The sequence below is a fragment of the Lepus europaeus genome, chromosome 5 (assembly GCF_033115175.1).
Source record: "Lepus europaeus isolate LE1 chromosome 5, mLepTim1.pri, whole genome shotgun sequence".
Classification (NCBI taxonomy): Eukaryota; Metazoa; Chordata; class Mammalia; order Lagomorpha; family Leporidae; genus Lepus; species Lepus europaeus.
Window position 1 is genome coordinate 34,789,997 of NC_084831.1, and position 140,940 is coordinate 34,930,936.

General features: G+C 51.0%; 3 protein-coding genes and 1 non-coding gene across 4 annotated transcripts; 3 read left to right on the forward strand and 1 right to left on the reverse strand.

The window, feature by feature from the left end:
- Positions 1-34,428: 34,428 nt before the first annotated feature.
- Positions 34,429-41,927, reverse strand: EBNA1BP2 (EBNA1 binding protein 2). The gene is made up of 9 exons (XM_062191101.1): positions 41,683-41,927; positions 41,517-41,600; positions 41,138-41,307; positions 40,876-40,999; positions 39,929-40,018; positions 37,385-37,460; positions 37,049-37,142; positions 34,715-34,877; positions 34,429-34,592 (listed from the first exon to the last, which is right to left on the reverse strand). The coding sequence occupies exons 1-9, from the start codon at positions 41,746-41,748 to the stop codon at positions 34,542-34,544; spliced, it is 918 nt and encodes a 305-aa protein (XP_062047085.1). The 5' UTR covers positions 41,749-41,927; the 3' UTR covers positions 34,429-34,541.
- A 31-nt stretch (positions 41,928-41,958) lies between these two features.
- On the forward strand, positions 41,959-118,642 carry CFAP57 (cilia and flagella associated protein 57). The gene is made up of 23 exons (XM_062191100.1): positions 41,959-42,099; positions 42,361-42,534; positions 50,391-50,707; positions 55,593-55,879; positions 57,860-58,067; positions 62,326-62,478; positions 67,614-67,753; positions 69,218-69,383; positions 70,524-70,637; positions 74,018-74,230; positions 77,264-77,437; positions 82,725-82,886; positions 85,412-85,567; positions 87,126-87,219; positions 88,222-88,412; positions 88,934-89,107; positions 91,187-91,345; positions 93,499-93,642; positions 99,032-99,148; positions 100,357-100,491; positions 100,790-100,933; positions 108,306-108,438; positions 118,431-118,642. The coding sequence occupies exons 2-23, from the start codon at positions 42,378-42,380 to the stop codon at positions 118,640-118,642; spliced, it is 3,750 nt and encodes a 1,249-aa protein (XP_062047084.1). The 5' UTR covers positions 41,959-42,099; positions 42,361-42,377.
- LOC133761361 (small nucleolar RNA SNORA47) lies at positions 44,128-44,261 on the forward strand. The gene has a single exon (XR_009866159.1). It is a non-coding gene; the product is annotated as a small nucleolar RNA SNORA47 (small nucleolar RNA).
- Positions 118,643-130,334: 11,692 nt separating the features above from the next.
- Positions 130,335-130,994, forward strand: TMEM125 (transmembrane protein 125). Its single transcript, XM_062193301.1, has one exon. The coding sequence runs from the start codon at positions 130,335-130,337 to the stop codon at positions 130,992-130,994; it is 660 nt and encodes a 219-aa protein (XP_062049285.1).
- Positions 130,995-140,940: the final 9,946 nt, after the last annotated feature.

Genomic DNA, 140,940 nt, shown 5'->3' on the forward strand with positions numbered 1-140,940 from the left:
AGCGGAAGACTTTGTTGCAGGAAGAGATGAGTGATGGTTGGACAGGAACTGGAAGGAGCAAGGAGAATCTGCTCATCCCACTCTCTGAAGCACTCCAGAGCTCAAGAAATGAGCTATCTGTACTGCAGATGCATGGAAGCAATGCCCTTCTCAAGGGAAATCCATGGAGCTGCAAACAGTCAAAGCAGCAGCAGCCTACTAGAGATCATGACTAAGTGTGTGGATGGGACTTTCAAAGAGCACCACAATCAATTTGTGAAGTATGAGAGAAAAAAGGAAAAAGGTAAGAGTTATCTGTACACTCATGTTCATTTCAGCCCTATTTACAATAGCTAACATATGGAATCAACCCAGGTGTCCATCAACTGAAGACTGGCTAAAGAAATTATGGTATGTGTACATTATGGAATACTACACAGCAGGAAAAATGAAATCCTGTCATTTGCAACAAAATGGAAGCAAGCGGAAACCATTACATTTAGTGAAATAGCCAGTCACAAAAGGACAAATAGCATATGGTCTCTCTGATCTGTGGTAACTAACAGAGTACTTAAAATGTAATCTATAAGAGTGAAACTGACACTTTGAGATACCACAATTTTGATCAGCCCTTGCCTTGACTGTCAGGGAGCAATGTTTTTCTTGTTTGTTTGTTTGTTTTTGTTCTTTTTTTTATACTAACCAGTGAACCATCTACTTGTTGTAGGGTTAATCTTATGAGTATAAAAATTAACTGAAAATTGATCTCTGTAAAAAATAAGAATGGGAAAGGAAGAGGGAGGAGGAAGAAAGGCGGGAGTATGGGGGGGGAAGGTAGCGGGGGAAGAAGCATCACGTTCTCAAATCTGTATATATTAAGTGCATGAAGTTGTATTCCTTAAACAAATTTTTAAAAAAGGCATTGAATCAGGAGAAAAATCGGAATCTGATGCTGATACAGTGCAGGAGAGATGGGGGACCAAAATGGTGGACAGTTCGATGGTGATCAAAATAACTAGGTCTGGTCAGAAGGGCGGGCTGCTGTATCAGACAAAAGAGCGGGGCAGGGAGCAGCGGCCTCCTTGACCATCTGATGCAGAGTTCAGCAGCTCAGGCAGTCAGCGCAACAGTGTGCATCCTGTCCTCCAGCACCAGGGAGCAGGAGCCATCCTGCCAGCAATGTTGCTGGGTTTCTGGTTCCAAGTATGACTTTGGCAACAAACCAAGGGGCCTAAGCTTTAAAGAGCAGAGCTCTACCTTGAGCATCCTGCCCCAGCGCAGCAGAGGGGGGTCAAGCTGCTTCTCAGTGCTCTTGCTCATGTCATTCTTCTCTCCGTAGGCCTCCTTCTCTGGACCCACGTTCTAGTTCCACCGCTCTGTTGCTCACAGCCCGCCCAGGAGAATTCCCTCTCATGTCTTTTCCATCCTCCACCGTGGTGAGATGGACATAGCATCTCTCCTGAGTTACCTCATATTCATGCAGGGATAGATAGCACAGGGAAGGGCTGCAGAAAATGCAGGACAGTGAATAGTCTGGGGCACTGACTTCCGCCTGTTGTTCCCAAGTCCTGAATGCAAACGTCTGGCCTAGGCCCCTGCTCCCTAACTGCATCCATGCCCTTTGGTCACTCTTTGCCTACTGAGAGGACAGCTACATGGTGCCCCAAGAACAGGGGCCATTGCTATTGGCCCCATTGCTTCTCTTTCCTATTTTCGCATGATCACTCTGCAACCTACACCAGGGACCATTGCCCTGGTGGGCGGGGCCTGCTCACCGCACTGCAGGGGAGGGGCAAGTTGGTGTCATAATGTGCATTATGCCAGGGGGATATTCTGTATGTCAAGGGGAGCTGTGTGACAGCAAAGCTGCAGGAGACCTGGGTACTGCCAAGTCCTTTTTTTTCCCCCAGGATGAGCAAGCAGAAGCCTCTTTCCAAAAAATGACCAAAAAGCTACCTACTATTTGGGAATTGAATCCCCATCGTCCCGCGGTATCTGCACCCCAGCCTCAGCCGCCCTCTGGTGTTGCACACCCGCCCCAAGCTCCTTCTCGTCCTACATGCCGGCCTCACCCTCCTTCCATCTCCACACGCAGGCCTCACCCTCCTTCCCGGCCCACAGGCCCGCCGCAACCTCCTTCCGGCCCCACGTGCCGGCGCTACCCCTCTATTCCTCCATCCTGGCCTCGCCCGCCTTGTGTTCTGAGACGCCGGCTTTGTCCTCCGGTTCCCACACGCCGCCTTCGCCCTCCCGGGTTTGCACCCCAGCCTCGCCCCACTCCTGATCCCCCCCACCAGCCGCCCTCTCCCTCCGACGCCCCGCTGCAGCCGCTCCAGCTCCGCCCTCCTCCACGCTACAGTCCTCTTTTCCACGTTCCTGCAGACTCTCCGCACTTGGTCAGCTCCGAGACCACGCCCCACTGCGATCAGCCTCTCACGGTCTTCTGCTCCACCTCCCTGGCTCCCCTGCCTTGCAACTCTCCCTACTACCCTACCTTCATCCTCTCCCTGCCCAGTTTTTCCGCTGCTCCCGCGCGACCACCCAGGCACGCCTCTGAGGGATTCCCTCCTCTGTCCCATTCCTCCTTCTAACAGCCTTCCCTCCAGTCCCCTGTACTCCGTTCTGCCCCCACCCCCACCCGTTCATTCACAAACCCAGTCATTCACAAAGCTCATCCTGGAGAGACGCTTTCCCAACCGCGGGGACAGTTCTGGCACAGCTCACAACTGGAAGGACCCTGGGTTCCCTGCAGCCCGACCTGGTGGGCCCAGGAAAGATGGGACCGTGGCCAGCCAACCCTCAGCCCGAGAAGTCACCTTGGTTAGTTACAGGACCCTTTCCAAGAGCAGGGCCCAGTGGTCTGACCCTGTGTGTACTTGGCCTTCATCCCCATTGCGGATGCCAGGAGACCTTTAACCAGGTCCTTTATTCCACACAGGCTGTACATTTCCTCTCCCTCCTGAGCAAAGAGCCTGCGTCAGCCTCTGCGCTTACAACTGGCTTCCACACGGAACAGCACACCGGCCATGCACTGCTTGAAAATAGTTATTCCGTGTATCTTGTGCAGTTTCCTCCTTGTTAGAGAGTCCAGTTACAGTTACTGCATCACAACCAGAAGTAAAAGTCTTCTTTTATTTTTTGCCTTGTTCTTGCCTCCTCTGTCTCCTTATCCAAACATTGATGCTATGCACCTAGAATTTGACTGTACACATAAAGGCAGTCCATTTATAATTTCATTAATAGAATTCTATTATAAACCTTTCCATTTTTTTCCCAATTAACACGGTTTTTACTATTGCTGCAGTCTATCTGGCTTGGTTTCTAACTGCTATATAGTTGCCTCAGCTCAGTGGCATACCCATTCTTTTTTTTAATAACTTCTATGTTACAAAATAGATTTAGTTTTCTTCTTCATAGAGACTTCATGCATCCCTTCTTAGGTGTTGTTAATGGGGATGGTATCGTGCTTGATTATATCTTCTAATGATTCCCTGTTAAGTGTGCTGATACGTGCGATACGAAGTGAGAAGGAGCCACGATATTTCTGGAGAAATCATTCTGCTAAGAACACAAGGTAAGACGTTAAACGCTAGGGCCGTTATGTGTTATCAGCTCTTCAGTATTTTTGATCACGTAGTCTTCCGCAGGAATGCATCCTTTATCCCTGAAAGAATAATTGCCTTAACAGCATGCTGACGGCCTAAAGGACCCAAAGCAAGGAGAAGCTAGGCCCATGGTGTCACTGGGTCAGCCTGATCTGGACTGGGCTATCATACCTATGGCCAGAGCTCGTGTCAAAGAACCTGTGAATATAAAACGGTGCTTTGGGGACAGGAAGAAATGAAGCCACAGTGCTATCTCCTTTGTCCCATCTTCTGCCCTCAATCCCACCTCTGAGGATCTCACTGAGGTCCTGACCTGTGCTGGTGCTGAACTCACCTGCTCCTGCTTCACCTGGATCTTTCTTCTGTACTAGACCCCTCCTGGACACCTTCAGAAAAGGGCTTGTGGTTCCACGGCAGGCCCAGGAGGCAGTCACCTGCTGACTGCACTTCACCTAGGCCAATTACCTCCTAAAAAAGATTTTAGAAAGTTGGAAAATTCTTGCATGTTAAAACAAATGTCCCAAATCAAAATCCTCTTTGTCTCACACATAAAATACGTTTTGCTATCTGCATGTGTTTATATCTAAGTTACTCAAGAACAAGGGATGTATTTGGATCCATCTTTGTGTGCCCAACACCTGGTGCAATGCTTGACAGCCAACTGAATGTCTGCTTAATTAACATTGCGTTTCTGCCTGCTTTGACCTTTACATTCAGAATTACAATCAGACATCATCGCGTGCTGGCTGTACTCGGAGGCACCTTTATTACTTGTCTTTGTGAACCGCGTCTGGGTCCCTTATCCTAGCAAGGCTCAGTCTCCTGATGTCGTCACTGCATTTCTAAAGCTAAGAAGAAAAAAAAAAAAACTAGTATTGTTCTACTAGTCGTCCCTGGTCTAATGATGTGGCTTCTTAGAAGGATGATGGTTCGTTTTCTTCTAAGGCTGATTGTTCCTTTTTGGTGTCAAACATGGCAGAACAACAGCCAGGGACTGAGGCTACAGAGTAGAGAATCATCTTTGAAAACTTACTTGTGAGCTCATATAAACACTGGGTAATGTTCTATAACAAAAAAGGTGGAAACAGCCCCCCAGGAACATCCACACAGCTAACATCATCTACCCTGATTCTCCCTGCTGTCAACACACCCTGAGACACGCTGGTCCTGAACAAATGAGAGAATGAGGGAATGAATAAAGTATACAGGGGAATGGGAAAGGCATTTGACACAGTCACTGAGGCCCCACTAGGGATGCCCACATGCCGTAGCAGAGTGCCAGCTCCACTCCTGATACCAGCTCCCTACTAATGTGCAACCTGGGAGGCAACACATGATGGTTCAAGTCATTGGGTCCCTGCCACCCATGTGGGAGACCCAGATGAGCTCCCAGCTTTGCTCTGGCCCAACCCTGGCTGTTATGGGTAGTTGTTTCTTGTCTCTTATTTTAAGATTTACTGTATTTGTTTGAAATGCAGACTAGCAGAGAGAGATGGGGGAGAGTGGGGTGGGGAGAGAGAATCTCCCTGGTTCACTCCCCAAATGGCCACAATGGCTGGGGCTTGGCCAGGCCAAAGCCAAGAGCCCAGAACTCCATCAAGGTCTCTCGCATGGGTGACCAGATAGGAAGCAAAGCAGCTAGGACCCAAACCAGGACTCCAATATTGGATTCCAGCATTGCAAAGAATTGCTTAGCCCATTGCACCACAGTGCAATCAGGGAAAGAAGGAAATCAGGGGAAGGGAGCTCTCTCTCTGGTTGTCTCTATCGTTGTCTACCTCGGACTGTCTGCCTTCCTCCCTGTCTTTCACATCCGTAAATAAACACACTTTTTTAAAAGTCCATAGTAGGGGAGAGCATAGGCTTTAGAACCAGTGTGTAAGTGCTTAATAAATCCAGTGCTGGTTCCTCTCTTGCCTGGCCTATTTTGTTTCTTTTAAACTGAGCTATATTATATAAAGTAGGTAGAGGAGGCAAATTCACACAACCAGAAAGGAAAATGGTAACCAGGGGCTAGAAGGAGTGGGAAGTGATATTCATTGATAGCATTACTATTAAAAAACACCTGGAGATCGGTTTCACATACTACAAATACATTTAACCCTGCTGAACTATACAATTAAGCATGGCTGAGAACAGACATTTCCTATCGTATGGACTTTATCACAGTGAATAATGAAGGCAGCAACTATAAAATCCTCCGGGTATTTAGTTTAGGAGAGGGTTGTTCTGTGTGTATGACTACATTGGTGACATGTTGGTCAGTATGCCTTCTCGCATCTGAAATCCCCTGCATTTGCATGTAAGGTACACAAAGAAAGAAGAGTTTTGATGGTAGACATCTGCTTTAAAGTGAGTGAGGTTTCTGACTCCTTTCAAAATCTCTTTTAGGAGATGCTCGACCCAGGTGATGGCCAGTCATTATTGCCCTATCTCTTGGGCCTACCATGCTGGTAAAAATCTGAATGTCAGAACTGAGTGTTAACTTCTGTTTTATACTCTGTAAAAGGAAAGAAGATTTCCACTGAGCACTCAACAACTTCTGAGAATGCAACACATCTTTGCTTCTAGCCAGACTACTTGCCAGGTAGTATTTATTATGTTTTTTTAAATTAGTATAGACATCAACCCTGTGAAATTAGGGGTACAAAGAAGTAACCTGAAGCTCAGAAAATGAAGGCTTCTTTTCAAGTTCATAAAGTCAATTTTCTTCTGCTACTCCTGGATTCTTTTTTTTTAAACATTTATTTAATGAACATACATTTCCAAAGTACAGCTTATGGATTACAATGGCTTCCCCCCCTCCCATAACTTCCCTCCCACCCGCAACCCTCCCCTTTCCCACTCCCTCTCCCCTTCCATTCACATCAAGATTCATTTTCAATTCTCTTTATATACAGAAGATCAGTTTAGTATATATTAAGTAAAGATTTCAACAGTTTGCCCCCACATAGCAACACAAAGTGAAAAAACACTGTTGGAGTACTAGTTATAGCATTAAATAACAGTGTACAGCACATTAAAGACAGAGATCCCACATGATATTTTTTAAAAATTAATTAATTTTCTATGCCATTTCCAATTTAACACCAGGTTTTTTTTTTTTTCATTTCCAATTATCTTTATATACAGAAGATCGATTCTGTATATACTTAGTAAAGATTTCATCAGTTTGCATCCACACAGAAACACAAAGTGTAAAAATACTGTTTCAGTACTAGTTACAGCATTACTTCACATTAGACAAACATTAAGGACAGATCCCACATGAGATGTAAGTACACAGTGACTCTTGTTGCTGACTTAACAATTTGACACTCTTGTTTATGGCGTCAGTAATCTCCCCAGGCTCTAGTCATGAGTTGCCGAGGCTATGGAAGCCTTTAGAGTTCGCCGACTTTGATCTTATTCCGATAGGGTCATAGTCAAAGTGGAAGTTCTCTCCTCCCTTCGGAGAAAGGTACCTCCTTCTTTGATGGCCCTGTTCTTTCCACTGGATCTCATTCACTGAGATCTTTCATTTAGGTCTTCTTCTTTTTTTTTTTTTTTGTATTTTTTTTGTATTTTTATTTTTTTTATTTTTGACAGGCAGAGTGGACAGTGAGAGAGAGACAGAGAGAAAGGTCTTCCTTTTGCCGTTGGTTCACCCTCCAATAGCAGCCGCGGTAGGCGCGCTGCGGCCGGCGCACCACGCTGATCCAATGGCAGGAGCCAGGGGCTTATCCTGGTCTCCCATGGGGTGCAGGGCCCAAGCACTTGGGCCATCCTCCACTGCACTCCCTGGCCACAGCAGAGAGCTGGCCTGGAAGAGGGGCAACCGGGACAGAATCGGTGCCCCGACCAGGACTAGAACCCGGTGTGCCGGCGCCGCAAGGCAGAGGATTAGCCTGTTGAGCCACGGCGCCGGCCAGGTCTTCTTTTTTTTTTTTTTTTCCCCATGGTGTCTTGGCTTTCCATGCCTACAATACTCTCATGGGCTCTTCAGACAGATCTGAATGCCTTAAGGGCTGATTCTGAGGCCAGAGTGCTGTTCAGGACATCTGCCATTCTATGAGCCTGTTGTGTATCCCGCTGCCCATGTTGGATCGTTCTCTCCCTTTTTGGTTTTATCAGTTAGTATTAGCAGACACTCATCTTGTTTGTGTGATCCCTTTGACTCTTAGACCTATCAGAGTCATCAATTTTGAACAGAAATTGATCACTTGGACTAGTGAGATGGCATTGGTACATGCCACCTTGATGGGATTGTATTGGAATCCCCTGGCACGTTTCCAACTCCACCATTTGGGGCAAGTCCGATTGAGCATGTCCCAAATTGTACATCTCCTCCCTCTCTTTTTCCCACTCTTATATTTAACAGGGATCACTTTTCAGTTAAAATTCAAACACCCAAGAATAATTGTGTGTTAATTACAGAGTTCAACCACTAGTACTAGAACAACAACAAAAATACTAAAAAGGATAAAGTATTACATTGTACATCAACAATCAGGACAAGAGCTGATCAGGTCATTGTTTCTTATAGTGTCCATTTCACTTCAACAGGTTTCCCCTTTGGTGCTCAGTTAGTTGTCACCGATCAGGGAAAACAAATGATATTTGTCTCTTTGGGACTGGCTTAATTCACTCAGCATGATGTTTTCCAGATTCCTCCATCTTGTTGCAAATGACCGGGTTTCATTGTTTCTTACTGCTGTATAGTATTCTATGGAGTACATGTCCCATAATTTCTTTATCCAGTCTACTGTTGATGGGCATTTGGGTTGGTTCCAGGTCTTAGCTATTGTGAATTGAGCTGCAATAAACATTAATGTGCAGATGGCTTTTTTGTTTGCCAAATTAATTTCCTTTGGGTAAATTCCAAGGAGTGGGATGGCTGGGTTGTATGGTAGGGTTATATTCAGGTTTCTGAGGAATCTCCAGACTGACTTCCATAGTGGCTTAACCAGTTTGCATTCCCTCCAACAGTGGGTTAGTGTCTCTTTTTCCCCACATCCTCTCCAGCATTTATTGTTGGTAGATTTCTGAATGTGAGCCATTCTAACTGGGTGAGGTGAAACTTCATTGTGGTTTTGATTTGCATTTCCCTGATTGCTAGTGATCTTGAACATTTTTTTATGTGTCTGTTGGCCATTTGGATTTCCTCTTTTGAAAAATGTCTATTGAGGTCCTTGGCCCATCTCTTAAGTGGGTTGTTTGTTTTGTTGTTGTGGAGTTTCTTGATTCTTTGTAGATTCTGGTTATCAACCCTTTATCTGTAGCATAGTTTGCAAATATTTTTTCCCATTCTGTCGGTTGCCTATTCACTTTCCTGACTGTTTCTTTTGAAGTACAGAAACTTCTCAATGTGATGCAATCCCAAATGTTAGTTTTGGTTTTGACTGCCTGTACTTCTGGGGTCTTTTCCTGGATTCTAACAGTTGGGATGAGTTGTTTGGTTTATATTCAGGTGAGTACCTGCCCTTTCTATTAATAATGAGAATCTGAATGTATCTGAAGGGGCATTATTATTCTCAAGGTGTGATGTAGTAAAAGGAACTGGAACTTTGATGCTAGGTGTCATTGTGTTAAAATCCCAGTTCCTGTTCTGTCCTGACCTTTAGCAAATCACCTATTCTCACCTCAAAAAAAAAAAAACAAAAAAAAAAAAAAAAACATTGTGAGAATTAAAGCAAATACCTTGTACCAAAGGGTACTTGAAAGCATTTTAATTTTTCTAGCTTATGCTGGGTGGAAGGTAAGTATACATCCATATAACATCTCAAGCAAATTGGTTAAATACTTGATACTACTCAGAGGTGGTCAAATTTATTAAAATTTATTTGAAAATCAGAGGAATGGGGGGAAAGGCTCCCATTTGCTGATGCACTCCCCAGATGTCTGCAATGGCTAGGAGTCCAGAATTCAATCCAGTCTCCCACATAGATGGCAGGGGCCCAATTAATTTGAGCCATCACTGCTGCCTCCCAGGATCTGTGTCAGTAGTAAACAGGAATCAGGAGCCAAAGCTGAGCATCAAACCAGGCACTCCAACGTGGAACTCCAGCATTTTAACATGCTATGCTAATTGCCTGCTCCTTGATTAATCTCAGTTACAGCAAATGCCTACCTAAAAATTTGGCATTTTTGAGAAATCTAGGGAATATATCCTGAAATTGAGTAAATCTTACAGCTCCTGCAGGTTGAGACTCAACAGACCAATCCTGAGGCAGTGGGTGAGGCACCTTGAGAACTCTGGGAAGCAATGAGGAAAGCCTGCTGTCCTGGGGCTGTGAAGAACTTGGTCAGGGAGGTTAGCACAGAGACAGATGAAAACAGAAGGCAGGAAAGGGTATGTTTCCCAGGAATGGTGCTGGCAATAACACTGTGTGGATTTGGAAGAGAGAAAGAACCAAGAGGGGCCGGCGCTGTGGCACAACGGGTTAAAGCCCCAGCATGCAGCACCAGCATCCCATATGGGCGCCTGTTATTGTGGATTTGTTCTGAGAGGAGGAGCGTGGTGGGGGCAAGAAGCGCGGAGTCACCTCACAGACCCTGAGAGTCGGGTGAAAGCCGGCCAGAGGCCAGCAGCCCGCAGACTCATTTATTTCAGTTGGTACAGCAGCTTAAATAGCCAAAGCAGCCAGTCCAGTCAAGGGGCAGTTTATGCCCTAACCAATCACAGCCTGTTGCCAGGCAGTATCCAAAGCCATCCAATCTCAGCCTGTTGCCAGGCAGGCTCTGTTGCCAAGTAGTTTCCCAGGGGGTTCCCCAGGGGGTTCCGAAGCCACTCCTGCCTGAGTAACTGACGCTGGCTTGCCAGCCTGCCGCGGACCGGCTCTCGCGGAGTCACCAGACCCGAGGGGAACGAGGGGCGAAAGCACAGGAGGAACAGGAATCGGCGAGGGGAATGACAGACAGACACACACACTTTTTGAGTATGCTGTTGCTGCAGTTGTCTGCCTGCAGTTTATTGGCGGGAAAACCAGAGTTTATATAGGGAAGCTTACATTGCTGAAGACAAAAGAAATTCCAAGATTACAAAAACTTGTTAAGGCTAATGGGGTTACATGATTAACTTTACAAGGGACACAGGGAGACATTGTAGTGATGATTCGCAGTCCTACTTTTAAGAAAAGGTAAAGGTCAGGTTACTAGTTAACCTCTCATTAGGAGAACCTGGGACAGGGGAGTTATCAGATGGTGGTGTATGTTAGCCCAAGTCCCATATATCACCTATGTAAGATTGAATGTAGCTTTCTCATCCCCATGCTGCTTAAACCTGATAACCCGGGACCTAATTTACACCTCAGCTCTCTAAAGCTAACACCTCAGCTCCCTTTGTTTTATCTTGTCTAGGGTATGCTGTTTTTTGTTAGTGTTTAATGCCTCCTCGTAAATTGCCCTAATGACTGGTGGGCCAAAGTCTAAAGTGCTTTTTGTTGATTTTTGTGAAATGCTTATTGGCACTACTTGACTCCTTTGTTTCTAATCATGGTGCACTTGTCCTAACGCACTACGTGGCATAACTACTAAATACAAAATCACTATTAATGTTGAGACACATTGCCTTATTAACCAGCAGTAATTAGGCCTTTCACTTCTCATTACGTGCACCGAAAGTTTTTTACAACCTTGGGCTGCACAGGAACAGCTTTGAGGCCACGCTCCGCAAAAGCTCTTACCTCGTCCCTGCAGCGTTGGACTTCCAATGTAACATTTTGCTACATGGGTGTCACAACAGCTGCTGGGCCCAGCACCAGCCGCCATCTTGGCATGGCCTTCTCATTCCACCACAGGTGCCAGTTCTGATCTGCTTCCAATCCAGCTCTGCTATGGCCTAGGAAAGCAGTAGAAGATGGCCCAAGTCCTTGGGTCTCTGCACCCATATAGGAGACCCAGAAGATGCTCCTGGCTTGGGATCAGCTCAGCTCTGGCCATTGCGGTCATTTGGGGAGTGAACCAGCAGATGGAAGACCTCTCTCTCTGGCTCTACCTCTCTCTATAACTCTGCCTTTCAAATACATAAATCTTAAAAAAAAAAAAAAAAAAAAGGACCAAGCAACTTCATGACCCACTTCTCGAACTCTCTCCTTCTGTCCCTCTTAGCACTGTGGGATTCACTGATGCCCTTGTCTCTCTGTAACAAGGTGGAGATAATGTCACTATATCTTAATAGCTAGCCCCAGAATTACTTCTGAGGGTAGAAGCAACTAGGTTTGGAAAAATCAGCTAGAGAGTGATGTATAATAATAGGTTTTGGGGCCAGCGTTGGGGCTCACTTGGTTAATCCTCCACCTGCAGTGCTGGCATCCCATATGGGCACCGGTTCTAGTCCCGGTTGCTCCTCTTCTATTCCAGCTCTCTGCTGTGGCCTGGGAGGGCAGTGGAGGATGGTCCAGGTGTTTGGGCTCCTGCACCCGCATGGGAGACCAGGAAGAAGCACCTGGCTCCTGGCTTCGGATCGACGTAGCGCCGGCCATAGTGGCCATTTGGGGAGTGAACCAATGGGAGGAAGACCTTTCTCTCTGTCTCTCTCACTGTCTACGACTCTACTTGTCAAATTAAAAATATATATATAATAATAATAGGTGTTGAGGTGGAAAGACCCCACCAAGGTGCTGGCTGTTAGAGGAGGGGCAACTTGCTGTGTGACCTACAAGGGAGCATTTGGAATTCTTGAGGGTAGTCTACAACGGGCAGTGTGAGGAAAAGAGAACAGAGGAAATGGGATAGAACAGGTGGAAGGTGGCAGAGTTGTGCTGCCTCCCTACAATGACATGCCTGTTTCTTCTAAGATCACTACCAACCCCAGGCAGCTTTGAGTGAGTGCCTTGTTGCAGAAAACAGGAAGGGACCATATTTCTTTTTACATATATATAATTTTTTAATTTTAATTTTTAATTAGTTTTTAATAGAGAAAATGTGATTTGTAGATACAATTCTAAGAACATAATGATATTCCTTTCCTTGCTCCCTCTTCCTCCCTCCCCCTCTCGCCCTCTCACCATCCTTCCATCAGGGACCACATTTCGTTTCAGCATTGCTCAGAGTAGAGGTGAGGAGGTGGAAGTGTCCTTCCAGAAGTTACCTACTTCTTTTTTAAAAAATTTATTTACTTAGTTGAAAAGCAGAGGCAGAGAGAGAGAGAGAGAGAGAGAGAGATCTTCCATCTGATGGTTCACTCACTCCCTGGATGGCCAAAAGGGCCAGAGCTGTACTGATGGGAAGCCTGGAGCCAGGAGTTTCTTCTGGGTCTCCCACGTGGGTGCAGGGGCCCAAGGACTTGGGCCATCTTCTACTGCTTTCCCAGGCCATAGCAGAGAGCTGGATCAGAAGTGGAGCAGCTAAGACTCGAATTCAGCATTTGAGAGGAAGAGAGAGAGAGTGAGTATGTGTACGAGTGTGTGTTTGTCACCATCCACTGGTTCACCCTCCAAATGCCTACAGTGATCTCAATCAGGCCAAAATTGGGAGCCAGATACTCATTTCAGGTTTCTCACATGGGTGGCAGGAACTCAACCATTTAGGCTAATACTGTCAGCTCCTAGGACCTGTGTTAGCAAGAAACTAGAATCAGGGGCAGGAGCCAGGAATTAAACCTAGGCACTCCAGTACAGGATAATAGAATCCTAACCAATATCTTAACCACTGGACCAAATTCCTGCCCCTCTTTACTAATATTTCTGTTTTGCTCAAAGATCATTTTGTTGACTTCATCCGTGTCTCCTTTAGTTCTCTGAGCATCTTTTTTAAAAAAAAAAAAAGATTTATTTATTTATTTGAAAGTCAGAGTTACACAGAGAGAGGAGAGACGGAGAGAGAGAGGGGTCTTCCATCCAATGGTTCACTCCCCAATTGGCCACAATGGCCAGAGCTGTGCTGATCCAAAGCCAGGAGCCAGGAGCTTCTTCCAGGTCTCCCGTGTGGGTGCAGAAGCCCAAGGACTTGGGCCATAGCAGAGAGCTGGATTGGAAGTGGAGCAGCTGGGACTCATATATGAGATGCTGGCACTGCAGGTGGTGACTTTATCCACTATGCCACAGTGCCGGACCCGTTACCTAGTTCTTGAAAGGGCCAGGTATGAGTTGGGAGTCCAAACCATTTTACCCAGCTCTTTGAAGGCCAGAAGGGGCTTCAGCTGAACTTTTAGTGATCTCTCTGGGTCTTTTCATTTTTCTCTCCCCTCAAAAGCCTACCCAGTACAGAGCTTGACGGGTAGAGAAGGCAGGGTGTAAATACCCATAGTGCTGAATCAACTCTAAAGAAAGTTTGCACAGTTGTCCTGTGTATCCATAGTGTGGACTCAATCTACTACCGATTGAAAGGATTTGGGAAGAAATTGCTTCTGTACTGAACATGAACTTCTTCTCTTGCCATTGTTTCCCAACCAATATAGTATAACAAATATTTTTACAGAGCATTTATATTGTATTTGTTATTGTAATATAGAGATGACTGGAAACAGACAGTGGCTGTGCATAGGTCATTTGCAAATATTCCATCATTTCATAGAAGAGATTCAGCAAAAGAGGTTTTTGGTATTGCATGGTAGCATAGGGCTGGGGGCCCAGGACCAATTTGCTAGTACACTGAGGGATGTGGTTTCTGCTGTCATGGTGCTTGAAACTGAGTAAAGACAACACATGTGTATTTCACATATAAAAATAAACCTAATCCTAACAATCCTGGGAAATGTGGATAAAAATACCAGTTCAACAAGCCTCACTCTTTTCTTGGAATTTTCAGTATCCTTCAAGGTTCAGCCCCCATGCCCCCATGAAGTCCACCTGGATTTTCAGTGATGTTTCCTGTCTGAAATGCTGTGACATTTTATGACTACATCAGCCATTTGACACCAATCATTTATTTTTCAGGTGGATGTCTTGCCATGGAAAACACTATATACCCAATCCCTGAGGACAGGAAGAATGGCCACCATTGTCAAGAGCCTCACTCTTCCCCTAGACACGTAGCTGTTCAGTTCGTTTCATTGATCACGTGTGTCCTGTATGTTAGTCTCAGAAATCATCTTTGTGTTGAATGTGCAAGCACTGAATAAATATTTGCTAAACTGAGTTGGATGGTTCACTCCCACAGACCTCTCGAGAAAACACGATTTGTAGACATCACTCTACGGATGAGTAAATTGAACTGTTTTTCTGGTCGGTTGATAAACGAGGATGCACAAATGTTCTTGGTATGTTGATGAAGATTGCTGTGTGAAATTGTGTGTGCACGATCATCGGGTTAGGGAATGCTATTATTTGAAACAATTTTCGAAGAGGCTTCTCTTCATTGTATTTGGTTTTGCTCAATTCTGGTGAATGCCACAAATTACATGTTAGAAGGAAATGGCTAATTCCTCTATTCTACACTATTGTCTGTGGTATCATATACAAGCATCTGGAAAATGCATATTATGACAAAACTATGTATGGAATTCAAATACTTTTTGCCTTCAAATTTATGTTCAATTCCACTTTTCCACAAACTTTGAAGTACCCTCATATGTTCTCTATACAATGAGTTTTAAAAACATGTATTCTCGGACATGGTGTTGAATTCCTCATCCAGGTTAGCTGGTGGCATCAAACTAGCCTGATAATCTGGGAGCCACCCAGGCTTCCTCCCGCTGCCTCAGTAGCCACACCTCAGCACAGGTCACTGTCTCCTCAGGCTCTTCCTCTGTGCACCTCCCCAGTCTGCTACCTTTGTGAGGCACCCATACTGGGCAGCTTGAGTTCCACAGTGCTAGGCAATGAATCTCCTTGTCCTCCAACCCATCTTCCTCATCATTTCTAGAGTATCAGCTCTCAATGCCAGGGAACAGGGATAGAATTTCATGCCCATTTAGGGACATTTGGAAACATCTGAAACATTTCTGGTTGTCAAGACAGCAGCAGAAGGAGTGTGGGGGTTTGGAGTGAAGGGGGAGTGAGCAGGGTTGCTACCTAATGGTTAGAGGCCAGAGGAGTTGCTAAACATCCTACAATGCACAGGACAGGGCTGGCGCCATGACTCAACAGGCTAATCCTCCGCCTAGTGGTGCCGGCACACCCGGTTCTAGTCCCGGTCGGGGCACCGGATTCTGTCCCGGTTGCCCCTCTTCCAGGCCAGCTCTCTGCTGTGGCCAGGGAGTGCAGTGGAGGATGGCCCAAGTGGTTGGGTCCTGCACCCCATGGGAGACCAGGATAAGCAACTGGCTCCTGCCTTCGGAACAGCACGGTGCGCCGGCTGCAGTGTGTCAGCCGCGGCGCCCATTGGAGGGTGAACCAATGGCAAAAGGAAGACCTTTCTCTCTGTCTCTCTCTCTCTCACTGTCCACTCTGCCTGTCAAAAAAAAAAAAAAGAGTAAAAAAAAATCCTACAAGGCACAGGACAGCCTGATTCTGACAACAGCTTTCCAGCCCATATGGCAATAGTACTGAGGTTGAGAAATCCTGACCTAGAGTGATTTTTCTAAAACAAAAATCTGCTTAAATTCCTGGAAAACACATGTCTTTGAGGGAGATGTTTTTGCATGGACTCATATTTTCTCATCCCCCAGCCACACAACATAAATTCTCACTGCCTGAGTTTGCCGCCTTCTCCAGGTGCCTGTGACTTGCCTGCTACTTGCAGCTTCTTTTTTTTTTTTTTTTTTTCCTGACAGGCAGAGTGGACAGTGAGAGAGAGAGACAAGGAAAAAGGTCTTTCTTTTCCGTTGGTTCATCCCCCAATGGCCGCTGCATTGATCCGAAGGCAGGAACCAGGTGCTTCTCCTGGTCTCCCATGCAGGTGCAGGGCCCAAGGACTTAGGCCATCCTCCACTGCACTCCCGGGGCCACAGCAGAGAGCTGGATTGGAAGAGGGGCAACCGGGACAGAATCCAGCCCCCCAACTGGGACTAGAACCTGGCGTGCCGGTGCTGCAGGCAAAGGATTAGCCTATTGAGCTGTGGCTAAAGATTTATTCATTTATTTGAAAGGCAGAGCTACAGAGAGGCAAAGGGAGAGACAGAGAGTGAGAGTGAGAGCGAGAGAGAGAGAGGAGAGAGAGAGGAGAGAGAGAAGTCTTCCATCCACTGGTTCACTCCCCAATTGGCCATAACGGCTGGAGCTGCACCGATCCAGGAGTCAGGAGCCTCTTTCAGGTCTCCCACGTGGGTTCAGGGGCCTAAAGATTTGGGCCATCTTCTATTGCTTTCCCAGGCCACAGCAGAGTGAAGCTTCTTTTTTTAAAAAATTATTTTATTTGAAGGAAGAATTGAAGAGCAAAAACAAAGAAACAGAGAAGTCTTCCATCTGCTGGTTCACTCCCAAAATGGCCACAACAACCAGGGCTGGACCAGGCAGAAACCAGGAACCAAGATCTTCTTCCTGGCCGGCGCCGCGGCTCACTAGGCTAATCCTCCGCCTTGCGGCGCCAGCACACCGGGTTCTAGTCCCGGTCGGGGCACCGATCCTGTCCCGATTGCCCCTCTTCCAGGCCAGCTCTCTGCTGTGGCCAGGGAGTGCAGTGGAGGATGGCCCAGGTCCTTGGGCCCTGCACCCCATGGGAGACCCATGGGAGACCAGGATAAGCACCTGGCTCCTGCCATCGGATCAGCGCGGTGCGCCGGCCGCAGCGCGCTACCGCGGCGGCCATTGGAGGGTGAACCAACGGCAAAAGGAAGACCTTTCTCTCTGTCTCTCTCTCACTGTCCACTCTGCCTGTCAAAAAAAAAATAAATAAATAAAAGAACTTCTTCCTGATGTCCTGCATAGGTGCAGGAGCCCAAGCACTTGAGCCATCTTCTGCTGGTTTCCCAGGCACATCAGCAGGGAGCTAGATTGAAAGTGGAGCAGCCAGGACATGAACCAGTACCCGTATGGGATGCCAGTATTGCCACAACACTGGCCCCTGCAGCTTCTTCTGACCTCTTCAGGCTGAGTGTAATGGTTCTGTGACCAGTACATGGTGATATAAAAATCACAGGAATTGGGGCTGGCGCTGTAGTGCAGCAGGTAAAGCTGACACCTACCGTGCCAGCATTCCATATGGGCACTGGTTCAAGGCCTGGTTGCTTCACTTCTGATCCAGTTCTCTGCTATGGCTTGGGAAAGCAGCGGAAGATGGTCCAAGTGCTTGGACCCTTGCACCTGCTTGGGAGACCCAGAGGAAGCTCCTGGCTCCTGGCTTCAGATCAGCACAGCTCTGACTGTTGTGGCCAATTGGGGAGTGAGCCAGCGATGAAAGACCTTTCTCTCTCTCTCTCTCTCTGCCTCTCCTTCTCTCTGTGTGTAACTCTGTCTTTCAAATAAATAAATAAATAAATATTTTTTAAAAATCACAGGAATTGATTGTTGTTGTAACGAAGTACAAGGCTGCAGCTTCCCATATTCACAGCTTTGCTCTCTAACTCTAGCCACACGGTATTTTTTCAGGCCGCTGTTACAAAGCACTATGCTGTGTTATGCTTCAAGGCCAGTCATGGGCTTTCCCTTTGTTTTACTCATGCCATGGAAGGTTTTAATTCTCTGGACCTCTCTTACAGGCAGTCAAATCAAAGCAACCTAAAAAAATATAAAGTTCATCACTCCACCTGCAGACCTTTGCAAGGACTGAGCAGCAATCTTTTTACAGCAAACCTGGCACCTGGCTGCGTGGTTTTGTCCTGTATCCCAGCTACCCCAAAGATGTGCTCCTGCATTTTCTGTGACACCAGCTTCCCTTCTCCGCAGCTTCAGTAGAAACCCCAGACCATCTTCTCTAAGAAGAGCAGTAGTTCTTGAGACTGCTCATCTGCTGTTTAATCCTCTATCCATAGATTAAACTCTCTCTTTCCTGTACCCTCAAACTTTGTCCTCATTATTTTGATTCAGCACCAGGGACAGGGACTGCGCCTTGGTTAACCATTCTCTCTGATCACTGTAGGGGAGCATGGGTCACACCTGATTGTTGCTTGCCTGTCTGTACACGATGAGCATCCAGTGTCAGGAGAGGTGTTTTCCCCTTCTGAATCCTGAGCATGTGTGGAACAGAGTGAATCAAAACTCGCCAAGGCCCCCTCCCATATTTGTTCTTGAGCACAGTGGGCTCCCTGCAGCCTGAGCTCTTTTTCTTTAACCCTTCTCATCACCTGGAATGCTGCTTTTCATCGCTCTGTCTCTGATCACTTCACTCCCACCCGCTCTTTATGGTCATCTTAATGAAAATCACTGTGATTTACTGAGCCCATGCAGTGAGCCAGCCCTGTATTATGCTAGTTCACCTTCACCAAAATGCATTGAAGGAAGGTGATATCCCTACTTAACAGTTTTTGAAAATAATGCACTCTTCCTCTCTCTGTCAACTCTGCCTTTCATACAAAAAAATGTTTTAAAAAGGAGGGGCAGCGTTGTTGTATAAAGGGCAAAGCCACTGCCTGCAGTGCTACCATCCATATGGGTGCCAGTTCGAGACCTGGCTGCTCCATTTACAATCCAGCTCCCTGTCGATGTACCTGGGAAAGCAGCAGTAGATGGCCCAAGTGCTTCGGCTCCTGTACCCATGTGGGAGACCCATATGAAGCTATAGGCTCCTGGCTTCAGCGTGGCACAGCCCTGGCTGTTGTGGCCATCTGGGGAGTGAACCAGTATATGGGAAATCTCTCTCTCTCTCTCTCTCTCTCTCTCTCTCTTTCTCTGTAACTCTGCCTTTCAAATAAATAAAAAATTTTTAAAAAGAATGATATGGTACTATGGTTTTTAAGAAAATATATATATATATATAATGAAGCGCACAGCCCTGAGGTACTCACAGTGTGCCAGGCCAGGCAAGACATGCACATAAACACTCATGGTAGACGGGGTCACGTCTCCCTGCTTGATTCTCCTGTCCTCTCAGTGGCTTTTCTTTCTCTTTCCAGAAGACATTGTGGAGACCATTTAGTCTGCCACTCAGCTTTTTAGATATGTACTTATTCATTCATTCATTCATTTCAGAGGCAGAGAGTATGATAGACAGCAGAGAGCTCCAGCCGCTGGCTCACGCCCCGAATGCCTGAGTGGCTTGGATCACAACCCAATTCTGCCACACGAAGGGCAGGAACCCAAACCCTGGAGCCATCACTGCTGCCTCCCGTGGTCTGCGTTATCAGAAGCTAGAATCAGGAGCCAAACCCAAGTATTTCCACGTGGTGCCAAACACCATCTTCCTTGCTAGGTCAAACCCCCAGCCCATGCCGTGCAGCTTTGATGAGCAAACTGCAAATTGCTTAGGGAAATACAAGTGGTCACTGGTGGAAGGAAAACCTGAAGTCCAGTGTCCGGATTCTGATGCTGATGTCACCAATCATGCCACACGCAGTATTTCTGGTTCTGTCTCTGTTGAGTGGCTGCCAAGCCGTCAGGAATGGTCCAGCACGGTCAGTGGAGTCAGAGCAGGTCGGGCAGAGTCAGTGCACACTGGCCTACCTAGAGCTGAAGAATTCTGAGCACCTGCAGCCTAGGAGGCTCTTCCAGGGGACTCCACTGAAGTGTTTTAAATGAATAGAACAGATTCGAATTTTAACTGGATTGGGTGGAACAGAGTTGAATTTTTATTGATTTATTTCAGAAGCGCAGAGAGAGATCTCCTGTCAGCACACTCCTTAAATGCATATTGCCCAAGGCCCAGCCTAGGAGCCAAGACCGGGCTGATGTTCAGTCCAGCAGTTACCTTGGGACCCCAGCACTCTATATCCGGGTCCTGTAGGGATCCTTTTCCTGCCTCCTGCTAGTGCGCAGGCTGGGAGGCAGCAGATGACAGTTCAAGTCCCTGGGCCCCTGACACCCAGGTGGGAAACGTGGATAGAGCTCTCGGGACTACTGGCTTCAGCTTGGCCCACCCCTGGCTAATCTGGGCATCTGAGGAGTGACCCACCCGGTGGAAGACTTTAAAAAAGAGATTAGTAGGGATCCAGCTTTCAGAGGGGTCAGCCTGTGGGCAAATCCTGACCATTTTACTTCCTGCACTGGCAGAACTCTCCTCCCAGATGGGCTACAAAGAGGCAAGTTGAGGGCGGCGGCGAGGCGGCCGCAGGTTCAGCGCCTGGAGCCCAGGGCCTGGACCGCCTTCTCGCCCGCCTTTCCGGGCGGAGGCTGGTGACGTCACGGGGAGGCGGGGCGGGAGGCGGGGCCTGCGTGGGGCTGGCGGGAGGCCAGGCTTCTTCGCACGTGGAGTCACCCCGAGGCGGACGCTGCCCGGGTCGCGGACTCGAGGGACCCGGACCCGCACAGCGGCAGGGAGCCGCGGGAGTGGTGAGTGTCACCCAGAGCCAGTGGGGCGGCCTGCGCGGGCGCGGCGACGCCAAGACAGTCCCTGTCCGCCCTCGAGCGCCGCGCCCCCGGCCCCGGCTGTGGGGAGCCTGCGGGCCCGAAGGCCGGAGCCAGCGGGGAGGCTGAGCTCGCGCCCCCCGCCCCAGAGCAGGGCAGGTTTCCTCGGCAGGCCCGGGGCCGCCCCGCCGGCCTGTGTGTGCCCCGAGGGCCCGGGCCGTGGGCTCCTTGCCTGTGTGTTTTCGACGGAACTTGGCGAGCCTGGAGAACGCTGGGGCTGCTGCCCGGCGTCTGGGGGCTGGCGTTCGGAGGGGCTTCTCTCCGCGGCTGCCTGTGTGTTCCTCGGGAAGGGACCGCCTTCTCCCGGACACGCTGCTGCTCGCTGCCCCAACGCGTAACCGTCACTCTGCGGGCTGTTAACACGCGCACACACCTGGCCTGGGGTTCTCTCTCCGTGGTAGGAAGCTGTCGTGCAAAGCTCGGGTAGTTAAGTGAGGAGTTTCGTGGAGAGACAGCCGGGCGGGATCGCGGAGTCTTTGCTCGCTGGTCGTTTCTTCTTGTAAAGAGAAGATCTGGATTAGTGTGGGCAGGTCGACGTTGGGAAAAGACTCTCTCAGCTGATCATGTTGTATTGATGGCTTCTTTGCTCCTCCCGTGCCAAAACCCCATTCGGTGTTGTCTCTGGCTTTTGCTTTTGGTGACTCGGATGTATTCCAAGAGCAGCGTTGATGGAGCCCAGGCTACGGCACCTGCTGGGACAGCGCGCTCTGTAATCGGGAGCAGCTGTGTCTCGTGTGCAGGTCCAGATCGCAGGGCAGTGTGTGAGACAGCGCACCTTAGTGACTGTGTGCACAGGTAGGACTGATGGTACTCTCCTCCAGCTCTGTACATCGTACTTCACAAGCACTTCACTGTTAGCTCTGGTTCTCTAAACAGCTGCAAACTGCATTATAGCAGCATTGCTGTGCGACACTGCATCTTGAACATAGCCAATTTAGTTTCCTGTACTATTATTTACTACAGTTGGGAAATGATCGTAGAGATGACATGAATAAGACATTGGTAAAATAATTCAGACATTTCCCACAATATAATTACATTTCATTATTTTGTAATCAGGCAGTCTTAAACATTTATTTTCATTTTTCTATTTGAAAGGCAGCAAGACAGAGACAGAGTGATTTCTTCTGCGAGTTAATTCCTCAGATGCCCACAACTGCGGCTAGCCAGGCTGAAGCCGAGAGACCAGAACTCAGTCCAGGCCTCCCACGTGGGTGGCACAGACCCAAGCACTGGAGCCACTATCTGCTGCCTCCCAGGGTGGGCATTAGCAGGAATGCTGGAATCTGGGGCAGAGCCAGGACTTCAACCTAGAGACTCCAACATGGGATGAGGGTCTCTAACTCCTGTGCCAAACACCTGCCCTAATTTAGGCAGTCTTAATGTCATTTTTTTCCACCTCTCTCTTAGAGTTATCTCATTTACAGTTTTAAGGTATTACAAATATTCAGGCTGCAAAGTCTTGTAAAATTTTAAGCACTTGCTAAAAAATAGTGAAAATAAGCAATTTTGAGGGGGGGGGGTTCATTTTGCATGAGTAGAGACTTCGGTTAAATGGCTTAAAGAAACATAAGCCAAGAGTTTCTAAATAAGATTGTGAGGTCTGCCAGTGTAGACCTAGGTTTACAAACACTGGTGGGTCCAACCACACACTGCCAGCACAAATGCTAGCGAGGTTGTAAAGTTATCGCTCAGTTTGTTCTGAATAACTCTAAGTAAAACAGAAACTCAAATGAAGCAAGTAGTGAGAATATATATAGGTTGTTTTTATAAGCAGAAAACTAAAGATGCTCACAAATAACTCCATTTCTAAGGCTTATTACTAGTGAAGACCAAGATCTATGTTTTGTAACTCCCAGAAACCCATGCTAAGTGTTTGTCCATCCTTTTGTTTTGCTGGTTTTTTATTTTAGAATATTAAAGATGAATTCACCATTCTTTGCATGCACAAACATCTCTGGGACCAACTAAGTGCCTAGCAGTATAAGGCAAGATAAGTGTAAGTAACTTAGCTTGCTAGATTCCCACTGTCAGAGAGGTTGGAATTCAGAGCTGTAGTGCTCCTGAAGAGGGCTAAACCGTTTTTGGAAACCTTTTCTAGTGTACAAGCTTGCTTACGCTTCCAGCTACCACGATGCACACCCTTGGGTTCTTTGGGTCCTTCAGGCCTGTGACTCCTGTTGCTGATTTGATTGGAATGATCAAGAAAGCAAGGCATTGTGGAAAGACACAGATGAGAGTTGGGTAACCAGTAAGGTCTCTCTGCTCCTTATGACAATCGACGTAATTGGCAGTGTCAACAATTGGCCAAGTTGACTTCTTATTTCCGTACTTTCCAAATTAATTAAAATGTTGTGTTGGGGTTGGTGCTGTGGCACAGCAGAGTAAGCCTCCACCTGCGGCACTGGCATCCCATAAGGATGCCGGTTCATGTCCCAGCTGCTCTTCTTCTAATCCAGCTCTCTGCTATGGCCTGGGAAAGCAGTAGAAGATGGCCCAAGTGCTGGGGCCCCTGCACCCACGTGGGAAACCCAGAAGAAGCTCCTGGCTTCTGGCTTTGGCTTAGCTCTGGCGACTGCAGCCATCTGGGGAGTGAACCAGTGGATGGAAGACCTCTCTGTCTCTCCCTCTCTCTCTCTCTGTAGCTCTACCTTTCAAATAAATAAATAAAATATTGTAAATTAATTTTAAAAATTTAAAAATGTTGTGTCTGCACAATTAAATTTTTACAAATTAGTAAACCATTTGGTGCAATCGAGAGAGTGCCATCCCAGATATTGGATAACATGACAGTACATGACAAAAAAAAAAATGGTGTGTGAATATGTAGAAAAGCAAGAGGCAGAGTTAATGAATAACGTTTGTAAATACTCATGACTTCTGTGGGAAAATCTACCAGTAGTGTATAGAAAAGTATATGTAATTGCTCCTAAAATAGAATAATATGGGCTTTAGATAGAAAAATTAACCAGACATGTGAAAGAAAGAGAGGACCTAGTACAGTCTTTTCTGTAGAAAGCCTCTGGTATAATGCTGGATTCGATCTCAGAGAACAAATACCTTCTTGTACTCTGGAGGATATTAGAACAGATGTAAGGGATCCTAGGAATGTAAAACCCTTAATTGTCAGAGCACCCGAAGAGGAATTCCAGGCCTCATTAATGCAGTGTATCTCTCAGACAGGGATAGACACAAGGGCAAAGCGTTAGCATTTAAAGTGCTAAGAAAGGTTAAATCTTCTGGTACTATAAATGATAGACCAAGGGACCTGCATCCCTAGGACCCAGAGGACTATGATGATCCTTAGGGAGACTTTATCAATCAGAGCAGTCATCGTTAGGAGAATTATGTACTAGAATCGTGGCATAGGATAACCACAAGAAGTAAGTGGAAGCAGAAGGTATCAGGGCCAGGATTGAGGCACAGCAGGTTAAGCCTCCTCTGGGAACCCATTTGAGCATCCAATTTGAGCACCAGGTCCTATTTCTCCAGTTACGATCCAACTCCCTGGGAAAACAGCTGAAGATGGCCAGAGTGCTTGGGCCTCTGCCACTCACGTTAGAGACATGAAAGGAGTTCCAGGCTCCTGGCTTCCACCTGGCCCAGCCCTCACCATTGTGGTCATTCAGGGAGAGAACCAACAGATGGCACATTCCTCTCTCTCTCTCTCAGTAACTCTGCCTTTCAAATGAATAAATCTAAAACATAAAAAAAAAAAAAGAGAGAGAGAGAGAGAAGGAAGGGAGGGAGGGAAGGAGGAAGGAAGAAAAAGCAGTATGTTAGACCTGAAATGCAAAAGATTAGGACAGACTTCTGTGAAGGGCAAACTACAGATGTAGACAGGCTCTTATACTTATAGAAACAAGGTGCTAACACTATCGCCTTGCTGGGTGATGAAATGGGTCAACTTAGCTCACTTGCAGAGAATCCAGCATTTAACCACAAACTCAACTATTAACTATTTTACACCCAGCCAAGAGTTATCCTTCTGGGACCGTACAGCAGTAGTGTGGAAAGAGATCCACCATACTTAGATGCTGCCACATTTGAGACAACTCAGGAAGGAATGATCTTACACAAGCACAGAAAAATGTAAGATGTTTAGCAATTTTGAGGATGGTATGTAACAGCAACAATATAAGGCTCTCTTTGAGGTACAAACAACAAGGTTAAATGTATAACTCCTACAGGAGTACCTCCAAATATGGAAATCTCATACATAGAGGCATGATTTCAGGTTGCAGAACTATGAAAGATCTATTGGAATTGATAAAATCATACATACAGTGTTGCATCCCATATGGGTGCTGGTTCAAGTCCCAACTGCTCCACTTCTGATCCAGCTCCCTGCTTAATGTGCCTGGGAAAGCAGCAGAAAATGGCCTAAGCACTTGGGTCCCTGTACCCACGTGGGAGACCTGAAGGAAGCTCCTGGCTCCTGGCTTCAGATTGGCCCAGCTCTAGCTGTTGTGGCCATTTGGGGGAGTGAACCAGTAGCTGGAAGAACTCTCCTCTCCTCTCCTCTCCTCCCCTCCCCTCCCCTCCCTTCTCCTCTCCTCTCTATGCCTCTGCCTCACTGTAACTCTGCCATTCAAATAAATTAATTAAAAAGATATTTTTTTAAAAAACTAAAAACCAGGAAATCCCCAGGTGTGTGTGTGTTTGTGTGTGTGTGTGTGTGTGTGTGAGAGAGAGAGAGAGAGAGAGAGAGAGAGAGAGAGAGAGAAACAAGACAGAAGAAAAGATGGTTTTGAATCTGATGTTCTGCTGTGAAGTAAGAGAAACTGTTGACTCCTTGCAAAAATTTTTTCAGGACATGGTTGGCCCAATTGATTGTCAGGCTGAGTCCCGCTGGGTCTGTGATATTACATTGAACTCTTTCTTGGGGAGTCTGGTAACAGGTAGTTTAGTTCCTACACTGAACCCAGAGAAGCTGAGGTAGGAAAGTCCTGTGCTGGAATGGAGAGGTAGGATTAGGGGTAGAACATGGCCCCAGTGGTCAGTGGAAAAGAGGACTGGAGGCTGCAGAATCCAGTATGGATTGTGAGAAATAGCATCTGAGCTTCCTTACTCTTTAGCTAGATGTTCCCAGACAGAGCAGGGGGCAAGAGCCTTCCAGGCAAGGGAGGGTCTGTAAAGCAAGGAACCATGAAATATGGAACTGCAAAGATGTGCACACAACTATCATTTTCCACACTGTTTCTCCTTGGTATAAACACACCCTGAAACACACTGGTCCTGACTGAATAGGAGAACAAAAGACAAAGGGGAAAAGGGAGCATAGGTTTCACGGTCACTGTTTAGATGATTGTTAAAGCCAGGCCTGTTTCCTCTCTGTACCAGGTCTGCTTGTGTTTCTTTTAAAATAAATAATATACTAAAATACATGTGGAGCACAGAAACAGTAAGGAAAATGGGGGTAGCCAGGGGCCACAATGAGGGGAGGTGGTTATACTTGCTGGGTATGAAAAACTTCTGGACATTGGTTTTACACACTGAATACACTTAGCCCTTCTGAACTGTATGGTTCAATGTGGCTAAGATCAGACATTTCCTATCACATGAACTTTATCACCATGCAAAATGAAGGCAGCAAGTATTAGATCCTCAGTGTGTTTTTGATGAGAGAGGGTTACTCTGTATGTATGACCACATTGGTGACATGTTGATCAGTATGCTTTCTCACATATGAAATTCCCTGTGTTTGTGTGTAAGGTACACAAAGAAAGAATAATTTTGAAGTTGGCATCTGCTTTAATGTGGCTTGTATTTCTGGATCCTTCCAAAATCTCCTTTTGGGGATCACTGGTCCACATGAAGGCCGTCCATCAGTCCATTACCTCCGTGGCCGACTGCTGATAGAAAGTTTTTTATGGCTGTACCCAGGGGCTACTTCTAGACCTAGGTAAGCTGCAAAGAAACTGATATAGTAGAGTCCAGCACAGGAAGTGGGCAGCCAGAAACAGGATCCTGAGAGTAGGAAGCCAAGTTAACAATGGATCCATAGCATTTGCTTGGGACAGATTTTGAGGGACCCAGGAGGTAGCTCTGTACCTCAGGGACACCTTTGCCTGGAGACAGCAGAAGACAGCATGTCCTGGGAACAGCAGTGTACACTGTTGCCTCTGGATACTGTGGGGCTATTACTTGGAGATGACCCAAGGCCAGCAACTTCAAAACTACAATCATGAGATGTTGGAAGACACACCAGGAAATAGGAGCTGTCAAGGCTGTCAGGTGGATGAGTAGATTGGACCCCTGGAGAAGGAAGCTTCTCTAATACCCCTTTCAGACACTTGACACCATGTGTGTTTGGAGGGGTCTTGCCCCCAGATCACATCAGACATTAGCTATATTAAAACACTCAAGAGCCTTGTCCCTCAGTGACCTCCAAGTACCTGGTTATGCAGTGCACCTGTGCAACCACAGCCACCCTGGGTTTTTGACCCATGAGTTCTTTATTGTCCTGGCTGCCCTTGCCCTCAGCTATTCCAAAATTTAGATGCACAGTGGTACCAGGGGAAGCCAATGCCCAGGAGACGTATTTGGTTTAATGAAAAAGGATGCAGGAGAGTTGCATGGGAGAATATGAAAGCTATTGAGCTGCATAAAGGGAAATACAAAGGAAATACAGCTTCCAGGAGTGAATTCCTTCGGCAGCATGACCAGTGGCAAAATGAGGAAGGTGATGAAAGGTTTTCAAAAGCAGAAATAGAAGGGAGGGGTAGTGTTTTGAGAACCTCTGCTGCTTTGTGTCCCCAAATCTGTGGAGTTTCAAAGTGACTCCTGTGACACATTAGCATCAGTGTCATCCTTCTTGGGCTTTTAGTTCAACTGGTGCCCTAGAAGAGATGTTCCAGAAAACTAGGGAATTTGTCCCACCAATCCAGAAGAACCTGTGGACTGCTCTCTGCCTCAGGCAGAGCGGATTGATTATGCCTTCAAGTGTACTAAGGAAAACAGAGGCCTAGAGTTCAAGGAATGCCTTCCACATGGAGGAATGGCCTGGGTATTGTGTTGCTAATGACACTTGCTTTGTGGCCATCCTTGGGCAGAAGGACCTTAGGAAGTCTGTGGCCATCCGGGGCCAGTGTGTGTTGCTATTGATACAGGTCATGTTTCCTTCAGTCCTATAAATCAGGCCTTCATTGTGACCTAGACACAACAGCAGAGACCTTGGGAATGGTGTTCTGGTGATCAGCACCTCCACATTTGAACACCTTCAAATGAACATTTGGGGTCCAAAATGGGCTCCAATGGCTACATACAAACCATTAAAGACAAGGACAACCACTGTGGTACTGCCACAGCCACACCAGATGGACAGGGAGACTGGAGGACTTGAGGACATCATGGCCAAAGGATTTTATCTTAAAATTGACCAGACGCGTACTGGGCAAGGTAAAACTTGGATCAGAGAGGATCCAGACTGTGGTTTGAATTCTGCGACATTTTCTCAATGTTACACTGCTTTACTGCAATAAAAAGCTTTATGATATTGAGGACTCATTGCTTAACTCTTAAGACTTTTGAATTTTCATTTTGAAAGATGTATAAAGCTGGGGCCAGCACTGCGGCACGGTGAGTTAAAGACCCAGCCTGCAGCACCAGCATCCCATATGGTGCCAGTCAAGTCTCAACTGTTCCACTTCCAATCCAGATCCTTGCTAATTAACATGCCTGGGAAAGCTGGGGAAGATGGCCCAACTGCTTGGGCCCCTGTATCCATCCATGTGGGAGACCTGGAAGCAGCTCCTGGTTTCTGGCTTTGGATCGGCTCAGCTTCGGCTGTTGAGGTCATTTGGGGAGTGAACCAGCGGATGGAAGAACTCTCTCTCTGTAACTCTTTCAAATAACTAAAAATAAAGCTTAAAAAACGTATAAAACTTTGCCATTGAAATAATTTGTAATGCAGTTTAAAAAAAACAGCTACAACACAATGAAATAGTATTATAAAATAATTGAAAAGCTTTATATAATTTTTATTTTGAAATACATTTAAAGCATTTTTATCCTGTTTCTGTATTTGCTGTCTTTTTAATCATCAAACTGCTTCTTCAGACTTATGCTCAGCCCATGGTGCTCCCCGATAATGCAGCCCTATCCCACTCTTGTCAGCTGCTCACTCCTAGTGTGGTTTCATCTGGTCCTGAAACAGCAGATCCCCCTGAATGCCCCAGGGCCTCACGCCGAGCTCCACACCCCATGTCCACCCACCTCTGCTCATCCCAGAAGGGTCTCACACTCGCCAGTTGGAAAGCTGGGTTCATTCAGCTCCCTCTTCCCAAAACATCCTACTCTGCAGAAGGTACCACAGTCCCAAGCTGGAGCCCAGGAGTCACCCTCAACACCTCTCCCTGCCTCCACACACGAAGTAATCTCAAGTCCTGTTTATCCCTCCTCTGCATCCGTCTCACCTGACCTCTCCTAGTTCCCACCTCCGTGACAAACACCTCCACACCCGGGAATGAGCTCCACCTCTACTCAAGTCCACCCTGCAAGTAGCCCCTGCGTCGTCCTCTCAGTCTGTCTGCAGTCCTGAAGCCACAGCAGGCCCTACTCTCTCCTGCCTGGAGTGGGCTCCCGACCACTCTTCTCTCCTACAAACTGCTCCTGCCAACCCAGCCCCTGCACCACTGCTATGCCCCTCAATCCATTCTCATTTCTGAAGCCACAGCAGGGCCCAGTCACTTGGGCCTAGATTGGTAGCATGGACTCCCAACCACTCTCCCTCCAAACTGGCCTCTCCATCCATCCCCTACATTTCATCATGGCAACCATACCACCACCACCCCCCACCACGTTTCTGAGCTGAAGTGTAAGTCAGTAGAAAGCCCCAGGCCCCTTTGGATCTCGCTGTTCCCCACCCAGCTTCATCCTGTGCTTCTCTCCCCTCTCCCACCTAGGTGCCCCTAAGACATATTTAGTATCTTATCAGCCACTGCTCGGGGCACCCACACATGCTCCTTTTCTTCCTGCTTTTGCTAAATAAATAGATTCCCTAAATACATCATGACACTTCCCACTTTTACCAGCATACCCTTTTGTCTTCCTAAACCTCTCCCCCAGACACTGGGCCTCATTAAGTCCAGTGTAGCCTGGCACCTATGTAGCAAAAATGTAAGGCTTCATCTTACTTCTTAGTTTTCCTTGTAGCCCCCACCCACTAATTTCAGGAGGAAAAACTAATGTCTAGTTGTATTTAAGCTGGGTTGAGTCCAACTTGCAGGCAACATACTGAGTGCTGCTCCTGCTGGGAGGTTCGAGTGCCTAAGCAAACAGCCAGCTTTGCTCCCTGGCAGACATAAAGTACCAGGCATGTGCCAGGTATTCAGTAAGTGCTGCATGGATGCCAGGCCTAAGATGCTTCTCAGAGAGGGCAGTCGGTGTTTAACATGATCTATGATGCTGCATCTCAAGTTCACAGTCGCCAGAAAGCCTGTGCCTTGACTCAGCAACCTGGAGGAACCTGCAGGTGGTAAGCCCTGGGCACTGAGGATCCCGGGAAAGACAGAGCACAGCCTGGCGGGAAGAGCTCTCCAGCTAATGTGTGCTTTGAGCATCAAGATCCTAGACTTTGATCCTGTAACCTGGGCTCAGGCCACCCAAGTTTACAAGACACATTTTTATTGTTAACAGAAGTATTCCTAATGGGTCCATTCCTCCCTCAAACATTTAGGTGTATGATGTTACAAGGACAAGTTCAGGAGTCATACTGAGTTCAAATCCTAGTTCTACTCATTGACCTTGTGACTCTGGGAGATTAACTGCTTAGGGCCCATTTCTCAGTTACAAGGATTAAATAAATACAAGTGCTAAGATCACTATCTGATATGTGGTGCTCAGTTAATATTATTTTGTTACTATGTGATAGTCACTAGGATGGGGCTAGCGGGGGTTCTCAGAGCATTGTGAAAGAGAAGATAAAGAGACTTATAAGTCAAGCAGATTAGTGTGGCAACAGCAGAGACGACAGGTGCCCAAGTCAGGGAGTGGAGTTCTGGAAAGGCTTCCTGGAAGAGGTGATCACAGGATGAGGTGAAGTAGGTCAGGTGAGTTATATAGAAATGTACATAATGAAAAACAGCAGCACAGCCCGAGACCTGTGAATACTCTGGCATGGCCACACTTTATAAGTGGAGAGGGGGCAACATTGGAAATGAAGGCACAAAGATGTTTGGTGCAAAGCCTAATTCTCTCTGTAAGCCCTTCTCCCCTCACCTCCCTAGAGTCGAGCGAGGGGAGGAAGGGTGGGAAGTAGGGGTAGTGAAGGAGACAGAATAGACAATCAGAACACAAACAAGTCGGGTGCTGATCAGTAGGTCCTCTCTTAGGTAGAGCTGGGGTACAGGTAGGGCACTGGTAGCAATCTGAAACAGCCAGTGAGGAGGGTCTACAGAGCCAGGCAGGAGTTCAATGCCACCTTGTATAAGGATGCATAAAATGCAATGCCACCCTTCAGTTCAGATTCCTTCTTCCCATTCTCAGTCATCTTGCTGAGTAACACGCTCCCATTTGATGGACGAGTGTGCTAGTGTGAGTGGCAGGGCCAGGAGTGGCTGACTACAAAGCTCAACTTCTTCTCTTGGCAAGCTGCCTCTCTCAAGTGACAACCTGATAGGGCAGAGCTATTGTGAGGCTACAAATAAACCTGGTGCTGGCAGCCAGAATTACTTCAATACAGAGGGACCTGACCACACGTCTTCCCATCTGTCCCATTCAGTGGCCCAGCCCCCTCAAGCCCCAGCTCCTTGGCTTCTGCTGTCTGCTGGTCCCTGCCTGACATTCAGCTGCCTTCTCTCGAAAGCAGCTGCCCTTGCACTCACATACTCCTTGCCTACTCCCTTCCCCCTCACAGTTTGTATCACTGTCTGCACTGTGGGGTCTACTGGCATGAGCATACCTGTATATTCTGTCCACTGCTGCCTCACCCTACCCAAGGCTCCAAGTCCCCAGGTGTTTCACTCAGTGCTCTCTGCCCTGGGCTCGGAACTCTGCCTGCCAGAGCTTGACCTCTACATATACATGTTTAAAGGTGAGCGGAGGGACCAAACATTCCTGTCTCAAGGCCTAGGGAAACCTCAGAGGTGAGGAAGCTGAACCCCTAAGAGACAGTGTGGCCAGAAAAAAGGATGTAGGAACACTGGTTGGTCTCATAGCCTGACTCCTTCCTAACTCATGCCTTGTCTCCCAGCCAGGTTAATCTTCACCACGCAGCCCAAGCACAAAGGAAGAACTACCCAGAGATACAGACTAGAACTCAAGAAATCAGATGGGACTCAGAGCCTTTAAGCCTGGCTCCCCCCGTGAGGAAACACCAGGAACATGGCGGTGATATACCTAGCCACTGAGAACACGGTAGGGAGCCAGGCTTAGCTCGGTATGAATTCTGGCTATTGCTAAGTAGCTGTGTAACCCTGGGTAAGTTACTAAGCCCTTTGAGGACTCCATTTCCTTGTTATAAAATGGCACAGAAAAAGCCTCTTGCCGAAGGTCAAACAAGGAAGCAGCAGAGCCAAGCAGTTAACATCTGTGATGCACCACTGCTCAACATGCTAGAGGGAGGCCAGAATGCACAGGAGGCTGAGGAAGCACGCTGGGAACAGAAGAAAACGGCTAAAAAACTAAGAAGGTCAAAGCCACATCAGAAATATGGCAAACATACTGAATTTGTAGAATAAGAGTAAAAATGATGGCCAGCGCCGCGGCTCACTAGGCTAATCCTCCGCCTTGCGGCGCCGGCACACCGGGTTCTAGTCCCGGTCGGGGCACCGATCCTGTCCCGGTTGCCCCTCTTCCAGGCCAGCTCTCTGCTGTGGCTAGGGAGTGCAGTGGAGGATGGCCCAAGTGCTTGGGCCCTGCACCCCATGGGAGACCTGGAGAAGCACCTGGCTCCTGCCATCGGAACAGTGCGGTGCACCGGCCGCAGCGCGCTACCGCGGCGGCCATTGGAGGGTGAACCAACGGCAAAAGGAAGACCTTTCTCTCTGTCTCTCTCTCTCACTGTCCACTCTGCCTGTCAAAAAAAAAAAAAAAAAAAAAAAAAAACAAAAGAGTAAAAATGATACAAAAAAGGACAAAGTGGAGAATAAAGAACTCTTGAAAGGTAAAATGAAAGCTAAAATAAATATCCAATGGAGTGATTAGTGGGACAGGAGTTTGGCCTAACGGTGAAGATGCCTGCATCCCTATTGGAATGTATGGGCTCATGACCCAGTTCTGGCTCCCAATTCCAGCTTCCCAACAACGCAGATGACTCAAGTAACTGGGCTCCTGCCACTCACGTGGGAGACCCAGATTGGGTTTCCAGCTCCCAGCTTTGGCCTGAGCCCAGCCCTAGTCATCACAGGCATCTAGGGAGTGAAACAGCAGATGAGAGCTCCCTTTTCTCTCAAATATAATTTTTAAAATTTTTTTAAATAAAATAAAATCTTCCCCACAAAAGAACTAAAATATAAACTTAGAAATTATCAGAAAGGGTTCAATATGTGACTCAAAGAAAACTGTAAGGTGGGTAAAATGGCAAAGCATCTGGAAAAAAGAATATCATACAACAAGAAAATATAAGGTAATGATTGACTCAAGAAAAATCAATAGCTGGGGCCGGCGCTGTTAACACCCTGGCCTGAAGTGCCGACATCTCATATGGGCACTGGTTCTAGTCCCAGCTGCTCCTCTTCCAATCCAGCTCTCTGCTATGGCCTGGGAAAGCAGTAGAAGATGGCCCAAGTCTTTGGGCCCCTGCACTCGAATGGGAGACCTGGAAGAGGCTCCTGGCTCCTGGCTTCGGATAAGCCCAGCTCCAGCCATTGCGGCCAGTTGAGGAGTGAACCATCAGAAGGAAGACTTTCTCTCTCTCTCTCTCTGACTCTCCTCTATCTGTGTAACTCTGACTTTCAGATAAATAAATCTTTGAAAGAAAAAAAAAAGAAAAATCAATAGCTGAATCACAGGAAATTTTATTATAATTCATCTAGCTATAAAAGGATTGATAGCGCTATAACTATTTCAAAGAGTGAGGAAGACATGAGGAAGGTTTTAAGTTAAAGCTTCATCAATCATAAAAGAAAGGCAATTTGGACTCTAAATTATCGTCAATAAATAGCAATACTTACAACATATATTATAAGTAATTTCTAAACCTTCTAGTCCTGAGATATGTTTTTAAGATTTATTTATCTGAAAGGCAAAGTGACAGAGAAAGACCTTCCATCCACTGGTTCACTCCCCACATGGCCACAACAGCCAGGTCTATGCCAGGCCAAAGCCAAGAGCCAGGAACTCCATCCAGGTCTCCCACGTGGGTGGCAGGGGCCCAAGTATTCGGACCATTGTCTGCGGCCTTCCCCGCTGCATTAGCAGGAAGCTGGACCAGAAGCAGAGTGGCTGGAACTCGAACCGGCACTCCAATATGGGATCCTGATGTGGCAAACAGCCCCTTAACTCACTGCACCACAGTGCCAGCCTCCTGGTTCTGAGGCTTTTATCACGGGTATATGTGCTTTAATAATTTTTATTTAGTTTATTAAAGGCATTTTTAACAAACAAACAAAAAATAAAATAAAATAAAATAAAATAAAATAAACAGAAGGGACCCAACTGTATCAGGAAAATAAGGCTTCATCCCTTTTTCTTGGTTCTCTGTACAACAAGATGCTGTTTAGCGTGTTCTGCTCTTCATCTTCTCTCTTGTTCTCTTTCCAGGTCTCTTCTGCAGAGAAAAAAGCACCACACCTAGTCACATTTCTTCCCCAGGGTATGCAGGCACAGAGGGTAGGGGGAGAGGAAGAGGAGGCTGAGCCAGGCCACAGCCTGGGCCCCTGGCTCACTTACATTTGACCCTTTCTTTCCAGGCCTCTTGAGGCCCTTGCCATGAGCTGTTTTGGCCCGGAAGCTGGACACATCATCGTAGCTCTCACGAGTGTTCCACTTGGAGCCTTTCTTCTTTCCACCAAAACCAAACTTCTGGTTTTTATATCGTCGCTTAGCACTAGGCCTGCAAAAACGTGGTCCCATAGGTTACTCACTGCACAGTACATCCTGGTGAATCTGATGACCCAATGAGAGCCCCAGTTTCCTTTATGTAAAACCCCTTAGGCATTACTGTCACCCACGTTCTTACTCTGCAATCTCCCCAAGCAAACTCACCTACACATGATTTTAACCACCAGGGCAGGGAAACAAGTTCAGAAGCAGAAAAGGATCTGCCTGTACCATGTGGCTTGCAGCTATATTTGGAAACCTTTGTCTTTTAACAAATCTTGTATTTTAACAAACCACCCTGTACTGTTTCTAGTCCTCTTTAGGATATATATATGCAGTTAACATTCAAATGTACAAAACTGTGAAGCCTGCCATCCCAACTGAGGACCCTCAAAGTCAGCACATGAAAACCGCATGGTTTCTCTTTTCGCTGACCAGTCTCACTGCAGGGCAGCACTACACCATCCCCCCTAAGCTGTGAGCTCACAGGCACTCTCTAGACACACGCTGAGTCTTCCTCTTTGAGCTCTTAAGTATTTCTTCAATGCATTTTCCCTTCCCTGCCCCATTACCAGGTTCAAGTCATTGTCACTGCTCATCTGGACTTTTGTAAAAGTATCCCAACCAATTTCTCTGCTTCCCTCAAGTCCATCACCCACACAAGTAGTATGGTAATCTTTTTCAAAACATCAATATGGCCTGCTCATTAATGTGAGTAAAGCCCATGTGTGTCTCCCCACTAGCTACTGATAACCCAAGCTCCTCAACAGGCAAATAACAGCCCAGGGCCCTCCGGCCACACCTCGCCATTCCTTGCCTTGCACTCTATTCCCAGTGATGCACACACACCTGCTGTCTTAATTCTATGCCTTTGCTCATTCACATTCTTCCTCCCCAAACCAGCTTAGCTTCTCTGCTCCTGATTAATTTCTTATTCACCCTTCAGGCTAAGTTTAGAAAGCCATCTCTGTTCTGTGTCAAGTATTCCTTTTTTCTTTTTTTCAGGATTTATTTACTTCAAAGACAGAGCAACAGAGAGAGAGAGGAAGAGATGGAGAGCAAGCGTTCATCTGCTGGTTCATTCCCCAAATGGCCAGGAAAGCGAGGTCTGGGCCAGGCTGAAACCAGGAGCCAAGAACTCCATCCTGGTCTCCCATGTGGGCAGCAGGAACCCAACCAATTGTGCTGCCTTCCAAGGTACATTAGCAGGAAGCTGGATCGTAAGGGGAGCTGCCAGGACTCAAACCAGCAATCCGATATGGGATGTGGGCATCGCAAGCAGCAGCTTAGCCTGCTGTGCCAACACCAGCCCTGAAGTCAGATACTTCTAAAATGTGCTTGCATACTATTCCCTAAATGCTTCTGTCATAGCATTTACTGTATTAAATGGAAAAGCCCATCCTTCCAAGGCCTGACATGTAAATATGCAGAAGGGAGCAATGATAGCCAACATCGTCCCTTCTCATCTTCACACCTCGGTGGGGCACCTACTCTCTCCTCCTGCTGGCAGATAAGGCAGTAGCATTTAGAAAGGTCAGTGACCTGCTCAAAGCTACCTCCTCATGAGCAGCAGGCAGGAGCGACCCCTCCAGCTCTTCTCTAAACCACCACAAGGGTGCCACAATCACAGTGATTCAACATTCACTAGAAGTGTGCCAGATACTTAAAAAGCTTTATTTTATTTTATTTTTTTTAAGTTTAATTACTTGAAAGGCAGAGCAAGAGCAAGAGGTCATGTGTTCACTGGTTCACTACCAAAATGCCCACAACAGCCAGGACTGGATCAGGCCAAAGCCAGGAGCCAGGAATTCCTTCTTGGTCTCCAACCTGGTTGGCAGGGAGTCGAGTAGCTGAGTGATCATATGCTCCCTCCCAGAGTTTACACCAGCAGGAAGCAGGATAGGAAGCTGGATTGGAAGGGGAGTAGGAGTTCACACCGACGCTCTGATAGGGGATGTAAGCATCCCAGGCAGCACCTTACCCACTGCAGCAAACACCCACCCCTAAGTACCTTATTTCAATCTTCAAAGACTGGTATGGCTAAAGAGGGCCCCACACGGACCATTAGGTCTTGGTCACAGCCACTCTCTTAACCGAGGCTGCTCCTGCTGGAGGTCTGCAGTCACGCTCATCAACTGCTGGCCCATCGCACTCACAGAACAGAACCATGCCCGAACTTCTTACCCCTTCTTCATCTGCCGGCCCTTAGCTCCTGCCTGTGTGCCCTTGGCAACAGGTTTCTGATCTCCTTCAAGGAAATCCAGCTTATCAGAGAAGCCTGTGGGTGAAAAAGTACTTTGGTCAGCACCATTATTTGTAAAGAAGCAAAGTTTAAACCTCAAAATGAGGCTGGTACTTACTACAATGATTTTAAGAGACACAGCCTGCTACCCACACCATTCCCAAAATTTTGGTCCAATAGTTAAAGATCCATGGAGAAGTCTCTAAAGCTCTGTGTTAAAATTAACGGTGGATCCCAGTACCCCTGTTCCCTGACATCCTTGGCAGAGACATACTGACCTTTCTGATATTTCTTAATGGCACTCATCATATGTGCCTTCTCCCGCTGCCTCTTTTGAAGAACCTCTGTCTGTACCTGTGATACGGAGACACAGACACTTAGACCCCTTCCAAACCTTTACTACAAATATCCATTCTTTTCATAATGACATTAACACAATGTGAAAATAACTGTTACATTCTAAGTATATTCTTAGTTCATTTACTCAATTATCCAGTGACACTGAAATTACTATCCCCAGGGCCGGCATTGTGGCACAGTGGGTTAAGCCACCACCTGCTACACCAGCATCCCATATGGGCACCAGTTCACATCCTGGCTGCTCTACTTCTGATCCAGCTCCCTGCTAATGCACCTGGGAAAGCAGAGGAAGATGGCTCAAGTGCTTGGATTTCTGCACCCACATGGGAGACCCAGAAGAAGCTCCTAGCTCCTGGCTTCCACCTGACCCAGCTTGGGCCATGTGGCCATTTGGAGAGTGAACCAATGGATGGAAGACATCTCTCTTTCTCTCTCTCTCTGTAACTCTATCAAAATAAATAAAATAAATCTTTTATTCATTTATTTGACAGATAAGAGTTAGACAGTGAAAGGGAGAGACAGAAAGGTCTTCCTTCTGTTGGTTCACCCCAAACGGCCGCTACAGCTGGAGCTGTGTCGATCCGAAGCCAGGAGCCAGGTGCTTCCTCCTGGTCTCCCACGCGGGTACAGAGACCCAAGCACTTGGGCCATCCTTCATTGCCTTCCCGGGCCACAGCAGAGAGCTGGACTGGAAGAGGAGTAACCGGGACTAGAACCCAGCGCCCATATGGGATGCCGGCGCGGCAGGTGGAGGACTAACCAAGTGAGCCACAGCACCTGCCTCTAAAATAAATCTTTAAAAAAAAATTATCCCCTACACGGAAGCACAGAGAACTTAAGTAACTTGCCCCAGTCACAAAGTGAAGTTCAGATTCCAGATTCATACCCATACTGCACTCTTACCTCATTATGCAACCTTGCCTACAAAACTATCAAACCATGTCTAGATCTATGTCCAATTTTTCCCATCAATTATGTTACTAAGCATAACAATATCAAAATAAAAGAAACAACCTCCCCAGGAAAAACAACAAAGCTTTAAGGACAAAAGAAAACACTCTGAACTTCCAGGCAGGGTTCGTGTCCCTGCTGACATGCTATACAGAACACTTCTCTGCTGGGGGCAGAGGCCTGTTCAGGGAACTGGAGGTTGCTCAGCAGCATCCTGGCCTCCACCCAGTAGAACCCAGTAGCAGTCTCCCCCTCCCCAATATGACAACCAAAAATGTCTCCAGTGACAAATGTTCCCTGGGACACTAAATCACCCCAACTTGAGAACCTCTGCCCTAAAGGTTTCCCCAAATTAAAAACAGCTGGGGCTGGAGTTATGGCGCAGCATCCTATACGGGCGCCGGTTCATGTCCCAGCTGCTCCACTTTCGATCCAGCTCCTGGCTAATAGCCTGGGAAAAGCAGTAGAAGATGGCTTAAAACTCAGATGGAGTTCCAGGCTCCTGGGTTCGGCCTGGCCCAGCCCCAGCCTTTGTGGCCATTTGGGGAGTGAACCAGCAGATGGAAAATCAATCTCTCTCTCTCTCTCTCTCTCTCTCTCTGTAACTCTGAATTCCAGATAAAGAAATCTTAAAAAAGATTTTGTTTGCTTTGATAAATTACAATGTGTTAAACTGACTGCTGGGATCTTTGCGATGATCTCAGCCTTTCACCTCCAGATCAGAGAAACAACAAACCCACAGCAGACCTTGTGCAGGGGACACGATGCTAGTCTACTCTGTGCTGAAAACTATCAGTGAGGTGACCCCAATTGTGGAAACAGCTCCACGTCTCATCACAGTGTTCATGTCCAAAACACCAACAAAGTTCTAAGATTCATGCTGATCTTCCTCATACTCATTTCTTCCTGCAATCTTCACTTAACTCCTGTGTTCTTTAGGAGCCCATAAAATAAAAAAGGAAAACCAAGAACACTCTGATGGTGTGCTTGATCTGGTTTTATGTTAGAACTCAGGATGACATTGGACTGTCATTCACACAGGTGCTATTTTTTGTCTCTCAGATTGGATAACGGTGTAATTCCTTCAAGAACTTGACAATCGTCTAGGCCTATCAATCACAAAGATACAGATCAGCATCACCTGGTAAGTTTTTGGGGGACTGAGAGAAACATACACACAGATTCCCAGAGTCTGAAGCCTAGAAACAAAATTCCCCCAGGGCGATTTGCTGTGAGGTCCGGTTGGACACCACTGATCTGACCCCCAACTCTTTCCTCCATAGATGTGGAAGCTTTAGCCCAGAGGGTGAAGGAGAGGTTCAAGTGCTGTCACAGAGTCCTGGGCCTGCCCTGGGGTTGAGGTAAGACTGCGCTCACAAATACTAGCACACACACGCCACCATGACACAGGAAGCCCATGATCAAGCACGCAGGGCATGGAACTCGATCAGTCCACAGCCATTGGACCTGACAACCACCCTCGCCTCGCCCTGCCCCCATGTGTTTCTCACCTTCTTCCCGTATTTCCGAAGCGCTCGCAGCTGCTTGGCCTTCTCAGACTTCTCCATGGCAGCCTGTTTAGTCTGCAGCTTCAGTCGAATCTAAAACAAAAAATGTTGTCAGTTTATGTATGTGAAAATGGGATGACCACTAAGGAAGCCGAGCAACAGGGGACACGTTCCCAGTTCTGCCAACTGCAGAACATGTATGTAAATCATCTACTCCAACTGAGCACTTTATGGACAAGCACTTTGTGTGCAAGGTACCAAAAAGTGTCAGTGGTAGAACTCTAGCCTGGAAGTTACCTTCTCATCAATGCCATTTATTCCAACATACAGTCTACTTGCAGCCCAAGAAAAAACACCAGCATTCTCTACCGTCTGCAGACTGAGGTTAGAACAGCGAGCAGCCTCCGTGCCCTTCTCTAACACCACCTACAGGATAAAGTCTCCAGCAGACAGAAGGTGCCTGGCCTCTTCCATCAACCGCACACAGTCCAGTTAAGGGTAGGTACCCGTCCATATGAATGTACAGATGTGTCTGGCTTACAAGAGCTCCTAAAATCCAGCGTGAAGCCCAAAGGAACTATTTCAGCTTACCTTGGATTAGATGTTGGCAATTCTCTTCCTCCAAAAATTAAATGAGAACCAAGTTCTACCAAACTTAAGTTTCACAGAAGAGAAAACAGGCCCTGAGAAAATTCATCATCTGTGACAGCACTCCTCACTGGTAACGACAAGCAAGACAAGAGATGTGCTGTCTTCTATACACGGCACGCCATGACCATCCCAGGAATGCAGAAGGCCGTCTTTACCTTGGGGACCACACTTCTTACAGTCCTTTTCCCAAATGCCACTCTTGCCTTTATCTAATTGGTGGTGATTGGCATGACTGGAAGTAAACAAATCTGTAGAAGAGATAAAGCCTTGGCTTTCCAGAGAAAAACTTCCCTGTTTACCTTTTGCATCTGCTGATCAGACTTGGCCATTTCAGCAAAGTAATCGGTGGGCCTCTTGGTAGGGACTTTGAGCTGGTGGAGGCGGGGTAACACGGCGAGCACCGCAGCCTGGGCCTGGCGGTAGCTGAGATGGAAGACAAAGTGAGACAGGGGCGGAGGGGCCTGCCATTCCCTCTCCCTGCCTCTGCGTCTGACTCCCTTCCCTCTCCCGGAGGCTCCAGCACAAGGCCCCCTCCTCTCCCCCACTTGAAAACAAACATACAAACTCATCTCCCGCTGGAAGTCGTCTTCCGGATTCAGGGCTCCCTGGTCCTTGCTCGGAGGCGCTGGCTGCGGTCCGGGGGCTTCCGGCACCGGACCCAGGGTCACGTCGAGCCTCTCCACCCACTCCAGGTCCCGCTTGAATTCGGCCAAACACTGTTTCAGGCCATTCTAGGAAATTCAGCCACTGAAGGCGTCAGGAGGGAAGCCTGAGGTCGCCCCTCCTCAGCCCGGGGTGCCAGGCCGGCGAACAGGGCGCTGAGCCCCGACACCCCGGCAGGCGCGCGCGGAGGCTCTCCCAGGACGCGACTCGGCCCACGCACAGCGCCGCGCCCTGAGCGTCCCGTCTCCCAGTGCCCCCGGGCCGGCTCTGGACTCACCACGTTGTTGACGGCCTTCTTCGGCCCCTCCAGCACGACATTGAGGCCTGGCTTCAGGAGCCCCTGGGAAAACGCATCCTGCAACTGCAGGACACAGCCGCGGTCAGCACCAGCCGCGCAAGGCCCCGGCTCCGGCGCCCAGCCCGCGAGCTCGGCCGACACTTACCTGCCGGTCTGTGACCAGGGACTCGTCAGAATCCGAGTCCGACCCCGAGAGCGGGGGGGTGTCCATCCCGCAGCACGCACGCCTAACGCGGGCCGAAGAAGCGGGATGTCCGAGGGCCCCGCGGCTGGCCGAGGGCCACGCGCGTCCCTGCCGCTGCTGCTGCCGCCGAGGGCGTCACCCGCTCCTCTCACACCGCAGCTCCACGTGGACTCGAAGGGCCGGAGCGCCCACAACTCTCGGCTTTTTTTTTTTTTTTTTTTTTGATCGGCACTTCCTGTTCCGGTCGCTGGCCGTACTTCCGGTACGTCGTTGCTATAGGAACGGCTCCGCGTTCGGAAGGGCCCGAGTTGCGTGCGATCCGTAGGGGTGAGACTTCTGGAGAGGCACGTGGTCTGGTGACCCAGAGAGAAGCGACAGGTGGGAGGGGGTCCCTGGATCGTGGGGAGAAGTTGGAAAACGCGAGGGAGCGAAGGAAACGGGAAAAGGAGCGGGGTGGCGGGGAAGCGCGAGGGGAGAGCAGGGTCCGGGGCGGGCGGGGGGGCGCGTCCGGGGCGTGTCCGGGACGGTCGGGGGCGTGTCCGGGACGGTCGGGGGCGTGTCCGGGGCGGGCGGGGGCGTGTCGGGGGCGGGCCCGGGGCGGGGCGTTCCCCGTCTCACCTGTGCGCTCGTTCTCCGCAGCGCTCTGACCCGGGACCATGTCCTCCGTGGTAGCCCAGTCGCTGCATGTGTTCGGTCTTCGAGCTCACGTAGCCAACAATATCTTCTTCTTCGACGAACAGACCGTTATGTTTCCTTCAGGAAATCACTGTGTGAAGTACAATGTGGATCAGAAATGGCAAAAATTCATTCCAGGTAAAAACCCTTTCCATCCAGACCCACGCGTTAAAGTAAGTGCCACGTGTCCTCCGAGAGCCCCAGCACGATGCCCGGAAGGACCTTTTTTGGCCAACTTCAATGTGCGTACCGTTTTATGAATGTGGCGGGCATGAATGTTGGCTTGCATTCCCAGTTAAAATCGCACATAAAATAGTGTTCTTTAAAAGTACTTTTTTCACTGTAATTTCATTAAAAGAATTACTTTGATGAATCTCCGTGCATTTTCAGTATCATTTTTACCATGACCAGAGCACTCTGAGCTCTCTAGCCCAGTTTCCCAGAATATACCACCTTCTGTACAGCACCCTTTGAATCCATGTGTGTTTAAGACACTGGAAATCTCACCCTGTTTGTGTAATGTTACAGCATTTGTTTTTGTTTTCACTGGCCCTGCAGATGGTAGTCATGATTTCTTTAACCTAATCACTTTTCCCTGCTCTGTTATCTTTAACGCTTGGTACTGTGTCATACATACACAAAAAAGAACAGCTACATATGTATAATATATAAACAATGACAATAAAATGGAGATGTATGAACGCAGGATGGGAAGCAGAACATTGCCAGTTCCAGTTCTTCTCCCCAATTCCTTCTCTACCGCCCCCCCCCAGGCACATCCCATCTTGGATTTTGTAAGAATTCCAATTTTTCAATATAGTTTTACCAAATATATGTAACCTTATACAAGATATACTTTTGTTGTTGCCATTTTCCAGCTTTATGTAATGAAATCATATATTCTGTGATTTGCTACTTTCATTCAATGCTGTGCTTTTGAGATTTGTGCAACTTTTTTTTTTAAGAGTTTTTTGAAAGACAGAGTTACAAGAGAGAGGAAGAGACACAGAGAGAGGCAGAGACAGAGAGAGATCTTCCATCTGCAAGTTCACTTCTCAAATGGTGGCATTGGCCAGAGCTGGGCCAAGCAGAAACCCGGAGTTTCTTGCAAGCCTCCTATGTGGGTGCAGGAGCCCAGGCGCTCAGGCTGTCCTCTGCTGCAGGTGGCACAATGCCAGCCCTGGGATTTGTGCATCTTGATACATTTAACTGAGTTCATTTATTTTCATATAATGCTCCATCATCATATGTGTATAATGCCTTAAATATACTTATCATCCATTCTAATACTGGAAGACTTTTGTGAAATAGTTTCTGTCATCACGAACCATGCATTCATTTATACTCATCCCTGTGTGCTCATTTGTTCATTCAACAAAAATTCATTCAAAGCCTCCTGTGAGGGGCTGGAATTGTGGCACAGCAAGTTAAACTACCACCTGCATCCCTTGCATCCCATATGAGCACTGGTTCAAGTCCTGGTTGAACCAGTCCAGCTCCCTGCTAATACATCTGGGAAAGCAGCAGAAGATGACCCAAGTGCTTGGACCCCTGCGCCTACTATGGAAGACTCAGATGGAATTCCAGGTTCCTGGCTTTGTCCTGGTCCAGCCCTAGCCATTTGTGGCCATTGGAGAGTGAAACCACTGATGGAAGATCTCTGTCTTCCCTCCTTCTGTCACTCTGCCTTTCAAATAAAAATATATATATATTTAAGAAAATAAAAAAGGGTGGAGGACTGAGAAGGTGAGCAGCCCCTGCCATGCTGCCTCCCACCGGTAAGGACCTCCAACAGCAAAGGGCTGCCTAGCAGAGGCCGCCCCTCTGCCACCCCTGGGGGGCAGCGCTGCGCCAGCCCACAGTCTTGGTGCTGCTTCTCTCTGGCTCTGAGGCACGGCATCCCCAGGCCCAAGGGATCCTGCCTGTCACCCTGGTGCCCACCAGACAGCATTCACGCTTGTGGCGCTCCTCTGGGCATCCCGGTTTGACGGCGACCCAGAGACCTCTTGGGGTAAAAACGGGACAGGCAGCTGGCCACAGCACAGATGACTGGAGGTCTGTGGTGCCCATCAGAGACCCGGCAGGCTGTGTGCAGTTATAAGCCCCTAGCTCAAAGCACATCCTAATGCAGTGCAGCTACAGGAAAAGTCTTAATCTCTTCAGGACAGGGATCCATTACTGTGCTCTCCTTGTTTGCGCATATCCAGTCATCAAAAAGGAGCTAGGACAAGCCTAAATTCAACGCAGAGGAAATTGAATTCTAAGAAAAATGTGGAGGAGAAATTTGAGGCAAAGTTGGATAATTAGAAATGTTTCTCAGCAGGCATGTGACCCAGGGCTTAGGCCACCGGTCCCCATCGGAGAGCCCAGGTTCACGTCCCAGCCCTGGCTCCTGGCTCCAGCTCCCCACAAATGCAGACCCTGCAAGGCGACAGTGACAGCTCAAGTAACTGGGCTCGTGGCACCCTTGTGGGAGATCAATGTTAAGGTCCCAGCACCAGCCAGTATGGGCATTTCAAGGAGTGAACCAGCAGATGGGTCCGTCTTTCCGTGTGTCTTTCTTTTTCTCTCAAATTAAAACAACTTAAAAAGTGGAAGAAAAAAAAACCTCCTGTGTTCCTGACACAGAAGAGAGACAGACAGACACACACACACTTGTATGCTTGTGGTGCTTTTACGCTAGTAGGGGAGAGTGACAATTAACAGAGTAAATTCAATACCTGTGTTGGGTCGTGATTGATACTAATGAGATAAAATGAAGCATGGAAAGAGAAACTTAGGGGAGTATGAAGTTGTAGGCCAGGGGCCTAAGGGAAGGCTGAAGGAAGTGGAGGAGCTGGCCGTGCTCATACGGGAAGGGCAGGGGAGCAGCAGAGAGACTGGCCACAGCTCCGATTTGAGGTGCTCCGTGTGTTAGGAGAGAATGAGGGCGTGAGGAACGAAAGGTAAGGCAAAGAAATAATGGGGAGCAGTGCCACCTAGGACTGTGCTGGTCGTAGGCCTGCTGTAAGTGGAATGAGAAGCCATAGCGGTCTGAGCAGAGACAGGATCCGAGTGAGGTTTGCACAGGTTCCTCTGGCTGCTGTGCAGAGAACAGACTTGAGGAGGAAGCAGAGAGAGATGGCTGCCGGAATCCAAGTGAGAGGAAAGGGTGCTGAGAGCCAAGGGGTTGGCGTTGTAGCATAGCTGGTAAAGCCCATAAATCCCTTATGGGCGCTGGTTTGAGAGCTGGCTGCTCCATTTCCAATCAAGGTCCCTGCTGATGGCCCTGGAAAGCAGGAGAAGATGGCCTAAGTACTTGGACTCCTGCACCCATGTGAGAGACCCAGAGGAAGCTCCTGGCTCCTGGCTCCTGTCTTCGGATTGGTGCACCTCCGGCTGCTGCAGCTGTTTGGAGGGTGAACCAGTAGATGGAAGATATCTCTCTCTCTTTCTCTGCCTCTCTGAAACTCTGCCTTTCAAATAAATAAATCTTAAAAAAAAAAAAAAAAAGATGATGGGGTAGGCTTTTGGCGAAGCAGTTGAGAGGCTTATATCCCTTATTGGAGTTCCTGCTCCACTTCTGATCCAGCTTCCTTCTAGTACACACCATGGAGGCAGCAGGCAGTGCCTCAAGTACTCGGGTACCTGCCACCGATGCAGGAGACTGAGATTGTGTTCTGGGCTCCCACCTCAATCCTGTCTCTGCATTTGGGGAGTGAACCAGCAGATAGAAGGGCTGTGTTCTTTGCTTTTCAGATAAAATTAAAATAAATAAGTGAGAAACATTTTTAAATCAAACTGGGGCAAGCCCTGTGGCACAAGTCAGGCCACTGCTTGGGATGCCAACATCCCAAATAAGAGTGCCTGGTTCAATTCCTGACCCCCTTTTTTTTTTTAAGATTTTTTTTTAATTTATGTATTTGAGAGGTAGAATTACAGAGAGAAAGGTCTTCCATCTGCTGGTTCACTCCCCAAATGGCTGCAACTGCCGGAGCTGCGCTGATCTGAAGCCAGGATCCAGGGAGCTTCTTCCAGGTCTACCATGCAGGTGAGGGGGCCCAAGTCCTTGGGCCATCTTCCACTGCTTTCCCAGGCCTTAGCAGAGAGCTGGATAAGAATAGGAGCATCCAGGACTAGAACCGTCACCCGTATAAGATGCCAGCACCATGGGGAGGGGGGGGAATTAACTACTGCGCCACAGCACCAGCCCCCCACCCTCTAATCCAGCCTCCTGCTAATGGGCCTGAGAAGTAGCAGATGATGGCCCAAGTAGTTGGGTTCCTGCCTCCCATATGGTAGACCTGGATGGAGTTCCTGGCTCCTGGCTTCAGCCTGGCTCAGCTCTGGCAGTTGTGGGCACTTGGGAAGTAAACCAGAAGACAGAAAATCAATCCATCTCTCGCTCACTCTTTGTCACTCTGCCTTTCACATAAATCTTTAAAACACACACACACATAAAATACCAGAAGCAAATATACAAATTCGGCATATTTGGATGGACTATTTTAAAAGATAAACTTATTCACTTGAAAGACAGCGAGCGATCTTCCATCCACTGGATGCAATAGCCAAGTCTCCCACGTGGGTGGCAGGGGCACAAGTACTTGGATCATCCTCTGCTGCCTTCCCAAATGCAATACCAAGGAGCTGGATTGGAGGTGGAGCAGCCTGGACTCAAGCCCATGCCCACAGGATGCTGGCATGCCCACTGTGCCGCCCTAGGATGGGCGGAATTTCCACCTTTGCCCCTAACTTCCCCAGCCTGTATTCTATCCCAAGGGTCCCTCCACCTCCAGTCACCTAAACCAAAAACCTAGACATCATGCTACTCTTGTCCCTCTCCCCTCATCAGGCAATCACAAGGTCCCATGAGTTAACCTTAGCCTTTCTCGGGTCTCCCTCCTCTGTGTTCCCACTGCCTCTGCCACCTTCACACTGCTTATTGCGGCCATCACTTCTCACTTCTCCCCGTCGCCAGCTGACTGCCTTCCTTCCTTTTTTTTTTTTTTTTTTTTTTTTTTTTTTTTTTTTTTGACAGGCAGAGTGGACAGTGAGAGAGAGAGAGACAGAGAGAAAGGTCTTCCTTTGCCATTGGTTCACCCTCCAATGGCCGCTGGCGCATCTTGCTGATCCAAAGCCAGGAGCCAAGCGCTTCTCCTGGTTTCCCATGGGGTGCAGGGCCCAAACACTTGGGCCATCCTCCACTGTACTCCCTGGCCATAGCAGAGAGCTGGCCTGGAAGAGGGGCAACCAGAACAGAATCTGGGGCTAGAACCGGGTGTGCCAGCGCCACAGGCGGAGGATTAGCCTATTGAGCTGCGGCACTGGCCTGCTTTCCTTCCCTCCAGGGTGATCTTCCCGTCAGCCGGCTCTTTCTACCGCATGCATGTGGTGCTCCCTAGATGTGCGCAGTGGCTTCAGTTTGCCTCCCCGGTGAAGTCCAGACTCTTGTGCAAGGCTCTCAGTGACACAGACCTGGATTCTGCAGGGCGCAGTGACTGCCTGCAGCCCTCCCAGCAAGGCCTGGGCCCCGGGGCAGCACTGATGAGCAGCTCGCCACAGCCCCCCTTGGCCTGTGAAGCAGCAGCAGGGTCCTATAACTGGGGACCCAGCACACCACTTTCTTTTAAATTTATTTATGTATGTGAAAGGCAGGGTGAGAGAGAGAGAGAGAACGAGCTTCTAACTGCTGGTCTACTCCCCTAAATGGCTGGGGCTGGACCAGGCTGAAACCAGGAGCCAGACTCCATCCACATCTCCCATGTGGGTACAAAGGGCCCAGGTACTTGGGCCATCTTCCACTGCTTCCTCAGGCTGTTAGCAGGGAGCTGGAACAGAAGTGGTACAGCCAGGGGGCCGGCGCTGTGACATAACAGGTAAAGCCACCACCTGCAGTGCTGGTATCCCATATGGGCACCCGTTTGAGCCCCAGCTACTCCACTTCTGATCCAGCTCTCTGCTGTGGACTGGGAAAGCAGTGGAGGATGGCCCAGGTTTTTAGGCCCCTATACCTGTGAGGGAGACCTGGGTGAAGCTTCTGGCTCCTGACTTTGGATTGGCACAGCTCCAGCCATTGCAGCCATCTGGGGAGCAAGTCAGCAGATGGAGGATTCTCCCTCTCTCTCTCGCTCTCTCTCTCTCTTTCTGCCTCTGCCTTTGCCTCTGCCTCTGCCTCTCTGTAACTCTGCCTTTCAAATAATAAGTAAATAAATCTTTAAAAAAATAATAAAGAAGTGGAGCAGCCGGGACTCGAATCAGTGCCCATAGGGGATGCCAGTACTGCAGGGTCCCAGCCGCCCAGTGCCTCACTTCCTAATGCACCTTTTCTTCCCCCGTTCCCTCCCTGCCTGGGCTTGCAGCCGCGGACAGCTTGCCAGCAGAGCACAGTGCCTAAGGTCTGTGATACTTTTAGCCCAAGAAACTGGTTTCATTTTCATTTATTTTAAAAGCAGGAAAAATGGATATAACAATAATGAATTATATATTAGTGCATGCAACCTGGGTTATATTTCTCTTTATGTCACTCATAATACATATTACTGCATCCATTTTTAAAAATATGAGAAGTGTTAGGCTCAGTGGTTAAGATGCTGCCGGGGACACCTGCATCCCATATCAGAGTCCCAGCTCTGCTGCTGATTTCAGTCGCCTGCTAGCGCACACCCTGGGAAGCAGCAGGTGATGGATCAAATACAGGGGTTCCCACCATCCGTGTAGGAGACCCAGATGGAATTCCAAGTTCCCGACTTCAGCCTGACCCAGCCCCAGCTGTTTCAGGCATTTGGAGAGTAAGCTAGCAATAGGAGATCTCTGTCTCTGCCTCTGCCTTTCTAATAACTAAATAAATACATTTTAGAAAATGATGTATGGGGGCCAGCATTGTGGCATAGCTGGTTAAGGTTGCAATGCTGGCATCCCATATTGGAGCACTGCTTCAAGTCCCATCTCATCTGTTTCTGACCCAGCTCCATAATGAACCTGGGAAAGTAGCCGAAAATATCCCAAGTGCTTGGGCTCCTGCCACCCTTGTGAGAGACCAGGATGGAGTTCCAGGCTCCTGGCTTCAGACTGGCCCAGACCTTGCTGCTGCAGTCATTTAGAGAGTGAAACAGTGGGTGGAAGATGTGTGTGTGTGTGTGTGTCTCTCTCTCTCCCTCCCTCTCCCTCCCCCCCCCCCAGTCTCCCTCCCTCCTCTCTCTGTCATTTTGCCTTTTAAATAAACAGCAGACAAATTTTAATAATAATAGGGCCTGTGAAAGCAAAAGTGCATGGCGAGCACAGGACTCCTAAAGCAGCCTGGGTTACACTTGCGGCCCTGCCCCCGGCTCTGCTTTCTGGAGGACCGTGGCTGTCGCCTGCAGCCTCCTTGCTTCCTGATTGGCAGAAGACAGCCCGGTCTGCCTGCAACACCTGTAGATCCCAACAAGGGGACTGAGTGCATCTGTCCCTGGTGTGCAGGAGACCACAGGTTTTATTGTGAAGCCGTTCCTGCAGCCTCCGCCTCCATCCTCTGGCCGAGGCTCACCTGCCGTGCCACAGATGCCCTGAGAGGAGTCCCCGAGGCAGCAGCCAGCGTCTGGAGCAGAGGAGGAGTGTGAGGTGGTGGCCACTCATGGCAAAAAGGCCTCTGTGATGTGCCCCAACTGCCCGTCTAGGCCCATCTTCCGTCACCTGGCTCACGTGCACTCTTCAGCCATACGCCCCTGTGTGGTTCTTCCACCTGCTCTACCCTGTACAACATCCACATCCAGCTCGGGCTCTCCCTGCTACTATGCCCCTGCTGCCACCCCACCTCATCCGCCTTCAGGAAGGGCTCGGACCTCTCCTGCCCCAGGCTCTCCAGGGTGCCTATCCCAGTTGTCCTTGGGCCTAGGCACTGCCAGAACTGATGTTTACCACCCACGCGCCTTTCCCCACAGCATCAGCAGTGCCCGCTGCCCTGTCTGGCTCGTGTTGAGCCCAGGTGAAAGCATGGTGGGCCCTCATTTTCCCCTTTCACCTCTTGTTTGCAGGCTCAGACAAGAGCCAGGGCATGCTGGCCTTGTCCATCAGCCCCAATCGGCGATACCTGGCTATCTCGGAAACCGTGCAAGAAAAACCCGTCATCACCATTTACGAACTGTCATCTATCCCTTGCCGGAAGCGCAAAGTCCTTAGCAATTTTGACTTCCCAGTTCAGAAATTTATTAGCATGGCTTTTTCTCCAGACTCCAAGTACCTGCTGGCTCAGACATCAGCCCCAGAGTCCAACCTTGTCTATTGGCTATGGGGAAAGCAGAAAGTCATGGCCATCATCAGGACCGACATTCAGAACAACCCCATCTATCAGGTACCTCTTAGCATAGCAAGTACCATGCGAACTGGGGAAAATGGCAAGAGCTGTCTTCTATTGACTGCCTTCTGTGTAGCACTGTGCTGACTTCTTTCCTACATGCATTTTAGAAGCTAATCCTACAGCAACCGTGTAAAATGTGAGTGATCATTATCCCCATTTCACAGAGGGGGAGCCGAGGTTCCACAAGATGAAGTGACAGCCAAGTTCCAAGAGGCAGTGCGGGGCAGAGCTGGGGTTCTCTGACTACAGGTCCTTCGTCTTTGCTCTGGCCCAGAACTGCTTTCTGATCACAGCTTGGGCTCTAGGGTAGATTCATAAAGCTTGCTTGCTGTCCCCATGGTCCTGGCCTCTTCCTGGCAGTATTTCTGAGCAGTAGGAAGGTTCCAGGAATGTGGTATAAAATGGCAGGTCTATAGGAAGCTGTTGATGAAGTTGCAGTTATACAGGGAGAAGCATTTCCTATTGTGGTTTGAGAGCAAAGTGAAGACTTCTCAGGAGGCGGTTCACTGCATAGGCAGGGAATCTAAGAAGGGGTTTAATCTTGATAAAGTCACCGCACTCTAGGATCTAGTACTCCGTTCTACAAGTTCAACAACTCACTTAGGTTCATGTTCAGAGATCCAAGCAAATCAGACATACTCAGGTATTCAACTCGTAAGAGGCTGATGTATAAACAAGTACATCACAACCAAGACACACATCATTTATCCTCCCTACTCCCCTGCTGGTAATCAAAAAGTTAAGGGGCGCAATAGCAAACAGAAGGTGATCACAGATGTAGAACAAAAGCAGGTAGAACCGAAAGGCTGTTTCATCCAGGCCATAGCAAGGCTGAAGAAGCAGCCTCATTGAGAGCACAGGGTACCTCCTCTCAAGTAGATTCAATAATCATTTATTTGATTTGCACTATAAATTTTTTTTTAAAAAGCCAGCACTGGGACATAGATGAAAAAGCCATAGAGGCTGGTGTTATGGCTCAGGTTAAAGCCGTGGCCTGTAGCACCGGCATCCCCAGCCCATGCACTGGTTCAAGACCAAGCTGCTCCACTTCCAATCTGGTGCCCTGCACCTGGGAAATCAGCAGAGGATGGCCCAGGTCCTTGGACCCCTGCACCTGTGTGGGAGACCTTGAAGAAGCTCCTGACTTCTGGCTCCTGGCTTCCACCTGTCCCAGCCCCAGTCGTTGCAGCCATTTGGGGAATGAACCAATGGATGGAAGATTCCCTCTCCCCCTCCTTCTCCCCCTCCTCTCTTCTCTCTCTGAAACTTCTCTCTCTGGCACTCTGCCTGTCAAATAAATAAACCCTTTAAAAAAAAAAAAAAAGCCCCAGCCCCTCAAGTGGGCCCCATCTGACTGCCCATCACTATACACTGGGATATGGGTGAAGGCTGAAGCAGCCCAGCTGGTGGAAGACCACACAGCATCCCCCAGCTTGTCTCTCTGCCCCCGACAGGACTGTTTAAACTGCCAGGCCCCTGTTTTTCTGTTTCTGTAGCTGAGCTTTGTTACATTTTGTTGGCACAGAGTTTGGCTTTGTCAAAACTTATCCTTCTGGGTTTTTTGGGGCTTTATAGATTTCCTCTTTCAAGACTTAGGAGTAGGGGCCAGTGCTGTGGTGCAGCAGGTTAAAGCCCCAGCCTCTAGTGCCAGCATCCCATATGGGTGTGGTTCGAGTCCAGGCTGCTCCTCTTCCAATCCAGCTCTCTGCTATGGCCTGGGAAAACAGTAGAAGATGGCCCAAGTCCTTGGGCTCCTGCACCTTCATGGGAGACCCGGAAGAATCTCCTGGCTCCTGGCTCCTGGCTTCGGATCAGCTCAGCTCTGGCCATTGGTGGTCATTTGGGGAGTGACCAGCAGAATGGAAGACCTCTCTCTGACTACCTCTCTGTGTAACTCTTTCAAATAAATAATAAAATAATTCTTTAAAAAAAAGACTTAGGAGTCTTTAACACAAATATTAAATCCCGAAGTCTTGGAGCCAGCACCATGGTGTAGCAGGTAAAGCTGCTGCCTGCAATGTCAGCATCCCATGTAGGTGCCATTTTGAGTCCCGGCTGCTCCACTTCCAATCCAGCTCTCTGGTATGCCCTGGGAAAGCAGTAGAAAATGGCCCAAATCGACACAGAAGATGCTCCTGGCTTCTGATCAGTGTAACTCTGGCTGTTGCAGTCATCTGGGGAATGAACCAGCAGATGGAAGACCTCCTTCCCTTCCTCCCTCCCTCCCTCCCTCCCTCTCTCTCTCTCTGCCTCTGCCTCTCTGAAACTCTTTCAAATAAATAAATCTTTAAAAATAAATAAATAAGTCCCAAAGTCTTAAATTGATTATACCAAGAGAGGACATGTGATCAAATTACAGTGTCTACAAAGCCAAACAAATACCTCCTTGTTCGGCAGCAAGCAAGTCTAAGCCCCTACAGTTTTGTAAGACCACTTCCGCTAGGGAATCGATTTGGTCTTGGAGGTCCTGAAGGGTGGAGGATAGGGATTGTACATCATTAATAAGTTGTTGGGACAAATCTTTATAGTTTTGGACCGCAACTCCCAGTCCTGCGGATCCTGTAACCATAGCTGTGGAAATTCCCAACGTAGCCAATATAGGAATGAATTGTACAGCTCGTTTTTGTCTTCCTGCAATATAATCGAAGGAAGGAATCGGGACAGGGGTATCTCCACTAATAATGTCTACATTGGGCAGAAGCATAGCATATGCACAGCTACCAGTCCAATTTGCCGGTAAAATGATATAGGCCATATTAATGTTAAAGGAATCATTTTTAGGCCATTGGAACAGGAAGGACAGGGAAAGGCTGTAAGGGAGGGCAATTAACAGAGCTATTAAACCCAAGGGTATTATTAAGCGGCAGGAAAACAGCAAGAGGGAGGGGAGGTCCCTGGTGTAAGCAGAGCCAGCAGTTTTCTGCAATGTCTGGGGCAGAGAGATTACATCCAAATCTGCATCCCCTCTGGAATGAACTTTAGCCAGGGGATGGTATTGAAGGGAAGGGTAAAGGCTCTCAAATAACAGCAAAACAGATCCTAATTAAACTATTACAGTTGTCTCAAGTATTACACAGTTTTAAAAAGAGTCTTATCTTTAAGGGGTTTGTGTGCGTTGCAATTTCCACGTTTCCGGTTGTCTCGGGGTCTGATCCTCCGTTGGGGACTCTGGAGTTGCCCTCTTGACGTGTGCGGCGTGCACCCAGGCAGCTATGCCGTCCACCTTGACCACTGTGGGAGTTGTTTAAAGTACGGTGAAGGGTCCTTTCCAGCGAGGTTTGAGGCTTTTCACCTGATGTCTCCTCACGTAGACCTGGTCCCCGATCTGGAAGGTGTGTGGAGTTCCCATGTTCTGGGGCTGACAGACTTCTGCTAGTGGCTTCCAGACATACTCCTGGACTAGTTGCAAAGCGCGTAGCCGCGTCTGCAAGCCAGGGGAGGTAGCATAGGAATCAATGCTGGGACCCAACAGATCGGCAATGGGTGGGGGCCCCCCATACAGGATTTCATAGGGCGTCAAGCCAAAGGCTGAGGGGGTGTTTCGAACCCGGAACAGCACCAGAGGTAACAATTCGACTCAGTCCCTAGTGCCAGTCTCCATGACCAGTTTTGTTAAAGTTTCCTTAAGAGTTCTATTCATTCTTTCTACCTGACCCGAGCTCTGCGGTCTATAAGCACAATGTAACTTTTACTCTATTCCCAACACCTGTACCACCATCTGACTTTGTAGGAAAAGTGCTGTTTTTATGCTAACAAGTCCGGCATAGTTCGCGACGATCTGGAGCATCGCCGCCATGCCATGGCTAAAAACCCCCTGTGGACAGGATTCAATGGACTGCTTCCTTACTTGCTACCACTTCTAGGCCCCATTGCTGGTTTGCTTGTTACACTATCTGTGGGTCCTTGTATTTTTAATAAGCTGATGTGGTTTGTTCGTGAATGCCTTTCAACCGTTCAGGCTCAGAGCGCTAAAAACCGTGGAATCTAGCCTGTAAATTTTAGGATTAAAATTTGTACAAAAACAAAAAGGGGGGAATGAAGGACTTCTGAAAATTTACCTGCTGAAAAACTAGGAAGTTTCAAGAAAGGTCAGTTAGTTTCTGGGAAACTGCAACTTAGCAGATAACAGGGAATAGCAGTTTGGAAACCCCCCTTGTGCAATGGTTGGGATGGGTAAAACTGATGTGTACTGAGATGAGCAGGAATGCTGTATACTAAGATAAGTGAAATTACTGTAAACAAAAACCCCCTTCCCCTTTGTATTCACTTGCTTAAGATAACTTTGTGGTTTTTGCCTTTAAATACTGCCTGTAACCCTTGTCCAGTACCTCACTCTCTCAGGAGGGAGGGGTCCGTTTTGCGCAAAACGTAAATAAAGCCGCCTCTTGCATTTGAAAAAAAAAAAATTACAGTGTCTAGGAAATAGCGGGATGTCCTTGGGTGTTTGGGGCAATGCTCTTGGTAAGGAGTTCCTAGGAGAGGGTTGTTTATAATAGCCTGAGTCAGGCCTCGTCATTCTCTCTTCTTCCTGGCTTGCCATGGGGTCCCTCCTGTGCATATGCTCTGTCATTGCTGTCCCTCATCCAGACTAGTGGGGCCTGACCAATCTTGGACTGTGAACCTCCAAAACCGTGAGCTAAAATAAACTTCCTTCTTTCCTAACTGGCTCCCCCCATGTATTACAGCTGACTATTAGAGGGCCCCACAAATATAATGAATATAGATGTGTATCCTTATCAAATGTGGTATAAAATTAAATGATTTAGTGATCTGTAAAGGACATTGTGAGCTACTTAAAACTAAATGTTAATTAGTAAGGTGAGAAATAATCCCATCAAGATTAGTTTCATTTTTTCTTTTGTTTACCCACGTCTTACAGGTGAGCTTCAGTCCCCAGGATAACACACAGGTTTGTGTCACCGGAAATGGGATATTTAAGCTTCTCCGTTTCACTGAGGGGACTCTGAAGCAAACCAATTTTCAGAGAGGAGAACCACAGAACTATCTAGCCCACGCCTGGGTGTCCGAGGACAGGATTATCGTTGGCACTGACACAGGCAAGCTCTTCCTCTTTGAATCTGGAGATCAGCGCTGGGAAACAAGTATCATGGTCCAGGAGGCCACCAGTGGCTCAAAGAGCCTGGATATCATCCAGGAATCAGAGAGGTAATGGCGCCCTCTGCGCTGGATCCCACACACTCACCGTGCTAACAGATTTACCCAGAAAGCTGCATTTTTAAAAAACATTCTACTTAAAAGTCTACTGTGTTCATTTCCCCTTTTTCTGTATAATGTCCCTCTACGTCCAAGCACAGACTTGATAGGACCATAGCCTAGATGCAAGCCTTTTTTTTTTTTTTAATATTTATTTATTTATTTGAAAGGCAGAGTTACAGAGAGGCAGAAGCAGAGGTGGGGTGGGGGGTTTTCCATCTGCTGGTTCACTCCCCAATTGGCTGCAATGTCCAGAGCTGGGCCAATCCGAAGCCCGAAGCCAGGAGCTTCTTCCAGGTTTCCCATGTGGGTGCAGGGGCCCAAGGCCTTGAGGCATCTTCCACTGCTTTCTCAGACCGTAGCAGAGAGCTGGATCAGAAGTGGAGCAGCCAGGACTCAAACTGGTACCCATATGTGATGCCGGCACTGCAGGCAGTGGCTTTATCTGCTATACCACAGTGCCGGCCCCGAGATAGAAGTCTCATTTTATAGCCATTTTAGTATGACTAGTCTTCAAAATTATACTTTTTCAAAAATACATTTTCTAATGGCTGCCTAAGTTACTGTATTGATTATGGTAATGTCCACTGGGCCCTTGCAGCGTGTAAAACATCTTGCTGGGTGCAGGGGATCCAGGTCCTCAAGGAACGTACCATTCACTGGGAAGTGGCAGACCAGCAAAGTACGAGAAGTTGTGGGTAAACCTAGTAGAAGCATAAGGAGTCAGGTGGGGCCTCAGGCGGGAGTGCTCCGTTTTACCACTGTCATAACCGCAAATAACTGTATCTCACATTCGCTGGGTGCAGCTCCACTTGTACCCAACACTGCTTTCAACTTTCCTTATTTGTTCCCATTTGAGTCCTCCCCTGCACGATGCAAATCACTATCATAAATATTTTATAGACAAGGAAGCAGGTGAAGTGACTCACTCAAGCTCACAGCACCATTACCTGGCAGAATCCGTATTCAAACTCAGATCTAGCAACCTCTGCAACCTGAGCTCTCAACCCAGTGGCATCCAGTGGCTCCTCCCTCAGTGACTTCCCTCCCGCCCCTCCTTCGCTGTGCCCCCATACAACTCCTCTCGGGTCATGGTGACAGAAGCGCATCCAGTGCTCAGTGTGCAGTGGGCTCAGGGCTCCCAGAACAAAGGCCAGATCCCTTCACTCAGCCCACGCATCCCCGCTGTGCTCACCCTTCTTTATATCCGGGGCATCTGCTCTCACCTCTCGACGCACGCCCTCTGTGCAGACTCGCTTCCAGGCCTGGCGGTGTGCAGTTCCCCGTGTCCCCCTGTCTGTCCTGTCTGTCCTGCAGGTCCCAGCTCGCAGCCTCTGCTCATCTCAGACCCGTGCACCTCCTCTGTCCCTGTCCTCAGAAAACCCCTGTTAACCTGCTGACCAGCTGCTCCCATCCCACTCAGCTGTCTCCTAACAGCTATGCCTTGGTCCATAAGCTTCTCAGGACAAGAACCGTGTCAGTCTTATTTACCATTGTTGCACAGAGCTATTAACACAGTCTAGCTCCAAATAAGAATTTAGAGAAAGATACAAATATTTAATGTATGAATCGATGAAAGAAAATGGAGACCTGGATTCAGATCTCAGCTCTGCCACTTAGTAGTTGGATAATGTCAGTAAAACCACTCTGAACCGCTTCCTTCAAAGCACAGCAGAGGCTGAGCGTCCTCTGACAACGTGGCCACCACTGCCGTAACACACAGGGTTGTGAAACATCCCATAAATGCGTAGCCTGCCAGTCTCCTCTCGTCAGAGTTGGCGCCCGCAGGCCGAGGGGCAGCATTTGCCTGGGGGAGCAGGGATCACCGGGTGGCTTCTCCTCTACCCAAGGCTGCCCTCTTTCTCACCCCGAGCAGAATTCAGCCCTGTGGAATTGGCTCTGAAAACTGTGGATGCTGTTTTCCGTTTCCAGCCTGATCGAATTCCCGCCGGCCAGCTCCCCAGTCCCTTCCTATGAGCAGATCCTGACGGCCAGCAACTACAGCCAGCTCGCCATGCCCCAGGTGTTTGCCATTGCAGCCTATTCCAAGGGGTTCGCCTGCTCGGCTGGGCCGGGGAGAGTCCTGCTGTTTGAGAAGATAGAAGAGAAGGATTTTTACCGGGAGAGCAGGGAAATCCGGGTAAGGAGGGGAGAGGGGAAAGGCACAGGACCAGGGTGGCCCCCTTGCCGTCGGCGCTCCGGCAGCAGGGGCTCTGACAAGGCACTGAGGGGGCAGAGGGCGGCAGCATTGGGCACAGATGGTGGTGACTGGTGATGCCCGTCCTGGCGGAGGTTTTAGCGTGAGGTGGATATGTTTGGGTTTTTTTCTTTCTTTTTAAAAACATTATCTATTTGAAAGAGTAACAGAAAGAGAGGGAGAGAGAGCTCTTCCATATGCTGGTTTACTCCCCAGATGGCCACAATAGTGAGCTTTGGGCCAGGCTGCAGCCAGGAGGCAGGAACTCCACTGAGGCTCCCACATGGGTGACAGGGACTCAAGCACTTGGGCCATCATCCCCTACCTTTTCAGACAGCAACAGCAGGGAGCTGGATTGGACAGAGCAGCTGGCACTCAAAGCAGCACTCTGGTATGGGACGCCAGCATTGCAAGCTGTGGCCTGACCCACTGTGCCTCGATGCTTTACCCCACATTTGGGGTTTAGAAGTAGGAAGACATGGGTTTGAGCCCTGGGAGATAACTTTGGCAAGTTCTATTTCCTCTGTCCCCTCCGTGTTCCCATAGCCTCTGTTTGTTATGGCCTGTGTGGATGTTGAGTGCCCGGCAGACCTCCTGGCACATCGTCAGCCTTTAGCCAATGGGTGTGGAATAAATGATACACAGGGTGGTGTGGGAAGGGGTTGGGGAGGGTCAGGAAGGCTTCCCAGCATTGATGGGAAAGTTCGAGGAAGGGTCCTAGAAGGTGGAGAACTTCTGACTGCAGGAAACGAATTAGGAACTCCCATGAAGGGAGCAGCGTAAGCAAATACACCACTGAGGAGGCCATGTTCTGTCCCCAGTGGACAGGGACTGAAGTCACTTGGAGGGAAAAGAAGGGCGCTGAGGCTGGGGAGAGATCTCAGACTCCAGCCTGAGGGCTGTGTGTGGAACTAGCAGGTGCCTGCCAGGGTTTTGAGCAGAAGGGGGTACACGTAAGGAATCTACCCCCTGATACCTGGCCAGACCGACTCTAGAGGCACTGGACGTGAGGGGGTTAGAAGCACCGAGGGAGGCAGACTGGGGCTGTGGGGCTGAATCTCGCAGTACCCATGTTTCTGCATTGAGAAAATAACCCATCCCTCCTGATACCAAGATGAAAGGACAGCCCAGCCAGGCCACCGTGGGCAGGGCTTGGCCACTCGGTGCTCAGTGAATGATAGACGTGCTCCTATTAGGAATTGGTGAAGAGTCTTTGCGGGACCAGCTTTGTGGCATAACAGGTAAAGCTGTGTGGTGCTGGCATACTGTATGGGCACTGTTTGTGTCCCAGCTGCTCTACTTCCGATCCAGCTCCCTGCTAGTGGCCTGGGGAAAGCAGCAGAGGATGGCTAAGTGTTTGCACCCCTACACCCATGTTGGAAACCTGGAACAAGCTCCTGGCTCCTGGCTTCAGCCTGGGCTAGCCCTGGCCATTACTGCCATCTAGGAAGTGAACTGTTGGGTGGAAGAACTCTTTTTCTCTCTCCCTCCCACTCTCTGTAACTCTGACTTTGAAATAAATAAATAAATCTATAAAAAAGGAGAGAGAGAGTCTTTATTAGTGAAGTCAGAAGGTTTAAGGTGTAAGATCAGGGCAGCAAGTAGCAGGGGAAGTGGGGACAGAGAGCCTTTGTGAAGGTTGAGTCTCTAGGACTTTCCCTGAGGAGCTATGGGAGGTCATGGACATGGGACGCTCAGAGATAGCTCCCAAGCATTAGGGCCAGATGTCCGGGAACGGACCAGCTGTAGGGTAGCTGGGGTAAGAGCAGAGTCGCTGGGACTGATGGGAAGAAGGCAGAAGCAGTGTGAGTTTATTTTTGCTCATAAAACAATTCATTCTTATTGTTTATCATGTGCTAAGCTCTGTGATAGCTGCTGGGAGTGCAGTGGGGGAAACCAACACACCAAGAGCTTGCCATCACTGCTCAGTCAAGAAGCAAAGAAACAAACAGGACTTGGTTGTCAGATGGAGATGAACACGGTGAAGAAAATCATGCTAGAAAGAGGACAGGGAGCCAGAGGGCATTCTGCTCTGGCAGGAGTGGAGGGAGGAGGGGCCGGTGCTGTGGCACAGGGGGTTGAGCCCCTATGGGCACTAGTTCGAGGCTCTGCTGCTCCACTTCCAATCCAGCACCCTGCCAGTACCCATGGAAAAGCAGCAGAACTTGGGCCCCAGTACCCACATGGGAGACCCCGGATGAAAATCCTGGCTTCAGCCTGGCCTAGCACTGGGGGGTGAAGCAGCAAATGGAAGATATCTCTCTCTCTCTCTCTCTCTGTCTCTCTTCCCCCCCCCCTTGTCCCTCCCCCTCCTCCCCACCCTTTCTGTGTTACTCTGCTTTTCAAATTAATAAACCAGTCTTTTTTTAAAAATAACGGAAGGAGCCTCGCTAAGGAAGTGGACTTTTGAGCAGAGACCCAGATCAAGTGAGGCTGCTGGAAACATGGATTTATGGGTTGGGAATGGGAATGGGATCAATACACACGCATACACACACACACACCAGAGAGAGCAAGCGAGCAAGCGAGCTTAGCATTATAATCATTTGTGCTGCCGCCGTTTTCTTCGGCACACTCATATTGAGTAAAATCCCTGAAAGATAAACTACGGAGAGGGGTGGAAAAAGACTGGGGCCAAGCCTAGGCACTTCCTGATGTGGAGGCTGCTGCAGGGTGAGAGCCAGCAGAGGATCCCAAGAAGCAGCGGTGGTTTGTTCACTCACTCTTTCTCCATATCCACTGTGCGCCTTCCCTGACAGAACCCAAACTGGCACCTAAGACAGGGGTCAGACCTGGCCTCTTGCCCGCAGGAGCTCACTGATGCTGGAGAGAACAACCGTGTGCCGGGCGCTGGTGGAAGCCCTGGGCCACAGCAGGGAGACAAGATGGACAAGGTCTTTGGTCTGAGGGCTCCCAGTCTACACCATGTGGCAAACCCGACCACAGTGGGTGCACCTAGAGGCCAGCAGCACCCACATGGCCCACACTTCCCAGAGGCTGTACTGTCCTAGGGTGCAAGGATGTTGGCTCCGTGAAGAGGCTCGGGTACACAGAAAGACAGGACTCCAAGCCCAGGGAGGGAGGCATGCGGCCCAGAGAGCTGAGCAGCAACGGCGGGGCTGTCCTCACTGCCAAAGGCTCCAGGCAAGTCCAGAGGATGAGGGCAGAGCAGCTGCCATTGGCCTCGGTGACAGGGGAATTTCTGGTCTTTGGGAGGACAGTTTCAGGGAATGATGCAGTGGAAGCCAGAATCTAAAGAATTAAGAAGCTGAGTGCGAGGTAAAGAAATGAAAAGGTGGGCATCTTTCAGAAAGTTTGGTTGTTAGTGGAAGACCGGTGGCAAGGAAATCTAATTTTATAACTTCTGCGTTGGATGTTAGGAACCAATGTGAAGAGGGATCTGCTGGCGGGAGCTGTGGGGCCCCTTCTCTCTCTGCCCTGTCAGCCACCCCATGTGGTTGCAAGGCCGTCACATAGCCCTCTGCTGCCCTCCAGTGTGCACCAGTGTACTCAATGCCAGGTGACCCAATGCCTTGGGCTTCCAGCAGGTGGCAATAGTGGGATGGATGGATTGATTGATTCTTAAATTTTTACTTAGTTTCTTTGGCTTAAAGAGGCAGGCAGAGGAGAGAGCAAGTACATGCAAGATCTTCCATTCATTGTTTCACTCCCCAGATGCCTACAACAGCCAGAGCAGGGCCAAACCAAAGCCGGGAGCCCAATCCGAGTCTCCCACATGGATGGCAGGGACTCAAGTACTTGAGCCATCATCTGCTGCCTTCCAGGGTGTGCATTAGCAGGAAATTGGATCATGAGTAGCCAGGACTTGAACCAGGCACTGTGATATGGGAGGTAGGCATTCCACTCAGGGACTTAACCACTGGGCCCAATGCCCACCTTAAGAGTGAGATTTAAATGCTCACTCTAAGTTTGGGAGGGGGGTCTCTAACTGAAATGTATAGATTGATCGTTGGTCACATTTGCTGCTATCTTATTATTTAGCCACTAATCACTTCACAGAGAATACATGGTGGTATTGAAAACTCAAAGACAGAGTCAACTCCAACCCTCCCTTCACACCTGAGGCGGCTCCAGGAAGCATCCTGGACTAGGGGTCTGTAAACCAGCAGAAAACTCCAGAAGCCTAAGCTATGTCCAATGATGCGGGGACGGTACTGACACTGCTTTGCATCTTGGGCAGATCCCTGTGGACCCGCAGAGCAATGACCCAAGTCAGTCTGACAAGCAGGACATTCTCTGCATGTGCTTCAGCCCCTCGGAGGAGACCCTAGTTGCCAGCACCAGCAAGAACCAACTCTACAGCATCACCATGTCCCTGACAGAGATCAGCAAAGTGAGTCTCCCCTAGCAGCGCCTCCTTCCAGAACAGTCCTGTGCACCTGGCGGAGGCTGGTCACCTTGGGGACAGATTTAATGCAAATGGGCTGAGGGTGGGCTCCTTCACCTGCTTCATAACAGAGCAAAAGAAACTCTCGGGTGTCCATGCAGGTGCACTCTGAGACACCCGGTGGGGCTGTGGTGGCTGCAGCCACTTTGGGTCACATTGATGTTGTCTTACTGAATTTAAATCTTACAGTTCAATTACACTTTGAGGCATTTAATCTGTTGCTTTATTTGTGTGCACAAAGATGTACATATGAAAAGCTTATTGCTGCTCTTGTGTTATTTTGGAATAACAAATACACTGCAGAGGTCACAACCCAAAAGCACTGCTAACACACAGATCGCCTTGGACTTAGGAAAGGGACACTTTGAAAGTAAGATACTGCAATTTCCAGTTTGCATGCACCTGATAGCATGGATTAAAAATGGCTAACACAAAATTTGACAAAACAGGGAAAAGAAACCCTCTATAATCATAGCAGGAGATTTTAATGTGTCTTTCTCAGTAATTGGTATGTTTAAATAATACCTTTATTGAGTTACATTTATATAATTACACTAGTAATTATTGTATTTTTTAAATATTTTATTTATTTGTTTGAGAGGTAGAGTTACAGACAGTGAGAGGGAGAGACAGAGAGAAAGGTCTTCCTTCCGTTGGTTCACTCCCCAGATGGCCGCAATGGCCGGCGCTGTGCCGATCCAAAGCCAGGAGCCAGGAGCTTCTTCCAGGTCTCCCACGTGGGTGCAAGGGCCCAAGCAATTGGGCCATCTTCTGCTGCTATCCCAGGCCATAGCAGAGAGCTGGATTGGAAGAGGAGCAGCCAGGACTAGAACCAGCACCCATATGGGATGCCAGTGCTGCAGGCAGAGGATTAACCTACTGTGCCATGGCACCGGCCCCTATTGTGTGTTTTAACATACAGTTAATCTATTTGCAAAGTGCAACTTAATGAGTTTTAGTATATTCAGAGTGGCATGCAGCCATTACCACAATCATTTTTAGAACACTTTCATCATCTCAAAAAAAAAAAAAAAAAAGAAAAAAGAAAGAAAGAAAGAAAACCACCCATTCTCTTGAGCTATTATCCCTCCTCTCCTGTCCACTCACCTGCCCCAGGCCTAAGCAAGCACTAGTCTACCTTATGTCTTTATAGATTTGCCTATTCTGAACATTTCATATAAAAGGAATTATACAATAAAAACATGTATGATTTCAAGGTTCTGCCATATTGTAGCATATATCAATACTTTATTCCCTTTTTGTGGCCAAATACTCTATTGTATGAATACATCAAAATTTTGTTTAACTATGCATTAATTTTGGACATTTGGGTTTTTTTCGTCTATTGGCTATTATGAGTACTGCTGCTATAAGCATTCCTACACTAGCTTTTATGTAGAAATATATTTTCGTATCTATTCTTAGTAGTGGAGGATAGTAACTCCATGTTAAATCATTTGAGGAACTGTCAGAATGTCTTCCAAAGTGGCTGCACCATTTTATATTCCCATAAGCAGTGTATGAGGGTTCTGATTTCTCTAAATCCTTGCCAACACTTATTATTATCTCACTTTTGACTATAGCCGTCCCGGTGGGGGTAAAGTGGTATCTCATGATTCTTTTTATTTGTTTATTTGTATTTATTTGAAAAGCAGGTGATAAGAAAGAAACAGAGAAAGAGATCTTCCATCTGCCGGGTGACTCCCCAGATGCCCACAATAGCTGGGACTCAGCCAGGCCAAAACCAGAACCCAGGAACTCCATCTGGGTCTCCCACATGGGCGGCAGGAACCCAAGTACTTGAGTCATCAGCCACAGCTTCTCAGGGACGTTAGCAGGAAGCTGGATCAGCAGTGCTAGTAGCTGGGACTCAGATCGGGCACTCTGATATGGGATGTGGGCATCCCAAGCAATAGCTTAACCTGCCAGTGCTACAGCTCCTGCCCCATCTCTTGATTTTTATTTGCCTGATGACAATGATGTTGAACATGTTTTCACATGCATTTGGCTATTTGGAGAATATCTATGTAATCTGTTGCTGATTTTAAAAATTGCTCAACTATGTTGTGGCACAGTGGGTTAAGCTGCTGTTGTGATGCCAGCATTCCATATCAGGGTGGCGGTTTGAGTCCTGGCTGCTCTGCTTCTGATCCAGCTTTCTGCCACTGCACCTGGGAAAGCAGCAGAAGGTGGCCCAGGTGCCGGGGCCCCTGCACCCATGTGAGAGGCCAGGATGGAGTTCTTGACTCCTGGCTTCAACCTGGCCCAGACCTGGCTGTTGTGACCATTTGGGGAGTGAACCACCAGATGGAAGCTCTCTCTCTCTCTCTTTCCTCCACGTTCTCTCTCCCCCTCTCTCTTCCCTTTCTGTCTCTTGCTCTGCCCTTCAGATAGGTAACTAAATCTTTTCTAAAAATTTCATAATTTTCCTTTTCATTATTGAATCGTAAGAGTCTCATTATTCAAGACACAGTCCCTTATATTGTGACTTGCAAGTACTTTGTTGTAAGAGTTTGTCTCCATTTTCTTGATAGTATCCTTTCATGTACAAATGTTTTTAAGTTTTATGAAATCTAATTTGTCCACTTTTTATTTTCTGGGTTAACCTTTTGGTGCTGTATTTAAATTCAGGGCCAGCATTATGGCACAGTGGGTTAAGCTGCCACTAACGGCTTACTAGAGTTTCCTGCAAGTGAGCAGTTGTTGTCTTCATGATGCTTTCCAAATGCTCTTGTGTTTGACTTTCAGCAGTTTTTACCATGATGTGACTACTTATAGATCTCTCCATGTTTTTCCTACTTGGAGTTTATTGAATTTTCTGTGTGTATAGTGTACAATAGTGTTTTCTGTAAATTTAGGATGTTTTCTCATCATTATTCAAAGATTTTTTTGGGCTCCTTTCTCTTTTTCCTCTCCTTCTAATCACTTTATACATAAGTTGGTGTGCTTATTGGTGGCCCTCATTTATCTGAGGCTCTGCTCATTTTTTTTTTTTCTCCCAACTCTTCAGATTGCATAATATTAATTGACTTTCAGGTATACGAATTCTGTCAGTTCAGTTTGCTCTTGAGTCCCTCTAGTGGATTTTCCATTTCAGTCACTGTACTTTGTAATCCCAGAATTTCTAGTTTTTATACACTATCTGCACCTTTATTGGTAAAATCCCTTTATTGTTCTATATTTGATGGGCTTCATTCTTTGAATATATTTACAGTGATTACTTTAAAGCCTTTGTCTTTTTTTAAAACTTTTTTGTTTTATTTATTTATTTGAAAGAGTTACAGAGAGAAAGAAGGAGAGGCAGAGAGATAGAGAAGAGAGAGAGAGAGAGAGATAGGGGTCTTCCATCTGCTGGTTCACTCCCCAGATGGCCACAACAGCTGGAACTATGCCAATCTGAAGCCAGGAGCCAGGAGCTTCTTCCAGGTCTCCCACGTGGGTGCAGGGGCCCAAGGACCCAGGCCGTCCTCCACTGCTCTCCCAGGCCACAGCAGAGAGCTGGATCAGAAGTGGAGCAGCCAGGGGCCAGCACTGTGCAGAGTGGGTTAACGCCCTGGCCTGAAGCACAGGCATCCCATATGGGCGCTGGTTTAAAACCTGGCTGCTCCACTTCCTGTCTAGCTCTTTGCTATGGCCCCGGAAAGCAGTAGAACATGGCCTAAGTTCTTGGGCCCCTGCACCCATGTGGGAGACCTGGAAGAAGCTCCTGGCTCCTGGCTTCAGATCAGCACAGCTCCAGCCATTGCAGCCATCTAGGGAGTGAACCAGCAGATGGAAGACACCTCTGTCTCTCTCCCTCTCTGTCTCTCTTCCTCTCTGTCTCTCTCCCTCTCTCCCTCTCTCTCTGCCTTTCAAATAGATAAATAAATCTTAAATAAAAAAAAAAGAAAAGAAAATTGACCTTGCATGAATTGATTATAGTAGTGTGAAACTCTGCTTCTGGAATATAAAATAAATAAAACAAAGATACAAAAATCAAGGAAATAGGATATATATGAGATTTGGGAATGGGAGAAAGAATTTGAAAAGTTTTAGAGGAGAATAAGTAGCATGAAATAGTTATCCTGGATGCGCAGAAAGCAAACTTACTGAAAAGCATGGTAACATTAGCAGGCAATGTTAAATGCCAACTGCAGGTTTGTGGTCATGAGTTCTAAATGAAACCAATAAACCTGTTTGTCTGATGCTTCATCCCACATGACCTATACAGGCAGGGGTACAAAGAAGAGGAGGAAGCGAGAGAATTATTTTTGTTCTTAAGACAAGAAAGACTTGAGTAGATTTGAAAGCTAATGGGAATGTGCCTGTGCAGACAGGCGGGTTTAAGTTACTGAAGAAAGTAGGGGTAGCAGACGGAGAAGACTGAGAAAGATCTTCCCAGCACAGTGCCTCTTCCCCTGAGATACAAGTAGCAGAGGAGGTTGGAGTAAATGCACCTAAGCTCTAAGTGGGGGTGGGCCAGAAATTCAAGGGAATCCCCATTTCAGCCTTTTCCTGGGTTGTTAACAGACCGGAAATGTGTCCACCTCGTTAAATCTCCTCACTCCAGTGTCCTGGGGATGCTGCCTCTGCTGGTGAACACCTGGAACCTACATGACCAGTGCAATAGGATGCATTTCAATTTAAAATCACTCACCAGACTCTCATTTGCTGCTGGTGGCAGTTAGTACAGTCTCTTTGGAGAGAAAATTGGCTTTACTTACCAAGATCCTTAAAATTATTCATACCATTTTACCCAATATTCCACTTCTAGAAATGTATCCTAAGGAAGTAATCAGAGAAATGCATAAAGGCTTATGTGCAAGGGTGTTTAGTTTAATGTTACTTCTAAATAAAAAGTGGAAACCACTTAAGTGTTCCCACAGTAGAGGAATCACTAAATTAACTTCTGGGGTTGCCATAGAATTCAGTCTTTTATTACCATTAAAGGAATAGTGGCATAGGTAATGCTAAAACAGTTTGCCCATCGCCTGGTGTCTCCGTCCCCAGGCTAATAAATATTCTCGGGTACTAATTAGAGCTGAAGGGCAAACCAGCCTTTTGTTTACTCTGCCGGAATTCATTCTGTGTGGTTTCTGCAGGGGGAGCCTGCTCACTTTGAGTATCTGATGTACCCGTTGCACTCAGCGTCCATCACTGGTCTAGCCACCTGCATCCGCAAACCCCTCATTGCCACCTGTTCTCTGGACCGGTCCATTCGCATCTGGAATTATGAATCCAAGTAAGGAACGGAAGGCTTTGCTACTGTAGTATTCAGGAGTTTGGTTGTTAAATTTGTTTGGGTGAATTGTTTTAATTAGAGATACTTTGTATTATTATTTGAAAGGCAGAGTGTCAGAGAGAGGGGTGAGAGATCATCCATCCTCTGGTTCACTCCCCAACATGCTTGCAACAGCCAAGACTGGGCCAGGATGTAGCCAAAAGCCCAGAATTCTGTCCTGATCTCGCACATAGGTGGCAGGGACCCAACCCCCTGAGTCATCCTCTCTTCCCTTCCCAAGCACAGAAGCTGAGTCCGGAGCACAATAACTGAGACTTGAAGCAGCACTCCTGGGTGGGATGCCGGCATCTCAAGCGGTGGCTAACCTACTGCACCGTGATGTCCACCCTTAATGAGGGAGTTGTAAAACTTAATTAATGGGAGGGAGGGAGGGAAGAAGGAAAATATCATCATGTTATTAGAATTCTATCTTTGTAATACATGAAATCTGTTCTCTTTATATTAATTTTAAAAATAAATTAAAACTTAATTACTTCAAAACTGGAAAAGACTTTAACATCAAGTCAGCCAACCTACTGACTTGATTTCTCTTATATGAGCTAGAAAATAACTCCGTGTTCTTACTCAATGCTTATGACATGCCAGACACTATGCTAGATTCCCCATGTCCTTCTAGCCCTCCCGTCCCCTCATCACCCCTATCTGGTCTTTGCATCACGGGGCACTCCAGACTCTATTCTTCCTCGTCAGTCATGCAAGCATTGCCAGCATGCTAGTGATTTACTCCTGGCATAGCTGCCGGGACCCTGTGTCAGCCCCACACTGGCGTTTGTTTTGTTCTTGTGTACAGTTTCAAGGGCTGTTAAAAAAATATTTGTGGCCGGCGCCGTGGCTCAATAGGCTAATCCTCCGCCTTGCAGGGCCAGCACACCGGGTTCTAGTCCCAGTGGGGGCGCCGGATTCTGTCCCAGTTGCCCCTCTTCCAGGCCAGCTCTCTGCTATGGCCCGGGAGTGCAGTGGAGGATGGCCCAGGTGCTTGGGCCCTGCACCCCATGGGAGACCAGGATAAGTACCTGGCTCCTGCCTTCGGATCAGCACAGTGCACCAGCCACAGCACGCCGGCCGTGGCGGCCATTGGAGGGTGAACCAACGGCAAAGGAAGACCTTTCTCTCTTCTCTCACTATCCACTCTGCCTGTCAAAAATTTTTTTTAAAAAATTTGTACACTACTTGTGACTTTTGGAATATCAACAGAGTTGGGTCTTCACCATCACAAAACAACCCTGGGTACCATACTCAGTGCTCAATTTTACTGCAGATAGACAAAATCTAGGAAAGAGAGGAACCACTGATTGCAAGCAATGGAGCATCCAATTGCTATGATAGTAGTAGATGTCAGATTTGGTGGAGGACTCAGGATGTCGTGAGCTAGGCTCCTAACTCAACTGTCCGTCTTTTCCACAGCACCCTGGAACTGTTTAAGGAGTACCAAGAAGAGGCATATTCTATCAGCCTTCACCCATCCGGACACTACATTGTAGTAGGGTTTGCTGACAAATTACGCCTAATGAACCTACTCATTGATGATATTCGTTCTTTCAAAGAATACTCTGTCAGAGGATGCAAAGAGGTAAACACTGCTGGAGATGAGTGTCTAGTTTCTTGGAAAGCCAGAGTTGAAATATCATGAGTTCACATGCTCTGGGGAGGGGGACCTGACATCTGTCTTACAGAACTTTAGTAGTTTCCAAAAAGAAAAAAAAAAAAAATCCCAATTCTTCTCCCACCAAACTCATTGAGTATCCAGTTCTATTTCCATTTTCTCTCTCTCTTTTTTTTTTAATCTATTTGTTTATTTGAAAGGCAGAGTGACAGAGAGGAAGAGCAGGATTGAGAGAAGAGATTTTTTTCCATCCACTGGTTCACTCCCCAATTAGCCACAATGGCCAAGGCTAGACCAGGAACTCTCTCCAGGTCTTCCATGTGGGTGACAGAGGCCCAAATACTTGGGCCATCATTCACTCACTTCCTGGGCACTGTAGCAGGAAGCTGGGACTTGAACCAAAGCTCCAGTATGGGATGCCAGTGTCACAAGTGGCAGCTTAACCTGCGGCACTGCCCTGCTGGCTCCCTATTCCTGTTATCTTATGCCCACCAAAATATTTCATTGAATCCCAAACCTTATGAGATCCCACCTGTGAAAAACCCTCCCTGTGGCTGTGGAATATTGACAGATACTGAAAAATAAAAGTCATTTCAGAATCAGAGTCACCACTAGGAAGGTGAGGTTGGGGATTGGGAGGAGCCATGGAAGAATAGGCATCACTGGTGAGATGCAGTGAACAGCCCAGCAGCTCAGCCCTTGAGGTGACCTACAGAAGCCAGCCCGTGTCTCGGGACTCCCCTCTGCACTCTGCATCAGTCTATCTGCAGACAGAATGGGGGCTCTGCCATCCAGGCAGCTTCATGCTTAGTGCGCATGGCAGTGTCCGCATCTTGGCCCTTATGAGAGTCAGGAATAGTGAGAGTACCCAAAAATATCTTCGAATTCTGTCCTATGAGGGGGACTCCAGAAAGGTCATGAAAAATAGAATTAAAAGGTAAGCTTATTTTGGTGCAAGACAATTGGAAATCAGTGTGCATGAGAGGTCTTCAGGAAGTTCATGAAAAGTGCATGCTATGAAAAACTGCATGAATTTCCACGAACTCTCTGAGGTCCCCTCCTCCTGGGTGCTCATTTCCTCCGTGCTCGCTTGCTCTCTTCCTGCAGTGCGCCTTCAGCAATGGAGGCCACCTGTTTGCTGCAGTCAATGGAAATGTGATTCACATTTTTACCACCACGAGCCTAGAGAACATCTCAAACCTGAAAGGACATACAGGGAAGGTAAGTGAGTGAGCCGTGCCCAGGGAACAAGGGGCACAGAGCGAAGCCCTGGGCGAGCCGGTGGGTTACAGGTGAACAACAGAGAAGCTATTCCTTTCCTCATAGAGGGTTCATTGTCTACCTGAGGAAAGAGACAATAAAACAATGAATGGCACAGACAGTTTTAATTATAAATTGTGATTAATTCAATGGAGAATAAAACATGAGGCTTTATTAGAGGAAATAATGAAGAGTTGGCATAATTTAGGTTGAGAGGTTTGCAGACATGGTCCTGGACGAGGGAGTAGGAATTAACCAGACAGAGCTGGCGGAGATAATCATTATAGATAGGGACCCAAAGACGGGAGGTCGATGGAGTGTCAGAGGAACTGAAGGCTCTGTGAGAGGCGTCAGGAGGAAGCTGAGACTGGAAAAGGTCACAGGGTCCCAAATACGTGGAATCTTGTTAGCCTTGAATTTTATACTCTAGCTTCCTTCTTTGAAATCATTGACATCGTAGCGCAGGGAATTAGATGATCGTATTTGCATTTTAGAAGATTAATTTGGCTACAGGGGAAGAATATGTTGAAGGAGACAAGAGTAGAAATGTTGAGGCTGGCGCTGCGGTGTAGTAAGTTAAGCCTCTGCCTGCAGTGCTAGCATCCCATACAGGCGATGGTTCTTGTCCCGGCTGCTCCTCTTCCGATCCAGCTCTCTGCTATGGCCTGGGAAAGTAGTAGAAGATGGCCCAAGTCCTGGGGCTCCTGCGCCAACACACTTGGAGACACTTAGAGTCCCAGAAGAAGCTCCTGGCTTCAAATCAGCATAGTTCTGGCTATTGTGGCCATTTGGGGAGAGACCCAGCAGATGGAACATCTTTCTCTCTGTCTCTCCCTCTCACTCTTTGTAATTCTACCTCTCAAATAAATAAATAAAATCTTTTAAAAAATGATTTGTATCAATTATTTGATAGAACTTGTCATCATACCTCCTTTTAATTTTGTTTTGAAAGTTTGCTTCATATATATTCTTTTTACATTATTTTCATTTTATTTGAAAGACAGAGAGACCAAGAGCAAGATCTTCCATCCGCTGGTTCACTCCTCAAATGCCTTCAATAGCAGTGCTGGACCAGGCCACAGCCAGGGACCTCCAACTCTGTCCAGGTCTCCCATGTGGATGGCAGGTTCCCAAGTGTTTGAGCCGTCACCTCCTGCTCCCAGGGTGCACATTAGCAGGGAGCTGGATCCGAGGCAGAGGAGCCAGGACTCGAATGAGGCCCTGTGATGGAGGATGTGGGTGTCCTGGGTGGTGGTTTAACCGCTGCACCGGAGCCCATCCCTTCCTTTAGTTCACTGTGCACATCAGCATCTGCCAGGTCTACCGTCTGGGCACCTGCAGAGGCAGTTCTGCTGCTGCTCCTTGTTCTGTTGTTACTTTCTTTTTCTTATTGGTCACACTGTCCTGTTTGTTTTATAGGTTTGTTTGTTTGTTGTTTCTTTGCATTTTTAATAATTTTTGTTGACTAAATGGTTTACACAATATATTAGAGCAATTCTAGATACTTTCCCCCCAAGGGGTGATGGTGGTGGTGTGGTGATTTGTGTGGCTGGTTGTTTAGTGACAGCTGGATGAATTCTGTGAAGTTGTTTCTCCCAGATTCTGATGTCGCTGCTCGGACTATGTTTCTTGCCTTTTTAGTTTTTTTGTTTGTTTGTTTGTTTTGTTTTGTTTTTGGGGGGGTGGATTGTTTGTTTGTTGTTTGTCTTTTAGCCTAGCTACCTAGAGATTCCCACTGCTAATTCCTAAGCTGCTTATAAATCACAGATCTTACGTAAGCCCCTCAGCCAACTGTGGCTTGGAGGCGGCTGTCACAGTTCAGGGAGTCTGTTGTTTTGTTCCTTGTTCAACCAGAAACTGCTGTTTTGGAGATTCTCTGACTGTGCCTGAGAAGGGGCAGCCATGGCCATGGTTGCAGTCTTCCAGGCTACCAGGGAAGAGTGATGTGGGTGTGAGCCTGGCTCCTAGGAGGTGGCCCTGGGTCACAGGAGCTGCATGCTCCTTGCTGATCAGATGCTGCGTTTCCACTCCTTGTGCCAGTGAGGCTCCATCCTGGGTCTCCAGCAGCTTAGGAGATACCTTCAGGTTTTCACCACGTCCTGCTCGATCGCTCCTGGGTGGCTGTAGCCTAGCGCACGCACACAGCCACCAGCCCTAGAGTAGGCTGTGATCCCAGAAGCAGTCTCCTTAACTGTCTCTTTCCCATGCTCTCTTTATTAAAACTCTGCTACCCTGCCATCTTGCTTGTACCATGTAGTTATACTCTACCATGGTCTCTGTTGTAATCACTGCCGGTAGGCATGACCTCCTCCGGGCTGTGTACCACATAAAGGCAGTCCCTCAAGAGAGGCAATAGAACTCTTTGTTTTAGGGCATGAAGTCACCCTGGGCAGGGTCATGGTCGGGGACCTGCTTTTCCAGGAGTGACTCCCCACTTGGAGTGGTACTTGCAGGGTGGATAGGGATTGGTTGGTGAATGGAAGCCCACAGTCTTTCCAGCTTGCTCCTCAGGGTGTGGAGCATCCACCTAGGTGCAAACTGAGGCAAGAGCAGTATGGCATTATTTTTGGCCTGCTCTGCTCTGAGCAGTAAATGGGAGGCTGGCCAGGGGAAGGGAGATGGGCTGCCCTTGGGCATGCCTGCTGGGAACAGAATTTGTACAGCGTCAGGCAAGGCTGAGGATAAGAGATGCCAGCAGCCCTGCCCTTCCCAGGGTGAAACCGTAGCCCAGGACTGGGAGCTGCAGGGAAAGGGCGTCTCATTGGCTCTGCCATGCCCTCCCAGAGCACACAGCCGCGAAGTTTCTGAAGCTGGGACCAGGAATGGCAAGAGTTATGACTCCAGTGCCACAGACTGTTCTTACCAAGACTGGGCAGCTTGCTTCTCCACTTGTTGTCTGCCTTTAGGACAACTTTTGGAGCCCTTCGATGATCATTTTGATGCTTTGGGGAGAGGATGGGCTGAGGTCTCTACTCTGCCTTTCCAGAAGTCTACTTGCACTGTACTGTTTTTACAACTTTCTGTGAACACATAGCCGTTTCCCAATTAAAAAAAAAAGCTTTGAAAAACATAGCAGTAATGGATTTTTTGTAGCTTTCAGAAACCATTCTGAGTCAGCCCTCATGTTCATAAAATGATAAAGAAGTGGGAGTGTTTCTTCTTCAGTATTTTGCAAGCCTCCAGGAAAACAGTGTTAGCATTCCCAAGAACGGAGGACTCTAGCAGGGAAGGACGCACTGCCTCAGTCTGTTGGAGCACCTGGAGAGTTCAGCCCTGTGTGTGTGTGCATGTGCGCACACGTGTGTGTTTGCACACTCTTGAGTACGTCTTCCTCCCTGCAGGTGCGCTCCGTTGTGTGGAACACAGATGACAGCAAGCTGATTTCGGGCGGCACAGACGGCGCAGTGTATGAGTGGAATCTGTCCTCAGGAAAGAGGGAGACGGAGTGTGTGCTCAAGTCCTGCAGCTACAATTGTGTCGCCATCTCCCCGGATTCCAAAATCATCTTTGCTGTGGGATCGGACCAGACGCTCAAGGAGATTGCGGATTCTTCCGTGAGTCTGCCCCCCCGCCGACCCTGGGCTACTGCCCAGATCTGCGGAACACAGCCCCCCATGCTCAGGGCGGAAGGCGGGCTTGGCCAGAGGGCCTGGGAGAACAGGACCCTTTCTCATGGGAGGGCAGCTGGCTCCTCCTCCTTTTGCGTTTCCTGCCCAGTGCCCTGTGCAGATGAGCCTGCGACGCCCCTTTCCAGTTCCTTTTGCTCGCTGTCTGGCGGCTCATCCACCTCCAGGCAGGAGCTCAACAAGGTCTCTCACCTGCTCTCTCAGCCCCGATCTGTGCTTTCCTGGGTCAAATACAGCTAGAGCTAATGGCTGGCATCCAGGCTTGAAATCTCCAAACTCTGAAACTTGAAGATTTGTCAGATTTGGCCCCAGTTAAGAGAAGAGAGTCCAGCAAGGACACTTCGTGTAAAGGTGGCTGAGGTCCTCCTCCGGTGTCCACTGACACCTGATCTCATCAGCTTCTCCGGCTGTTCCCCGGTGATGGTCACACTGTTGGTCTGGGTACCTGCATGCATGGATAACTTGGCAGCATCTGATCTGAGGCACCATCTCCCCATGGCCAGAGCCCAGCCCAGCGCATGCACTCCCCCACGTGCCCCCCGGACGCCTGGTCTTCCTTCTGTGGCAGCTTTTACGGTGCTGTTCCAGAACAAGGCTCCTTTGGGACAGGCCCATATTTCACTCCTCTTGACGTCTACCAGCTGGGACACTGTGTGACCCACAACAAACATTCAGTAAATGTTTGGACGTGGGAGTGCATGGATATATTAATGAGTGAAGGAATTAGTGGATTCCCTTATAGTCCTTGTTTCTGTAATGGGCATTCATACAGGGTTGCTGAATATATTTATGGTCAACACCTCGTTCTCACATTGCAGTGCATGACAGCCTAGCAGTCCAGAGCAGACATGGGAGCTGGGTGCCACACAGTAGGTGTACGAGCTGAGGCAGTTCACTACCATCTCTGTGACTCAACTGTCTCATCATTCAGACAGGCACAGCAGGGGCCAGCACTTGGGCCGCTGCCTGCACTGCCAGCATTTCATTATTGGAGCATGATTTCCAGTGCCAGCTATGCCATTTCCAGTCTAGCTCCCTGCTGATGTGCCTGGGAAAGGAGCAGAGGATGTCCTAAGTACCTGGGCCCTTGCACCCACGTGGGAGCCCAGGATGGAGTTCCTGGCTTCTGGCTTTGGCCTAGCCCAGCCACCACCATTACGGCCATTTAGGGAGTGAACCAGCAGAGAGAAGACCTCTTTCTGTATCTCCTTTTCTCTCTACCTTTCAAATAAATACAGCAAATCTTAAGGGAAAAAAAAAAGAAATTTTTAAAAAAGGGGCAGCACTTTGGCTAAGAAGGTCAAGCTGCCCCCCTAGGACACTGGATTCTCATAGCATCTCATATTAGAGTACTGGTTCAAGTCCCAGCTGCTCCACTTCTGATCCAGCACCCTGCTACGTGCCTAGGAAAGCAGTGGAGAGGGGCCGTGCCATGGTGTGGTAGGTTAATCCTCCGCCTGTGGCACCGGCATCCCATATGGGCACTGGTTCTAGTCCCGGCTGTTCCTCTTCCAATCCAGCTCTCTGCTGTGGCCTGGGAGAGCAGTAGAAGATGGCCCAAGTGCTTGGGCCCCTGCAGCCACATGGGAGACTGGGAAGAAGCACCTGGCTCCTGGCTTCGGATCAGTGCAGCTCTGGCGGTTGCAGACATTTGGAGAGTGAACCAACGGACAGAAGACCTTTCTCTCTGTCTCTCCCTCTCACTGTCTGTAACTCCACCTCTCAAATAAATAAATAAAATCTTTAAAAAATTTTTAAGAATTAAAAAAAAGAGAAAGCAGTGGAGGATGACCCAAGTGCTTGGGCCCCTGCCTCTCATATCGGAGACCAGAGTGGAGTTTGGGGCTCCTGGCCAAAGCTCTGACTGATGCAGTCATTTGGGGAGTAAATCAGCAGATGGAAGATCTCTTTCTCTCTGTTACTCTGCCTTTCAAATAAATATAACTTTTTAAAAAAACACATGGAAAACTAACTTCCTCAGAGGGCTTGGAGATTGAATGAGTTACAGCATGCAGATAGGAAGCTATATTAAAATTTCCTTTCTTCTGCCGGTGCCGTGGCTCACTTGGCTAATCCTCTGCCTGCGGCGCTGGCATCCTGGGTTCTAGTCCCGGTTGGGGTGCCGGGTACTAGTCCTGGTTACTCCTCTTCCAGTCCGGCTTTCTGCCGTGGCCCAGGAGTGCAGTGGAGGATGGCCCAAGTGCTTGGGCCCTGCACCCGCATGGGAGACCAGGAGAAGCACCTGGCTCCTGGCTTCAGATTGGCGCAGCGCCGGCCATAGCGGCCATTTGGGGAGTGAACCAAAGGAAGGAAGACCTTTCTCTCTGTATCTCTCTTACTATCTATCTCTCTCTCTCTCTCTCTCTCTAACTCTGCCTGTCAAAAAAAAAAAAAAAAAAAAAAAGATTTCCTTTCTTAAGTAGCATCCCTAATGCCTAGAACTGTTTATTTGTCAGTCAAGCAGCCGAGAAATACTGTGTCTTTATGTGTTAGGTACTATGCCAGATGCCATCAGGAGTAAGAAAACATTTTTCTTTTTTTTTAATTTTTATTTATTTATTTGAGAAGCAGAGAGACCAATCGAGCCCCCATTTGCTGGTTTATTCCCCAATTGCATGCAATGGCTGGGACTAGATCAGGCTGAAGCTGGGAGCCAGGAATACGATCCAGGTTTCCCAGGCAGGTGGCAGGAACCCAGTTACTTCCGCTGTTACCACTGCCTCCCAGGGTCTTCATTCGCAGGAAGCTGGAGTCAGAAGCTGGCGCCAGGTACCAGGGCTGGTCACTGGCTTTGATGTAGGATGTGTAAGCATCTTAACCACCAGGCCAAATGTCTACCTTGGAAAAATTTTTTGGTAATCTAGACCCTTAGGATGCTATTGGAAGAGAGGATGAGAAGCCAGCAGGATGCTGCAGACCCAGCTCAGCATCTCCGACTGAACAGAGCTGTCTGTGTTCCAGGTCCTTCGAGAGATGTCAGCATATGAAGTCGTCTACACAGCCATTGTCATCTCACATTCTGGGCGCATGATGTTTGTGGGCACCTCCATAGGAACCATCCGTGCAATGAAGTACCCTCTGCCTTTGCAGAAAGAATTCAACGAGTACCAGGCCCATGCTGGTCCTGTCACCAAGGTGAGGGCCCTGTCCTGGGTGCTAACATCACACCTTTCTTCACCCGTCAGCCTCCCAGTGTCTTCACTCTTTCCTTATTCTTCTCTCTCCTTATTTACCCCTTGCCATCCATTCAGTAACAGTCTGTGGACTATTAATGCCCTTTGTCTAGACTACATCTAGGAATTTACTTAGGAAATAATCAGAAATATATCTGTAGGCTTGTGTATTTTACCCCAGTAAAAATTTCTTTAAAAGAATTCTCTAACACGCAGTGTGGTTGCCAAGAAATCATAGCCATCAGCAAATTAAGGTGATTAATGGTTTAAGGAAAAGAAAGAATAATGTCTGTGTTTACACAGAGCCTGGAAGAACAGGCACTGGGAAGATGTCCCCTCTGTCCTCCCCCCTCTTACTCCAGATTGAATGACATGGACGCCTGAGGTTAGTTATGTCCCAAACTCCATGTCGGCCTGTCTGCAGATACTATCCTCGTTAAGAAAGAGTTTTTCAGTATAAAATGGAGCATTCCTGCACTGAACCTGGCCTTGGGGACAGAGGAAATCATTATAACATAGTCTTCCCCTTTCCTTCATGTCTACTAAGTTTTGTGGCTAAGCATGCTTGTTTTAGAATAAAACTCCTCAGGGCCAGCATTGTGGCTTAGTGCGTAAAGCTGCAGCCTGCAGTGCCTGCATCCCATATGGGTGCTGATTCGAGTCCCAACTGCTCTGCTTCTGATCCAGCTCTCTGCTATGGACTGGGGAAAGCAGCAGAAGATGGCCCAAATGTTTTGGCCCTGGCCACACACCTGGAGACCCAGATGAAGCTCCTGGCTCCTGGCTTTGGCCAGTCCCAGCCCTGGCCATTGCAGCATCTAAGGAATGAACCAGCAGATAGAAGATATCTCTCTCTCTTTCCTTCACTCTCTGTAACTCTGACTTTCTACATAAATAAGATATATATTTTTTAAAAATAAAACTAATAATAACAATATTTTGATGCATTTTCTCCAACCCTTTTATATACATTGTGTGTGTTTGAAATGAAATTAACATCATACTCTATGGCCACTCTTTTATGACTTGCTTTTTTTAAATTTTTTTTTAAGATTTATTTATTTGAAAGACAGAGTTACGCAGAGAGAGGAGAGAGAGGAGAGAGGAGAGAGGAGAGAGAGAGAGGTCTTCTATCCGCTATATCACTCCCCAGTTGGCCGCAACAGCCAGAGCTGCGCTGATCTGAAGCCAGGAGCTTCTTCCAGGTCTTCCATGTGGGTGCAGGGGCCCAAAGACTTGGGCCATCTTCTTTTTTTTTTTTTTTTTTTTTTTTTTTTTGGACAGGCAGAGTGGACAGTGAGAGAGACAGAGAGAAAGGTCTTCCTTTGCCATTGGTTCACCCCTCAAATCGCACTGCGCTGATCCAAAGCCAGGAGCCAGGTACTTCTCCTGGTCTCCCATGGGGTGCAGGGGCCAAGCACTTGGGCCATCCTCCACTGCACTCCTGGGCCACCGCAGAGAGCTGGCCTGGAAGAGGGGCAACCTGGACAGAATCCAGCGCCCCGACCTGGACTAGAACCCAGTGTGCCGGCGCCGCAGGCGGAGGATTAGCCTATTGAGCCACGGCACCGGCCTTGGGCCATCTTTTGCTGCTATCCCAGGCCACAGCAGAGAGCTGGATTGGAAGAGGAGCAGCCGGGAATAAAACACCCATAAGGAATGCCAGCGCTTCAGGCCAGGGCGTTAACCCACTGCGCCACAGTGCCAGCCCGACTTGGTTTTTTTTTTTTGTTTTTTTTTTTAACTTAACACTATGGTAAGTATTTTTCATATGACTAAATATTTCTCAAAAGCATGAATTTTTTAAAAAAAAAAACTTTCCTTCAAAAATTTTTTTAAATATTTATCTATTTATTTGAGAAGTAGAGTTACAGAGAGGAAGAGAATCCGCTGGTTCACTCCCCAAATAATGAAATGGCTGGAGCTGGGCTGATCTGAAGCCAGGAGCTTCTTCCGAGTCTCCTACGTGGAAAGAGGGGCCCAAGCACTTGGACCATCCTCTGCTGTCTTTCCAGGCCAAAACAGAGAGCTGGATCAGAAGAGGAGCAGCCAGGGCACAAACCAGCATCCATATGGAATACCAGTGCCACAGAAGAAGGCTTAGCCTACTGTGCCTCAGCGCCGGCCCCCAAAAGTATGATTTTTTTTTTAAGTTCATTTTTTTTAAGGCACAGAGAAAGAGAAAGAGAGACAGAAATGAAGATATTCTGTCTTCTGGTTCACTGCCCAAATGCCTGCAACAGGCAGAGCTGAGCCAGGCCAAAGCCAGGAGTGCAGAACTTAATCCCTGGATTACAGGATATTTTAAAGATAGTGCAGAGATCTGTGTACCCTTCATCCAGTTTTCCCCAACAATTATACCTTATGTGACTGTAGTACAGAGTGAAACCAGAAAATTCACCCCAGTGCACTGATTCTGCATAGAGCTGTGTCATTTTATCACATGCTCAGTTCATGTCACCAGCACGACACTCAAGATCCAGAACTGTCCCATCAGCACAGAGACTTCCTTCATGCCACCTCTGTAGTCACACATACGCCTCTAACCCCAGGAAATCACTAAATTATTCTCCATGTCAGTGATTTCGTCATTTTGAGAATTCAAAATAAATGGAATCAAACAGTATGTAAGCTTCTGACAGAGGCTTTTTTTCACTCAGCCTAATACTCTTAAGACACATCAAGTTATGTTCTATATTAATTGCTTATCCCTGGGGCCACACTGTGGCATAGTGGGTAAAGCTACCACCTGTGATGCCAGCATCCCATATGGGCACAGGTTCAAGGCCTGGCTACTCCACTTCCTATCCAGCTCCCTGCTGATGTGTCTGGGAAAGCAGCAGAGAATGGCCCAAATCCTTGAACCCCTACACCCACATGGGAGACCCAGAAGAAGCTTCTGATTCCTGGCCCAACCCCAGCCATTGTGGCCCTTCGGGGAGTGAACCATCAGATGGAAGACCTTTATCTCTGTCTCTTCCTCACTCTGTGTAACTCTGACTTTCAAATAAATAAATCTAAAAAAGAAAAAAAATAATTGCTGGGTCTGGCACTGTGGTGCGGTAGGCTAAGCCTCCTCCTGTGGCACCAGCATCCCATATGGGCACTGGTTCAAGTCTCAGCTGCTCCACTTCCCATCCAGCTCTCTGCTATGGCCTGGGAAAGCAGTAGAAGATGGCCCAAGTCCTTGGGCCCCTGCACTCGCATGGGAGACCTGGAAGAAGCTCCTGGTTCCTGGCTTCGGAATGGTCCAGCTCCAGCCATTGCAGCCATTTGGAGAGTGAATCAGTGGATGGAAGACTTTCTCTCTCTCTCTCTCTCTCTCTCCCCCTTTCTCTCCCTCTCTCTCCTTCTCTCTTCCTCTCTCTCCCTCTCTCTCCCTCTGTCTGTCTGTAACTCTACCTCTCAGATAAATAAATAAAATCCTTTAAAAATTGCTTAGCCCTTCTTGTTGTCAAGTAATATACCATGGCACTCCACAGTAAACAAGCCACTGTTCATTTAACCCTTCACCAGTTGTAGAATATTTTTATTGTTTTCCAGTTTAGCCATTACAGTTAAAGCTGCCATGAACAAGCATGGACAGGCTTTTGTGTGGACATAAATTTTCATTTTTCTGTGGTAAATTTCCCAGAGTATGATTGCCAACTTAAATCATAAATGCTATGTTTTTTAAGAAATTGGAGCAGACATTTGGTGGAGGTGTTAAGATACTGCTTGGGAGGCCCCATCCCACACTGAAGTGCCTGATTCAAGTCCCAGCTACTCCACATCCAATACAGCTTCCTACTAATGCGCACCCTGCAAGGCAGCAAATGATGGCTCAAGTGCTTGGGTCCCTGTCATCCATGTTGAAGACAGGTTGAGTTCTGGGTTCTTGGCTTCAGCCTGGCCCAGCCCTGGCCGTTGTGGGCATTTGGGGAGTGAACCAGCAGATGGAAGATCTTCCTCTATCTGTCCCTCTCTCTCTGTCTTTCTCTTCTCTGTCGCTCTGCTTCTCAAATAAAATTCTTTTAAAAAATAAAATTTTTTTAAAAGAAGCTGCCAAAATTTTATCCAGAGTGGCTGTACCATTCCCACCAGCAATGTATAAGAGAATTAGTTTCACAAGAGACCCTGAATAGCTAAAGCAATCTTAAACAACAAAGCCAAAGCCAGAGGCATCACAATACCAGAGATCAGGGCGTACTACAGGGTACTTATAATCAAAACAGCCTGGTACTGGCACAAAAATAGACATATGAACCAATGGAAGAGAATAGAAACTCCAGAAATCAATCCACGTATCTACATCCAACTAATCTTTGTCAGAGGAGCTAAAATCAGTCCCTGGAGAAAAGACATTTTCAACAAATGGTGCTGGGAAAATTGAATGTCCACATGCAGAAGTATGCAACAAGAGGGACAGGTACAGAGAGAGAAAGTGATTTTTCCATCCATTGGTTCACTCCCCAAATGATCACAACAACCATGGCTGGTCCATGCCCCAGCCAGGAGCCAGGAACTCTGTCCTGGTCTCCCACAGAGGTGGCAGGGGCTCAAGTACTTGTGCCATCATCAGCTGCCTTCCCAGGTGCGTTAGCAGGAAGCTGGATTAGAAGCACAGTAGCTTAAACTGGCGCTCATATAGGGGATGCTGGCATTGCAAACAGAAGCTTAACCCACTGTGCCACAACACTGTCCCCTGTCCATTTTCTAACTTGGATTGTTTGTTGTTGATGTTTAAGATTTATTTTATGTATTTGAAAGACAATTACAGAGAGAGAGCTTCATCTGCTGGTTTACTCCCCAGATGGCCACAACAGCTAGGCCAGGCTGAAGCCAGGAGCCAGGAGCTTCCTCCAGGTCTCCCACGTGGGTACAGGGGCCCAAGCACCTGGGCCATCCTCCACTGCTTTCCCAGGTGCATTAGCAGAGAGCTGGATTGGAAGTGGAACAGCCAAGTCTTGAACCTGTGGCCATATAGGATGCCAGCATTGCAGGTGGTGGCTTAACCTATTTTGCCACAAGGCCGGCCCCTGTTTGGTTTTTTTACCATTGAGTTCTGAGATTTCTTGATTCATTCTAGATAATAATTGACTTTTCAGACTCCATTCCCTCTACATAGCCTTGCTTCTTCTGGCCCTTTGAGGGTTCCTGTTCTTGCCCAGGACCAAGTCCACCTACCCATGAGGCCGTGAAAGAGGGAGGTCACTCTGCCTGCTCACCTGGGGCTTCAGAAACTTCCTCTGTGGACTTGGTCTCTGCAGATGTTGCTCACCTTTGATGACCAATTCCTGCTGACCGCCGCTGACGACGGCTGCCTGTTCACTTGGAAAGTCTTTGATAAAGACGGCCGGGGAATCAAGCGAGAGAGGGAGGTGGGCTTTGCCGGCGAGGTGCTCGTGACTAAAACAGACATGGAAGAGAAGGTGAGACAGAGACCCACTGGAGAGGGACCTGGGACAGGGGAATTCCTTACCAGAGGACCTTCAGCCTCCCCTGAGATTACAGAGAGGCCTGAAGGCCACAGCCTGGGAGGATGGCTGGGTAAATTGAAGAAAGGGGAAGTAAGTGTGCGATGGATTTTATCAAAGAACAGCGCTGTAGGAGCCCAGGCGTGGTGGTGAGGTGAGCCTGGCACAGAGCCTTGCCGAACAAACGGGAAAGGGCCTGCCACACAGAGAGTGCAAAGGGATTGGAGTGGGGTGCTCTGAGGAAGAGGCTGCTAGCTGGGGGTGCTGGAGAGAGGACCAGAGATGGAGCTGGGAGACAGGCAGATTGCTCATAGGGCCCCGCTGGCAGATTCAGGTAGGGGGCGGCTCGGTAAGATCCGCATCTCGGAGAGAGGGCCCTCCAGCAGGGTGGCACGTGGAGTGAGGCAGATGGGCCGCGAGTCCCGCAAACGTAACCTGTCCTTGACCGCATCATCCTCACCAGCACACTCCCGGGCAGCCTGTGCATCTGAAAAGTATTCAGTTAGTGCGGGCCACGTGCCTGGTCCTGTGTGAGGCTCTGGGCAAGCAGTGCAGCAAGACGGACTAAGCACCCACCTCGGGGCCCGGCCCGGCCAGCCAGGGAGGTGGTCTCTCCCGCCGTCTTCTCGCCTCCACCCCACACCGCTCTCTAAAATAGCTGTCTCCAGGCTTGGCTGTCCTCTGGCTCTCCTCCGCCACCTCCCCTCTCTCAGCTGACCCCTTGCCTTCGGCCCTAGTGCCTGCACTGCCTCGGAGAGGTCGGTAAAACACCAGCGTCGGCCCAGCCAGGTTAGACAAGGACCTTTGGAGGCTGTCGGGGATGATGTTCAACTTCCCTCGCGTGGCCTGCAGGGACCTGGATGGCCTGGGCTCGTCTCAGCCGGCTCTCCCTCTGCTCCCACCCACATCACATCTCGTGCGGGGGGCCTGGCTGAGCACCCCCGCTCACACCTCCCTGACTGTGCACATGCAGGCGGGCTCGTCCTCACCCTCGTCTCGGTACTTCCTGTGTGCCCCAGGAGGGCAGAAATGAACTTGTCCAGCCCCTCAGAAACAGCAGAGCAGCAGGGGTACAGACAGAAGCCGTAGCTCGGCCTGTGTGGGGCGTAATCGCAGGCGAGAGAGAAGCAGGCACCTGTGCTCTCTCCCGCCCTGTCGGCAGCACTGACTGTGGTTAGGAAAAGGAGAGTGTGCATCACAGTTTTCTGAAAATGCAGGTATCAGTGAGTACCATGGAGGAGGGAGACACCAGACACAGCTAGCAGGGCTGGAGAGCTAGGGCGTGGGTTAAAGTCTCACAGTGAGGCCAGCACAGCACAGGCATGCGAGACAGGCAGGACGTGTACCCAGCATGGAGAACCACCCGGCTTCGGACACTTGTCATGAGTTTTAATTATACATGTATTATACGTGTATTTTGCTGCATATAAGTTTCTTGAGGGCAGCAATTGTAATTCAGCAAAGATTTTTTGAATGCCTGCTATGTGCTAGGCCCTGTTACAGATACTTGGGATACACGAATGAACAAAACCAACAAAGATCCTAGCCTTCTTAGAGTTTTAATGAGAGAAAAAGACCAAAAAAAAAAAAAAAAACCCCAAAATAATAGTAAATTGTATAGTATACAAGGGTACTTCAGAAAGTTCATAGGAAATGAAATTAAAGATGTTTATTTTGATGCAGAAAATGTTGAAACCCATGCATAGTTATTTATTTCATAATACACACTTTCTGTGAGTTTTTTGAAGAGCTCTCATATTAGAAAGTTTCAAGATCTAAAGAAATAATAATGACCAGCATTATAGCGTAGTGGGTAAAACCACCATCTGTGACACTGGCGTCCTATAAGGGTGCTGATTCTGTCCTAACTGCTCCACTTCTGACCCAGATCCCTGCTAACGGCCTGGGAAAAGCAGTAGAAGGTGGTACAAGCATTTGGTGCCCTGCCATCCACGTGGGAGACCAGATGAAGCTCCTGGCTCCTGGCTTTGGCCTGGCTCATCCCTGGCTGTTGCGGTCATTTGGGGAGTGAACCAACAAGTGGAAGATCTCTCTCTCTCTCTCTCTCTCTCTGTCTCTCTCTCTCCCCCTCCCCCCCCCCTTCTATAACTCTGACTCTCAAGAGAGTCAAGGTGGGGTGGAGGGGAATGGGAATGGGAGCAGGATTAAACAGGGTGCAAGGAGACCTCCTGGAGAAGGTGACATTTGAGCCAATCCGGAGGAGACCAGAGGGTTCTTGGCCCAGTGCCTAGCACAGGTGAGCTCATGAATATATTGTGAGGACAGAGGAGGAAGCTCGTTAGGTCTCCTAGTTGTTCGCCTGTGTGGCTTGTGGGGATAAGGTGACAAGTTCTAGTGGAGACACATGGAGTTTGAAGCTAGACAAAGTTGCAGGTCTCAGGTCACGGCCATAGGTTCAGCTATGCTGATTGACCCACACTGTGCATGGCCTTGATTCTGTGTCCTGCCTTCCCCCACAGGCTCAGATTATGTTGGAGCTGAAGACTCGGGTGGAAGAACTAAAAATGGAAAATGAGTATCAACTCCGGCTGAAGGATATGAACTACACCGAGAAGATCAAGGAGCTGACAGACAAGTTCGTCCAGGAAATGGAGTCCCTGAAAACCAAAAACCAGGTCTGTTTGAGAGGCTGAGGCAACAACCACAAACAGGAAATTTCCACCTTGCCCAAGGTGAGGCTGGCGTGGACTCTACCGCCCCCACTGTGCTAAGTCCTCGGGAACGCTGACTTCTCATGCACAGCCACGCCATCAGAAATGCTTACGACAGAGCGCTAAGTGTGAAAAGGCCAATAGGAAGCTCTGTAGTGAATGGCATGAATTAGGTGAAGTAAGTGCACAGAGAAAATCCGCTAACGTGTAGTTACCTCCGCAGGCTGGAATTATGGGTAGTCTAAATGTTCATTACTGCATCTCTGTAATTTTCATGCTCTCTACAATGAGAATATATTTTACTTTTGTGATCCAGAAAAACTTATTTTAAAACAAAATGAGACGATAACAAGAAAAAACAAAGTATAGAAAGGGAAGAAACTGCAGAATCATTGATTTCTAGGTTATCAGAAAGTTAAGTAAAATTAATTCAGTCTGTATGTCACCGTATTTGTCCAGGCTTTCCCAGGCTCTTTCCCTTGTTCTCCACGATCCTATCTGGGCCCTCACCAAAAATCCCTAATTTTTTCTGCAAGGGGTGTTTGTTATTTTGTCAAAGAATTTGACTGAAAAAAAAAAAAAAGCAGCCCTGACTATTAATTTTATTAATTTATTCATTTATAATGTCACTCACTTAGTCAAGAAACATTGAATTAGTGCCCAACCTCAGCCAAGTACAAAATTAGTCCTGGGGTGGTGGGTGGGGGCCAAAGCTGTGGTGCAGCAGGTTAAACCTCCGCCTGCTATGCCAGCATCCCATAAGGGCACTGGTTCAAGACCCAGCTGCTCCACTTCCAATCCAGCTCCTTGCTAATGTGCCTGGGGAGGCAGAGGAGGATGGCCCAAGTGCTTGGGCCCCTGCACCCACGTGGGAGACCCAGAGGAAGCTCAGGGCTCCTGGCTTCAGCCTGACCCAGCCCCAGCTATTGCACCCATTTGGGGAGCGAACCAGCAAATGGAAGACCTCTGTCTCTCCATATATATATATGTATGTATATATATGTAAATATGTGTATGTATATATATACACACACACACACATATATATATATATATATATAACTCTGCCTTTCAAATAAAATAAAAATAACTCTGAAAAGAAAAATTAGGTCCTGGGGCTGACGTCGCCTGTGCAGAGCTGTCCTGCTCGGTTAAGCACTTCCCTAGCAGCTCACACAGCAGCCCGCCTGAGGACTGCCAGGCAGCAACGCACAGGCACAGCCTTGGGACTCAAAGGAGCCCCGACCTTCTCATCCCAGCATCCGCTTGACCTGCGTTCAAAACTGGCCTCATGGTTGACAACCCCACCTGATGGCACGGCTGCACACGGGGAGAGTAGAATGCTGAGCAGAGCAGAAAGGAAGTGGAAGGTGGCCGTGCGGCCGCGGCCTCACAGCAGTGCCTGGTGCAGAGTAGGAGTGGAGAAATGCTCGCGAACGAGGCGGGATGCTACTTGGGAAATCAGTTCTCACCCCGCATGATGTGGAGATGTGTAGAACGGAGAAATGTGCCTGTGTTTTAGGTTTTGAAGACGGAAAAGGATAAGCAGGATGTGTCTCATCGCGAGCACATAGAAGACCTCCTGGACAAGCAGAGCAGGGAACTGCAGGATCTGGGTGAGCCCCGCGCAGAAGCCGGGTGGGCAGAGGGGCAGAGGGGCAGGCTGCAGAGCACTGGGAGCCGTGGGTTATTGGCAGACGGCTGCCAGTTCCCCAGACAAAGCCGGAGTGCCGGGGAACGTGGCTTGGTCTGTGACCAGGCTTACAAATGTCCCCTGAACACCTGCTGATTCATTCAGCACACGTTGAAGCCCAGCCGCAGGCCGCTAGGAGACACAGGAAAGTTCCGATGTGGTGCCTGCTAGACTTCCATGAGTTCCAGACTCACTGCTTACTTGCTGGGAGTCTAGGGAGTCACCGGCCTTACTGAGCCTCAGTTCACTCTTAGGTAAAATGGGGACACAGATGCCAATTCTGCATGCTCAGGGCGTTCTCCCTGACTCTGAGCCCTGGAACACACGAGTGGACCTTCCTAGAAACCCTTGTTTCTTGGACTGGTGCTGAGGTTTAGTGAGTAAAGCCACTGCCTGCGGTGCCGGCATCCCATATGGGTGCTGGTTCAAGTCCCAGCTGCTCCACTTCTGATCCAACTCTCTGCTGTGGCCTGGGAAAGCAGTAAGAGATGGCCCAAGTCCTTGGGCCCCTGCACCCACCTGGGAGACATAGAAGAAGCTCCTGGCTCCTGGCTTCAGATCGGCACAGCTGCGGTCATCATGGCCATTTGGGGAGTGAACCAGAGGCTGAAAGACCTCTCTCTCTGCCTCTCTCTGTGTGCAACTCTGACTTTCAAATAAATAAATAAATAAATCGGGAGGGAGGGAAGGAAGGACGGAAGAAGGAAGAAAGAAAGAAACCCTTGTTTCTGGAGGGGGAGGGGCTTCACTGCCTGATGAGAGGATGGAGGGGTGGGAGGTGAGGAAGCCTTTTGAGTCTTGGCTCTGATGGCTACTTCTCTGACTGGCGCTGTGAGGGGTGGGGAGACCCCCAAGGTCCCTGGGTGTTCCTGAGGCTCGTGCTGCTCACCCACCTGAAAGAGCTGCCCTCCTTGCTTCTCTCCAGAAAGTTCCAACAACCAGAAGTTGCTACTCGAGTATGAGAAGTACCAGGAGCTGCAGCTCAAGTCCCAGAGGATGCAGGAGGAGTATGAGAAACAGCTTCGGGACAACGACGAGACCAAGAGCCAGGCCCTGGAGGAGCTGACTGAGTTTTACGAGGCCAAACTGCAAGAGAAAACCACTCTTCTGGAAGAGGTACCCCCAGGAAGCCACGCTGAGCCTCCTTCCCTGGAGAAAGGGCCGACCACGGACCCGGTCACTCAGACGCTCACTAAGTAGCTGCCGTGTGCGAGACGTGCTGTCTGCTGGGACCTCAGTGGTGGGCGTGAGACCAGCTTCCTGCCCCCAGGGAGAGATAGCCACGTAGCCTCACGTTACAGCTGTCACAGCTCTGTCAAGGAAGAACGGAGGAAGCCCGTGGACAGCAGCGGCAGAGCCGGGTGTGGAGTGTTGGTGGGAAGGTGGTTGGAGTGACGGAGCCTGAGCTCTGACCTGCTGGGGGGAAGGGGACGCAGGAAGACAGGCGGAGGGCCCACGGGAAGCGAGCGCACGGGTTAAGGAGTCCCTGGCCTCGGTGTCCGCCTCTGCAGTAGCAGCACTCGTCTCCCATTCCCGATAGGGCTCAGAAGCTCGTCTCACCCCGGCGTCTTAGCGCAGAGGCGTCCTGACCCCTGTCCCCCGAGCACTCTCTCTCCCTCTCCCTCTGTCTGAGCCAGGCACAGGAAGATGTCAGGCAGCAGCTGCGGGAGTTTGAGGAGACCAAGAAGCAGATTGAAGAAGACGAAGACCGAGAAATCCAAGATATCAAAACCAAGTATGAGAAGAAGCTGCGGGACGAAAAGGAATCCAATCTGCGCCTCAAAGGGGAGACGGGCATCATGAGGAAGAAGGTAGCGCGTCCCCCCAGAACTGCGGCACGGTGCGGTGGGGCGGGCGGGGTGGGGCGCAGAGAAAGCTGGGGGCAGCAGCCAGGCGGCCCTGGGGGCCAAGCGCTTCCTCATCCCCAGCGAGCGGGGCAGGCGAGGGCCCTGGCCACTGCACGCCCAGGCACACAGACTCCAGCGCATGCTCTGAGGGGGTGCTATCTGGGGGTCCCCCTCCCTTTCCTTTCCAAGGGATATTGAGGTTCCCTGGGCACCAAGAGTTGCCCTCTGGGCCCCTTGCTTATCAGCAAGTAGGATGTAATCACATTTTCAGAGCTAAACCTCTGATAGAAAGAAGAAAAAGGTCTTCTGAGAATGAGATACTCAGCCTGAGGTGTCCTTGGGCTCTCATGGGTGACTCCATCAGACCCAGCAGGTGGGAGGGAATGGGCTGTAAGATGCTTTGTTTAGGGGTGGGGAACAGATATTTAGTTCACTGATTGTTGGGATGATGGAGGATTCAGTTCACAGATCTTTACAGAACTGCCACACAGCCTCTCAAAACATTTAGCCCTGAGGGAGCCAAGCTCAAAACAAGCTCCATTCTTTCCTGTTAGAAATCATGGTACTGCAGCCGGCGCTTTGGTACAGCAGGTTAAGCCACCGTCTGCAGTGCTGGCATCCAATATGGCACTGGTTCAAGTCCCAGCTGCTCCACTTCCAGTCCAGCTCTCTGCTATGGCCTGGGAAAGCAACAGAGAATGGCCCAAATGCTTGGGCCCCCACACTCACAGGGGAGACCTGGAAGAAGCTCCTGGCTGCTGGCTTGCGCCTGGCCCAGACCTGGTTGTTGTAGCCAACCAGAGAGTGAACCAGCAGATGGAATTTCCCTCTCTCTCTTTCTCTCTCCTTCTCTCTCTGTAACTCTGCCTTTCAAATAATTTTTTAAGTTTTTTTTTTATTTATTTGAGAGGTAGAGTTACAGACAGTGAGAGGAAGAGACAGAGAGAGAAAGAGAGGTCTTCCTTCCATTGGTTCACTCCCCAAATGGCTACAACAGCTGGAACTGTGCCAATCGGAAGCCAGGAACCAGGAGCCTCCTCTGGGTCTCCCACGTGGGTACAGGGGCCCAAGGACTTGGACCATCTTCTACTGCTTTCCCAGGCTATAGCAGGAGCTGGACTGAAAGAAGAACAGCCAGAACTAGAACCAGTGCCCATATGGGATGCTGGCGCTGCAGGCGGAGGATTAACCTACTGCACCACGGCACCAGCCCCTCAAATTTTTTTAAAAGATTTATTTATTTATTTATTTATTTATTTGAAAGGCAGAGTTACAGAGAGGCAGAGACAGACAGACAGAGAGAGAGAGTGAGAGAGAGAGAGAGAGGTCTTTCATCTGCTGGTTCACTCCCTAGATGGCTGAAGCTGTGATGATCTGAAGCCAGGAGCTTCTTCCGAGTCTCCTGTGTGGGTGCAGGGGCCCAAGCCCTTGAGCCATCTTCTACTGCTTTCCTAGGCCATAGCAGAGAGCTGGATAGGAAGTGGAGCAGCCGGGACTCAAACCAGCGCCCATATGGGATGCCAGCACTGCAGGCGGTGACTTTACCCGCTACACCACAGTGCAGGCCCCTCAAAGAAATTTTTTTTTTTTTTTTAATCCCGGTACTGGTAAATCCAGGAAGCAGTTGTATCTTCTGCTTGTGAACATGGCTAAGATGGCTCATCAGTTAGATCCCAGTCTCTGTGACCTTGAAGGGACACGGATCCCAACCTTTCAAGGTCCATGTGGTCACAGAAGACTTTGGGTCCACTCCAGGGACTGATCCTGGGGCCTCTTCTTCACGTATTGGGAATGGGCCTGTGCATTGTGGACAGGATACCACGTCCTCCATTTGGCCTGGGAAGTTCCTGAACTGTCCCTGATCCTCCAAAGCGTCACTCCTGAAAGCCCAGAAATGCTGAGTGCTAGTCGTTTGCCTAGCGGGTGCCGCAGTTCTGACCCCAGCTGGTCAGCGCTGGGGAGCTCTTTCCACCTGGACAGTTGGGAGGAATGGAGACGAGCTCAGAACCTTCAGTGGCCTTCGTGGTTGCCACCTGTGTTTAGTTCAGCAGCCTGCAGAAGGACATCGAGGAGAGAACCAATGACATTGACGTCCTGAAGGGGGAGCAGGTGAAGCTGCAGGGAGTCATTAAGTCCCTGGAGAAGGACATCCAAGGCCACAAGCGGGAGATCCAGGAGCGCGATGAGACAATTCAGGACAAGGTGAGTGGACTCGGGCAGTGGGGACGGAGCTCAGGAGAGAGGGGGTGGCTCCCTGGCTCCCTGAGGCACATCTGTTTAACTTGATGGGGCCGAGCTATCGATGAAGTGCCTACCTATGCTTGGCCCGGGGCGAGGTACTGTCAACATGTCTCATTCAGTTCTGTCAGCAAGCCCGGGGGACATGAGCGACCCAGCGTTAGGAGTCTACAGGAGACAGACTTGGGATGAGAAGCTGAGTCAGCTGGCTCCAAGGCCCCTCCCTCCCCGCCTTGCTGTAAGCAGGCTAGGGCCATAGGTCTCCATGGACTGTGGACTGATCGATCACCCGCCACATTGTCCACATGGCCCTGCTGATCAAAGAAAGACTGCCCTGGGCCCGCCCCCGGGTCTGCCGCGTGCCCCAGCCAGCTGCTACCACTTTCTAGAACGCCTTCCACACAGAACTCTCAGAAGACAGACCCGCATTTTACAGGAGCCGCCAGCTCGACATCCAGAATCGAATGTTGCCAACTCTGTACCCTCCTCGTCCATCCCCTGCCCCTGCTGCCTGAGCCAGGCAGGGTCCCCCATGGTTGAGGGCGCGGACTTCAGCACGGCGTTTGGGGTCCAGCACAGGCCCTTCCGTTTACCAGCCAGCTTCGCGAAGCCTTCGTTTTCTCCCCTGTGAAATGGGATGACAGCTCTCAAGGCGTGCACGGGACCCTTCCTGGATGTCACTCCTGCATGTTCTCATGTTTTGTTTGGATGGAGGTGGGGATCTAAAGCTCTCTTCAGATTCTCCGGGGGGATTTTGACAAGAAAAACCGACAGCCTCCTGATGTAGACGTGCAGCTGACTAACCGGGCTGAAGGCCTCCGCCTCCGGCCCCGCCATCATGGCCGCCAGAGGGCACGCGTGCTTGTGTCACAGTCCCCCCGGAGCTCCGCGCTGCCACTGCAGGGCTCAGCAGCGTCTGCTGTAGAGGGCTCGAGGGGGCTGCTCGGAGGCTTCACAGGCCGGTCGGTCTCTGCGTCAGCAAATCAGCTCTGCAGCCGTAGGGGAACCCCCCCCCATAAACAAAACAAACAGCACCGGGCGGGGTTCCAGTGCACCCTCGCAAGCTGGCCCGCGGGGTGAATTCTGAACTCTTCAACCCAAGCTGCAAGGCCCTTGCCTTCCTCTCCTCCTTCCCCCAGCCTCACTGTCCACTCCCCCACGAGTCCTACTGGACACCCTGCAAGCTGTGCCAGCGCCCTCAGTGCCTACTGTGCCTCCCGTGCCTTCCTCTTTTACACCCTTACCATATTTTAAGCTTCCAAGCTGCTTTCCAAGCTAGTGTCTCCTCCTTAAGGGCAAGGGATGTGTCACAGTTACATCTGGAATACCAACACGTGGCCCAAGATCTTCGTTCAGTACATGTTTAAACATTCAGTGTACGGATAAGCCTGTGTTCTAGTCACTACTGCCATGGGTCAGATCGCCTCAAATCTTAGTGACTGACAGCAGCAGCTGGATTGTTATGCTCGTACACTCTGTGGCCTGGAGTGTGGACAGGATGTAACAGCATGTCTCGGCTCTGCCCGCAGTGTCCAGAGCCTCCACTGGGTGTGACTCAAATAGCTGGGGGCTGGGAGATCAGCATCCAAGGTGCTGCTGCTTCTCCATGCCCAGCACCTCACCAGGGCTGGCCAAGAGGCTGGGCTCTGCTGGGTCTTTTGACCAGACCCCTAACGCCTTCTCCCACCTGGAGATCTCCGTGGAGCGACACATCTACATGGCAGATGGCCTTCCCCGGAGCACACGCCGCAGGCGAACCAGGTGGAAGCTGCCTGGCTCTTCTGTCCTAGCCTCCGAAGTCACCCAGCATCCTCCAGAAGCAAGGAAGAGACTTAAACCTGCCTCCTGGTGAGGAGGCCACGGCCACATGGCGGAGGAGCTGCCGTGCGGGGCGGGAGGTGCTGTTGAGGCCATGTTTGGAGAACACAGTGGTCCACAACCTGTCTGTGAATGACTGCGTGAATGAAGGTCTGATTCGGAAGCTAAGGGGTCAGTGCCACAGCCCAGCAGGGAGAGACCGCCTTCGTCTCCCCGGCAAGAGTCCCCATCCCGTCACGGGGTTCCGCACCCCAGGGCCTTGTGAACACTCTCACTCCTTTCCCTCATCTCACCCCCAGGAGAAGCGAATCTATGACATGAAAAAGAAAAACCAAGAACTAGAGAAATTCAAGTTTGTGCTCGACTATAAAATAAAGGAGCTGAAGAAACAAATAGAACCTCGAGAAAACGAGATCAAGGTGATGAAGGAACAGATTCAGGAGGTGAGAACCATGTGCAACGCCTGGGCCCTCTAGACCCTCTGTCTCCTCCTGCAGGATTCCTGTTTGACCGGAGGGGAATGAAAGCAAGCTCCCCTCAGAGCCCCACTCTGCCCACTCCCACGGTGCCACTCCCACGGTGGGGCCTCGACTCAGTGCTGCAGAGAAGGGCAGCTCGGGCCCCAGTTGTCCAAAGGCAGAATGCTGTGGGATTTCACTCCCTGAAGGCCGGGATGGGCTTTGGCCCTCCCCGTGCCTCGGAGTTTGGGGTGCGGGGGCCCTTAGAGGGGAGCTGCCGTGGCGTGCACTCATCCCCCAGGCTGTTGCCACAAAGCACAGGACTCTGTTCAGCCATGTTTCCTGCCTGGAATGTTGGCTGGGGCCCCGAGTGAGGCCTTGGGGCTTGGACTTCATCTGGTAAGGAATGAGAAGGCACCCGAGGCTCCCGAGCAGGCCAGTGGCACCGTTGAGAGTATGTCCTGGGCCTGTCCTGGGCTGTAACAGGACGAGGGCGGAGAGGAGAGAGATGAGAAGCAAGGTCAATGGAACAGGGGTCCCTGAGAGTCTGGCGAGGTACCAGTGTTCCCCCTTTGTCCCCTGTGTCCCAAACACACTGCCTCTCCTTGCAGAGTGCTCCCCCGTCAGCCTCTCCTCACTGGGCAGAAAGCAGCTGGGGGGGGGGGGGGGGCACAGTCGATCTGAAAGGAGAAATGGAGAAGCCTTTCTGGTTCTTCACGTAATCCCTGTGTCCACATCTTGACCAACACCTGTCTGACCAGTTTCCATAAGGTGTCTCAAATCCCGCGCCCCTCTGCTGCTGTCACCAGCCTTGCCCCCACCGTCTCCCATCTGCACTTGACTCCAGCCTCTAGTCTGTTCACAGAGAGGCCAGCGTGAATGCCCCAATGATGTCCCATCCCACCTAGAGCAAAATCCAGAGTCCCTGCCGAGGCTCACAAGGCCCTGCGTGCTCCGGCCTCTCCCCGCCTCTGCGGCCTTGTCTCAAAGCCCCAGCTACAGCTGCCGGCTCGCTACAGGCCCTTTCTCGGCACCTCTGGGTGCTGCCCTGGCTGCCTGGAAGGCCCTTCCCCCAGAAGGCACATGCCTGGCTTCTTTGCACCGTCCAGAGCCCTGCTTACCTGTCACCTCTTCAAGGAAGCCTTCTCTGACCTCCGACCTCAGGCAAAATAGGCTTCTTCTCTTCACCCCTTGTTCTCTGAATGTTGGTGCTGAGCAAGGATAGCAGGGACAAGGACTTCAGCACCCATGACCCAGCTAGAATTGGATGCCCTTGAGCTGTGGAGGTGCCGGTCTGCCGGGGAAGCCTTTGCTATAGGAGGCAGAGCAAAGAAGGCAGAGGGGGGTCAACCCAGGGCTGGGGAGTGTGGTGAGGGTATGTCCTCACAGCACTGACTTTCTCCCTCCCCCAGCTAACCACAGAGCTGCCTGCTCTGGGTCTCCTGCCGTCTTGAACAACATCAGGACTCAAAAGTGGCAGCTGTCTTGGTCCCTTTGGGCTGCTGTAACAAAACACCTTAGACTGAGTAGCTTATGTACAGCAGAAGTGTATGGCTCACCGCTCTGGAGGCTGCAAGGTTCAGCATCAAGGTGGCAGAGCTTTGGCATCTGGTGAGGTCCCACACCTCAAGACAGTGCCTGCCGTGTGTCCTCGTGTGGTGGAGGGCACAAGGGTGGGCTGACACGCTCCCTCTGCCTCTTGAATTAGGGCACTGGTCCCACTGATGAGTGTGCTGCCTCCATGACCTCCTTCCCAAAATTTCCACCTGTTGATAGCATCACCAAAGGGGCTCTGGGGGGGACACATACACTGAGACTATGGTAGCAGCCCAGAAAGGTGAGAGAAGCCCCAAGAAGGTGAGAAAAGCAGAGGCCGCGCCCATCTGGAAGGTCCTTGTGCGCAGGCCCCTGGAAATCACAGCCCTGTTGTTGCCTCCTCGTTTGACACTTGTGATTGGGATTAAGGCTGGGCCAGTCATTTCCTGAAACTGAGCTGACTTTCCCTAACACCCTGTTACCCCAGCAATAACAGGAGCCACCGCAGCCTCGACTTTCAGCAGGGACAATGCCCGCACCTCGGGGGTGATGCACACAGAGCCCTACTACTCCTACCCCCGGTGCCAGTTGCTCCCAGACCTGGTTCCTTCTAGGGGCCTCTGACCTTGGGGCTCCCCCTGGGATCAGAGACCCATGCAGCCCCTCTGTGGACCTTCTGTGAAGCTCCTTGTCCTACAGGAAGGATGCTTCCAGGCCCAGCTCACTTGCAAGGCAGAGATGTAGGAACCTTCCCCAGCTGCCCTCCGAAAACTCCTCCCCAAGGAGAGGTTTCCGGACACCGTTGCTTCAGGTTGCACCCACTTGTTTTCCATCCAACACTTGTTTCTCAGCCTCAGCATGAGTAACATTTGCAGGGGGCAGTTCTCTGTTGTGGGGGTCTGTCCTGTAAGTCTCCCCAGCTCTGCCCGCTAGATGCCGGGAGCACCCCCTGCCTGGGCCATTGCAACCAAACGTCTCCAGACATTGCCAGCTGTCCCCCTGCAGTGTCAAATACCTTCGTCCTCCCTACCCCGGGCCCACTGAGAATCCCTGAGTGTGACGAAAACCACGTGGAAAGGAAGCAGACTCCCCACCCGGGGAAGAGATCTGGCCAGCCACTTAACATTTGATATGTTTCCTAAGTTTTCCATAAAATACATTATTATTTTTAAGAAGAACTATGTATTTATTTATTTGAAAGGCAAAGTTACAGAGAGAGAGGGAGATATCTTCCATCCATCCACTAGTTCACTCCCAAAATAGCCACATCAGCCAAGGCTGGGTCAGGCCACAGCTGGGAGCCTGGAACTCCATCCAGGTCTCCTACGTGGGTGCAGGTGCCCAAGTATTGGAGCCACCTTCAGCTGCTTGCCCAGGCACATTGGCAAGGGGCTGAATCAGAAGCGGAGTAGCTGGGACTGGAACCAAAGCTCATATGGGACGCCAGCATCACAGACAGCAGCTTGCACCCTTAAAACAGATTATTCTTATTCTCAGAGTAATTTGAGGCTTTGCCGAAAAATAAAATCAGAGCAAAAATGAAGAAGAGACTCCTGTATCTCTTCCAACCTGACCCAATCTGCCCCTGTTGACTTCAGCAAAGCCAGAGAAAGGGGCACAGCAGCTGCAAGCACTCAGGCGCCCTGAGGCCTGGAGAAACCCCTCTTCCATCTTGCAGCGCCGTTCCCTGTCTCAGGACCAGCGCTCACTTGGGCCACAGCAGCAGCCTCCTCACTGGTCTGCCTGGCTCCCCCTGCATCAGGCTCTCTTGAGATGCAAATCAGATCATGTCACTCTCCCAAACCCCTCAGGACTCTCTGAGCTTGCTCTCAGGCCCAAGGCCGAATCTCCCAGCCGTCCACCCTGTGTCCCATGGGATGCAGCTCAGCTGACCTGTCCAGCCCCTCCACTCCTTCTATCCTTGGCACACCCTCACGCAGCCACCCTGCAGCCAAGGAGCCCGCAGAGATGCCCGGCTGCCCACGCCCCTGGTCCTGTCTGTGTTCTCCCTGCCTACAGGGCTCTGTCCCTCTCGTCCTCCAGTACTTACTCCTCCTAAGGAGCCCAACTGCAGCATCCCTTCTCGGGGTGCCACCTGCTCACCTCCTTGCGTACACACTCGGAAGCACCGCAGTCAGTGTTTCTCTCGGGCCACCTTAACTGCTGACTTCTCTTCACCCCTAGACCTGAGGCTTCTTGAGGATACAAGCCCCCTCCCCTTCAGTGTCAGCCCCTGCACCTGTGACAGCTAGAAGCCCTGTCTCGTGGGTGCATTCTTTCTTTAGCCACAAACACCCCTGCTCGCTGGGTGTGCTCTGCCGCTGTACCCAGCTCCACCGCCACTGCCTGCCCGTCTTTCTCTCCCATAGGCAGGCTGCCTCAGCCCCTCCTCACCCTTGCTGCTAATCCCTCTGCCCCCTACTTATTCATTTGTTCATCAGATCTGTGTGGAGTGCTGTTTTTAGGCCAGGCATCATGTCCAAGGGCCATTCTAACAATGTGCTCCCAATAATGAGGACAGTGTGCTTCTAGAAGCTGCCCCATCGTGTCCAGAAGATGGATGTGGCTCATTAGGGCCTCCTGGCACGCCAGGAGGTTGCCAAGACCCGTGAGATCTGACCGAAGGGCCTGGGGTAGATTAAAAGGGGTTGCTCCACCCAGCCATAGAAAGACACAGTGAACTGTCCCATTCCCCCAGAATAGCACACCTCCCTCTGACCAAGAACACTAGTGTGCGCCATAGTTAGCGTGGAAAAGAAACATCACTCCTTTGCTTTGGACAGGAACTGGGTCTCCTGGAGCTCACAGGCAGACTTCTGATCAGTCACATATCTTTGGTTAATACAAATGCAGTAGGGGCCAGTGTTTGACACAATGGCTAAGATGCCCCGTGAGATGCCCACATTCCTTCTTAGAGTACCTGGGTTTCAGGCCCAGCTCTACTTCTGATGCCAGCGTCCTGCTGATGTGCACCCTGGGAGGCAGCAGATAACGGCTCAGATTCATGGGTCTCTACCACCCATGTGGGAGACCCAGACTGAGATCCAGACTCCTGGTTTCAGCCTGTTCCAGCCCTGGTTGTTGTGACCATCTGAGGAGTGAACCAGTGAATGGAAGATTGCTATCTGTCTCTGTCTCTCTTTCTTTCTGCCTTTCAAATAAAATGAAAATAATTTTTTTAAAAAAAAACTTAATTAAAAAAGGAAGTAAGCAGCATGGTTGAAGGAAAGGGAGAGGTGGCTAAGAGGGAAAGCTTCCCCCCCTGGTCATAGAAACAGCTCATCCTGGATTAACTCGTCAGTCAGTTGGGGTGTGGGGAGGAGGGATTTTCTTTTTTTTTTTTTTTTTTTTTTTAATTTTCATTTATTTGAAAAGCAGAGAGAGAAATACAGAAAGAGATGGAAAGAGATCTTCCATTCACTAATTCACTCCCCAAATGCCCACAACAGCCAGGGCTGACCCAGGCTAAAGCCAAAAGCTGAGCTCAATCCCAATCTCCCATGTGAGTGGCAGGAACCAAGTACTTGAGCCATCACTGCGGCTTCCTGAAGTACACGTTAGCAGGAAGCTGGGTGGAAAGGGAGCCAGGACTCAAACCCCAGCCCTCCGGTGTGGGCTGCAGGCATCCAAGTGGTGCCCTAACCACTGCACCAAACACCTGCCCCGGGGGCGAGGGCAACAGGAAAGGCTTCAGTCCAGAGGACACGGTGGGAACTAAGAAGGCAGTGCGCTGGGCTCTGGGGAAATGTTCCCTCTGAGATTCAGGCTAAAGCTCTCAGATGCCATCTGCATTCTCTTACCCTTGAACTTCACTCTTTCTCCCCCTTGCCCTCTGTAGATGGAAGCCGAGCTGGAGCATTTTCACAAGCAGAACACACAGCTGGAGCTGAACATCACAGAACTGTGGCAGAAGCTAAGAGCCACCGACCAGGAGATGCGCAGAGAGAGGCAGAAGGTGTGAGCATCTTCCAAGTCTGGCAGCTCTGGGAGTCGAGAGCAGGGACAGCTGGCTTCTCAGAAACGGAGCCAGCCCACGGCTGAGAGACTTTTCCCACTCTAACTCACAGTCTTCCCTTGCTCACAGCGCTGCCTGATTTCAGGCCCGTGCAAATTTCCAAGGCTGAACCCACATGAAACTACAGAGTGGCTTTGGGTCAGACGGACAAGGGGGTGGAAGGAAGTGCTCACAGGGACACGCGTAGCCTAGGTCCTGTCCGGCCCAGGAAAGGACATGCACAGAGCGATCATTTGTGGTCAGTGGCACAAGGCTAGGACTCCCTCACAAATCATGTGTCCCAGTCTGTATCATGAATCAGGAAAGTAAGGCCAGAGCCATTAGGAGGTTAAGGAGGTTCACCAACACCCATAGCTAGTTAGCATCTACAGAGCCAGGACTGGGAGCGAGGCCGCCTGGCCAGGGCCAGGACATGGTTGCACCCTCTTCCCCCATCGCAGGCGACTCCGTAACTGAATCCGGGTGAATGCTGTCCACCTCCACGCCCTAGCTAGAAACTGCAGCGCTCCCAGCAGGAACTGCTAGGGACCCCAGCCTTCACTGCTGAAGAGGCTGATGGTGTTCTGTGGCACATCCATATTCACTGGAATTCAAGGCAGAAAATACAGAATGTGGATAAAGGGCCGGGGGAGTGCAGAGAAAGGAGAGGCCCTCCCTCGCTCAGGGTGCAGGGTGCGGGCGACAGACAAAGCGTGGTTAAACAAGGGGATCTAGCCAAAGGGTGCGGACGAACCTGTCTTCCTGACGGGGGGCATGGGTGGCTCACCACCCACTCACAGCAGCACTTAAGGAGCTGATGAGGGAGTGGCAGCCCTGGCCAGGGATCTGCCCAAGAAAAATGATACCAATGAAACCACATATCCTGGCTCCAAAGGAACCTGGGTGGCCGTGTGTGCTGCCTGTCACCTCATAAGGCCCGCGGTCCTAAGGGAAGCCAAGGCCGGCAGAGGAAGCCATGTGTGGCCTCCCAAGGATGAGGCGCCCCTCCCAGGCGGTGCTCAAGGGTCTCAGGGCCTCGCCCACTGGGCCCAGCGGTCCAGACGACGAGGCGTCCCTTGTCCCTTTCTATGCCATTAGCCCCTGGCTGCAGCCCCTGCGCCTCCAACCTGGATAGGGACCGCCAGCGCCAGCAGTGACTGTTATTGCAGGAGCGGGACTTGGAGGCGCTGGTCAAACGGTTTAAGACGGACCTTCACAACTGCGTGGCCTTCATCCAGGAGCCCCGGTTGCTGAAGGAGAAGGTCCGCGCCCTCTTTGAGAAGTACGTGCAGCGGGCAGACATGGTGAGCTCAAGCTGCCCGCCGCCTGCCCCACCCCAGGCCGCCCTCACGGAGAGCCCCCCCCGGCCCCGCCCCCTCACGGAGAGCCCCCAGGTCCCGCCCCTCCCTCACGGAGAGCCCCCCAGGTCCCGCCCCGCCCTCACGGAGAGGCCCCAGGCCCCGCCCCGCCCCCTCACGGAGAGCCCCCTTGGCCCCGCCCCATCACGGAGAGCCCCCCCAGGCCCCGCCCCGCCCCCTCACGGAGAACCCCCCAGGCCCCGCCCCCTCACTGAGAACGCCCCCCCCCCCTCGGCCCCGTCAGGTGGAGATCGCGGGGCTGAACACAGACCTGCAGCAGGAGTACGCCCGTCAGCGGGAGCACCTGGAGAAGAGCCTGACCACCGTCAAGAAGAAGGTGGTCAAGGAGAACGAGCTGCACCGCACCGACTACGTGCGCATCATGCAGGTACTGCGCACGCGCCTCTGCTCCCCCGGCCGTCCTCAGGGCTCGCAGGTGTCTGCCGGCCGGCCACTCCCGGGGACCCAGTAGCTCCCCCCACCACCCCGAACTTGTCCCGGCTGTGGCCGTGCTGAGAGCCCCACCCCCACCAAAGAGGTTTCTTTTGTTGTTTACGATTTATTTATTTATGTATGTATGTATTTGAAAGAGTTACAGAGAAAGAAACAGAGACAGATCTTCCATCCACTGGTTCACTCCCCCAATGGCCGCAATGGTCAGGGCTGGGCCGGGCCTCAGCCAGGAGCCAGGAGCTTCCTCTGGGTCTCCCACCCAGGTGCAGGAAACCAAGCACTTGGGCCATCTTTTGCTGCTTTCCCAGGCCATTCGCAGGGAGCTGGATGGGAAGTGGAGCAGCCAAGACACGAACCAGTGCCTGTATGGGGTGCTGGCGTCACAGGCAGGGGCTTTATCCACTACACCACAGCGCCGGCCCCACCAGAGGTTTTCTAGGCATCCCTGTGGCCACCCTACCCCACCAGTGCCCCCTCACTCAGGCTCCTGTGTTCCTTTCTCTGCCCCACCTGTGTCCCGTCCGCCCCTGGCCCCTGGGGACCCTGTCCATGGCATTTAACGCCCCGAATCACTCGCTCCCTCCTCTGCTGCGTCCCAGCTCCTCTCACTCTGTTTTTCTGCCTTTTACTCTGCTCTCTGCACCTGCCGGGGCGTGCCTGTCTCCACCTTCCTCGTCTGACTTGTCGGGTGCCTCAGGTCCCTACCCTTCTGTCTTGGGGCCCAAGCTAACCGCGCCCAACCTGAGTCTCCCTCTGACTTAGCAAGGCCCCCACAGCCCACCCCCAGGACCCTGCGTCATCGCCCGGCCGGGATCCTCCCAACGCGTGCGTGTCTGGGAGTCAGTGCTGTCTGAGGCAGTGAATGGGAATTCATATCAAAAGAGAGCATCGGAACTGCGTTTATAAGGCACGTACCTTTTTATATTTACATTTCTTTAATGCCACAATTATAGTACCGGAATGGGGACAGATTGCAATCAGCTTGAAACAAGCCGGTTCCTGGCTTGGCTGGTCCGGTCCGCAGGCAGCTGGGCCGAGCACACCGCCATCCCAGTCAAACCCAGACGTGACTGCTCTGGTGCTCTGCCTGCTAGCAGTCCACTCCGTCACCTCACTGCCCTACGCCCGAGCCGTGGAAGCCACCGGAGGCTGAGAGAGAGGAGCAGACCCAGTGGGTGGCCCCCTTTTAGGCCCCAGCTCCCACGCAGAGCCTTTGCTGAGGGCCTCAGGGGCCTGGATCATGGCGTGTCCCCACGACCTCTGGGCTGCAGCGAGCTGGGCATGGAGTTAGGGTGACAGCAAGAGCCGGTGCCAGCCGGTGACACGGCTGAGCCGTCTGTCCTCTGTGCTCCACCACCAGAGCCCAGGTGCCTCCCTCTGCATGCCAAGCAGAGACCCAAAAGCAAATGTCAGTCCTAGGAGGAGCCACTGAGGACCACAGGCTGGCCTCACGTGGCTGCTTGGAGTGGGCATCAGGGACTCTTGGGTCCCCCACATCCAAGAGGGTGCTGGGGCAGGGTGTGGTAAGGAATCAGAGAAGCACCCCCATAGGATCCTGCTCAGCCCTGCTGCTGGCCGATGGCTGGCTGGGGGGAGGGGGGACCCCAGCCAAGCATGTTGTGGGGTCTCCTGGATCCAGAGGAGTGACTCAGACAGCCTTGGGGAGCTAGGAGGGCCCCCCCCCCGGGGTCAGGGCTCTGGTTCCCGCCTCCCCAGCCAAGGGCTGATCACGGTGGGGCTCTGTGTAAGACTTTGTTTGCAAAAAGTAGAAATATTAAAAAAAAAAAAAAAAAAGTTCAAAACCATCATTCTGGCTGATACAAATGGTTTCCTTCTTTGATCTTAAAAGTTGAAGGAGAGGGGCTGGGCCAGGGCCAGGCCAGGTGGCAGGGCCCACGCAGGCACACCTGGGCTCGGGGCTGTATTCCCACCCAGGGTGTAGATGGAGAGGATGCCGGCTCTATCCCGCCTCAGCCGCTCAATGGCCAGGAGGCCTGGCTTAGGGCCCTTAACTTCTCCAGGAGCCGCTTCCTTGTCTGTACAGCTGGGAGGAAACACCAGGCTCACCGTTACTGGAGGCAACGTGCCACTGTATGCTCTGGGCACTAGCCGGCTGCACAGTGCTGCTCAAAACACTGTTGCCTTTTTCCATGCAAGGAGCTTATCAAGAACCCAGGTGCAAATCCAGTGGCAGAGCCCAGAAGCCCCTCACAGCATGGATGCATGGACTGGGGGTGCCTGTGGCCCGGAGGTGTGGGGAAGGGGACAGCACCACTGACTGCAGACCCCCTGATGGGGAGCCCAGGGCTCCCGCTGACCTTAGCATGTGTTGATCAGGAGCTGGCTGGAGCCATGTGTATGGGGAGCAGGGCCCCAGCGCTTCCGGCCAAGAGGGCTGAGGCCGGCCGGGTGGCCACGGCACCTGAGAAGAGCTCATTAGAAAAGCACCACGGGAATGAGGCCACGGTGTCATTTGTGTATTCAGGTAGGAGCCGGGGCCTCCCCATGGCGTTCCTGAGCACGCTGCAGACACGGACGCAGGAGTGGTTGTGACACAGACGCGTAGGACACGCATTTTATTCATTCAGTCCACACTTTACAAGCGTGCGTCTTACACAGCACTCTGAGCTGTGCAGCATTCCAGACGAGTGTGAGAGTGTCCCTGCCCTCAGCCAGCTCATCACGGGGGCCCGGGGACCGGACACAAGCAATGGCTGCTCCAGCCAATGCTGCGGGCTCCTGGGGGAAGCGGGGCTCCGCTGTGCCGTGGGGACCCAGGAAAGGCTTCCGAGGGGAAGTGGCATGTGAGCTGGGCTCAGGGGTGAGAGCTACGGGACAGCGGGGGCAGCCTGAGAACCGGCAGAGGAAAGTGAGGCCTGCAGGGGCCGGAGGCCCAGAGGCCCCCAAGTGTTTCACGGAGCGTGGGGGGCATGGAGGAGGAGCCCCCAGGATGTTGGTGGCTGAGGGACAAGTTGTAAAGGATCCTCTGGGTCGTGCCAAGATACATAGTTTGCCCCATACACCGGCACTACCCCGGGTTTCTAAAGTAGGTAGGGTGTTATCTTTGTTTCAAAAAGGTGAACTCAGTTGGCAGGGTGGAGAGACTGGTGGGGAAAGAGGCAGGGGCAGGAAAACTTGTTGGGAGATGGCAGTCAGGCTGAGGGTAGGGTGGAGGGAAAAGGGGAGGAGAAAGTTGCGATATCAACCCTAGAAACGACCAATAGGAATGTCAGGTGCGGCACGGAGGGCAGGCAGGAAGCGTGGAGGAGGATCCCAGGGCGGCTGGTCCATCCAGCTGGGCAGATGGCTGTACCACTGACTGGATCCAAAAAGTTTAGGCCAAGTTTAGGCCGCACTGGCTGGCTTTTTCCACTCTGCAAGGCCCTGTCCGCATCTTACAGGTGTCAACTCACGGCAGACCAGTAGGTGGTGCTACAGGCATTCTTTTTCCCTCTCTGCCCAGCAAGGGTGTCAGAACTCTGCCAGGGAAGGCCGGAAGCAGCCCCGACAGCCAGCGCGGCCCCTGTCCAGAGTGTGCAGGCAGCCGGACCCAGCGACTCCCGGCCAACTCCACATCCCCAGGGCTCGGCAGCTGATCCATCTCAAGTCAGACTTTCCCTGCAGCCGTGTAGCTGCGTGGGGGTTTAAAGTTCACAGAGACTTTTATTGGCCATTCTGACCAGTGAGGAATCAGGAATGCAAGATTCGTTGTGTGTTTTTTGGTTTTTGGTGGTTTTCTTTGTTTTGTTGTTTGTTTTTTTATTTGAGAGCACCCACCCCCTAGGTCACTCCTCAAATGCCCGTAGTGGCAGGGACTGAGCCAGGCTGAAGCCAGGGATGCATAGCTCGGTCGGGGTGTCCCACGTGCATGGCAGGAACCATCCCCTGCTGCACTCTGGGGTCCGCACCTGCAGAGAGTGGGAAGCAGGAGCGGAGCCCGGTCTCAAACCCAGATGCTCTGATCGGGGATGCAGGTGTCCCAACAGGCGGCTTGACTCCTGCGCCAAACAGCTGCTGTGTGTCACATTTTTCATTCACAAAGCTACCCAAAGCATGCGCAGTTGACCTCAACATGACCTTTGGGTTCATCGGAACAAAGGCCACCCCAGAACACCCTGGGGGAGGACCCAGAGTGGAGGTGGAGTACAGTGTGGAGGGCCACGTCCAGGAGGAGTAGGGTGCGTGGAGGTGGTCTCAGACCACCACCACCACCACCACCACCACCACCCCCCAGCATCTGTGCACTGCCTGTTTCCTCACACAGAGTCAGCCTAGCAGTGCCTCGTATGCAGGGTGGCTCTGTGGTGAAGTGAGGCGGCGTGTGCCCAGCGCTGGCCATGCTCAGTCACGATGGTCAACTCTCACCCTCGTCAGCAGGCTCTTGGTGTCTCATTCTGGCTCCAGGCCTGGAACACTGCTGTCCACCCTCTCTCCTCCGGGAGCCTGCCTCACTCTGGGTCGGGCCTGTTTCAGATGCTCAGGGTTTCTCCCCACAGCAGAGCCGAGCTCTCCCTCTCATGTCCTTACCGTAACCATAGTAAGCATTCTAGAACCGATCCACAGGCGCCTTGGGGAGTGAATGGATGGACAAACAGGTCAGAGAGTAAGGCATGGGCTCCAGTCACATCCTAATAAGGAGCGAGTGATCCCCTGAAGGCCCCTTGAGCCGATGAAGCGGCGTGGAAATGCCGAAGGCTGGCAGTGGGACCGGATCGTGTGTTCACGCCAGAAGGAGCCAGGAGCCAGAATCCCAGTCACCGTTCCCCAGGGCGGGGAGGGGGGACACTGGGGCAGGGACTCTGTCTGGGGCCAGAAAGTAAGAGGTGACAGAAGAGCGGAGAGCCGGGTGCAAATCACAGCAGGCGCTCAGCTCAGACACCTAGCCAGCAGGATCCGGGGACGGACGCTTGGGGCTGACCGAGAGGAAACGACCACAGACGCAGCTGAGAGCACCCGAGAATGGCGCCGGCGTCTCCAGTCCTCGCTATTTTATTACCTGGAGCCGGGGAAGTGAGGCCAACCTCCAGGAAGAGTGCAGCGGGAGCCGGGGCGAGTCTGCCCAGGGTTCCTGTGGCTCTCAGGATCCCTTCTGCTCATGACTCCTCCCCCTTGAGTTATGATTCCCTCGTTAGTAAGCACTGCCTTGGCTCAGTGCCTGCCGCGTTGCCCGTCATCTGCTCGTCCATCCCACGGCTGTGTATGGAGCACTTCTTACATGAAAGCCGGCTCCAAAGTCGTGCACCAATAAATATGCAGTGAATCTGTCGTGTCACTCATTACATAGAGGTGGCGTGAAGAAGTTTCTGGAGAGGAACCAGCAGGGTTTTACTGAGCTGCCCCTGGAAAGGAAATATGGGCAGCCCACCACCGAGGCCAGAGCTGGTCAATGGGTAAAGCGACCGATCTGCAGACCGACCCCTAGAAAAACGCGCCCAAACCCAGCCCAGAGAGCAGGCGAGAGGCAAGAAGGCTTGGGCATCTCCTGCAGAGAGGGAAGCTTTTCCTAATGAACAAAGCGACACAAGGACCCGCTAAAGCACAGACCGGCGCTTAGACGAGACGTCTCGGGGGCCCGGGGGAAGAATCTGCAGCGCTGTCCCCAGCCAGCCCCTGCTCCCTCCTGGGCTCCACAACACAGTCCCACGACAGAGAAGGCCTGCTCAGTGCTCAGTGAGGAGAGCGCTTGTCCCCACACTCTGGCTGCACACTTGGCGCTCCCAAGGAAAAGCACAATTTGTTCCTGGTGCAAAGGGCATTTTACATAGATCTGGTCTGCCCTTGCCTCTTCTGGGCCTCAAACCCTCAAGGGCTTTGCTCCTCAAAGTGTGCTCTGGCCTGTGGCCTGGCAGCAGCATCTCTTGGGAGCTGGCCAGACATGCAGACTCCTGGGACCCACCCTGGTCCTACTGAGCCAAAAACTCCCTGAACAGGAGGCACAGTCACATGCAAGGCTATGTGGGGGACAGGCTGAACACTGCGGCTCGGGCTCTCGGAGCAAAGTGGCTGCTCTCTGGACCCGCAGGGACCAGAGCCCCCCTGGGGCTACCTTGGGGCCCTGGTCTGAGTGTGAAAAGAGAGGCAGCTATTTGAAAAGAGATTGCTTGGTCCCAGAGAGCAAAAATATTTGGAATCTTTTTTGCAAGGGATCTTCCAAAAGTTCATGGGAAACAAGCGTTAGGAAAAAACTGTGTTAGGAAAAAAAAGTGTTAGGAAAAAATTCAAAAAATGTTTGCACTAAAATAAGTTTGTCTTTTAATTCCATTTGCTAGAAAGTTTTTAAAATGCCCTTGCATATATTTATGGGAGAGAGGGATGAATGCTTGTCAGACAGACATGGCCGTGAACTTCAGTGGATGTAGCCATTGTCAATTATCTATTTGCTTTTCTGTGTTAGTGAACAGCAGGCTAAACCTGTCTTCACTGTCTGCACTTGGCAGAAGTCCTGTAAATGCAGATTCAATAAATGCATGAGACAAAAGACGAATAAAGTATAGCATAGAACTTAAGAGCTTGCAAACCATTGGAGTCGGCATCTTGGCTCTGCCACTTGCTAGCTGTGAAATTAGAGCAGGTTACATAGTCTGGGTGCCTCAGTTCCTTCTATGAAATTGTGACTGTAACAGTTACTATGTTGCATAAATACATTAAATCCATAGTTTACAAGTGTTTAGGAAAGCACAGCTATTGGTGTGGAAATAGCACGGATGGATGAGAATGGCACTGAGGCCACCTGAAAGGACAGGACTGGGCACCTCGAGAGGCTGAGCAATGAGCAGAACAAAGATCCAACGGAAGGGGGCCGGCACTGTAGCTCAGCGGGTAAAGCTGCCACCTGCAGCGCTGGCATCCCACATGGGCACTGGTTCTAATCCCAACGGCTCCACTTCCGATCCAGCCCTCTGCTATGGCCTAGAAAAGCCACAGTAAATGGCCCAAGTCCTTGGGCCCTGCACCCGTGTGGGAGACCTGGAAGAAGCTCCTAGCTCCTGGCTTCAGATTGGCCCAGGTCCAGCCATTGCGGCCATTTGGGGAGTGAACCAGCAAATGGAGGAGGACACCTCTCTCTCTCTCTCTCTCTCTCTCTCTCTCTCTCTCTCTCTCTCTCTCTCTCCCTCCCTCTCCCTCTCCCTCCCTCTCTAACTGCCTTTCAAATAAATAAATAAAACTTAAAAAAAAAAAACCCAGAAAGTTAACCTGAGTCCAGGCCAGACCCTGCCCATTCCACATGTCCTCAGCCCCAGGAGACCGTGCCTCGTGCCCACCAGCCACTCATCCGTCCATACTCACTCTTTCCTTCTTTTCTGCAGGAAAATGTTTCTCTGATCAAGGAAATCAATGAGCTACGCAGAGAGCTCAAGTTCACCCGCTCTCAGGTCTATGACCTTGAATCAGCTCTGAAATTAACCAAGAAAATCCGACCACAAGAAGCTCCAGAAGCAGGTAATACCACCAGTGGCCGGGCAGGTGGGCACTGAGTCAGGGACCAACAGCAGAGATCTCCCTTTGGCTTTCTCCTCTAGCAGGTAGCAGCCACCCCACGGCCTTCTGAGCCCCTGCAGGCCACAGACCTGCGGGCCCCAGGTCTGTGAGGACCTGAGTAGTTCCAAACACTCCCAGGCCCTCAGTCCCCAGCCTGCAATCCTCAGGGTTAGCTACCATGCAGAATTCAGAATCTTTGCAGTTTTAGGAAAAGCAGACAGTGCTGTGTGTTACATAACATCCCCAGGGGGTCTGGGGCAACACCCTGAAACCAAACTCGTTAGTATTCAGTAGTGATATATGAATATTCATGCCAAGCTTCATGAATTTTGGAAAAAGTGTTCTGTTTTTAGATCATTTTGCATTCTGGAATTATGGATAAGGGGTATGGGCCCGTACAATGAAGACCAAAAGGAAGATGAGAAGCTATTTAAAGGGAGACAGACAAGAATTACGTAAGAAATATTAAATGAGTTACCGCGATTATATCCTAAAGTTCCTCTGGATTTCTGACAGCCAAGGCAAAAAGGGAATCAGAAGAATAAGACGGTGTTAACCTGGTCCTCATTCTATGACAAAAGCAAGTTTTTTTTCTTTTTTTCCTGGAGAAACAGACCTCTCCCTGGCGCTGAATCCTATGAGAAAGTTATCACGTGACTTCTTGAGAAGGGAGTGTTGCATAACAGTGCACGGACTTTAACCACAGTCCTGCAGGCCATAAAAAACATGCCACAGGTGTCCACTTACCTGCGGAGACAAGACCCCAGCGGGTGGGGTGGGGTGGGGGTGGCTCCACACTCCTGGGGGAATGCACCAGCAGGAGTCAGCAGGAGTCAGGAGTACAGCCTGGGGCTCTTTGAATGGAAGCCTCTCAGGGCTGTGGGCTGAGTCTTTCAGATGTCAGCTGTCTGTGGTTACCAAAGATATTATCACCCAGGGAGGTTGGCGGAGGCTCTGAAACTGTTGCAAAGTGACATCTGTATGTGTGAGTGGATGGGTGAGCATATGTATACACATACACATACAGGTGTGTGTGGGCACAATTGTGTCGCCTCCTGTGCCCTTCTGGTGAGGGTTGAAGTTGCCAGGAGAGTCGGGCCTCCGAGGAGTAGTGCAGGTGCAGTGCCGGACGTGAGGCCACGGCTTGTGTCGCACAGACTGAGACACTTGACTTTGCAGAGGAGACACCCTCTCTCTGGGAAGTCAGGCCCAGAAGGCCTGTGAACAATTGCGAAACATCCCAAATCCCCGCGGGACCCGAACAGGTGCTCAGTCAGGACCTCCTCCGGGTGCTGTGTGATCTGACCAGGTCCGCGATACTATCATGGGATGTCCAGCCAGACACGGGCACTGAGAGCCGAGTCTCCTGAATGCCGGGGACCCATCCTCCAGCTTCAGCGACTGTCACCTCCTCACACGCTCACCAGGGGTCACGTTGGAGCCAGCCAAGCATCCCGCCATTTGTGTGATAACAGTTTCACTCTGGGAGGGTTTCATCTGTAACAACTAAAAACAAGCATGAGCAGCTTTCTGCCTGGATCGTGAAAACCCCGAGTCTCACCTCTGATTCTGAGCGTGAGCCCCCCAAAACAAGCCAGCTCAAAGCGCACAGCTTCAAGTTGTGTAGGGAGTGGGCAGTTCAGTTTATCTGAGTAAGAGAGGCTGTCATCCCCAAACCACTATTTTGGCTTAAGCGGCGTGGTGCTAAGTTTCCATGCACTCGACAGTGAGCTAACAGACCTGGCTGCTACACCTGCTTGATTTTCAGTTACAAAAACCACGTCATCAGAACTGGTGACTAAAGGTGGCTGGTTGGAAAGCTTCTGAAGTGACATAAACAAGCCACAGGAAGAAAACGACCACAAAGGGAGTAAGAGACACAAAATTTTGGAAGCTGCAACCTGTGTGGGTGAATGGTAACCAACAGAAAGCCTGAGAAATGTGAATCCTAAACCGGAAGTGTGGAGCCCAAAAGAAACCTAATGAGTACCCCAAACCCTCCACAATCTCAGGAATTCTCAAGAGCACACAGGAAGTGGAGGGGAAAGTGGAGCAGGAAAGAGGAGGAAAAATAAGGGAAATCTGTTGAAGAAGATGTCGGGTCCATCTCTTACCCAATAGAAGGCTTAAAAACAGACCCCAGGGCCAGCGCTGTCATGTGAGGTCAGCACCCGGTTTGAGTCCAGGCTGTTCCACTTCTGATCAGCTCCCAGCTAATGCACCTAGGAAAGCAACAGAAGATGGCCCAAGTGCTTACCCCCCTGTACCCATATGGAAGACCCAGATGGAGCTCCAGGCTCCTGACAGAGCTCTGACTGTTGTAGCTATTTGGAGAGTGAAGATTCTCCCTCTCCCTCTCCCTCTCCCTCCCCCTCTCCCTCTCCCTCTCCCTCTCCCTCTCCCTCTCCCTCTCCCTTTCCCTTTCCCTCCCTCTCCCCCTCCCCCCTCCTTCTCTCTCTCCCCCCCCTTTCTCCCATCCTCTCTCTCTGTAACTCTGCCTTTCAAATAAATAAATCTTTAAAAAAATAGACCCACATCAAGTCCATCATCAAATTTCAAAATATCAGAGTACAAAAAAAAAGAAAAAACAAATTTCCAAAAGGAGTAAGAAGTTTCCTACAAAGGATCAATAATCCTGCTTACAGTATACAATATCAACACACAAAGAACAGTTGCACTTTTTGCACACAGCATTAAACACTCCAAAAAGGAAAATTAGACATCAGTTCCATTTACAATAGCATCAGAAAGAATAAAATACTTAGGGATAAATTTAACCAGGAGACAAAAGACTGAAAACTACAAAACATCACTGAAAGAGAGAAGACACCAATAAATAGAAAGACACCCATGTTCACAGATTGGAAGACTCACCACATTCTACCATACTACCCGAAGTATCTACAGATTCTGTGTAATCTCTACCAAAACCCCAGTGACATTTTTACAGAAACAGAAAAACCCGTCCTAAAATTCCTGTGGAGTCTCAAATTACCCCAAGAGGCCAAAACAGTCTTTAAAAAGAACAAAGTGGGACGTCTCACACTCCTTTGTTTCAAAAATTACAACAAAGCTACAGTAATTAAAACAGTATGGTATCAGCATAAAGAAAGATATAGACCAAGGTAATACTATTGAGATTCAGAAATAAACAATTACACATAGGAGCAAATGATTGTCAGCAGAGGTGCCAAACCATTCAATGAGGAATGGGCAATCTTTTCAACACCTAGTGTTGGAAAAATGGGTATCTGCATGCAAAAGAATGAAAGTGGACCACATGCAAAATAACACAAAATGCATCAAAGATTACACATAAGAGCTAGAACTGTAAACCTTCTAGAAGAAAGCATACAGGAAAATCATCAGGACATCCGATTTGGCAACCATGTCATTGGTAGATCATACCAAAAACACAGGCAACAAAATAAAAATAGTTGCAAATCATATGCCTAGTAAAGAATTGATATCCAGGGGGCCAGCACTGTGGCATAGCAGGTTAAGCTGCCACCTGCAGTGCCAGCATTCCATATGAGCGCCGGTTCGAGTCCCGGTTGTGCCTATTCAGATCCAGTTCTCTGCTATGGCCTGGGAAAGCAGTAGAAGATGGCCCAAGTCCTTTTGCCCCTGCACCCTCATGTGAGACCTAAAAGAAGCTCCTGGCTCCTGGCTTTGGATCAGTGCAGCTCCGGCTGTTGCAGCCAATTGGGGAGTGAACCAGTGGATGGAAGACCTCTCTCCCTTTCTCTCTCTGTGCCTCTCTTCTCTGTGTAACTCTGACTTTCAAATAAATAAATAAATCTTTTTTTAAAAAAAAGAATTGATATCCAGAAAAACAGGAATATAAAGAACTCACCAACAACAACAAAAGTTAAAAATGGGCAAAAGTCTTGAATAGACATTTTGCCAAAGAGAATACACAGATGGCCAATAAGCACATGAAGATACTCAATATCACTAACTGGTAGGAAAGTACAAATCGAAACCACAATGAAATAATACTACTCACTCATTGAAAAGGCTGTTATAAAAATAAAATCAGAGGCCAGTGCTCTGACATAGCAGGTAAAGCCGCCGCCTGCAATGCCAACATCCCATATGGCTGCCAATTCTAGTCCCGGCTGCTCTACTTCCAATCTAGCTCTCTGCTATGGCCTGGGAAAGCATGGAAGATTTCTCAAGTCCTTGGGCCCCTGCACCCATGTGGGAGACCTAGAAGAAGCTCCTGGCTCCTGGCTTCAGATGGGCCCAGCTCTGGCCATGAAAGCCATTTGGGGAGTGAACCAGCGGATGGAAGACTTTCTCTCTCTCTGTCTCTTTGTAACTCTGCCTTTCAAATAAATAAATAAATATTTTTTTAAAAAATCAGAAAATAGCAATTGTAGGAAAGGGTGTTGGGAAATTGGAATGTTTGAGCCCTGTTGATGGGGTTGTAAAATGGTGCAGCTGCTGTGGAAAAGAGTACAGAAATTCCTTGAAAAATTAAAAATAAGATTACCATATGATCCAGCACCTCCACTTCTGAATATATACTTGAAAGAATTGAAAGCCATGACTTAAAGATGTTTGTATACACCATGCTCCTAACAGGATTACCCACAGTTGCCAGAAGGTATACTCAACACAGTTGTCCGTTGATGGGTGGGTATTGTGGTGTAGCAGGTAAAGCCCCCTATGATGCCAGCATCCTGCTGCTCCACTTCCAGTCCAGCTCCCTGCCACGGGCCTAGAAAAAGCAGCCGAAGATGGCTCAGGTGTTTGGGCCCCTACCACCCATGCAGGAGACCCAGAAGAAGTTCCGGCTCCTGGCTCCTGGCTTTGGCTTTGGTCATTGCAGCAGTCTAGAGAGTGAATCGGCAGATGGAAAATGCCTCTCTCTCTCAACTCTTTCAAGTAAATAAAATAAATATTTTTTAAATGTATTATATACATACAATTAAATATTATTAAACCTTAAAATGGAGGGAAATTCTGACATGTTACAAGACAGATGAAGATATTCTGCTGATGTCTTTTTGAACTTATTTATTTGTTTTTTTGTTTTTGTTTTTTTTTTTTTTTTGCTTTGCTTTTGGAATTTTTTTTTTTTTTCTGGGCAGGCTGGAGATGGAGGAACTGTGCCTTTTGCTTTTGGAATTATTTTATGTATTTGAAAGACAGAGTTACAGACTCCTAAGTCTTTTTTTTTTAAGAATTATTTTATTATTTATTTGAAAGAGTTACAGAGAGAGGCCAAGCCAGAGAGAGAGGTCTTCTATTCCACTGGTTCACTCCCCAAATAACCACAACAGTCAGAGCTGTGTTGACCTGAAACCAGGAGCCAGGAGCTTCTTCCAGGTCTCCCACGTGGGTGCAGGGGCCCAAGGACTTGGGCCATCTTCCACTGCTTTCCCAGGCCATAGCAGAGAGCCGGATCTGAATAGGCACAACCAGGACTCAAACCCATGCCCCTATGGGATCCCAGCACTGCAGTCTGGGGCTTTAAGCTAATGTGCCACAGTGCCAGCCCGTTTTTGGTTTTTAAGTTGAAAGACACAGAGAGAGACAGACAGAGAGCTTCCATATGCCTGTTCGCTCCTCAAATGCCTGCAACATCCAGGGTTGGGCCAGGCCCAAGGAGGAGCCCAAAACTCAACCCAGGTCTCAGTGGCTGGGACTCAACCTTTTGAGCCATTACACGCCATTTCCCAAGGTGTGCATTAGCAAGAAGCTGGACTCAGAAGTGCAGCTGGAACCTGAACCCAGGCACTCCAGTATGGGATACAGGCATCCCAAGCGATGTCTTAACTACTGTGCCAAATGCTCACCCATCTCCTAATGTCTTAATAAGCTAGTAACCAGGAGCAAGCATTGTGCCACTATAGGTTAAGCCACCATCTGCAATGCCATCATCCCATATGGGCACCAGTTGGAGTCTCCACTGAGCCTCTGATCCAGCTCCTCGCTAATGCACCTGGGAAAGCAGCAGCAGATGGCCCGAGTACTTGGGGCCCTGCCATCCACGTGGAAGACCTGGATGGAGGTTCTGACTCTGACCTGGCCCAGCCTTGGCCATCATTTGGGGAGTGAATCAGCAAATGGAAGATCTCTCTCTGTCTCACCCTGTCTCTCTCTGTAACTCTGCCTTTCAAATGGATACAAACATCTTATTAAAAAAAAAAAAAAAGCCAGTTACAAAAGGACAAATATTGTATAATCCCACTGAAGTGAGGTCCTCAGAGTACTCAAATTCACAGAGACCGAAAGTGGTTTCCAGGGGGTGAGGAGTGCAGAGGAATGGGTAGGGGTGAGTGGGTACAGAGTATGAGCTGGGTGAGATGCGAAGGCTCCAGAGATGGATGGTGATAAATGTTGTCCAACAGTATGAGTGTATTCAAAGCCACAAACTGTACACAGAAGATAGTAAATCTCATGTATATTTTACTACAACTTTTTTTTTAATTTAAGATTTATTTTAATTTTTTGGAAGAGTTAGAGAGGTAGAGACAAAGCAAAAGGTCTTCCATCCGCTGGTTCACTCCCCAAATGGCCACAATGGCCGGAGCTGAGCCCATCTGAAGCCAGGAGCCAGGAGCTTCTTCTGGGACTATCACAGGGGTGCAGGGGTCCAAGAAATTAGGCCATCTTCCACTGCTTTCTCAGGCACATTAGCAGGGAGCTGGATTTGGAAATGGAGCAACCAGGACTCAACAGGTGGGCATATGAACTGCTGGCACTGCAGGCCCAGCTTTAACCCACTGTACCACAGCACCGGGCCCTACAATTTTTAAATTTAAAACATTGTGATTATGCAGTCACCCAAGTAGCACCATAGGAAAAAAGTTTCTTTGTTTCTCCTTTTGATATATGACAATGTTTCTCCTTTTGACATATGAAAGAATCAAACACCACCACCAAAGTGTCCCGGTAGCATTGGGCTTCTCACCAAAGGCTGGATGCTGGGAGCTAGCTGGATGCCAGAAGGCATGGATCAGCACCTTTCATCTTCCAAGGAAAAGTGGCTTCCAAGTCAGAATTCTGTACTAGCCTAACTCTCGGTCAAGAGCGAGGTTAGGATTAAAGCATCTTCAGATACACAAGGGCCTTAGTAAACTTACCTCCATGCACACTTTCTCAAGAAGCCGCACGTGGATGCTTTTCACCAAACAAAGAAAGCAAGCTGAGAAAGAAGCCATGGCATTCAAGAGACAGGACGCTCAAATAGGAGAGCTGCAAACGAACCCCTAAAGTAATGGGGAAGGGAAGCCCCGGAAAACAGCTCTCCGCAGGACTCAGAGCAGTCGGTTTAGGTGGAGTCGCTGAGAAGGCACTTGGAGGAGATGAAACTGATGGGAACATGCACACAACTACAGGAATTAGCAATGCGTGCATACAAAATTCAGCAAGTGAAACAAGACGACAGTTATGAACTCCAGGGCAAGCAAATTGTGCAGAGAAGAAAAATGAGTTATTATATACAGTGCGGCTCAGCTGTTACCAGCAGTTGCCTAAATCATTGTAATATAAATTCTGACCATTGATCCACTCAAAATTCAGGGACTGACAGGATGGGAAATCCACACTGGGCAAGGGGGAGGATTGAAGTCACGTTAATCACTCATCTTTCATGGGGAGGAGACAACAGAAAATGCCTGAAAATGAGAGAGGTAATAAAAGCACATTAATCAAAGAAAGCAGAGTGTAGACGTTAATACCAGAAGAATTAGCAAAGTAATTGAACTTACTGCCTCTGAGGGTTGAGATGTGACGTGGAAGATGGAAGGGGAGATTACTGTTATTTGTAATAAGACTTACAGCGTTATTTGATTCTGTGCTCATATATGGCTTTGATGAATAATAATTCTTAAATTAACAAAATATATCATTAGGAAAAGCCTACTGCCCTTCCAGGTTCCTAGTGCAGACGTAGGTTTTAAAAAGAAAGAAAAAGAAGAGTCAAAGCAATATGGGGTGGGTTAGGAAGCTGAAGTTTAACTAGAGGGAGAAGCTGGCTGGCACGGGGAGAAGGGCGAGATAAGTTTCTGGGTCAGCCCGGCCTCTGGAGGAAGGGAAGCAAGACACTGGGAGAGCGCTCGCCAGAGCCCACCTCAGGCTGGTGCAAGTCCCGCACTTACACTCAGAATGTGGCTCAGAGCAGCCCTAGCTGACAATGTAGTTTAAAATGACCCTGCACTAATAATGTCCCCAGTTTTCAAGCAGAAGTAAATGCTAATTCCCTCTGAAAAAGCAGATTTAAACCCAGTCTTCGATGAATTCCCATAGATAATGTTCCAAGGATCATGAGCACTCAACCAAAAATCACTAAATGTAAGAGAAAATAAATCGCCATGAATGAAAAACAGCAAGAATATTGAGTAACAGAGTAAGACCAATTTAAAAAAAAAAAAAAAAGATGGTAGAATCACTAAAATAAGAATGTTCGATATGTTTAAAGAAATAAAAGAGGAATTTTAAAATAAGACTTAAAAAAGCAAGAGTTTCCCAAAGTTGTATAAGCAGGTTTGGAAAAAAACCCAGATGCTTCTGGAAATTAAAACTGTAGTGCTCACACTTAAGAAGCCCCACGAACAGACTGATTAGACACAAATGAAATCAATGAGAAGTAAAATAAAATGCCCAGACTGCGGCCCTGCGCTGCCCTGGGCTCTTGCATGTGTGGGAAGAGCCTGCCTGTGCAGCACATGGAGCAAGGAGCCGGTGTTGTGTGAAGGCTGATGGGGGGGAGCGGACTGTGCCAGTGCCCAGGGAAGAGGAAGCCGCTGAGGGAGCAGGTGGGGAGGCGAGAGCAGCACAGGCCCCAGCAGGTGGGCGGGCTTGGAGGCCTGTGCTGCTGTGCCTGCCCCCTGGAGCCCCAGAGCCTGACTGAGTGCATGGTTACCGGGGCAACCAGGGGTAGGGACAGGGTGAAGGATCAAGACCCAGGAAAAGAAGAAATACCAAAAGGTCCAAGAGCCTAGAAATTGCAGGAAAGGAGACACGTTGAGGAGCAAAGGGCAAAAGTGAAGAGCCAGGCATGAAGGGACCCGTCTTCTGCCGGGAGACATCTGACCACGGTCAAGGACTGGACATGGCTTCTCAAGGAATCAGGTGGATGTGATCCTTTAACAGTGAGGGAGAGGAGGAGGGGGAGGGGCAGAGGGAGCCCTGGCCGGCTCTGGACAGAAACCCCACGAGGGGCTGGAAACCCAGAAATGCAAACACTGAGAGCTGCTCATCTCAGGTTTGGGCTGGACAGGGCTCCCAGAATGCAGTGGGCTGTTGAAGAAATGGGAGCCTGAGTGGTCTGAAAAGCGAGTCTCAGAGGAGCCCAGGTGCCCGGGGGTGGGGGGCGTATACCAGAGGAAGAGGGCTCGGTTCCAGGACCACGTGTGTTGGGCATGAGGCAGTAAGAGAGGCTGTGGTCCGAGAATGAAACACCAGAGCAAGGGATTCAAAGATGCAGGGTCCTGCATGGTGCTGAGAGAGAAGACACCACGGGCGCAAGTGCTGACGTGGATCAGAGCCAAGTCGCTAGTGCTGGGGTTCAGCTCGGGGGGAGCCATGGACCCTCTGGACATCAGCCTTGCCCAGGGTGATGGCCAGACCTGAGACAGGGAGGGTGACGGAGAGTCGGGGAGAGTCCCCAAGAGCAGCTGTGAGCAGCCACTCCGGGAGGGGCAGGGCTTCGGGGAGGAGGGCTGGTGGCTCAGAAAGGCAGTGCCACCCCTCCTGAGGGGAGGGGGTGTGAGAATGAGGAAGGGCCTTAGGGCAGGTGGACTCAGGGCTGGGCCAGGGTCAAGGTCAGCATTTGCCTTGCCTCTCTCGGAGCTATGACTCAGTCTCTCTGGGACTGAGTACTCTCCACCCCCCACCCCGAGCTGGTGCCCAGTACATGTTTGAAGGCAGAGGGAGGAGAGGTGAGGCTGCAGCTGACCTGTGAGCAGGTACTCACTGTCCTGCCGTGTCCCCTACAGTGCCCAGCAAGGAGTCGCTCAGCGTCTCTCCCACCATGAGACTGAATGAGCAAGAGGAAACTGGGAGAATCATTGAAATGCAGCGCTTGGAAATCCGGCGCCTCCGAGACCAGATCCAGGAGCAGGAGCAGGTGCCAGGGCTCCACACCCTCGCTGGAATTCGGCTGCCTTCCCTCAACTCTGAGATGGACTTTGAGATGGAGACCCAGTGACCCCCTCTGGAGAGCCATTTCCGGCCGCAGCCAGAAGCAGCACCGCGTGTGTCCCCAGGGCCGGGGCCGACTCCAGCCCCTGCAGCACGGACCCGCCCCCAGGAACCTGGGAATACGGTTAGAATAAAGGTGTTTGCCCAGACCCTTGTCCATCTCCAGCTTAGCCAGTGCCTAGCGCAGGGGATGGAAGGAGGGGAGCTCCACACCTGCGAGATCACTGCCACTTGTCCCTGCCCCAGCACGGGGCTGCCTGAGGCTGCAGGGCTCACAGCAGACCCTGTCCCCGCTGGGCCTCAATGATGGGGCCGCCTGCCCCTGTGCTGGGTGTCACCGCCTGCTCCTCTCCTGTGTGTCACCGCCTGCCCCTGTGCTGGCTGTCACCGCCTGCCTCTTCTCACCTGGCTGCCGCCGCTACCAGCCAAGTCAGGACCACTGGAGCCTCCTACATTCTCTTCTCTATGAAATGAGATGAAGCTTTCTGAGGATTTCTACATCTCTGTGAAGATGAGGGAAAAGGGCACAGAGGGTTAAGCCGCCAATTGGGATGTTGTCATCCCATATGACCACCAGTTCCAGTCCCAGCGGCCCCACTTCCAGTCCAGCTTCCTGCCAATGCACCTGGGAAGACAGCAGAAGATGGTCCGAGTACTTGGGTCCCTGCCACCCACTTGGGACACCCAGGTGGAGTTCCAGGCTCCTGGCTTCCGCCTGGCCATTGCAACCATTTGGGGAGTGAACCAGCAGGTGGAAGGTCTGTATGTGTTTGTGTGTGTCTGTGTCTGTGTGTGTGTGAGAGAGAAAGAGAGATTTTTTTCTCTGACTCTGCCTTTCAAATAAATCAATAAATCTAAACAGAAAAAGAGGGAACTATAGAAAAAATAGAGTAGAACTATAGAAAATAGAGCAATGAACCTGGCGGAGTTCCCGGAACTTTCCTCGCGATTTTGCATCATCCCTGCGATGACAAGCAAGGCTCCCTGCTTTGTGCTTCCTTCATCGCTGTCACGTCACTCTCGCCTGGTTATCTTGGCTCTGCAGGGCCCTGCCCGGCTCCTGCGTTTCTGGGTGGGTGGGGACACTTCTGCCCCTAGTAATTCCTCTCAGGCCCCATCCTGGGACACCCAGCCACCCGTAGGTACCAGGAAAGATCATTCGTTATGCACTAAGGAGCAAAGGAATGAACCCACATGTCCCTGCCTTCTACCACAGAGGCCAGGCCCCCCTCCATTTCCCAAAGAAAGATTTAGGCCCAGGGCCCTGCTGGCCAACCCCCCTCCCCCGGCTGTCTTAAACCTGCCGTCTCCAAGGCACCTCCCATCTCTCCCCAGGCTGCTAGGCTGATGCTCTCACTGCTTTGGGGTTAGTTCTCATGGCGAGAGCCGAGGCTCAGCTGTCCCACTGGGCAAGGCTCTCTTGAAGGCTGGGATGACAGGAGGAAGGCGCAGGGCAGAGGCAAAAAGCAAAGTTCCCCGCAGGGCCTCCTCCATGATCTGCTCCCCGCCCAGCCTGCTCCCTGCCAGCGCCTCTCAGTGCCGAGCGCCCAGCAGCAGGGCCCTGCAGCAGGGAGACTGGATCCCAAAGGCAGGCACCCCTGAGAGGCTCAGGCACGGAGATTCCACTTCCCAAAGGAATGGGCCCTGCTGTACTCCAACCCCCTCATTGCAAACTGGCATCTTGGCTCTGCCTTTGCAGAAGAAACTGCCTAAAATGAGATTGGGGGAGGCATTGTGGGGCAGCAGGTGGAGCAGCCACTGGATGTCCATGTCCTGTACTGGGGCACTTGGTTCAAGTGCTGGCTTCACTACTTCGGATCCAGCTCCTTGACAATGCCTCGAGCACTTGGGCCCTTGCCAACTACACAGGAGACCTGAATGGAGTTCCTAGCTCCTGGCCCAGCATTGGCTATTGTGGGCATTTAGGGAATAAATCAACAGATGGAAGCCTTCTCCCACCCCTGCTAGTCTGCTTTTCAAATAAAGTAAATTTTTTAAAAGATTTATTTTACCCATTTGAAAGGCAGTGCTACAGAGAGAGAGAGGGAAAGACAGAAAGATCTAGATCTTCCATCTGCTGGTTCATTCCCTAGATGGCCACAATGGCCAGGGGTAAGCCAGGCTGAAGCCAGGAGCCAGGAGCTTCTTCTGGGTCTCCCCTGTGGGTACGGGGGCCAAAGCACATGGGCCATCCTCTGCTGCTTTCCCAGGAGCACCAACAGAGAGCTGGATCAGAAGTGGAGCAGCCAGGTCTCGAACCAGTGCACATATGGGATGCTGGCGCTGCAGACGGCAGCTTTACCTGCTATGCCACAACGCTGCTCTCAGTAAGTAAACCTTTAAAAGAAAAAGCGTCTAGGTGGGTGGATCAGTAAGGCCAGGTGATGCAGGGCCATGAAGGTACATAAACGATACGGAAGTGTCTAGAGTTCCGTGCCGAGCCGCCGTGAGTCACCGCCCCTGTTTTCAAACCCCTGCCACACTGGGCTGCTTTCAGCTCCTGTGCTAGGCCAAGGTCGTTCCTGCCTTGAGTCTCCCACATGTTTGTTGCCTCCATTTGCGGTTGGCACCCCACACTGGTGCTGTGAACACGCCTGTCCAGATCTCGGTTTAAATGTCACTCCCTTGGCAAGACAGGTCCTGGCCGCACCCCCCCCCCCCAAATTACACCCACCTTACTGCTTTCCTTCCTGACCTCAAATGCGCCATGTCCATTTGGCTGGCTCATACCCACCTCTTCTCCTAGGAGAGTCCCAGGATAGTGGGAGCTATGTCTGCTTTTTTTTTTTTTTTTTTTTTTTAAGATTTATTTACTGGGGCTGGCACTGTGGCATAGCAAGTAAAGCTACCACCTGCAATGCTGGCATCCCTTACGGGCGCTGGTTTTAGTCCTGGCTGCTCCACTTCCAATCCAGCTCTCTGCTGTGGCCCGGGAAAGCAGTAAAAAGTGGCCCAAGTAGATGGAATACTTCTCTCTCTCTCTGCCTCTGCCTCTCTGTAACTCTGCCTTTCAAATAAATAAATAAGTCTTTAAAAAACTTATTTATTTGAGAGGCAGAGTTACAGAGAGGGAAAGACAGAAAGAAGTCTTGCATCCACTGGTTCACTCCCCAAATGGCTGCAACAGCTGGAGCTGGGCCCATCTGAAGCCAGAAGCCAGGAGCTTTCTCTGGGTCTCCCATGTGGGTGCAGGGGCCCAAGCACGTGAGCCATCTTCCCCTGCTTTCCCAGGCCATTAGCAGAGAGCTGGATGAGAAGAGGATGCAAACCAGAGCCCACATGGGATGCTGGCATCACAGGCGGCAGCTTTACCCGCTACACCGCAGCACCAGCCCCGCTGTGTCTGATTGTAAAGTGCATGGGGAGTCTGCAGGGAATCGAGTGATGGGACAGGTGTGAGAGGACAGGGGTGTGGACAGAGGGAGAGCAGTGAACTCCTCTGCCTGAAAGAATGGTGGGGGTTAGCCGAGGGCAGAGGAGAAGACAAGTGAGGACACTGGAGCTCTTCTAGAGCCAGAGAAGAAATCCTGGATGGATTTTTCAACTGGGAAGTGTCTTAGAGTCAGGCTGCAGCGGGTTAAGCTGTGCTTGCAATGCCAGATCGCCAGTTAACATCCTGGCTGCTCGGCTACCAATCCAGCTCCCTGCTGATGCACCTGGGAAGGCAGTGAATGACCCAAGTGCTTGGGCCCCTGCACCCATGTGGAGACCCGGATGAAATTCCTGGCTCCTGGTTTCCTCCTGGCCCAGCCTCATCAGTTGCATGTGGCCATTTGGGGAGTGATCCAACAGATGGAAGGCTCTCTCTCTCTCTCTCTCTCTCTCTCTCTCTCTCTCTCTCTGCTTTTTTTTTTTTTTTTAAAGATTTGTTTATTTGTAAGGTGGAGTTACAGACAGAGAGAAGAGAGATGAGAGAAAGGTCTTCTATCTGCTGGCTCACTGCCCAAATGGCTGCAACAGCCGGAGCTGGGCCGATCTGAAGCCAGGAGCCAGGAGCTTCCTCTGGGTTTCCCATGTTGATAGCAGGGGCCCAAGCGCTTAAGCCATCTTCTGCTGCTTTCCCAGGCCTCAGCAGAGAGCTGGATCAGAAGTGGAACAGCCAGGACTTGAACCATATGGGATACTGGCACTGCAGGCAGCGGCTTTACCTGCTGTGCCACAGTGCCAGCCTCTCTCTCTCTCCCTCTCTCTCTGCCTTTCAAATAAATAAATCAAAATAAAAAGTATCTGGAGTCAAGACATCATATTTCACCCTGAAGATGGACCTCAGCTTACAGATTAGGAAACCAACACCAGGTGGAGGAGGGGAGGAAGTAATTGGCACAGCAGGCACCAGGGCTGCTGCCCAGCCTGCTCGATGGAGTGCGAAACCCATGCTCTTATGCCCCTTACCGGGGAGACAGCCAAATCAGGTGCCACAGCAGACGGTGGAGGGTGTGGGACTGGGACACCCAGAGAGTGCCTAAATCCGATAGAAAAGGAGCTGAAAAGTCCCAGGCCAAGCTAACCCCTGCCTAACTTAAACCTGGCTGCTGTCCAGTCAGTGAGGAGGAGGAGGAGGAGGAAGTCCAGGCCAAGGGGGAGTCCCACCCCAGCAGGGCCTGGCACCTTGGCCAGCAGTCAGCAGGGCGGCCCAGGGTAAACACTGCTCCGTGCTACTGAGTCAAGGGCCGGAGGCACCACTGCGTTGACCTCTCCATGTTCTATGGTCAGAGCCCCTAGGTCAGCCTGGTGGCTGGCTGTGGTCTTGCCAGCTGCACCCCACACCTTCCTCTGCCTTGCCTGTCCCGGCTCCGTGAGGAGGGTGGAGATGCTCCCCTCTCGGGTGCCACTTCCTCCTTCATGAGGTTTCTCTGGCCTGCTGACCCCTCATTGGCAGCGTGGGCCTGGTGGCCACCTCTCCTGCGGTCAGCCAAGTGATGGGGCCGTGGCACGTGGACTCCATGCTTGCTCTTCCAGCTGCCGTCCATCAGTGAGCTCTGGGGACTCACTTGATGCTGCAGTGACAACTGGTACCTTGGAGGGCTGCTGTGCCACCTTGCATAAAACTCCAGACTTTCTCTGGGCTGCTCTGCCTGCTTCTGGGATGTTGGCATTCACAGTGGCCAGATGGTAGGAGCCTCCTCTGCGCCCAAGACCCTGCCCTGCAGGAGGCCCCGCCATCAACCTCCACCTTTCCCTGCTGCTTCTTAAACAGAGCGTGGCCACGGCTTCCCTCCTGCCATTACCAACCAGCTGTTCCCGGGGGCTGCCAGAGGGGCCCTGGTGGGCCTGGGCACGTCTGCATGCCCAGGGAGAGCTCCGCTTACCATCAACACCCTGGATTTGGAGAGGGTAGAAGAGGCATCTTGGGGGACCAGCGTTACGGTAGAGCAGGTAAAGCCACCGCCTGCAAGGTCAGCATCCCATGGGAGAACCAGTTTGAGTCTGGGCTGCTCCACTTCTGATCCAGCTCCCTGCTAATGCGCCTGGGAAAGTAGCAGAAGATGCCCCAAGTGCCTGGGCCCCTGTACCCACGTGGAAGACCCAGAGGAAGCTCCTGGCTCCTGGCCCAGCCCTGGCCACTGCGGCCATTTGGGGAGTGAACCAGCAGATACAAGATATCTGTGTGTGTGTGTGTGTCTCCCTCTCTCTATGTAACTCTGACTTTCAAATAAATAAATAAATCTTAAAAAAAAAAAAAAAAGGCATCTCAGGACCAGAGTGGGTGCTTAATTCTGAGCACGTCTGAGATACAGTCGGAATCTGCAGAGCTGAGCGAGGCTGGGGCAGAGTTACAAGGAAAGAATCTGCCGCATGCCAGGTGGCAGGAGAGACTGGCTTTGGCCGATCACCAAAATCAGCAGAATGTTGTGGATCGCTCATCCAGCACGTGGTGGGATTTGGCAGGGGCGGTGCCTGTGGCCCAGTGCTTTCTAAGCATCTGCTGTGTTACATTCACACATTTAACGTATTCAAGTGGGGACTCTGGGATTCTAGCTCTGAACAGAGGAGCTCTGGGTGCCTGCCCTTCATTGGCTACAAGTAACAGAAGCCAACTCCAGCCAGTTTCATCAAAACAGGAGGATTTATTCTGCGGCTCTGGGGATGTCTCGTGGAATTGTGTGGCCTCCAGGACTTGAAGAGGAGCCCGTCCATCCCTTGTCCTTGCCCCTGTCTGCAGAGCGGCCTCCCAGTGCCAGTCCAGCCAGCAGAAGGGCACCTTAGCATCTGGCCCTCACAGAAGCCCCCAGACCAACCTGAAAAGCAGAACAATTCTAAATGGCCAAAAGGGATTATCTGAGGCCTCATTTGAGCCTGGGGCTCACCTCTGTTCTGTCAGCTATAGCCACAGGTGGGGGTCACTGCCAGCCACCGGGGGTGGTCTTTGTGAGTGGGTACTCTTAGGGGTGTCTGTGTAGGGACCTGTTACTCACCAAGCGTGGGCGTGGGTACCTGGAGCAGTTACGTAACCTGCAGTTACGTGGGGCTGTGTGCCTATGCTTCTCCAGTGGCCTAGGATGGGCCCACTGTGAGCCCCACTGTACGTCCAGCGCCTGCACAATACCTGGGCAGGGGCCGTCACTGGGGCACAGTGGGTTAAGCTGCCACTGCCGCCATCACCAACATCCCTTATGGGTGCTGGTGCAAGTCCCGGCTGCTCCGCTTCCAATCCAGCTCCCTGCTGATGCACCTGGGGAAGCTTGGGCCCCTGCATCCATGTGAGAGACCCAGATGGCGTTCTGGGCTCCTGGCTTCAGCCTGACCTAGTCCCAGCCATTGCAATCATTTAGGAGAATGAAAGTCTCCCCACCTCCCCCTGTAACTCTGTCTTTCAAATAAATAAATCTTTAAAAAAAAAAAAGGGCCAGAGAAGGAATGCAATGATGTGTGCTGGATGAACTCAGTGCATCGTCAGTTCACACACACAGGACTATGCAGGCTGCATCCTGCTGTACCCACTTTACAAATGAGGGTGCTGAGACCCATTGAGGTGAAGCAGTGTTTCTAAGGCTACACAGCGATGGCAGGGACCTGACCCTCCGCGATCGAGGTAGCTCCCGACGAGCATCCTCCCCACCCGTCACTCACTGCACAGACGCTCCCTGAGCCCCAGCTCATGCTGGGCTTATTCCAGGGGCTGGGATACAGCACACAGGGGCAGAGCCTTGCCTGTGGGATGCTTCGCTGCCTGTGGGGGAGCAGACAGCGTTCAGGACAGAGGAGAGAAGCCATAGCCTCTCCCAGAGAGGTAAGCGCTAAGAGTAGTTGGGGGAGGTTGCAATGTTAACAAGGGTGGTGGGAAGGTCCTCCTAGAAGGGGACATCTGAGGACGTTTCTGAAGGACCCCGGGCAGAGGGAGCGGCTGGGGCAGCAGGAGTGAGGGCAGAGCGCACAGGCCCGCCAGCCACGGGTGGGACCCTCACAGAGCAGGGACAGGACCTGCCCCGCCCGCCTTACGCGGGAGCACCCAGCGTCCAGCTCCCGGCTGCCAGGCTGAGAAGAGTCTGAGGCAGGAACACAGCAGGAGGGGGAGAGCTCCCACCACCACCTCCTCCCACATCAGAGGCTGTTAGGACCTGCAGTCCTCTCTGCGGCCGCTGCTGCCCCCTCCCCCTCCCGACCGCCACTGCCGCCAGCTGGGCTGCGCCAGCAACCTGGCCTTCGGGGCCAGAGTTCACCCGTCCTGGACACAGCCTGCCTTTCCACTTCAGCTCCAAGTCGTTTGATAAGACCCGGATCCAGAACAAAGTTGAAACTGAAGAAGCTTCCAGGCTTGCTTCCCCTGCTTCAAACCCACAAGGGAAGGTAGGAAAAAAGAAAAAAAAAAAAAAAAGAGGGACATTCAGGGGTGCCCTGGCCCAGTTCCCCGGGCAGCTGGTCCATACTGAGACTGCACCCTCTCTTGGGGAGGGAGGAAATGAATGTCAGACATGTGCAAGAGGAATCTGCAGCCATCGAGCCCTGCCAGGCCCCCGCCCCCCAGCTCCTCCGCTATAGAGGGAATCTTGGGGCCGGCGCTGTGGCGTAGAGATAAAGCCGCCGCCTGCGGTGCCAGCATCCCATATGGGCACTGGTTCATGTCCCAGCTGCTCCACTTCCCAACCAGCTCTCTGCTGTGTCCTGGGAAAGAAGTGGAAGATGGCCCAAGTGCTTGGGCTCCTGCACCCATGTGTGAGAACCGGAAGAAGCTCCTGGCTCCTGGCTTCTGATTGGTGTAACTCTGGCCCTTGCGGCCATCTGGGGAGTGAACCAGCAGATGAAAGACCATTCTCTCTCTTTGCCTCTTCCTCTCTGTAACTGCATTTCAAATAAATAAATAAATCTTTAAAAAAAAAAAAAGAATGAAAGAAAGGCAATGTGACAGATACAGAGAGAGATCTTCCATCTCTGCATCACTCCCCAAATGGCCACAACAGTCAGGCCTTGGCTAAGCCAAAGGCAGCAGCCCAGAACTCCATCTGGGTCATGAACACAGGTGACAGGGACCCAAGTACTTGGGCCGTCCTGCACTGCTTTTTCGGGTGCACTAGCAGGAGCTGGACCGGAAGCGGAGCAGCCAGCTGTCTCCTAGGGGGTGCGCATGTCCCAGGCAGCAGGTGTCACAGCACTGGCCCTGGTCTTCTTTCTATTTCCTACACATCAGAAGAGAGCAAGTGGCATTGTAAGAGGCCAGTCCAGCCGACGCCCTCCTCCCCACTCGGGAGCGTGGTGGGTGGGCCCCAGGCTCACTGGGTAGAAGCACAGCCGTGACCAGGTCCCTGAAAGGTTCAGAACCTCCCCCCCCCCCCCGGCCTGTGAGCACCTCACACACTCCCCACCTCCCTCTGGTGCTCTGGCTCCCTCTGGCCTGGCCCAAACTTGTGTTTCCAGCTTCACCCCCCAGCCTCTTCATCCTGTGCTCCCTGCACAAAACTTGCACACCTGTCAGCTTATACGTTTTTATTAATCAGTCAACAAATATTTATTGGCTACTTTCTGCTGTGGTCTTGGTGGTTAGCAAGCAGGCAGCATCCCTGTACTCGATGGGGACCACACATCTGGTGCAGGGTGGCAGGGAAGGAACTAAAGGGTACTTAAGCACTTTGCGGTGAGAGCGAGTTGTGGGGAAAGCACAAGGATGCACCCGAGAGGCACCTAGACCAGCTTGCAGATCAGAGAGGGCTTCCTGGAGGAGGTGGGAAATGTGACTCGACTTGACAGAGGCCAGGGAGTGGCCCACATCCCAGGCAGAGAGAACTCGGGGTTCAAACATCAGAAGGGCAAAGTGGAGGGCAGAGCGTGCAGAGCTGAACAGGAGAGCTGACTGGAGAGCGAGGGGCCAGGGGCACGTGCCTGGCCTGGGGGAGACGGCAGCGATTGTGTGAGCCTTCGCCGTGTGGCACTGCTGTTCTGGGAGATGCTGGGTCCCACCTGAAAGGCCTTTCCTCACCCCCTCCCCGGACCCCCACCTCCCCCACGCAGGCGGGGCAGGCCAGCAGGCTTTGAAGGAGAGAGAGCAGAGGGCCTGGGGGTGCTCAGGCAGGTGGGAATGGTGAGCATGGAGGCCCCGGCTCTGCTTGGGGCTCAGCTGGTGCTGGGATCAGGGCTGGGAGTGGGTCTGAGGTTGGAGTTGGGTTTGGGGTACGGATTCGGGATCAGGAATCCAGGGAGGGGCTGAGGTTGGAGTTCGGGTTGAAGCTGGGAGGTTGTGCTGAGACTCCGAGCCAGATGTGGGGTTGGATCCAGATGTGGGGTTGGATTTGGAGCTGGGATTTGGAAATGGCTGGGGCTGGGTGGAGTTCTGTTAGGGTTTGAAGCTGCAGCTGTGGCTGGGGTTAGGTTCTGAGGCTGGAGCTAAGTTGGGGGTCACAGCGGGTGGGGGAGGGGTCGGGCTGCAGCCCAGCTCTGGGGAGAGACAGGAGATTCCTCCCCGGCAGACCTGGGATCCTGGGCCACGGAGCCAAGCAGCAGCTGACGGAGTCCCTCCCTTCCCAGGAATGCCTCTGCCCAGCAGAAGGAGCCGCGCCACGTCAGCCAATCAGCTCAGGCCCTGCCCTGGAAACACCTGTTAATCCTCCCCCGCCCCACCCCCATCCCCACCCCCAGGCTCACCTGAGTGCAGGTTAAGCAGGTGAAGTGTTCTCCCCGGAAACGGAGCTAGAGTGCCCCACCTGCCCGGCCCTGCCTGCTCAGATCGGATCCAGCACGTCCAGGCTTCCCGTGAGTCCCCATAGTCCCCACCCCCAACCCCGCAGCCCATGGCGCCCCCACCTTCTCCCATTGGCTTTTCCCCTCTGAGAACTGTGCCCCACCCCCAGCCCAGCCCCTCCACGCCAGCACACCTGTGCAAGCTCTTTCAGCCCAAAGTCACAGCCCACGGAATGCTGGAACTGATTTCACGGTCCCGCCCACGGCCCCTCCCCCACCTCGGTAGGGGCACAGGCACCCGCCCATGGGGCCGTGGAGAATGGATCAGGATATAGCCTGTGCCTGGTCACGTGGTCAGTCATATTCGTGGGGTGATCTGTGTCCTGTCGTAAACAGGAGGGGCAGCATGGGGTTCGCTTACTCAAAATGCAAGCTTCAGTGCCCGGGCAGGCTTTAGGACCCATCGCAATTCCCCACCCCTCAAAATGCACTGCAGCTCCTGGGGGCCGGGGCTTCGCTTTCCCAGCTGCGTCCCCAGCCAAGGTCCCCCAGAGTCCCCCCTTGACCTTGGCACTGCTCAGAGAAATCGGGGAGCAGTGGGCTGGGGAGGAGGGGGAGGGTGAAGACGCAGCAGTTGGGGGGATGAGGGCAGCGGCCTGGCCAGCAGCCAGGGAGGTTTAGAGGCGGGCCCCACCTCAAGGTGGGTTGGATCAGCAGCAGGAGTGGGGGGTGGGGGGTGTGGCCACCACAGGGCAGTGAGGGGATCCCTAAGTGCGGAACACAAGAGCGTCGGGTTTGGGATACGATGATGACCTCGGGTGGCGCCTGGGCATGAGATGACTGTGGGACATCGTGGGGACAATTGGCTTGGGGGCAGGGGGTGGACGGGTTGCAGAGAGATGGCTCTGGGAACCAGCATCTTCCATTGCCAAATCTGTGGCTGTGGCATTGGCTGGAATGCGAGCACTGGGGACGGATCCTAACACACAGAAGAAGAGGCACAGCCTAAGGGAGGATCCAGGTCAGGCCACTGGATCCAGAAGGGTTAAGTCATAGGCTCCCCCCACCCCACCCCACCCCCAGCCTCCCCACCCAGGAACCAGCGGTGACAGCTGAGGCCATGTGAGTTGGATCCTGAATGAGGCTTTATCTCTGGCTATTGGTCCCATCATCCACCGTGGCACCAGCTCCCTCCGCCAGCAGGGATGGGACAGGCGACTGAGACGGCCGGAGCCAGAGAGGTCAGGGGCCGGGCAGGGGGGCTCCCTGATGGGGAGGAGGGGGTCCTGTGGGGGAGGGAACTCTCCCGGGGTCATGGGGGAGCCATTGCTAGGGACAGTGGTGGGAAGGGCTTCCCCAGGGCAGATGGCGGAAGACAGGGGGAGGATTCCCAGGGTTCATCCCCTAGGCTCCCAGGTGAGAGCTGGTGAGCTGGGGAGGTGACACGGCCTCTCTTCCCCAGCAGGTGACAGCGACCTCAGCCTGGACACTGAGAGACATGGGACTCTGGGCCTGCTGCTGCCGAGCCATGGTCCACAGCCCCTGACCCCTGGCACTGACCTTCCACCCTGGGCCTGCCTGACCAAGGCATGTCCGAACAAGTGGCTCAAGCCCCAGGGGCCCGGGGGCTGCCCCAAGATGTGCTGGCAGAGCAGGTGGAGCTGTGGTGGTCCCAGCAGCCACGGCGCTCGGCGCTCTGCTTCGCCGTGGCCGTGGGCCTTGTGGCGGGCTGCGGGGCGGGCGGCGTGGTGCTGCTGTCCTCCACCAGCAGCCACTCCGGCGAGTGGCGCCTGGCAGTGGGCACCGTGCTCTGCCTGCTGGCCCTGCTGGTGCTGGTAAAGCAGCTGATGAGCTCGGCCATACAGGACATGAACTGCATTCGCCAGCCCCACCACGTGGCCCTGCTGCGCAGTGGCGGGGGCGCCGACGCCCTCGTGGTGCTGCTCAGCGGCCTCGTACTGCTGGTCACCGGCCTGACCCTGGCTGGGCTGGCCGCCGCCCCTGCGCCTGCCCGGCCGCTGGCTGCCATGCTGTCTGTGGGCATTGCCCTGGCTGCCTTGGGCGCGCTCTTGCTGCTGGGCCTGCTGCTGTATGAGGTGGGCGTGAGTGGATACTGCCCCCTTGGCAGGGGCACCGCCCCCTCTGCCCACAACGGCCACAGCGGCCACAGCAGCATCTTCAGCATCTCAGGACAGCTGTCTGCTGGCCAGCGTCACGAGACCACGTCCAGCATCGCCAACCTCATCTGATGGGGCCACAGCCCCGCTTCCCACGACTGCCTCAGTGTCCCCGGGGCCCACGCCCCAGGGTGAATGCATGCGTGTGCGCCGCCCAAGCCTGTGTCAATCCTTCTGTGGGTTGTGTGATGTGTGATCAGGAGCCCAGGCGGCGCTGTCAACCACATGTCCGGGTTAGAGAAACTTCTGGGCTGCCTGATGATTCCTGTGCCCTTGCAAACCCAGCCCTGCCCTGTGACAGCTGCCAGGGCCTTCTCCAGCGGACTCTTGCCCACCCCAGAGGCTGCCCCCGGGGCTGCTCACGGAGGAGTGACTGGGGCAGCGTGGAAAGGACGCGGGGTCCAGAAGGGGGCAGACCTGGGGTTGGACTCCTCCCCAGGGCCTTACAGCGCGAGGATTCAGGCAAGGGACCCCGGCTCTCGCGCCCGCCCATGTGTCTCAAGGCTCATGGTCCAGGGCATAACTGTGGGACTAAATGGCTGTGGTCACAGCGAGGATGAATGTTGGGCCGGTGGATGGATGGGGCTCAGGCAGATGTGCAATAAAATGACAATAGCTGTTGTTGTCCTCAGCATCTTGACCTCACCCCTGCCCCACGCTCCCCACCCCCGTCCATGGTGCCTTGCAGGACTCCTGAGCCAGGCCCGGACTTCTCCTCTCAGCAGCTGAGTGGGGAGGGCTGGATAGATGCTCAGCTCTGGGACGGAGGTGGAGACCCGACTCCCTTGCCCTTGCCCTTGCCCTTGCGCTTGCCCTTGCCCTTGCCCTTGCCCTTGCCCTTGCCCTTGCCTGTTGCTGGTTTGGGGCTGGGTGAGAGCAGCTGGCTCCTCTGGAGACTGCACCTCCCTGGTCTCCTTTCCGCTGAGTCCCCACTCTGAGCCAGAACATGATGTGCCTGTGTAGACGCTGCTCCCACTGGCCTGCTCCTGCGCTGCTGGGCACGGGAGAGCAGTGAATCCCTCTGTGCTGGCAGTGCCCCCTGGGGAGCAAGAGGGCGCCCTCACTTCCTGCCCCTAAGGCCTGGTTACCTGAAGCTCACTGGAGACAGAGTCGCCTGGAGAGGCAGGGAAAGGAGCCCTGTCCCCAAGAGACACTACCAGAGAGCCACGGGGGCTCCCACAGGTGAGGCCAAGCAGAGCCTGGAGAGAACACAGCGCTGCTGGATGGAGGGAGGGGCAGCATGGGCAGACCCAGGGGAGGAAGACAGGGCATGTCCAAGAACGCTGAGGACAGCAGACACCTGTCCCCTGCTGCTCCGTGCGCGCCCCATGCTCAGCACAAATGTGAACCCCTCTGCTCTGTCTTGAACCAGCTCCCCATCTCTGCAGGTGCCACCACTCACCCAGCACCCAGGCTAGCAGCCCCAGCATGGTGGGGCAGCAAACCGCCAGCTCCTCTGGCTCCCCGGGAACACCATCTGGTAACCCCGCTGCAGCGCCTGGCCTAGAGGGGACCCTCTGTCTCACCTGCGCTGTGGAACAACCCCATACTGCTCTCCCTGCTGGTGCTCTCTCCTCCCCTGCCCCCTTCCTCCTCTCCTCCTCCTCCACCACTCCTCCTCCTGCTCCCCTTCTCAGCCCCCCTCCTTCTGACCCTCCTCCCCTCCCCCCTCCGCCTCCTCTCCCGCTGCACTGGAGCCACAGTGATGGCCCTAAATGAAAAGAGAAATCTGTCTGAAAGCCGTGCAGTAGCTGCGCGCCTCCTACAGGCTTCCTGCCATGACTTCTTGGGCCGACTGCGGGGACCCAGTGCCTCCACCTCCGTGATCGTCGCCTCTCCGGCTTCCTGTGCCCCTTCTCCCTGTCTTCTTGTCCTCCAGGGAGTCGCCCCCGGCCCTCCCTAAGCTAGCGCATGCGCCCTTCTCCGTGCGGTGGTTCCCCGTTTGTGGACCCCAGCCTGAACCGGGAGTGGGGGGTGGGGTGAGCGCGTCCCAGCAGGGTGCAAATCCCCAGCACCCAACGCGAGCCTGATGCCAGGTGGGTGCTTTGTTGGGTGGAATAAGGACTCTGGCTGGGTCAGGTGCCAACGCGCGGACAAGGGGCAGGAAGAGACCCCTCCTCGAATTGAGAAAGGTTGAGAAGTCGGCCGCTGCCCGCTGGTCAGCCTGACTTGTCGCTCCTGAGGCCCTGTGTGCTCCCAAGAGGATCCAGCCCAATCTGCACTCAGAGGGGCCTCAGAGCACCCTTCCGCCCCATGTCGCAGGGGGCGCCCTGCCTCCTTTCTCAAAGTCTCTCCCAAGAAACCACAGGAAAGCAGAACCGCAGAGGCCTGGACCCCGAGGAGGGGGGCACACAGCACCAACAGCCCACGGGGCAGCTGCTGCAGGTGAGGCAGGCACCAGGCTCTCGGGGGACAGACAGGTTGTGGAGGACGCACCCCCAGGAGGCCTGGCACACCTGCCCAGGTCGGGGGACAGGTGACAGGGAGAGCCGGCTCAAGGCACAGGCACAGGCAGCCCAAGCACTGAGCTCCTCCATGGCCAAAGCAGGCTTCCCAGCACCTCCTGCCCAGGGTGCTGGCTCACATCCTTCCCCGGTCCCTGCTTAGTGCACATCGCAGCCAGCTCCCCTGCCGTATCTCCTGGGCCGCATCTCCCAGGCCTCCACTCGCTCTCTCCTGTAGTCACCTGCCTCCCCGTGGGCCTCCATTTCCCCCGCTCCATGATACACTTCTCAGCCCCTTAGCTCCCCCTCTTCGGTCCCACACCCTCAGCAAGCTCCTCCATGGGTGAATCCAGGCATCTGCCTTCGCCGCACCTGCTACGGTGCGTGGTTCTTACAGAAGTCCACATGCACAGGCAGGCAGCCTGGTGTCCCCGTGAACTCCCCACGGCCAACCTCCACCGGGTCACGCTGCGGTTCCCGGGCCAGCTCCTGCTCCCACCCTCTGCACACCGGCATCAGCTCCCTCTATGCTGACCCCGGCCCCGCCCCCTTGCAGAAGCCTCAGCCCCCCACTCCATGGGAAAATGGAGCATGGGAGGGGCACTTTCCACTGGCAGCCTCCCGCTGCTCCTCCTTACTTCTGTTTGCCAGCCCAGCTGGGGAATTTGCACTTTGTCCTTGGGACACTGAAAACACAGGGAGTGCTGTGGCCTGAGCAGGACTGGGTCACGCCAGCAGCTGTGTGGAGCTGGGGTCTGGCCTTAGGAGAGAAAGAGGAAATAGCTGAACAGCCCCAGGAGGGCCTGGCCCCAAAGGGCTGTGGAGCAAGTGGCCAAGTGGGAAGGGTTGGGAAGGGAATCCTAGAAAGAAGGAACAGCAGGAAGGAGATCAGAGGACCTTGGCCAGGGCGGGTGTTTGGAGCGGCTGTTAAGGAGCCACTTGGGACGCCCATGGTCTGTATCCATGTGCCTGGGGTTCAAGTCCCAGCTCTGCTTCTTACTGAGTTTCAGGCTCCTGGCTTGAGCATCTGGGGAATTAACTAACAGATGGAAGACCTCTCTCCCCACCACCACCATTTCAAGTAAAATGAAATAAATACATATTAAAAACAGAATAGGAGGAGCGCCGGAGTTCCTCAGCAGAACCATGCGGGTGTGTGAGGCTGGGGAGAGGCCAGGGGCCAGCCTCGGGGCCACAGAGGCCCGCAGAGATGTGGCCGTGTCTTAAGGCCCAGAGGAAGCCAGTAGAGGGTTTTCAGCAAGGAATGGGCTGTTCAGAATCATGTTTTTAGAGGAGCACAGGGAATTCACTGGAAAGGGTAAAAATGGAGGCAGGGAATCAGTTGGGAAATTAATAAATAGTCCAGTGGTTAGTGGGCGGGGCTTAGGCGAGCGGCGGCCAGACTAGGGGATAGAAGTCAAAGAGAACAGATCTGAAAGACGTGCAGAAGGGGGGACCAACGGGTCTCTAAGACGGGAGGGGGCAGGTGTGGTGCAGCTGTTTCGATGACGCTTGTGTCACCCACATCCCACATCAGAGTGCCTGTTTCCGGTCCCTGCTGCACGTCCAATCCAGTTCCCGTAAGCATGTACTCTGAGAGCTGGCAGATGATGGCTCAAGTATTTGGGTCCCTGCTACCACGCGTGAGAGACCTGGACTGGATTCTTGATTCCTGGCTTCAGCCTGGCCCAGTCCAGGGTTGTTGTGGGCATCTGGGGGAGGGAACCAGCGAATGGAAGATCTCTGTCTCTGTCTCTCTGCCTCCCTGTCTGTCTTTGAAATAAAACAAAAAAAAAATCAATTTTTAGACTTTTTTTAAATATGGGAGAGATATGGTTGATTAAATGTTGATTTAAAAAAAAAAAAAAAAGGTTAAAGATACAAGGTAGAGAAGAATCCTTCTTAGGACAAGGTCCCGAGTGGGGGTGGGTTGGGTAAGGCCAGGGCACATAATGGAAGAGTTGGGTTTACAGCTCCGCTTTTTTTTTTTTTTTTTAAAGATTTATTTATTAATTTCAACGTCAGAGTTACAGAGGAAAAGACAGATATCCCATCTGCTGGTTCACTCCCCAGGTGGCTGCAATGGCCAACATTGGGCCAGACAGAAGCCAGGAGCCAGGAGCTTCATCCAGGTCTCCCACATGGGGGCAGGGGCCCAAGCACTTGGGCCATTCTCTGATGCTTCACCCAGGCCATTAGCAGGAAACTGGATCGGAAGTGGAGCAACCCAATGCTGGCCCTTTGAAGCTCCATTTTGATAGATAGGAAGGAAGGAAGAAGGAGAAGGGAGGGAGGGAGGGAGGGAGGGAGGGAGGGAGGGAGGATAAAGATTTTGTAGCAGGAAATGGGGAGAACCCAACCACCAGTCACTTTCTCTGCACAGTGGAAGCACTTGGAGAGAGCAGCTATGCAAGGGTAAGGGATCAGACCAGGAACACAGCGAGATTCGGGAGCACTCTAACTGCATACACGAGCAGGCACAGACTGGGGACAGCAGGGTTTTCTTGGAAGCACATGGGGGCCGGGGCGCAGGTGCTGGGAACAGTTGGTCTCACGTTGAAAGTGAACCAGGCCGGCGCCGTGGCTTAGCAGGCTAATCCTCCACCTTGCGGCGCCGGCACACCAGGTTCTAGTCCCGGTCGGGGCACCGGATTCTACCCTGGTTGCCCCTCTTCCAGGCCAGCTCTCTGCTATGGCTGCTATGGCCCGGGAAGGCAGTGGAGGATGGCCCAAGTCCTTGGGCCCTGCACCCGCATGGGAGACCAGGAGAAGCACCTGGCTCCTGGCTTCGGATCAGCGAGATGCGCTGGCCGCAGCGGCCATTGGAGGGTGAACCAGCGGCAAAAAGGAAGACCTTTCTCTCTGTCTCTCTCTCTCACTATCCACTCTGCCTGTCAAAAATAAAATAAAATAAAAAAAAAGAAAGTGAACCAGGAGCCTGTGGGGGTGAAATGACAGGGCAGGTAGGTTGAGGACTTGGCCAGAGGGAGGTCGACATGCTGGACCCTGAAATCCACACTGACACTGAATGAAGAGGAGAGACAGAGTGGCGTGGTCTGGACCTGAGGCTGCCCCCGAGAGGCGGGTGAGGTACAGAGAGAGGAATTTGACCCGTGTGCCGCCTGCGCCTACTGGACAAACGCCAGGTTCTCAGCCATGCCTCCTGGAGATCTGGATCCTGGCAGAATGTGATCTGGAAATGGCCCATCCAGCCCAGTCCTGGAGTCCTCACATCGCACCCATTGCCTCCCACCTGGGACACTCAGGACCAAGGGGCCTGCCCAAGGCTCCTGGTGCTCAGCTTCCTGCACAGGGCAGGGCCTGCCTCCTTGACCCGTGACAGCCTCCTGGGCATAGCCATGAAAGTCACCACAAGGACCTGGGCGGGGGGGGGGACTGGCGCTGGAGGGAGTTGAGGGTACAGAGGGAGGAGCCAGCCCGAGCAAGGTGGGAGCAAGTCCAGCAACCAGCAAGCAAGAGGTACCTGCTGTGTCTTGGGCTCACTCCAGATGGGGCAGGGACATTGTTGCTGGGCGAACTGAAGCGCTTTGGCCCTTAGCTCCTTGATCTGCAGAGCGAGGCTGCCGGCCCCAGAGTGGCTGTAGGGAGCCGCTGGAGCATCAGCACTGGGGAGCTGCCACTGGCGTTGTCGTCATGGGCCACAGCGTCAGAGTTCTCATGCAGATCTTTGCTGTCCTGAGTCCTGGCAACCGAGACTTCCTTTCTTTTCTTTCTTTTTTTTTTTTTTTTGTTAAAGGTTTATTTATTTATTTGAAAGTCAGAGTTACACAGAGAGAGGAGAGGCATAGAGAGAGAGAGAGAGGTCTTCCATCCACTGTTTCACTCCCCAGTTGGCCACAACAGCAGGAGCCAAGCCGAAGCAAGGGGCTTCCTCCAGGTCTCCCATGCAGGTGCAGGGGCTCAAGGACTTGGGCCATCTTCTACTGCTTTCCCAGGCCACAGCAGAGAGTTGGATTAGAAGTCGAGCAGCCAGGACTAGAACCAGCGCCCATATGGGATGCCGGCACTATAGGTGGGAGCTTTACCTGCTATGCCACAGCACCAGCCCCCAGAGACTTTCAAATCCCCAGCCTGGCAGCCAAGAAGATTAGCAAGCCCCGCCCTCAGGCTGAACCTCCCTGGTTGGTAGACCTGTTGGCCTGGGGGTGCCCAGGGGACCCAACGCGAGCTCTGCTCTGCTTCACATTGGCAGCTCATTGATTCGGCCACGGACATGTGAGGGGCATACTCTTGGGCTCCTCCTTTTACTGAGAAGTCGAGGCACTGAGGGGTTAAGTCCCTTGCCCCACATCCCACAGAAACAGCAGAGCTGGGATCTAGATCTGGGCAACCATGCATTCAACTTACTTTGCTACCCTGTGAAATGCAACTGGAGTTTCTTAACCTGTGGCTTTGTGCGGCCTCCCATCTCTTGCCTCCACCAGGACGAGAGAAGTGGCCTTGCCACTGGAGGCAGCAGGAAGGTTGGGTTGTCCTCCAAGGTCCCATCTGGTCGGGGTTCCCAGAGCAGAGCAGGTGGAAGCAGCCACTGAGGCTGGAGGACAGGTGCTGGGCTGGGGACCAGGACCTGACGTCCGGGGAGGGCAGTGCAGCCAGAAGCCTCCCAGCAGCTCTAGCACCTCTGGCCTGTGAGCCCTGGACCCAGGTCCTGCTTCCTCCCAGCACTTGGGACCTGCCTGAGGGACACAGCAGGAATGGAGTCCCCCGAGGGATCAAATGAAGCCGGGAAGAACAAGGTCCAAGGTGACCCCAGGCCCTGCTCAGCCAGATCCACACCCACAGCAGGTTCTTGTGAATCCAGGCTCAGGAAGAGTGACCAGGCCCTTACCTTCCCCCAGGGTCATTCTGAGGTTCTATCTGACTCAGGTCCCCATGCGTATGTGACACTGGGGACAGCTGAGCTGCTCTGCCACACAGAGGCGCACGCAGGGAGCCCTCGGTGGCAGCAGTCGAGGGGCACACCGCGGTAACAGACCCGACTGCGGAGGCCAGGATGTGCCCTCAGCCCCCTACGCCTGCTGCCCAGGGTCCCCCTCCAAGGTCTTGGGCTGCAGCCGCCTCTGCTCGCCCAGGCTGCAAGGGTCAGACCCAGGCTGGACGGAGGAACAGTTACTTGCTGGGCTCTCCTCCTCCTGGCTTCTTCCCCAGTCTCCCCACCACCGGGCCCTCCTCACTCCCACCCCTGCCATGTGCTCCCCGCTCCGGCCTCAGCGCCCTCTCTGTCTGCCTCTCCCCCTCAGCGACCACCTCTGTGTCTGCCCTGGGATCCACTGTCCCTGGGCATCGTCACCTGGAAACCCTGCACCTGACATCGGAACCCCAGCCTGCTCTTCCCCAGGGTACCCAGGCACCACGCCAGAAACCAGGGCGGGTTTATTGATGACTCTTTATTCCCGAAGTCAACCAGGACTGGCAGCTCAGCCTCCTTCCTGTCTCTGGAATTTCTGCTCCCTGTGCCACACCTTCCATCTTATCACTCCTCTCTGCAACCCTTCCCCCTATCCGTCTCTGCCCAGTGGCCTGAGTGACTTATCTATCATGATTATTATCACTCTCACCTAAACCGTCCACAGCCTCCATCGCTCCGGGGCTAGAGTGAGAGCTCTCTCTCGGCTTGCAAGGCCCTACCTGGTCTGATCCACTCTTCAGCTTGTCACTGCCATGGCCACCATTGAGACGGTCAACTCAGGTCCCCTTGGGGGCCGGCACTGGGGTATAGTGGGTAAAGCCTCTGCCTGTGGTGCTAGCATCCCATATGGGTGCCGGTTAGAATCCAAGCTGCTCCACTTCCAGTCCAGTTCCCTGCTAATAGCTGGGAAAAGAGAAGATGGCCGAAGTCCTTGGGCCCCTGTACCCACGTAGGAGACCCGGAAGAAGTTCCTGGCTCCTGGCTTCAGATCAACCTAGCTCAGGCCATTACAGTCATTTGGGGAGTGAAACAGCAGATGGAAGACACCCGCCCACACCTCTGCCTCTCTGTAACTCTGCCTTTCAAATACATAAATAAATCTTTTTAAAAAAAATCTCAGGTCCCCCTACCCTCCTGCCTTCTGCTCAAGCACTCACTCCGATAGCCACCCCCTCGTGTCCCCTTCTCTGCTGGCTTCCCTCAGAGGCTGGGCCAGCCACCTGGCCCACAGGAACCTAGAACAGATAGGCAGGCTCCCCACACCACGTGTGGGCTGCAGTCCGAGCTGACTGGGGCAATGGTGGGTGGACACTCAGCCCAGGGGGCCAGTGACACACTCTTGCCTGAGTACTCGCAACGTGGACTGGAGTCCTGGGCAAGCAGCGTCCCGTCAATGCCCCTACAGGACAGAACTCAGAGGCGTAGTGTCTGACGTCCAGCTGCTGGGGCTGCGGCTGCCTGCCCTGCTACTCAGGTGATCCTGTGCGACAGCCAGGACCCCCCCCCCCCCCAAGACGCCTTGCCATGGTCTGCAGTCACAAGCGGCTTAACTGAAGCCTCTGCCGTCCTAAACCTGCCTCCCTTGCTCAATCTCCCTACCAGCAACCATGACCTTTGCCCTCGAGATTCTTGATAAAGTCCTGCACGTTGATCTCCGCCTCTCCCCCTGTCATTCACCCACGCCTCTCCCCCATCATTCACCTACATCTCAGCCCAAAACAATTCCACAAATACAGCCGATCCTTGGCATCCAGAATCCCTGGTGGATACCAAATTCCTCAGGTGCTCAAGTCCGTTATAAAAACGGATGAAGAATTTTCAGGTGGATGGCACATGTCCCCTACACCTGAAATCACCTGTGGATGTCCCACATCACCTAGTAAAATGCCTGCACTTTACTTCCTTTGCATGGATTCGGCATCATACTCTGCATGAAGCAAAATTAAGTTTTGTCTTTGGGGACTTTCTGGAACTATCCCCCCATAATTTTTGATTCATGAGTAGTTGAATCCATAGATGTGAAACTCCTGGATTCAGAGGGCCGACCGTATTTATTTAGCATTCACCTCGTATGAGAATCTGAAGATAGAAGAATATGGCACAGGCTGAGGGCTCAGGGAGCTCACAGTCTGGTTATGGGCACAGCCACAGTAAAGGGTAAGTGCAAATTGTAATAAAGATTCAATCCTCCGCCTTGCGGCGCCGGCACACCGGGTTCTAGTCCAATCCTGTCCCGGTTGCCCCTCTTCCAGGCCAGCTCTCTGCTGTGGCCAGGGAGTGCAGTGGAGGATGGCCCAAGTCCTTGGGCCCTGCACCCCACGGGAGACCAGGAGAAGCACCTGGCTCCTGCCATCGGATCAGCGCGGTGCGCCGGCAGCAGCGCACCTACCGCGGCGGCCATTGGAGGGTGAACCAATGGCAAAGGAAGACCTTTCTCCCTATCTCTCTCTCTCACTGTCCACTCTGCCTGTCAAAAAAATTAAAAAAAAATTAATTAAAAAAAAAAAGATTCAAATACAGGGGGCAAAGGGCCAGCGCTATGGCACAATGAGCTAAGCGCTTGCTCATGCTGCTGGCATCCCATAGTGGAGTGCCAGTTCAAGTCCCAGCTCTCTGATCCAGCTCCCTGCTAATGTGCTTGGGA

Bases quoted from the DNA above. Each gene is read 5' to 3' on its own strand.
- EBNA1BP2 (XM_062191101.1), bottom strand. From the start codon at position 41,748: ATGGACACCCCCCCGCTCTCGGGGTCGGACTCGGATTCTGACGAGTCC. The intron at 37,143-37,384 runs GTCAGTATGTCT...TTTCACCCACAG, and splicing joins CATTAAGAAATATCAGAAAG to GCTTCTCTGATAAGCTGGAT. The intron at 34,878-37,048 runs GTAAGAAGTTCG...ACGTTTTTGCAG, and splicing joins GGCCGGCAGATGAAGAAGGG to GCCTAGTGCTAAGCGACGAT.
- CFAP57 (XM_062191100.1), top strand. From the start codon at position 42,378: ATGTCCTCCGTGGTAGCCCAGTCGCTGCATGTGTTCGGTCTTCGAGCT. The intron at 70,638-74,017 runs GTAAGTGAGTGA...TCCTCCCTGCAG, and splicing joins TGAAAGGACATACAGGGAAG to GTGCGCTCCGTTGTGTGGAA. The intron at 89,108-91,186 runs GTAGCGCGTCCC...ACCTGTGTTTAG, and splicing joins CGGGCATCATGAGGAAGAAG to TTCAGCAGCCTGCAGAAGGA.
- TMEM125 (XM_062193301.1), top strand. From the start codon at position 130,335: ATGTCCGAACAAGTGGCTCAAGCCCCAGGGGCCCGGGGGCTGCCCCAA.